This window comes from Melospiza georgiana, chromosome 1, assembly GCF_028018845.1.
Source record: "Melospiza georgiana isolate bMelGeo1 chromosome 1, bMelGeo1.pri, whole genome shotgun sequence".
NCBI classification, from domain to species: Eukaryota; Metazoa; Chordata; class Aves; order Passeriformes; family Passerellidae; genus Melospiza; species Melospiza georgiana.
In genome coordinates, this window is record NC_080430.1 from 114,648,321 (window position 1) to 114,792,499 (window position 144,179).

Genomic DNA, 144,179 nt, shown 5'->3' on the forward strand with positions numbered 1-144,179 from the left:
AATTTCAGCACCAACTTGAGTGTCTGTTTGCAGCTTGGGATCCCTTCATGGGAATTGCTAAGCTTGTAAGAAAGGGATTTTCAGCTTTTTAAGGCAAACAGCTGAGCGAGGAAGCTGCCTGAATTAGCCAATAGTGCACAGCTGAAGAATGGGGCTTATGTGTTTTAGCAACTGATGTGATGCCAGTTTAGAGGTGGCTCCCCTCATTCAGGATCCTTGGCTGGGAGCTCTGCTGGACGTGGGCACTGCAGCCAAGTCAACTGCTTAAGCAGCCCGTGCCCTAGTTGTCAGAACCTCTGCTTGTCTTGAAGGCTGTCTCTGCTCACTTATTCTGTTATTCTCATTATCCCTCAGCTGTCAGGTAGGATGGAGTTGAGCTTTTCTTCCATCTAGAGGTGTCCCTGTATTTGTTTTTCTGCCATGGTGCTGGGAGATAGCCAGCCTCAGGCATACTGAGGACACTGCTGGGTGGGTAAGCCAGTCATAGAATTATATTGTTTAGATAGAAGGATATATATGTTTAGATGTCCAGGCTAAAACCCTGGTGTCAGGGCTTGCAGAATCTTTGCTTGAGGCAGGGCTCAGAGCAGCTCATTACTGTGGTGCTGAGGTAGAAATCGGGCTGATTTGAGTGTGCTGGATGGCAGCAAGTGAGAAGTTATCATTACTGATTTGCACTGATGGATTCACCGTGATCTGGTTTTAAAATGCTCAGTGAAGCCTCTTCAGGTGCTCAGTTTGATTGTATGACGTGGCCCAGAGGAAGTTGTTTTTGGAAATGGGATTTATCATCATAACCTATTGATGCTGGGATCCCTCAAGGTGATCAGTGTCACAGTATTGCACAGCATAAGTGACTAAATATTTCGGTATATAAGTTTTTGTGTGAATCTGAATCTTACATGCTTTAAAAATCATGGATGTCTATCAGCATCCTCTAATACATAAATGTCCTTTCAAACATAACCCATAACTTCCCTGAAACTCTGGGTTTTTTTTAATTGGAAATTGTTCCAAGCATCTGAATTGCAGTTCACAGATTTGAACATTAAATTATTGTAAACATATTTTAAAAACCCTCTAAAAATAATTTCTTATGAGATAACTCTTAAGCTATTGACTATTAAGGCAGCTGCACTTTCTATTTCAAACTTCTTTATAATGGAACATGGCTTTATTATTTCACAGTTTGTTTTGAAGTCCTGCCACCTATTGGTTTATCAGAGCACTGATCAGGGCAGCTGGGTGTCTCCCTGTGAAACTACAAAGGAAAATGGATCTTACAGCGTGAAACCCCTAAGCACTGAGAAATCTAACAAGTGAGCAGAAGTAATTTAGCCCCTTTGCAATTGCCAGATAATTTGGTAGTGCTATATTTGCACCGCATATGGACGAGGCAATTGCTAAACCTTAGTTTCTCTCCTTTTGAATTTAGAAAAAAAAAAATCCTCTTCAAAGATAAAAACACTGAAGCCCTGGAATCTTATTCAAAGGATTTGCAGACTACACTAGAAAAATGTGCATATGTTCATTGATGCAAAATAGTTTTTCAATATAAAGATATGCATGCACTACATTTACTTGTTTTGAGCCAAATTGTGCGTAAATAACTTCTCTCATAGCTGCAAACAGATCAATCACTTTGCCTGTATTTGCAAATGCCTCCTTCTCTACCACTAATACACTGGGAGAATATCTTAGAATCCTCTTGTAGCTTATGTTAATGTTATCCTGCTACCACATTACTTTCAAGGTCCTTACTATAATACTAAAAACTAACATTAATAAGAGTATCTGGGTAGTGAAAGCAAAGCACAGACAGAAGATAAGAGTTACATGAACAGTGCAGGACAAAAGTCTAAGAGTAAGTATCACCTATATGGGAGCAGAAGTAAAAGCTGGGTGAAAAAATGCATTTCTAAACCTTCTGGTACTGAGATATTTGAAAGTGAGGATTTTTCAAGACATAGCTGAACCTGCTTTTAACTTTAACTTTTCCTAACGTTTTGTTCAGGAGATGTTTCACTTTTGGACAGTGACCTTTGTCACCTCCACTGCCTGATTTCTGCCTGATAGCCTTCAGGGCAAAATAAAACAAATAACCACCTGAGGAGAGGAGACTGAGGGCTAGTCAGTCAACCAGCCCTCTGCATTCCCTGCTGGTACCAAAGCAGAGTAGGCCAAGTAGCATTGTACAGAAGAAGCAATGATCAACTTGTCACAGCTGCAACCACAGACTGTATAGAATAAGGCATCATTGTCAACAAAGCTTGCCCTGACAGCTCAATCAAGTTGTGTTGTGCTTATTCATGCAAAAGGGTCTGCATGAAAAAGACAAAATATTTTAAGAAAAGGGCTTAAAAATATATATCACCCACAAGAAACTTGCAATTAGTTAACGGTTCTTTAAATATTGGGGAAACTGCTTAATTCAGAAGCCTTGCTGTCTTCTGTTCATTATTTTGTGTACCCAAAAGAATTCACTAAAGTGCACTCCACATGATGACAGTGTGACAAGGGCCAATTTGTGAATAACTTGTCAACAGCTTGAATGAAACTCTAGAAATCCATAACAGGTGCTCGATAGCTATAATCGAGTGACAGATGGATTAGATACATGAAACCACAACAAACTGACTGAATGGGAGAGGGAGAGAGAACAAGGGTGAGAGTGGGGGAGGTTCATTAACTATAGAAGAGAGCAAAAATACATGAATTATTAAAGAAGCAGCATGAGCCAATTTGTGTGGATGCTTCCTGCTCATCTTCAGCAGCCCTGGGAAGAGGAGCTGCAATGCCAGCTACTACACACAGCAGCATTGGACTAATATCTTGACTCTAGGCAGGGGTGTACCAGAGCTTGGCACTGGCCTTGATTGCAGAAATCACTGTTGTATTTCAGTACACACACAAGAGCTGATTCAGCAGTGTACTTGAGTGCAGGCCTTGCTCTGAGCATGTGAATAGCACCATTAAGGTCAGCAGAACAACTGTGTTAACTCACACCAACACATTTAAGCCTCTTGCTGAAATTTCCTTCTCTGTTGAGGGATGCAAAACACAAGGGGATGAACCCCAGCTAGTATAAATTGTTACAAGCCCCCCGGGGACTGCTGACACCAGAGTGTTGAGTGCCACTCAGGGGCACAGGCAACGATGAACCAACTCTGCAGGCTTTAAGTGAGGGGATTGCCATCGGGGCCCAACCTGGGCCGTGCAGGTCTGTTCCTGCGCCAGCAAACCCAGAGGGCCTCTCCGATAGCCAGAGACTGCCTGCACCCATCCCCACCTTTCCCTGGTAGGGGACCCACAACACCATCAGTGCTGGATCCCCTGTGTTTTAAGCAACCAGAGCCATTGATAGGCACCCACTGACCTCACACAGCTTTGTTCCAGGTGTGTCAGAATATTATATTTAATCTCAGCAGAGAAACATTCTACTCAGTCAGTGTCCAGCCTTTGTCTTCTACCTGGCCCTGACTGCAGGCAGGAGGGGGGCTCCTGTTACCCCTCATAATCTCCAATGGCTTTTCCCTTAAATTTTTTACTTTAAATTAAATCTTCCATTTCCTTATTTTCCTCCCGTGCACCCTGCTTAGTGCCACAATCTCAGATTTGCAGTTATTCTATCCAAACAATGCTTTTCCACAGCTACCTATTAAGGGAACAACCAAAACCTTGACAGCTGGTTTGCTTTTATAGAGTGACGTATCTTTTTTGTTCTGTCACAAATCTTGTTGCGTGTGCCTAATATCTTCCCTTGGAGAAAAAATTGTGACATTTTGGAACCTAGTCAGATGACAAAGAAAATACAGTTCCTGAATATTTCAGGTGCAAAAACAAGACTCGCTTTTGTAAAAAAAAAAAAAAAAAAAAAACCAAAACAAAACAGTAGAAACTTGATTTCTATTTCTCTTCTCCATAAATGTAATGTAAACACATGGACTAAACTACTGCTTAGGAAAGGAATTTGCTGTGCAGTCATTATCATACCAGAAACCCCTGTAATAATAAAATGCAGCCATTTTGCAGTAAACGTTGGACCCCTGACACCATTTAATTTTCTTGCACTTTGGCATAATACTTATGTTTATAATATATTCACTCCTGCCACCATCCAGGATGCTCTGTTTACCTGAGGTAAACAGAGAGTGTTCTCTCTTGTTGTGGGTAGTGATCCCCAAAACACCACACTAGCACACTCATACTCCTATGTGAACCTTGGATCAGTGAATTCAAACTGTCAGAATTAACCCAAGGAAGGCACTGTTTCCTACTTGAATGCCTTTCAGCTCCTAGCAAGGAAAAAGAAAGTTGAATTTGCAAATCCAGAATATAGGGATAAGACAGTCCTGCTGTATTCATGAAATTCCATTTTGTTTCATTTCAGCTCTACTTTATAGTGTTTCAGCAGCACATAGCTGCTTGCCTTGAAAGATTGCCTGAGAAGAAGATTTCACTGGTTTTTTTTTTCTCTTCTGAGCTGCAGTAATGTTCATCTAAAGATGTGACTGAGGGGCTGAAAGAGCATAAGATAGGGGGTGAAGAGATGGTGGGCTCTGATAAAGGTACTCAGCTGTCACCACTACCATGGTGGTCAGTAATGATAATATAATAGCTGACACCACTGCTTAGGACAGAGTAGGCAGGCACATGTAGCAAGCAATAAAGCATATTAAAGGAAATTTCAGCTCTATAGACAAACAGCTGTGTTTCAGGATCTGAAAGAGGTTGTGTGCTTGGGTAGTTCTTAACCAATGTTTCTACAGAAGCAAAACTAAGATTGGAGAAAGTTTCCTGTTTAGTAGGTGAATTTCCTCATTCCTATTCATTAATATCTAACTAAATGTTCCTCTCTTTTGGCTGAGAAACCTATTTTATGTATATTAGCCTTGGATCTAGCAGTGTTTCTCTGTTCCAAAGTTAAAAAACCCAATCTGATTGCATGCTCTTATGTCTCTGCCTCCTTTGTAATGCACACTGTAATTATCACCATGCAGAGAATTTTGCCTGTCTACTCCACAGCTGTTTGTGGGTGAAACAGCAACTCTGTGTGAGCAAGTACACAGATGTTCAGCTATTGAATCACTTCTTTGCAATCCAGACCTGACAATAATTAGGATGTCAGCGATCTCCAAGCACCTGACCAGTGTTGGCTTTCTTATTTTGAGAAATCAAATTAAACTTTGACCTGGTGGATTTTAGAGTACTGAAGCAAAAACTGATGGTTATGTAGACTGGGAGAAACTGGCAATTGCACCTTGGATCTACAAGGAGATGTTTATTTTGAACATCTCTACTTTGCCTAACCCTTTTGAGGAATATCTGTAACATAAAGAAGGCAGTCAGCTTCTTTCACTGGAATGAACAAGTATACTAGACAACGGTTTGGGTTTGGTTTTGGATTTTTTGCGTCTATTAAGCCAACCACAAAACTGTGTCTGAACTCCCTAAGACTATGTGAATAGTTGTACCGCTGATTTACCCTTAGGGTTTCATTGAGAGCATTCTAGAGACCACTGCAGGTCTTGCTCAAGTCTACAGCTAACAGCTAGGTGCAAGAAATGTTATTAGCCCCTAATTTCACAGATGGAAGGTGAGAAAGAAGCAGCAGAAGCTTCTTCACAGTTGTGGATTCATACACTTGTGTAACCAAATGGCAGACAAATGCCTGTGCACATCCTTCACTCCTCCGTGAATAGGAGTGAGAATTTGCACATGTGCCATTTGCATGTGGTCAGCTGTTTGAAGTGTAAATGGTGTTAAACCATGCAGATTTGCTTTTCAAACTCATTCCATTAAGACACTTTGCCAAGACATGTAGGTTATAAGTGTTAGAGCCAGGAACAGCTGCAAGGAGAGCACCTTTCCCCTTGAATTGTGAGAACAGCTGTTCAAAGAGGTGTTCTGATTGAATACTATAAACAGAAACTAGAAACAATCTAAAATGCTTCACATTATAACTTTTGCAAAATCCAGTCATCTAGATGATTCATCTACTAGTAGCCCATATGAAAATGAAGAATTTTAGAAAGCCATTACCTTAGCTAAAATAACTTTTCCTTTAGTGGATCGGACCTGAGGACATCAGTTTCTTCACAGGTTGATTTGGCTTAGCACTTCAGCTTGAGCCATTAGAGAAAAGGAATAAAAATGTCACACAAAAAAGTTTCCCACATAATTCACCATCTTCCCAGCCAACTCCTGTATGTTATTTCTGTGTCAAAATAAAGGAGGCATAAGAGTACAGTTTTTATCCAAACACTTTTCCTATTCTGTCTTCTGGACAGAAAAAAAAAAAAAAAAAACAAACAAACACCAAAGGAAACTCCCAACACAACAAAGCAATATAAAACCTCCCATCAGAACACTCATTCTTTATTATCAGCCTGTGTCAATGATCTAGGGTGAATCCCTGTGTAAGGACTAGGTCTAGGTTCTGAATTTTCAAATGCTATTTTAAAAGACCATGAAGTCAGCCATAATCAACATGACCAGACCTCCTTATATTTAAACATGAAGTTAAGAGTTGTTCTTAAGACAAAAATCCATGTGTATATTGTAACTTCTAGGTAAATTTGAGACCTGGAATAGTAATACTTGGTTGGATCCTAGATTTCAGTGTTAGAGCTATTCTGTGTTACTGAGGTACATGCCAAGGGGGTGCATGATAGTGGATGATATTAGGAGATGTGTTGAACAGACTTCATGTTGATTTTCAGCTCTTCTGCATCTTTCTGGGGTATCTTAAGTTGCAGACTGGCTTTTATAATTCATATCACTCTGAAATGGACAAGAAGTCTAAAGGATGAAAGACCTGAATCAGATTTCAAAGATGTGTACTCATACCACAGGGGAAAGAGAGAGAGTATTAAAATTTTGGAAGCTGAACGCTTGTGCCCTCAGGCCAATGCTGTACATTCAGCAGCAGGCTGTCATACCCTAATTGCCTGTACCCCTTTGTGAATCAACATCTCTGAGAAGCCAATTCTACATGAGGCTTCTTTAATATACGTCTTCTCATTTGCCCCACGTATATTTCAGTTTGCCATCTGATAATTGGAATTGTGTGGGTAGCAGCCGGTACCATCTGGCTTGTTAATAAGTAGAGGATAAAAATGTCTAATGCCTTGCTCTACATAAATACAAGAATTACCCTACAAATAAACAGCTCCCGAAAACCTCAACTGATGAGAACAAAAGAAAATAGTGTGGTCTTAGCTCATTAAAAAAACACTGAGGAGAGAATGAGGGAACAGTGGGAAAGCCTCATCACTTCCCATCTGAAGTTTTAGTGTAACTAAAACATATGGGGAAAATAATGCAAAATTAAAAGTGATAATGCACTTTTCACACCAAAACATATTGGGCCACTATACAAATGATGCAATTAAAACTGCTGCCTTCAGGAGCCAAAACCTAAGCTGAATAAGTACGGTACAATTAAAGTTTTTGATTTAAAACCAGTGAAAGATTTATCATAATGAAGCTCAGAATAGAGGTAATATGACTTGGGGGCATCAAAGCTAAGCTATAGAAAGCCACATGTCGTACAACATAGAGTTAGAATTGGAAGACTGACATCAGCAGATTTTAGGGCACAGAAAGGCTTACAAGTTCATTTGCACGTGAATGGCCAAGACCATGCAAAATCTTGCATGTAAACAGTGTAGTATTGTAATCAGTACTTTAATTAACAGGAAGGCAGTGCAAAGCTGTCTGCATTGGGGAAATAAACTCTGATCCTGTGGGCTGGATGCGAAAGCTGTGCTGCTGTATTTGGAACCTGCTGGAACTTGTACAGCGCCTTATCTGGAGGGCTTCACGCGCGTCACGACAATGTCCCCTAATCTGGCAATAAAAAGGGCGTCATGAGAGGTGGCAGCCGGGCCAGCCAGCCAGGGCTGCAGGCATGCTGCGCTCCTAAGATGGTGAAAGGAGATTTAAACCTCTTGCAGGAAAAAAAACCCAGCAAGGATTACCTCCAGCCTGGCCTGGGTATGGAGGGGGGAAAAGGGAGGAAACACAGCTGGATGGTGGCTACCTGGTTGGGGCTGGCAGTGCATGGGAAGGTGCAGCCAGGAAAGGGGAAAAGGCACTCAGCCAGTGCCTTGGTTCCTCCTGACCACCAGCCACCTGCACTAAACCTCAGCCTGCAAAAGCAGATCTGCTGGCCTTTGGAGTTTTGCACCTCTGGGGGTTTTACCCAGCAAGGCTCAGCCTGCCCTGCTGATGTTGGGTAATACCTTTATTCTTTCAGATATAAACTCATCCCAGGGTGAACCAGAGGCTGGAGGTAGCATGTGCTTCCCCAGGAAGGAGGGTTAGTAACACTACTCCTGATGATCCCATAGAAAGCTGGAGAGGGATTTAGTGTGACAAAATGGGTAGAGACCCACATTTGGAAAACAGGCTTGTTCCGTACTGGGAGGAGCTGATATAGTGCACCTCCCAAGGGGCTCACGTGGTTTTCTGCCCTGTACTCCAGCCCTGTAGTTGTCACTATAAACACAGTCCTATAGTCACTGCTTGTCTACCTTCATTCTTGCTGAAATATTTACACTCACGCATGAGGCTTGCACTATTTACATCCTTTGGTGCTGCGCCAAGCACACAAGCACAGTTCTCTGGCCAGCCTTGCGCTAACTCTTGCTGCTACTCTGAGTTGTACGTCATGCTGATCTGGAGCTAGCCCTTGCCAAACAGAAGCTCTAACAGCTGAACCTCCCTCCTCTTCCCTCTTCTCATGAATCATAATTTTGCTCTCATAGCAATCAGCTGATTTTTCACAAAATCTGTAGGAGCTCCATTATCTCAATAAAAATACTTCTGCTTTTATAGCCTTTGCTTCTGTTGTTTTGAAATTTAGCTTCTGCATTTTGAAAATTTAGTTTGAGACTGGCCAGCAGCACTAACTGGAAGATATCTTCAAGGAAAACCATAAAATAAAAACCAGGGCAATAGAATGAAGACTATAATAATGTCTTATGAAAAAAAAAAGGGGGGGGGGGGTGTTATACACCCTTACACATCTGCTCTGGCTCTTTCTCCCTCACTGTACACATGTCATACCTCATGCCCCTGTGTAAGACTGGTGTTACTCGTTCTCAATGCACTTTTGGAGTGATTTTCATTTCCCAGATGTGGAAACAGAGCTAGAATCAAGTATCTTGCTCAGGGTTACCTAGAAGCCTGAGTAAGGCCCCAGTCTGGGGTTTCTGAGGTGCTGTTTTGTTTCCTGGCAGCTGGAAAACACAAGGCTGTCCCCACACAGTCCTCAGCACTGGTGCTCCACGTGCGGTACCTCTGCCATGTGTCTGTGCAGAGCTCAGCTCTTCAGTCTGTGGAGATGACAACTGCACTTCCACTGAAGGAATTCAATTTAAACCCATTCTTCTGGTAAGTTTTCATGAGTTTTTTAAAACCTTCATTCTTTCCCCAAAACCTTTCTGACCATACATCAGAATTAAAGAAACCAACTCCCAATTCTAGGCACTTCCCTCCCAAAGGAGCTAACCTCATCCTGCATCTAAAATATCAGATCAGTTTCATCCCAATAATTTTGAAATCAGTCTAGCACCTGGGTCTTGATTCAGACTTTTTTTTATTGTTTTAGAAGTAAGCAGAGGGTGCACGTAAGAGGCTACATGTTACTGTAACTAGAGAATATTGCTAGCCAGATAGCTTCAACCCTAGCCCCAGCTTCAGAGAAATGTTTGGACAGAAAATATCATCAGTTAAAGAAAGAATGAGATTAATTCCTTTGTTTTTTATTTTTTTTCATTTTCTGTGAGAAGGAAAAAAAGTTAAAAAAAATAAAAAAGGTGCTTACAAACAATAAACAAAGAGTTTGGTAAGGTTTAGAGCCAGGCTTGGGGCAACAAAAGTGATGTTTTCTTCAATACCTGGGATGGGTACAAGTACCCACCTGGAATTTTATGATGTATTGTTTGTGCAAACAAGTATTAACAAGATATATATATTAGATATATATAGATATAGATAACAATGCTATGAAATAATATGAAAACTTAGTAGCTGGTAATTTGGATTGGCCAGAGAAGAGAATTTGGAAAAGACCCTGCTTGACAAAACCAGCTGTGCATTTAGCTTCTAAAAATTAGGTTCCTCCAAGGGATGTGAAACTGAGCACCAAAAGCTGGTTGGAAAAATCTTGTGCAGCTACAGTTTCAGGAGCAGACAGCAGCAACCTAAATAGTAATTGCTACCACATAACTGAAAAGTCCTGAGATTTACTTAGACAATGTCCCTGGGAACACTCGTTAAGAATGAAATGCAGTTGAAGCAATTTGTACCATGAAGTCAGACAGGAAATCAGACTAATCCCTGATGCAATTATGTGTAAGCTTGGCTGTCTAAGACTTACTAGAGCAAAAGAGACAGAAGAAAACCAAGCCAGAATGAGATATTGAAAGGTACTGAAAGTAGGTCACTGTCCTACATTACACAAAAGCTAAATGGAGCTCTATCATCCCACAGTATCCTGAGCAAGTTGAACAAAGGACTTTGTCTGGTGCAGATCTCCTGACAGCATCCAAGTTACACAGCTGCATAAATCATAAAAAAAGTTTAGGCATAGCAGAATTTCCAAGACAGGTAGAATGTATTGCACTGAATGAACACGGGAGGAAAGCAAGGAGAGGACTTGTGTCATAAATCTATGCCACTGCATGATAACAAATTCCCATCAAGAAATCCTGTGACCTATTAAAAGTACAGTAGGACAAAGAGGCATTGAGTAGAAAAGCCATTACACAGTTAGATATATACACTAAGTCAGCAAGAGAAAAGAGATGCTTAATTAGTAAACAGAGATAAAGTTACAGTAGAAAACAGAATCTGTTTTCTACAGAATCTATTATCTACATCACAGACTCAAAACTATTTATCATGGTTTGTTAAGAGAGAGGATAGGCTTCCTGAGCTGTCAGAACATCAGATGTTGACTGTTCTTGCTCCCCTTCCTTCTTTTTCATATTTAAATTGTCTACTCAAATTAATTAAAAAATTGGAATTTATGTATTTTTTCTGAAGTGCTTTTCCCCCTTCTATAGGCATAGTTACAGAACAATTGTTAAAAATGGAAACTTCAGAAGATGAAAATGGTTTGAAACATTGTTCAAGCACAATGGGTTTTGTTGTTTTGGGGTATCCCCCAACCCCCCAGCTTATATTAGTTTAATAATGAATATAGCTTAAATGTTTATTCCTTTTTTTTTTTTTTTAATGGAAAAAGGCCGTAATTTCAACACCAAAGAATTATCAGAGCAAGTTGTTTAAAGATGAATGTAGATAGTCTTTAGATAATAATAATTATTTCATCACAACTGTGGATATCATATTCCTATCCAAAACCACTAGGAAAAGTGGTTTTCTGCTCACAATCCTTGTCTCAGATCATTGGAAATATTTGAGATTAAGCATAGTTTTCTTAGGTCTATGTAGAGTCCAACATCCTCATAGCACTGCCTTTCCCGAATCTTATAAACAGCAGATAATCGTATTTATTATAGAACTTTGAAAATTACATGAGAAGAGTTGTCTGTCTCTCTCAATAAGGCTTTCTAAATTTGTGATTTGAATTTAGGCAGCCAGACAAAATGAAAATATTGGCCTCGGTCTTTATCTGTTTAGCCTTAAGGCACATTGCTAGGACAGACCTGTTTTCTGCTTCGTCTGTGATGTGTGAGGAGAGAGTGTCCCACTAGTGTCTCATGATATGAAGATCCACAGCAGAAGTCTAATAGTAAATTTTAAGAACCATTAAAATACTATTTAATATTAATTGTCATATGACATAAATAACAAATAACTGGCTTAATAAAAAGAACCTGTTCATGGTGCCCTTGGATAAGTGTCCTAGAACAAAGCAAACTCTGAACTCCACTGGAGCAGAGCTTCCCAGGACAGGCCTGTCTTCATTCCAGCACTTCGCTGACTCTACAGCTTCAAACCTGGCAAGATTTGTGAGCATCCCAGATTCATGTGATACAAATTTTTAAATTCCCTTCTAGCTAAATGCATTCCTGTAATTTTTTATGTGTCAGTCCATTTTGGTATATCTGAAGATGTCTATTCAAATAAATAATTATCAGCTGCTTTATGGCATTTAAATGCGACTTATTTTCCAAATGAAAATCATTCTCTATATGCGGAAAGTTGGAATCTGAGACAAGAAATGCTCCTGAAGCCATTAGCACGCATCCTAAATAAAACTGTTTCCTGCATTCTCTACAACAAGCAGTGAAAAAAGAAATAGATGGAAATATTGTCTTTCTAAAACCAGCAGATTTTTATTTCTGCTATGTCTGAGCACTGCAATTCTCAGCAGAAAATTGCACTGGAACAGTGGGCGGTTCCAAATTGCTGGAAACTTTACAATGGCTTTTATGTTTAAACATCATTTAGCAGCTGTTAAAGGTCAGCACAAATCCTGTACTTTATCAGTATAAATGAAGTCTACAACTGCCAAGAAAAGAATGCATTAAATAATGCAGTGATTATCATCTCAAATCTTTTTTTCCCTTCAGAAGTGAAAGGGACCTCTTAAGCGATTCTATTTTTCTCCTCCTTATTTCAAATTGACAAAGTAAAACACTAATTAAATTATTTATATCAGAAATTTACTTATGAGGGTGACACATTTTGTACACAAAGCAAGTGAAACATATGACACATCGTATAGTGCCAGGTGCAGTTAATAAAGTGTAATATAAGTCAGCATCTAGAGGCTAAAAAACCCAACAAACTTGCTGCAATATTTCATTATCAATTTTATTTCCTACCATACACCAAATGTACAGCACAGAACACAATTTTGTTGTTTTGATGTAAGAAATATTAATTGTATGAAGAAACAGTATACAAACTACTCCAAATTAAAAAATGCATACATCATTGCTCTTTACAAAAGGTCTAATTTACAGTATAGCTCATCAATGCATTTAAACACAAAAAAAAAGAAAAACAGAAAGAAAAAAAAAAACAGTGCACATTACAAAACACATCAAGTACGAGGGAGGCAAATAAATACAAACATACTTCACAGAACATCCTGAGCAAACAACCAAACACAGATAAATTAACCTGAAGCCATAGTAAATCATAATAATAAATACATAGGTCAGTAAGAGAATTTTTTTTACTTAAATAAAATATATAACAAATCTGTTAAAATATTTAGTAAATTAAACTTTAGTCTTTGTAATGAGTGAACTCATTTTGTATGCATTTAACATGTATAACAAATGTTTGCTTTTTGAGTTTTTAGCAAGAACAATACCTTTAATAGCAAATTTTTGTTTGGTGTTCTCCTATTTATATTAGACAGCACATATGGTAGCTTTTGAAAAATCAATTTAAAAATAAACACAGCTCCTAAGAACACACATTTTCCCCTGTCTAAACTAAGATCGGAGAGTGGAATCAACCCCCCAACAAAAAGCAAGCCCCACCTAATGCAGAACAGTGACCACAGTGCATGAGAGTTGAATCACTTCTGAATAGTACTTTTGTGCAGGAACAGTAATAATATAATTGTATATGTCAAGCCTGTGAATGCCATCATATTCAATCTAAATATAAATGCGGCTAATAAAAATAAACACTTTCATTATAGCACGGAAAAATTAAACACACGCTAGATCCATGTATACATTTACACTGAGGCACATATGCACATGAGGTGTGTGTGCATACAAAAAAGGCAGTTTAGCTGGTTGTTTATACCTTTTTCTTAAAAAAAATAAATATAAAAAAAACTTCTGAAACAATGCTTAATTACTTACAATCCCTGAAATAGACATTGCCTCTGTTATAGCAACCGCTAGTTTCTGACGGATTCAGAAGTTCCACACCCAGGCTAACCGGATACCTCTGCGCAAGTGCTCGTCTGTCCACACCTCCGCCTGTCTGTCTGCTCTGTAGCACTTGGGACCCTACCAGAAGACTGGTGACAAACTCAGTATCAGCCTAGTCTCAGTGAAGAAGGATGGGAGAAACCAGTCATGGTGTTGCTACCGGTCATTCAGAGGGACAAGCGACCACCGTGGTGCCAGAGGGGTGTTGTTGCCCTCCAGAGAGACCGCTGCCTTCTCAGCTGCCATTACCTTCAAACCAGTATTAAATGCCATTTCAGGGGAGATGTGTTCGACTCATTATGTACAAAGCCTTTAGCTTGGGATGTGTTTGCGTTTTTTCAATCCAAATCCATTGCAATACTGGTCACTTGCTTAAAACCTCAACGTCTCATACTAAAAAAGTACCAGTACCTACCTAATTACCCTTCTTGTTTAGAGATAATTGTCATTTCCCTCCATGAGCTAACTCTGAACAAAAGCTGCAGTGGTAAAATAAATCTGAAGTTCTCTTGAAACATTTTAAATAATCATTCTCATAGGCTAAATCACACAGCCAAGTCAAGTGCTTTGCTGATTGCTATATTTCATTATTGCTAACATATTCTTTAACACACTGTTTTCCAGCATACTGTGCTTTTAAGAGCCCAAATTCCCCACTAGTGGGCACTATTTATCTTCTCATTCCATGCATCTTCACATCTCATGTTACTGCAAACCCATTTCTGATACAAAGCCATTATAAAAAAGCAGGATGTGAGGAAAATAAAACTAGAACCACGGTTCAGTCATTTGTTACTTTCATAGGTTTTTTTTTTTCTTCCTGTACAAACCCAGCAAGTTATTTAATTTACAGTATAGCTTTCAGTCTATTTAAAATCCCATTGGAAAATAAATTAATAAACACATTTGTAAAAATATGGCAGGCCGCAAAAATGCTGTTAAAAGATAAAAAAACCAACTCTTTGATTAGAAATAAATAAAAAATATAAAAAATAGTCGCACACACTTTTTACATTCACTTTACAAAAACTGAGTGCAAAAGAAGAAAAAAAAAGAAATTGTACTGAAATAAATACAATATACTAACAGAGTGCATTGCTGTTAATACAAATAGTCTGTTGTGGTTTTATTCTTTTTTTATGTCAGCTGGGAAAAAATTAGTGCAATGTTGCAATTGTAAATGCAGCATGGCAACCTACACCCCTTAGCAGTACATGAACTCCTAACAGATCCATCTGGAGTTTACTGCTGTTAAGTAATTTCTGTTGCCCAGCAGCTTTCACATCCTACACATGGATGCCCTTCACTGCCTGTTTGATACTTTCCAGCAGAGCTTTGCATTCAGGGGAATAGTCCCGTTCCAGATTGCTGTACATGTCTGTGAGTGTATTTACATATGCTTCAAAATTCTGCTCACTGATTGGCCCCTAAATGGAGACAAAACAGATTATAATTGTAGGAGGTAAAATTAAGGCTGAAAAACCCAAACACCCAACCCCAAAGCACGCCAAAGGAGCGATATGATGGCAACTGGGGAGAAGTCCTGAACAGGGCAGCCATCCAAATTAATGGAAGGGTTGTGGAAATTACAGGAGTTGCACATCCTGGGGACTCCAAGCAAGAAAAGGAGTTGGAGATATTATGGTTAGTGTAACCTTTTTTTTTTTTTTTTTTTTTTTTTTTTTTTTTGTGGCCTATTTGTCATTTTGTCATCTCTGGGATTGTGACTGATATTCTCCCTAACTGTCCTTTCTTAATCTTCCAGCGGCACTCGACATTTGGAAAGGGGACTGGGAACACGAGCACCTCTGTGGATTTGGCCTTTGTTTGAAAGTCAGATGTGAAATTCTTGAGAATATGGAGCTTGGTTTTCTCCAGAAGAATTATCTCTATGAAACAGGTTTTGATCTGGGAGCTGAGTAAATGAGGGCACTCATGAGAGTGAAGTTTTCACTCTTTGTGCAGGGTGGGTATTCAGACAGGCAGGTTTGAGGGAAAAGCCTGCCTTGTACGGTGAGGTACAGGGCAGAGATACCAGGGCTGGCTCAATCCTGAAAGGAACTGCACCTACGGCCACACAGACTTCATGATCCTGCATCTCTGCAAAGCAAATCAGCCTAAAAGTGCTCTCTGCTAATGCAGCTCCAGTGCTCCTGCCAGTCCCTGAGCTTGCTCATCTGCTTTGAATGCTGGCAAGGCAGTCTCAAAAGAAGGTGTTAACCTGCTGGCTGTGGGCTTACCATCTGTGGCAGCTGAATGTCAGCAAGACTGGAGATAAGGGCTTGGCTTAAGCCAGCTAACTCCTTCAACAGGCTCTCGTTGTTCTGCTCTATGAGTTTGTTCTCCTCTTCTATTGTTTTCAAATTGCTCTCCATAGATGTGATCTAAAAGAGACAGGCAGGCACAAACACAGACAGACAAACCCTTGTCAGCATTGTTACTGCAGTTTGAACCCAAAATATCAGCTGGGTGGTTATGAGAGAGGCCATGATGAATCTGAAACTCAGCTATGCTTCGTTTAGGAGAGACATAACTTCTCCACAGAGAATTCAGAGCAAAGAAGAGGTTGTATTTGCTCTGAAATGAGGGACTTTGCTGCTGGTTCATGGAGAAACCTTGTGGCAGCAAGGCACTAGAGACTGCCCCAGAGGGGGAGGAAGGAATTGAGCTTGCAGAGGAGGGTCAGTATGGAGCAGAGATGAAGTGTGGCCTCAGGGCTGGCGGAGGAAGGAGAAAGGAGGTTGATGTTTTCATTGCTGTCCTGCTCTTACAGCATCCCTGCTGCTCAGCCACAATAGCAAGGGCACGGGTATTGGGTATTAGCTGTTGTGCTGCTTTCCTGCCCTGCTCCTGGGTGAGCTCTGGGCTGGCTGGGATTAGCAACAGGCCTGGTGCTGGGAACAATGAGAAAAAAATAGAGTGGAAAGGAAACCGAGAGACTGAGCACTGTATTGCAAAGATGGTCTCTGACTAACAGAATGGAGAGGAGGGTTTTGGAAAGAGCAGGAAAAAGCAGCCAAGGTAGGAAAAAAATGGTATATTTTCGAAGTGAGAGCTCAGGTCTGAAAGCTTAGATGTCAAAAGCAGTGCTGAAAAAACAAAACCAGCAATGGCAGGGTCTGGTTCCCTCCTGCCCTGCTCCTTGTCCCAAGAGCAGACAGCTCAGCAGGGCAGAACCAAGGGCTGCCATCCCTGTGCCCCACCACAGCTCCACAGGGCACTGACCAGTGCAGTCATACCCACAATTGTCATGCCCACTCTTCTTTATTAGTATGCGCTTCTTTGCACTAATTAATTGCTTCCTGCTTGTGGCCACTTTACTTCCTTTGCTCAGGCACAGCCACACAGCAAAACTCCCCAGTGTCAGAAACCCCTTTTTGTGTGCCTGTCGTCCACTTCAACCCCTCCTCTGGAGGGTGCTCGTAGCAGTCTAACACCTGGCTGGGGTGGAGTAAAAGGAGGTAGGAGATTTATGGCTTCTGCTGTAGTTCAGTTCAGGCTTTGCTGGTCAAGCTGCCTTCACCAGGGAGAAAGTCTAGGGAGAAGAAACCTGACTGCACAAACAGGGCTATCTCCATGTAAATGGCTCAGTGAGCACCGGAGAGAACCAAGGGTCCTGAGACAGTGAGCACAGCCCCCCTGCAGTGCAGTTTGGGCTGGATATCCCCACAGCTGCTGTGGTGTGCAGCCAGATTGTTTAGATCCAGCACAGGTGGCACAGGCTTCTACCTTGTTTAGACCATACACACAGTGGTTGTTGAAAAAACAGCAGGAGACAACGCTGCTCATTCAAATGTGGTGCAAATAGAGGGGGGGTATGGTTACACTCAGTTTGGTTTAGATCTATATTCAGTTCACAAATTTATTTTTATTTCACTCTTATTCCGAAAATTCTGAAGCTTCTGCTCATGCTTTTACCCAATCTGCCCAGGTTAACTTCCAGGTGTACATGGGAGTCTGAAGGGATGATGCTACACAGCTCACTCCATAGAACCACTATCAGCATATTAAAACCAACTTAATCTCTCCAGTACAGAAAATAATGAAAGAGAATGACTCTTTTGCATAACTTCCATCAAAATCCTCTTCTACACAAGCTAGCAAAAGGTATACATTCCTTACCAGCGGTTGCCTGGAGGCAAAATTCAAAGTATTTGAATAATTGGCAGTGGGTGAGCTAAACTAGGAAAATTTTCTTTGGTACTCACTAAGACTTGGAGTGGGTTTGTAAGAGGTTTATCATCCCTGAAAACTCAAGTCATAGGACCTCCCTGGTTTGGTAAGCAGATGTTTGGTCAACAAAGGAAAATGGATGTTTTGTTTGGTAAGTATGTTTCATGTCTGCTTGCTAAGATTAGCTACAAACTGTCCTGAATTTGTCATTCAGCAGATCTTTAGGACAATATCTGCTGCTCATTTACAAAAAACAGCAAACAAGAGCTTGAAAAAAGAAGTGCAGAGGAAACTAGCTATTTTTAAACATAACATTTACATAGCATTTAATTTATTTATCGTGCTTAAACATAGCATAGGAAAGGGTTTCACATTTATGGCATACCTGAGTTTGAAGTTTCATCATGTCAGCTTCAATTTTAAGATTGGATTCATTCAGTTCTTTTATTTCTTCATCCAAGTGTCTTATTTCTTCATCACTCTCAATACCTGTAAATAGTTGAAAATAACGACATCAGATTTAAAGTGTCCACAGGACAATGGATGTATAACTAACCAGCTGTATTACCTGGTACTTAACCCTAGGAAAATAAGATTTTCAACAAATGATTGATCCTTATATTTTCTTTGATTTTACTATCAAAGTTCTTTCCTTCCTGTTAAATATTTATATGAGCTGAAACATAGATGGGGCTATCTTAGTCCTAATTTTTTCGCACTTTCTTTTTTCATTGCATCATGCAAGTACAAGCTGAAGGGTACAGAAAGGAAAAATTGCCCAGAAAGAGGAAAGTTTATCATAAATGTGAGGAGATTTTTATGGTGCTTGGGTGTGGGGGTTTTGTTGTTTGTTTTGGTTTGGTTTTTTTTTTGTTTGTTTTGCTTTTTTTTTTTTTAAAGGAATGCAACAGAACCCTTCTTTTTCAGAAAATACAGCAGGGCAACATCTTCTTTAGTATTATAATTGTTCACTCATCTGTACCTGTTTCTGATTTTGCAAGAATCTCTGTGGGGGCAAGCTCCTGTGCAGAAAACTTCAATAAGCACAGCCTTAGTTATATCTGATAAATAGTGAAGTTTAAATAACAGGAAAGGGTGAAATTTTCAGAAAGCTAACAAGTATTACAGAGAAAAAAAAAAAAAAGCAAAACAAAACAAAACAAAACAAAACCCTAAGAAGACAGGCTTTTTCATCCCAACAAGTTAGATTGCAAAGTAAAAAAGCTTCAGTTCTTTAATGAAAGATGTATCCTGAAATATACTGAGCTGTAGCAGCTGCTGGCAAATGCATGTTCCTGTTTCTGCTTAGTATCATTCTGAGCCCAACTCTGCCTGGAGATTTGTGCCACTGTTGTTACTGCTTTAAAGCCTAGAACCGAGTCTACTGGGGAGCCAGCATGGGAAATCTGTAAGCAGTAATGCAACCGTTTTCCTCAGCAGTTGGAGGCTAAAGACTAAATTTCCTGAATCCTGGCTCAATGCCCAACTTGCTAAAGCACATAGTACAAGAAGGGAGACTCCCACACATTTTCCCCTGCAACTCTTTGGTAATTATTGCTTTGCACTTAGGTTAGCTAAATTGCACAAGCACTGCATAGATACTAAACCATGTAGAAATGAAGTTAGAGAGATGAGTCAATTTCTGCCCACGATATTTCTCCCTTCCTACCTTATTCAGATAGCTAAGTCCTCCTGATCTGTAACTAATTGTTTATTAATTAAAACAATATTGAAAGGATACCCAAATTAAAAAAAAATGCTCTGGAACAAGAGCATATCCTCAATGTTCAGTTATCAAGATGTAAATGAGAATAATTTTATAATCTCTCATGCAAATATTTTTTGTTAGTCACGATTTTTTATTGCTAGAGACAAAGTACTGAGAATTAATGCCAGAATGGCATACAGGGGCACAAGTATAAATGGGAGTCAGGGCCCTTCTATCTAAATAAATGTCATCATTTTTTACAGATCTCCTTACCACCACTTGCTTTAAGCTTGATAGTCATTAATTCTTCTGAAATTTTGCCCTTTTTTATGGTTTGTGCATTCAGAGGACAACCAGACAGGCTGAAACAGATAGCAAAAAAAAAACATTAGCACCCACTTGAAAATGGCAACAATCCTTTCAGGCAATATTATCATGCACTTGGACAGACCTCTGTACCTAAGGTCGCATCAGTATCTCCATTATAGCATGGCTTCGGGGAATGACATAACTCATAAAGAGTCATTTAGCTGTATATTCCAGCTTGAAAATTGGCACAGAAATCTCAATCTATGAGTAAACAACTCTTAAGCATATTTCAAAATAAACAAAATTGCAGTAGCAGCTACTGTTAAGCTATATGAAGATGCATTTACAGAATTCGTTAAATTCAAACACTTATAAGCTGTTTTTATCAAGGGATTGTGCTCCAAAGGAGAGGAGAGTGTGGTATTTAAAATGGCAAGTTTACTATCCTAAAAAAAATTAGTTAATGGGATGATGTCCGCAGTGCCCAATTATTGTATCACTTTGTTGATACATAATAATGATCAATACAATAATAACTCTGGATATACCCTATAGGCTGTAATAGCTTTTTTGAATGGTTCCATTATATAGTCAGTTGGCTTTTTAACCACTGTTCACATTAAATTACATTTTGCTATTTCAAAGCTTACAATTTCATCAGCTGGTAATTATCTGAGGCAATTTTTATAGCCCACTAAAAGGCTAAGAGGAATTGCACTGTCTTAATACTATCTTTATAAATAACAAAGAAGAAATATCCATATGCCGAAGAACTGGCAGCAGGATTTGGTTTTAGGTGTATCTGAGTAAGGAGAGAGGGAAAACTTTGTTCCACAGAAAAGTAGTTGACGTGTGTGTGCATGTGCATGTAAAAATTTTTACAAAAAGAGAATCCTAACAGACATGGCATTTCCACATAGGGAAAAAACACCCAAAAAAACAACAAAGCAGTAAAACCTAAGCTTTCATTAGCTTGGGTAAAAGCTATACAGAAAGATGCTAGTTCTTCAGTTCTAAATTTTTGCTTATTATCTCTGCCCAGAGCAGATAGCTAACTGGGAGATTGTTTGAAAGCCATGAGTTACTTGTTAGGCTTCTAACATCCTAGGAAAGGATATAAAACAAAGTTATATCTGCTACATCATTTTAACTAATGTGATCTTGGGAGTGACCCAGTCTCATGTAAGATAGGAATCATCTGTACTATGAATTGCTATCAGCTAAAATACAGTTTTTGCTACTTGCTTAATGACCCACAATTTGCAGTAGTGTCCTAATGAAAAGACTTTTAGATGGGATGTAGGAAATAAAATTAGGATAACACTGGACTCTGACTGAATTTATTCAAATGACCATGGGCATTTCTTGTTTCGGAGAAGTTGACTCAAAGTGTTAAGAAGAAAGCAAAGGAGAGAGAGAATGTAGACTTAATTACTATTAAAGACAGAAAACCAAGCTTGCCAATCAGAATCTTTAATTATTTTCTATTCAATAAAGTCAGATTATTATTTTTCACAGTGATAGATGGTGTTTGTTGCTAGTTTTATGTGTGACTTCTTCTCTGCAAGGATAATTTTCTTTGTAAGATTGTTATAACTTTAAACTTTTTTAATCCACATAAGAGCTGCATGCTTATTGTTTCTTCTTTGTGTAACTTAAGCTGCTTAAATACAAAGTTTATAAGTATAACTTTTCCACTGGTAGAAAGATGAAATGAATGACTCTTGGCTAAAGCTTTTCTGGTGACATTTTCTGGTGATATTTCTCTTTTCTTTGGAAGATATGCAGACATACAACTCCATATTTCCCTAGGAAAGAACTCTACTTAATTTTAAAGTGCATAGACACTGTACCAATCTGAACACCTTGGAAAGTCATGCTTCAATGGGAACATAGTACAAGACATAAAATTTAAGTCTCTCAAACTAATTCTGTTTTGTATTACTTTACCTGCAATGTTATTACTCAAAAGACTTTAGCACAATTTATTCTGACTCTAAACTCACATGTTGCCAATTCAGAGTGGAATGTTAAGGAAAAGTGAAAAGAGAAAACACAAAGTTATACCTTCTGTGGGTGACAAAAACATTATTAACATGACCCAGCCCGTTGCAGCCTGGCAAAGGACAGTGTGGCAGCTCCTGTTTGTTCAGTTTCCAGGATAGCGAAGACCCATTGACAGGACTCTCCTTCTGTCTCTTGGCAGCCAAAGGACAACCAGAAGCAGTGCGATGGGAAGTGTATTTACCTGATATGTGACCTTGGCCATCACAGCCTATCACTGGGCATCTACAGAAACACAGCAAAAGAACCCTCATTTGCACTGCAGAGAGCAGGCAAAGACATTCTCAAAAAATCCCGAGAAAATCATTCCAGCTGCCTTTGCTACTTTGCTTTAATGGAGTAAGACTTGGTCCCTGTTGGCACACTGTACCAGAGCATCCAACTATTGTCAAGCTGGGTTATGGGGGTTCAGTTCATACTAAAATAAGGAAATTTGAAATACAGCTGTAGAGACTAAGAAAATAAGATGTTTGTTTAGATAGTATTTTACTGGAAAAGAAAATTGAAATTCTATCATGGGCAATAAATCGCACTTCTTCAAGTGTATGGAAAGTCAACATTGTCTCATTTCTGTCTTGGTTTTTGGTATGAAGAAGAGGGTGGGTTCCTGTAACTGGAAATCATGCACGGAAATCCATGCAAATATTTGCAAAGAAAGGAGAGGGAAGTTTTTGTGCTGCTCTGTCAGTGTTATGCAGTTTCAGACATATCATTAGCAAGTATTAAAACAACTCTCCATACAATGAAGCCTTCACTTTTATATTCTGGCAGTTATCATTTACAAATTTTAATGGAATATGCATTCAAGCCAGGAATGTAGTGAATCTCTACAGAGTTTCCAGTTTTCACTTTAACTGAAATTTTCATTCATAGATATAGAAAAATCTTGAGACTTACAGATATTTAAGTTCTCTGGAACATATTTTTAAGGTGTCACTCTGATTTAATTAGCTGACATGTTTCACCTCAGTCAGTAATAATTTTCCTTCATTTTGCCAAATTTTTCAACCCATTGGCATAGCACTCTTTAAATTAATTGGAGCAATACAAGCAGATACAGAAATCCTTCCTCACTGTTCAGTCTCCTAGGTGATGGACTCCACCAACTCCACAAGAAGCAGAAATACTTGGTTTGGTTCCAGCTCTGGGCACTATTCTGGCAGTGTTGAGATTAACTGGGGCATCTCCCTATGGTTCCTCAAGTCCTGAACTCTCCCAGGCCATTTCCCCCCTCCACCCCTGCTTCTGTACTCACTTAAGTTCAGGGTCTTCTTTTTCTTCCTTGGTAGGAGTGACTTTGATACCTCCTTTCCTGGCACGAGGGCAGCCAGACAAGCTGAAAGAAGCACACAGAGTAAGAGCCACCTCTTTCTGCTGCTGCCAGCCGAGAGCCCTGAGCACTGCAGCCCCAGGTGATGGGATGGTTGTTACCTTCTGTGGGATGCATAGTTCCCTGTCACGTGGCCAGAGCCGTCACAGCCAGGTGTTGGGCACCTATGGAATAATACAGGAATTACAAAATATGGTCACAAAGATACAGAGCAAATAATGTGTACAATCTATATTTTGTCTAGAGTGGAAGAAAGAACAGCAGAGCTTTTGCTGAATAACTAAACCTACCTCTCACTGGTTTGGTGTTTTTCCTTAAATAAGCATACTCCCTTTTTTGGTGTTTTTTTTTTGTTGTTGTTTCTTTTTTTGTTTTGTGGGGGTTTTTTTTAAGTAGCAGAGTTTTAATACTGAATATGAAATATATTTATTGCATATGATGTGTTGATTTACTTAGTTTATATCAATGTTTGCTTCAAACATTTTTCCTTGTACATAATCAACATTACAAAGAGAAGAAAAAAGCAGCTTGATATAGATCTATCGGTAAATTTGCTCTTATGTGTTTGTTTATTATTGGTACGATGTTTTCAGGTAGAGATATAAATAAGCACTTTGCCAGTATTTACAGAAAGGGAAACGAAAGCAGAGAAGCAGTTTTACTTTTGGCCATCAATAGACAGTAGCCAGAATTTGAATTTAATAATTTGTGTATTCTAGCACTGTAAGCATACCACAGCACCATCTCTTTCTTACTTGAGATTCAGTTGGGTGCTCAGCTGAGCAATTGGATTATGCTTATTTCTCATAGTTAAGGGATTGCTCTGTGTATGTGAGACAAACAAGCCTTTTCAAGTATGAATTTTTAATACTGAAACATCCATACAATGAAAAAAGAAAAAAGCCTGCTGGTTACTGTGCTTTTGCCAGCACTCTGGCAGGGTGGGCTTCCTGCTTGCTATGCCCCAAAAGCCAGCTTGGGTCAGTAGGTCTTTCCACTGACTCCTGTGGGATTTGGAGTGGAACCTCACTGGTAACACCTTCCATCTCAGAAGTACAGAGATTTTTTTTTTCTTTAATTTTTCTTTTTTCTTTTTTCTTTTCTTTTTTTTTTTTTTTTTTTTTTTTAGGCTGTTTTTATTTGTGGAGTGGTTTGGCTTGAGGTTTTTTTCAGAGAAGATTAATGTACCTCAGCAAACAAAGCAGCACTAAAAAACATTTGCCTTAGAAGTTATGCCAGCCTTTTCTATGTTTCTGAATTATACAACACAAAGTTCTTATACTAAGCAACCCTAAGGGACTTTGAAGTGCTATTATTTTTACAGAGTATCAGAATTACATAAGGAGTTGTGCCAAATAATGTTGTACTGAACCATTAAGGGAAGTTGCAGGGTTCAATATGCTCTTAAGGGTCCCAGTTGATACTGAATCTTTCCTGAGTTAAAGAGATTCGTGATTTCATCTTGTCATTGGTAGGCTGCCAGGGAAAACACCTACAAATATAATGGTAATAGTACATCTGGGTGTGCAGGTGCATCTCTTCACAGAATATTTAAAACTAGTTTTCTGTGAACAATTAATTTGTCAAAAATCTGACTTCTTTTGGACATGAGCAAATTTATGCATTTATTCAAGCAAAATTCCGCATTATTTCAAATGAAGAAAGGGGTGAATTTTTTTAAATATAATATCAAAACATTTCATGATGACACTTAGTGAACTATATTTTTGGTGGAATGAATTGCCTCACACTGACAGCAAAAGTTAAGGTGGGGGTTTGCAGAGTGCCAGGACATGCTTGACTGTGTAGAACTAAATGTTGACCTGTTAAAGTGTGGGACGAGGACTGGGCACAACGTCATGTGGAGCAGGCAGCAAGGGCAGATGTCTGGAGAGTGTGAATGCTCACAAGTAAATCCAGAACACCTGCCAAAAACTAAGGAAATTAATTTTGGCTACTTGTTTTATCAGATGATCACAGATGGAAGGGCTCCCTGCATAGACTGGAGGTGGACTTTAATTCAAGAAAATCTTTTTGTGTGAGACATTCAGATCTGAAAGTCTGGGAGTTGTGAATGTACTTATAAAGGATACTGAACTAAATTTTATATCACCCCATCTGTAGTTACCACTTCTGACAGCAGACAGATTTCCAGCTGGATTGGACTCCAAGCTATTCTGAGGTCACTGAAGATTTCAGGGTGAGATATTGTCAGGACTAATGAAACTGTAAAAGGATATTTCAGGTAGGCTACTGACAAATAAGTAAAAAGCTTCATTAGCAAGACTCCTAATCTTGACAACTGGATTGGGTTTTCTAAATATTGGTTATATCTTTGTATGGATTGTGAAATTCCGGAACACAAAATACACCAAAAACCTATTGCCTTTCAATCAGTAATGCTGAGGAATTTCATCAGCTTTTAAGTGGTGTTTGGACTGGTGCCCCAGTTTAGGGAGTCATCCTCTATAATCAATTCCTGTGCAGAGCCAAGAAAATAAGATTTACATCAAAGGGCCAGAGGTCTCAGGACATCAAATTAAAAGATGTCAACCCTCAGGTGGGTGTAGGTTACAAGTTCTTTCACAATCCTTCCAAATTTGTTATTAAAAAATAAATCTCTGTGATTTCACATATAAATACTTGCAAATGGGCATTGAATACCTTCTGTTTTGTCCCTTTCTCCAAGAGGATTGCTTTATCTTTAAGAAGATGAACTACAATTACAAGTAAAATTTAAATGCTGAGCTGCAGGTTTAGGAGCATTTCTGGTACATTTTCTCCCTCAAAAGCTGAAATGCTTTTGATCAGAGGTGTTGGATATGAACTGTAGTCAAGGCAAACCAATGGAGGTCAGCTGAGAAAACCATTTTCTGAAATTGTTATACTACCTATGGAAGGCATTATAACTCAGTATAAATCAGTGTCAATGTTTTATGTGGGACCCATGTAGAAAACTGCTCAAATCTCTCATAAAACTTGACATTTAGCCACTGCAAAAATGAGTATAAGGGTAGGACTGACCACCTATTCCTAAAAGCTTCTGAATTGTAAGTAAATACCTCTCTAAAGTACATATTTAAAATTATTTAAGACTTGATAAGCAAGCTCTTTGATTAAATAGGATATCAGCTCCAATTTTCCCTTTTAGCTTTAAAATTTGAGTCATCATCAAACTTATGTTTTAAATTGACCACCTCAGATTGTTCTGAGCAGCAAGAATCCTCATATAGAAATTTTCTTGAATCTGAGTCACAGGCCCACTTTCTGAGCAGACCTTCCTTATTTCCAAACTGTGGATCACATGGAAGCCTTGTATCTTTGCTGGCATAGAGTTTCATAGTTAAAGCCAAAATCTTATCTTGATTCTGGCAAATTAAACATGAATAACATTTGGAAAAAAATACACAGCTTTTTCATATTCATGCCTAACTACATGAGGGTACTTTCCTGGCCTGATTCTATGAGCATTTCTGCCCTCTGCTCACATAGCAATGCTACAATTAACTATTGCTGTCGCTATACCAGAACAAGAATGATTGCAGCATTTTGGAAAAAGATTTAATTTAGAGAGAAGCAAAGTTTTGTTCAAAATATCACCTGAACCATGTTTGCAAGAACCTAAATAAGGTGGTACATTTGTGAAAAGTAATTTTATTTAGCCTTTTTTCCTTTTGCAAATTGTCTGTGAACAGATTTTGATTTTTGCTCTTTTTCTAGTTAATTGAAATTAAATGCTAACTGCGTTATGCAACATATTTCTGTCTGTGAAATGTCCATGAACTTTGACTTTGTCTTTCACAACTCACTTATTATACATGGCGTACAGTGTGCAGTTTGTCATTTAAGTCATATGCTGTTGCTCCTCTTTCCTTATGGCATGACCAAAACTCTAGAAGCTTTAGTGGAAAAATAACCATATTGGTATGCAAATTTACTTATTCACACATGAATGGGGCGGGGGGGTGATGCATGAGGAGCAACTATTCAAAATATTTGTGTGAGTGTCTTTGTATGGCAGAAAGCCAATAAAAGCAGGGACAAATATATATGACTCAGCAAATGACTTCGAATTTGTCAGCATTTCTGCAAGCCAGTTCCTTGCTAACCGTTCTGCTCTTCTAAAACAAACTAAACCTAAATTTTATACCTTTTGGGATCAGAAATGTCAAAAAATGCAGCATTGTGCCAGAGTGCCAGTTTACCTACTGGCTTTGTGAACTGCTTTGGACAGCTGCCTGTATAAATGTTCTTTCTTTGCTATTTTGCTGCATCTCCTGTACATTCAACTTCATACCATCAGTTCAGCATTTCAATTATAACTGAAGTTGTAAGGCTAGGGAATGAGACCACTAACATTGGATCTGGGGAAGCCAAACACTGCTTCAAGCCTAAACGTAGCCACTTCTGCTATTAATACTATTAGAAAAGGAAAATAGTGCCATGATCAGACTTTATTTTCTTCTATCTGGACTAGGGATGAACCTAAAGGACAGAAAGGACAGTCACGGGGTTCTCCCCTTTTTATATGCATTCATGAATTTTTCCAAGCCATCTATTATGGGATCCAATTTACAAGTTGCAGAGGGAAAGCTATGAAAGAACTCTAATTATCCTTCCCTTTTCCCCACATCCTTATTGACAAAGCCAATTCAATAACTAGATGACTGGTTGCCAGTGCCTCTCTTGACTACAGATTTTTGAAATATTCATATGTCCCTATACATCTGTCTATATAGCAAAGCCTGCACAGTCCTTTTGTAAGTGACATTTCATGGTGAGAATTATGCCAGCATAAAATATGACTTGATGCCTGCTTCAGTGGCATTAAACTCATAGTATAGGGTAGTGACAAATAAAAAAGGATTTGCAGGTATTCTGGTCTCATTTTTAGATTTATTCTAACTACATTTATTTCTTACTAAATAATTCCAATTAATTCTATCTGGATCAGTTGACAGATCCATCTTACATATTAGATAATTTCTATTCCTTTCTGATTCAGAAACACTGAGAAAACTGCATCTTTCCTAGTGTTCACAATTTTTGTCCCCCCAGGCCCTGATTAATTAATGACAATGAAGGGGTACGAGAAAAAAGTAAGACAAATGGAGAAAAGTAAACTTTATTTCACTCAAAAGCTTTCAAACCAATTCACTACACTTTTCAGGGAAAAGTTTCAGAGATACTGCTCAGAGCAATTCAAATTTACAACTTCAATAACACAGGGAACATGTTTGTGGAAGATAAAGAGCAATAACATTTGTGCTATTGTCAATACTTACTTGAGCTCCTGAGAGTTAGCAGCCATAAGGGATTTTAATGTCTTGTCAGCTAATGGGCACCCAGAAACACTGAAAAGAAAACCTGATGTGAAATATTTTACTAAACAAAAGCATTTATTTTTATCTAAAACACCAACATCCAGACAATTTATGATTTATATTGGTTAAAATTATACTCTCAAATATTTATTCTCGGCAAAAAGGACAAACATAAGGCTGCGGTTCTTAACTAAAAAAGTATGTAGTTTGGGACAAAGGTTTCTAGCTCCTGTAAAGCTTTGCTATGAGGGGACAGTGGTACACAGAATCCATCCTTTATGTTTCCTATATGAAGGACAGCTAAAGGATCTAGTCCACGTGGCTGGTAGAAAGCAGAAAACATTTCCATTCTGCTCCCAATGGAAATGTAGGAAATTGTTGTTTCAACACCTAGGTTGGCAGTAGGTTATTTTGAAAAAAGTATCTACTGTCCTCAGGTTATAATAGCAGATTATGAATTTCAAAGCCGTTCATAAAAAGGTATGCAGAAACCTCATTTATAATCAGATGCAACAGCATCTGTATAGAGACTGCTTGTACACTCAGGAAATGCAAACTTCACTAAATGACTTCTGCAGGTCTCAGCTGAGAAATGCAGCTACAGTAATAAGCATATGCTGCTTAACTGCCTCAGTGTATTAAGTCCACAACTTCACAAATATAACAAAATCAGGAAAAAAAAGCCACGTTTCTCTGTGGATTATTTTCTGCAAATTGTTTTTGAATACTTATCCATGGTTAGTGCAAAGGGGTTCAAAGATGACAAGAGCTACAAGTAGCTCTATTTCCTGTTTCAGGCTTCCTGTTGTTTCTTACCTGCGGTGTGAGGCATAGTTTCCTGTTACGTGACCGCTACCATCACATCCTGGCGTTGGACAGCTGTGCAGAGAAGAAGGAATGAGAAGTTAGGGTATATAAAATACACCACACAGCTCACCATACTCTGCAGTGAATTATGTAATGATCCTTAGGGCAGTCACGTTCATCATCACACACTGTCACGACACTGCAGTAATCTAGAAAAACCTCATTCTAGTTTTTAATTATTACTTGACACACAGAGGAAAAGAATTTTTCCTATTTCTACAATGCAAATAATTCAAACCCTTATTTTATCTGCATAGAGTTACCTTTGCATAGGTATTTTACTTATAAAGTGAGTTCTTAAAAAAACTATTTTATTATTGGCACAAAATTTTCACAGCAGTTCATAAATGGTGGAGCTGAAGTTTCTGATCTGACCTCAAGTATAACATACTGGAGGCCAGAGAACAGTAATATTTAAAATAATTTCTTTCACCTCTGACTAAAATAAGGCACCTTATTTAGAAACATATCAATATTTATTTACTGATGCAAGTGAGAAAGATGTTTGGATTGCTAGCAGAAGAGAAAGTACATCAATATTACATGTCTGAATTTCTGAAAGAGAGCAAAACTTTCTCAAGCTGTTTCTCAGATGAACTATGAAGTGATACAAAGGTTGTTTTGGTTTGGGAATGGTACTCTTTAAATTAATGTTCCCACCAAGACTCTGTAAACCATAGGCTGCTTGCTCCCCCTCCCTTCCTCCTTCCCCCGTGGCAGGTTGGAGAGTAGAATTGGAGGCACAAAGGGTGAAAGCCACATCTCAAAATAAGAACAAATCATTGGAAACAGCAATGAGATAACAAAGTGAATGGTAACAGCAAAAATATCCATAAGAAAGTGCACAAGATAGGCAAATGATTGCTCAGAACAGATTACCCAACCCCTGCCTTTGCCAAGTAAATGTGACTGGGAGGAAAACCTTCTCCCTGGGTGAGGTTATGGAATAACCCTCAGCCACCTCACCTCCTGGTTACTGCCAAGTTTAACCCTGTCCTGGCTGGAACCAGGTGCACATTTAACAGAACAAATATACTCATTTAAATAAAGAGATGGAGGCATGCTGGAGAAGATATTATAGTTTCTCTTTTTCCTCAGCCATTCTTCAGCTGTAACACTGAAGTCAAGCTGGGATACAGTCCTCTGCAAAAGAGGAAAGATACCAAGAAATGCAACTTGTGCATGGATGGGGGGCAAATTAAATACACCTTTGTACAGTACTTTGAAACACTCTAACCAACCCTGGAGAGTTGCCTTATAAAGAACTGTTTTTCTTTCACTGGAAATATGGATAGAAAGGGCAAGCAGATGCTGCACAAAAACTGTTAGCTAGTGCTCCATGCTAATGAAAAAAGGGGTGCCTGAGATGCTCACCTGGCTGTTTTCTCTGAGCTGGCAGAATGCTAGAAAGTTTTTCAAATCTGTAAAAAAGCCTTAGGAAGATATCAGCCTCATTTTCACAGCCCATTTCAACCTGAGCCACGCTGTTATGGCCAACAGAATTTACATGGAAAAATAGAAAGCACATACTAGATGGTGAGATTCATGCAGTAGTTTGCTCCAACTGTGCTAACCACATTCAAAATTTTTCTCTGCAAGTGCTTGTGTCATTTTAAAAGCTTCCTCATGATGGAGCCAACTGTACTGAATTTTTCAGTAAAATATCTGAGCTCAGTGGGATCATAGGAATGTAGTCTGATCTATATATTTCCTATGGATTCTTCTGATAAATTAAAACTATTCTTTATTTAATCTTTGGCACAATTACATTTTAGATACCTGCTTTTAGATACTTTTTGAACCTCTGTAAGTTCATCATTGCTCTAGTAAATACTTCGATGTTATTATTTAGGAGAGTAGAAAAGTATATTACAGGTATCTCAAAACAGGTCAGTATCACAAAGGAATAAATACTACAAAAGAAAAGCCATTAGCCTTCAGCAAATAAACTCAGTGATTTTTGTATGCATTTGTTTTAGAAGAAGAGGCAAGACAACCTGACCTGTAGCAATTTAGGTCATGAACTATGACTGCAGATATAATGTGGTGAGTAGACAACATGCAGACTGCATGACATGGGGGAAAGAATGGCTCTTCACAGCAGCTTGCCCCAGGGAAATGTAAATTCTAGGGACAGAGGCAGCTCTAACAGCTTCAGTGCCACGAGTCTGGAGAGCAGGACACAAGTTGGCGTGATGTGACTTGTTCATTCATGGGTGAGCCTGCAGTTGTGGGCTATCATCACAACCACACTTGTTCACAGAGACCTGCTCTGCTTTGGGATAAAAATAAAAGTGCCATAAATGATTGCTGAGTCCTGATTGACTATTACAGTGAAAACTCTATGTTAATATCAAAATGATATTGATGTGAACCCAAAGGGATTTTGTGAAGAGACTAGATGTGATTTTTAAAGAGTGACTTGAATTATGAGCTGCTTGGGACAATTTTAGTGAAAAATTCTAAACAGAAGCAGGCTATTTTACACAGACAGATTTAATAGAATTTATTTTTCATTCTAGATAGTAAAGATTTGGAACTTAACACAGAGCAAGTGCATCTCACTAACTTGGAAAAGAAAATATCAGTCTATAGTCCCAGGGTGTGAATTTCTACAGCCGCTGGATTTTCAGCAGGACTGAATAACTTATTCTGCTTGGAAGGAAGCAGATTAAGGACTTAAACCTGTTTCCGACAGGTTGGAAAGACCCATTCTGTATGGTATGTTGTCTTTTTTTGAACTCTGCATGTTTTCTCTCTGAGAAATCCTAACTGCCTCTACACAAGTTCTAAGCAATGGGTCTATAATGACGATTGTTCAATCAAAGCTTATTTAATTATATAAGCATTAGCAGAGGCAATCTGTAGCATGTTATGAAATGGTGTGGTGTGTTTTGCAGAAGAAGTTAAGTGCAAGTGCCCACTTGTAACCTATCTATCTGAGGAATAAGGAGTGGCACCCAGTATAAATTAGTCATTAATCTGTCCAGAACCCCCAGGCACACTCTGGCTTGTTGAAGCTCCAAACCTCATGTCTGCATATCCACAATGTGGAACTAACTACTGGCAGGGAATTGTGCAACTCTCCCTGCTCAGCTCCTGCAAATCTACTTCAAAACAGAAGTCAGAACTGCAGCATACCCAGTGTTTCCCAGGGCAAAGGAAAATGCAGCATTTTTTGTGACTCACGTGATGAGTTCCTTTTTGAGATCTCTTGAGTGGAGCTTGGGTTTAGGACTGGGTATGGAGACATCTCCTGGGTACTTCTTTTCCTCCATGTTTTCTGGAGAGCTCACTGGATCTTTCTGAAATATTAAATGAGAATGTAACAAAAGGTTTCTCTCTTCAAGTCCTCCCACACATTCCAGAAACAATTTAATTTGTCATGGCAAGAAGATAACTTCTTGAAAAGTAGAAAAAAAGTATTAAAAAGAAATGATGGAGAGAAATTAAGAAACTTTAGTATATCATAGTTTCAGGCTCTTACAGGCAGATATTTAAGACTGTTGTGTAAATATTTCTGAAAGCAGATGCTAGTTTAAGGAGACTATACAGGAGAAATTTTTGTTTGTTTAATTAGACAGTGATAAAGGCCAAAGAAATGTACGCAGAGAAAAGAGAAGTGGTTGTTGGTGGAGCAAAACTAGACTTTGGCAATTATATTCTTTTTATTTGCTGTGTAAGTACATTGCTGACTTTTGAACACGGTTGAAGTGGTGACCATTGCACCATAAATTACAAAATTACAATAAGAAATTTTAAAAAGTGTTATTTACATAAGCAAATGCTAATGCAAATCTTTTTAGATCTGTGGAATGGAATGTCCTGTTATCTTAGTGAAAGAGCATATTCTTGTTAAAATAAAAACCATAAAGAACAAAACAACTTTGAAGCTTTTTTAATAGCAGGCTGCTAAGGGTAGTTCTTGATTTGTACAATTTGTAAATCTAAATCATCTCTGCTACCATGCTGTTTGGTGGATAGTATGAATCATGAGCATTCGCTCCATTGGGAAGGCATTTTAGAAACTTGGAATCCTGGTAGGGAATGGATTTTCTGTTTTCTGAAAAATCTTCTTTTATAATTTCAAAATAACTTGGTTTCTACTGTTTTGAGACTTAATGCTTTCAATTATCATCTTTATGAAAGATAAGTATCCCTTTCTGGAGGGATGCTCAGTAGCTATTTTATCATTCAAGAATTCTCCAAAGTTTATAGCATCAATTATCAGACCTCTATGAATCCCTTCTTGGACTTCACGTTGGTTTTGTGATTCCATTCCAATACTCAGGTGTTTCCCAGAGATTACCATCTGTAGGAGCAGAAACTGCTGCCCATGGCTGAGAGGGGAAGGCCCCAGCCTCTGCTAAACCCACAGTGCTGGTGCCATGGATGCTCTGGGCTTGTGCAGCTGACAAATGTGCCAGGACAGAGGAGCAGGCTTGTGTGCAGAGCTGTTAACACGGAGCGCAGGGCTGAGTGGAATCTGGACTGAAAATGGAGTTTCTGCCTCCTGGGTCTTGTAAGCTCTGCAGGGGTGTTTCTTCTGATAAAGCTTCCATATGGTCCTCAATTCTGGCAGCTCATCTTTGCCTGTTTGGAGGCTGGATCCTCAATATGACATTCTTCTGCGTTCTGCTGCTGGCTACCTACTGCCTACTCTAACTCACGCTTCACATACGTATAGAAATGATGCCATATTATTGCTGTATCAATTACTACTGATTTTTTAAACAACATTTTTGGGGTTAATTTGTTTGAGAATAATCTAATCTGATACAAATATAGAAAGCAAAAATACCTATATTCAGCTCTACTAAACACTCGCAGTAATTAATGAGTAATTATTTTAAATAAATAGAAAAATCCTCATATATTTCAGGCTTGGGGAGCTATAATTCTAAAGGAGAACTTCAGATAAGGAGCAACAGAGAAAGTTAGCAACTACAGAAGGTCTTGATGTTAGTGCAGCAATAACAAATGATTGAAAGTCTTCCAGACATGGAAACTAAAATGCTAAAATGCAAAAGAGGAAAAATGGATGTCAGCTTTGTTCAAGACCCAAGAAACATCAAAGATATTTTCCAAAGTTGGGTTAAATCTTGTTCCCAGTGGCATATAGGAGTAATTTTGGCAGTGGCACATAGGGGTGATTTTGCCATGGGTATTTGAATTCCTGACTACTTCTATCCACAAGTTCTGACCTACCTTTCTTACAAACACATAAGTGCAATCAGGGATCGTCACTGGTACGAGTTACTGTAAAACTGAAAGTTCCCCAAGGAAACAACCAAAAATGCCAATACCCTGTTGCCAGCTAGAAGTAATCAGATGTCAAAATAACTTCAAAAAACACAGATAAAATGGTTTCCAGTTAATTTAATGGAGGTTAAAGAAGAGTGGTTCATCAGTTTCCTGTCTAACAAGTAACTCTGCCAGGCTACATCTGCATCACTGAACTGATGTGTGTTTCTAAAAATTTAAAGCACGCTTTGCCTGGATCCATGTTTCTAAACCAGCCATACATCAGCCACTTCCACTTCTTCTGAGAGCAGCCTGGATTAAGGGGTGCTGAAAAGGACCTGCTAGCACTCCACTGTGATCCTGATCTGGGTCATGTACCTCAGGATGCACCTGCAGCACACCAGAATTGCCCTAACTGTTTGTGTTGCAGGCTATGTTCATATTTTCATATGTGTAACCTGTGTTCTTTGTTTATAATGACAGATATTCTGATCTTTTGCTGGTGATGGACCAGAAACTTTGTGTGTGAGTGTGTGTGTGAGTTTTTCATCATGTCACTGTCTGATACCTGCTGCACAGAGCAGACTGATGGAGAATTATCTATATGCAAGTCTTGACAAAACACTACAGTATTGCAGTTCACAGCTTCATTTCACTGAGTCATTTAATAAAAACAAGACTTCATGGTGAAGCCTGACAGGAATACACCTATATCCGCCAGTATAACTGATATAGAGTGTTTAGAATTGCAGTATTTTAGTTTTCTATCTTTAAATAGTTAGAGTTTTTTCAAAATCTTAATGGCGAATTTCCTGAATTGAGATATTAAGATTTCTAATTTTTTTAAACTAAAGCTATTCACACACATACATACAGAAACAACAACAATTTTATACAGTTTTTTTCCTAGTATATTTCCCAGGAGTAAAGAAGATATATATAGACATTTAAATGAGTGACTTTTTAGTCACCTTTAGTAATTTTCTTAGTTCCTTGAGGGATACTTGGTGTTATTCAAGCAACATAAAATCTTCATATGTGTAGAAGCTGAAAATCAGGACAGTGCACTGGAAATGCAGGCAAAGGAATACCGAAACTCTGCCTTTCTAGAACATTACATCACTACATGTGGCCCAAATGGTGTTGCATCTGTCTGAAACACAGAAGGTCAGAAATAAAGAACAAATACTTTTTGATCCACTGCACTTAAGACTAAAAGCAGAGCATCATGTCTTGGCTTGTGTGCTTCTCCAGCTATTTATCTTTAGAGGGAGAGATAATCCTTTGGGAAAGCACCTTTAGCACTTCTCTCTTTCTGATATGTTGGGTGATGATCGTCACAGCTAGTCAAGCTCAACTGTATGAATAATTTTTCCTTTTCAATTTGAATGGATTTATAGTTAAATGCTATTAAAATCTAAAGAATTTCAGACTAAAAGAAAAATCAGAGCCATCCCAATTGGTCCAAGCACTACTATTTCCTGCAAAGAGCATGTGTGTATTCATGCATGCACACTACTGAAAGAAAGCAAGCAATGATACTCCATTAATGTACAGATGGAAGTTTATATTGATTTCAGCAAAGACCAGAACATAATGGTAACATGAATAACAGATAATAGCATCTGGCACTTTTAACATTTTTAAGCCCTGAAATCTTTGGAGAACTGACAGTTGAACTAACTGACAGCTCTAGTTATTTCTCAGCGCTTTCCTTTTGGAGAGATTTTGAGCTTTTTCCAAATTCGGATTTTTTTTTTTTAAGGGGGCATCTGGACAGGCTATTTTGCTGAGAGAGAGAGAGACAATATTTTCTGGAAATTACCACCAAAATTAAGCAACTGTTGTGCATATGAACCAGATAACAATGAATTAGAAATAGATATAATCAGTCATTTTCTTTGCATAAGGATAACTGCCAGTCTTTGATTTTGAAAACCGAGCCTCTGGCCCTGTTATCACTGGATGTATCAAGGCTCCCTGGGACACCAAAATCCCACAGCAGAGATCTGGGGCCAGATCTTCAATTAGGGACAAAATGCACAGTGTCAAAGCAGCAAGTGCAAGGGGCACCAGTGCCTGAGTGCATTGGACCAATATGTCCTGTTGGGCAGTTTAGTTGCCTCCAATTCCCTGTGCTGGAAAGAGACAGGGAAACATCCAGACACCCATCCTCGCCTTGTGAAAGTCAGGCATGGACTGGGGGCTGTGGAGGTGCTCCTGTCTTGGCTCTTTTGCTGAGCTGCGATGGCAGCAGGGAGGAGGAGTGACATGACAGGTCCCCTGCCAAGTCTGTGGCAGCAGGGCAGTCCTCTCAAAGCTGGATGTGCCTGCTCATCCTGCAGCATGAATGGGAAAGGGCCTGGGCCCTCAGCCTCCTGCTTCAGGTCAAACCCTCTCCAAAACCCTGGGACACGGATTGTTCTGTCATTGGTGAGATAGAGACCATCACTAGCCCCAAAGAGGAGACTGCAAAGGGCTCAAGACAAGCCAGCCTCCAAGAAATGCAAGCTTTTTCAGTGGACACATTGCAACCTTCTACCCAGTGCTGGTAGATTGTTTCCCTTATGCAAATGAATTATCTTTAAATTCCAGGTGGTTTTTGAACTGGATGCCCTGATCCCCCAACCTCAATTATAAATAGCTTTACCCCATCTATGTTTTCTTGAAGTGTCAGATTTGATTTTTGGATAAAAGATAATGTCATATTAATATAATGATCAAATTCTATTACTAGATATATAAAACCAAACAAGGAGCAAGTAGTATAAAACCTTCCAACTAGGACATCTTTTATTTTCTTTCTGAAAGCTGTAACATAGGCTTTTATCTAATCAGCCTTTTATAGAGCTGGTGATCCCTTCCTGATTTAAGAAAACTGAAAACAGTCCATATCCTGAAAGTCAGGCTTATGAAAAAAAAGATATTAAATTGAACTTGCTAGCAAAGTAGAAGAATAAAAGAGAAAGGCCATAGTAGACTATGCTGCCTTGTTTTCAAGACAGGATAAACAGATATGAAAGAGCAAAACAGAAACAAAACCAAAATTAGGACAATTATTGATTTGGAAGTAACACTCTAGAAGACTGATCACATAAGTTGCAAGTTGGAGATCTGACACTCAGTGGCAGAAATTTATTGCAGGATGTAAAATAAAAAGTTTTCCAGTAAAAGAATGTTACAGACAAGATTTTAAGTCTGAGTTTAAATGCTTAGATAGCAAGTCATCTAGAAGTCTAAAGAGTTGGTATGGAAAAATTGTCTTTTGTTTCAGCATGAAAAAACTCTCTTGGTTTGATTTAATTTGTTTGGGTTATTTTTGTTTTGTTTTTCCATTTTCCCCTGGTGATTGCTAGTCCATTTGGGTGTTTGTGTTACAAGACTGAGCCATTAGGAACAAAATTTAAAAAGCAGCCTCTAATGATGGTAACCTTTGTTTACCTTACCTTAGAGACTTACAGACATTAGCAAGTAGGCTCTGAAAGCAAGATTTTCCAAAGTGAGTAGTGGGTTTGTTTTTTTATATCCCATCCAAGAGACCATTAAAACCAGATCAGTGCTCACAAGCCTCTACCTGTGGAAATTGATTCCCTTTAAAGTGTACTACATGGTCCTAAAGACCATCATATGGTCTCTCATGCAAGGGAGAAAGTCACTCAGAAATTGAAAAAATACCTCTTTTTCTTCTTCTTTCCTGCCATGGGTCTTGCTGTAGTTGATTGGTGTATCCCAGCCTTCCTGTTCACAAAGTGCCTGGTAGAAGGCTGCATTTACCAGGATGCTACTTGCTTTGAAAGGAGAAGAGGTGGGAGTGGGAAGTGCTGTGCTGGAAGAAGTGAGAGGCATAACTTTGTCTTGGCTTCGATTCTTTTTCATGCTCAAATCCAGTGTGCCATTTTCATCCACTTCTATCTCAGCTCCCTGACATGCAACAGGAAATAGAGACATGTTTAGATGTGGACGTGGTAAGGCTGTAGAATAACCATGTGGTGCTTTTAAAGGATAAATATAAATGCACGCTCTTATTTAAATTTATCTGAATCTAAACCCAGCTTTTCGATTTATGTCAGTTAATGTCCAACTCTTAGGCAGACTTAAGGGTAGCTTCAGTAATGGTATCCCTGCATCTCAGCTTAAACATAGTAAGTAGAATTTAAATAAGATGCCACTAAACCATAACCTATACACCCTAAATCTAGTTTTATTTAAAAAAAGTTTAGCTTTAAATCTTCTTGATCTTTTCACTCTTACAGAGAACTATGACCCCAATTCACAGTTAAAAGCATTAATGCATTGTTTAGGTCATCAACAGCATTACTATTACATATCCTCCCTTCCCCCCACACCCTGGAAACGTTACAACATCTGCATCATGGTGGGGGAGAAGGAGGGGGAAAGAAATACATCTAAAAGTAGCACAGTAGGAGAAATTTTCACTGGATTTTCTACATCACTTGAAACGCTCTACTGCCTTTATCATAATTTGACTAGGCCACTAAGGCACAGGTCTGCACTGAGACCAATAGATGGGGAGGTACAGGAGGATTTTGGAGAGGTTCTCCCTAATGGAGATATTCTGCCTGAGTTAACAAACCCTTTGTTTCCTGGGGAGTACAGCAAAGAGCAGCCTCTAATTGCAGAGGTGTGTGTGCAGTCTGGGGAGAGACCCAACCGCTATTTCCAGTCTGGGAGAAGCTCTCCTGCTCACAAAAAGGGGCAAATGCTGCTTGGGTGTACAAGAACAAAGGAAGGAAATGTCATTGATCTGCCTTACACCATTTGATCACAGAAAAAAGAGGATAAACTCCTCTTCTTGCAATGGTAAAAAGCTGCTGAAAGTGCAGTTTTCTAATGTAAGCAACAAAAATTTGCTCTCATGCTTAATATGCTTGCTGCATATTGACATATCTTCTATATAGGGATGAATATAAGACTAGTCCTTGCTGTTGCCAACATTTGCTGAAGGCACCTAGGGAAAAAGATGAAATGTGGCTTCTGGAGGACTAGTTTGTAGTCTAGTTCAGTGTTTTCCTCAATAATGTGGAAAGCATTCAAAGACTATGGAGATAAATAGTCATGTCAGAGATCTACGAATAGAATACTGTAATTAACACTGCTCATTGTGATCACTACTATTTTTAATTTGAGTCACCACAAAGCTTGGATGACACTTGGGAATTTGGGGTAGATGTGTGCAATGCTGTGTAACTGTAGGAGACAGCTGTATAAACCTAGATTTCCTACCTTGAGTAATAGGAAACTCATGGTGTAAATGAATCACCCAGATGTTGTGTTGTAAATAGAAAAGAGTCAGGCACGCCCAGGGGGCAAGTTTGTCTGTCTTTCTTAGACCTCTTCCTCAGAAAGGCATTGGCAGGAGGAGCCCCTTTCTTCTTCTGACCATTAAATATTGCTGGGGCATGATGATTCGTCAACCATCCAATTGCTAAAGATAAGGCAGTCAAACCTGTCCTTGCCTGAGGATCTTTAGAGTTGTGGTGAAAGAGAGAGCTCTTCCCCTCTGCTGAAAGTGTGGCACGGCCACGCTGGGTGGAGCTTCCTTAGTGCAGCCTGGCCTTCTACCACTGCCAGTGCCAATGAATAATTCAAAGGTAAAATGTGATTGATTAAATCTTCTGAATCAGAAGGAAAATACTGGTGGTAGATGACAATTTAAGGCCTGTCAACCTCTCTTCACTCAGCCAGCATGGCTCCCTTTTGCATCCATGCAGATGCCCACCTAGGCTGAAGCACCAGCAAGCCATCTGCTTGTCCCTGGTTCAGAAACTCAGGCACCTCTTATGTTTGCTTCTCCCACACAGCCAAGTTCACATTTTCAATCACACAGCTTAAAGAGAGAGATGTTTTATTATATTTATGGGAAGTAAATACACTTCTAATATGTTCATACTAAGACGCTTTTGTTATATCTTTCTGCCCCTTTTTAGTAAATAGTTTAATCTCCTGTGATAGTTTTAAGCCCTGAATTTGACAGTGCAGCTTATCCTGGATAATAACTTAGTAACCACAACATCTTATGCCATCTGTATAATATCAAATACATTTTTATACCAGCATTAATAAACCTTAGTTACAAAAATCCAAGATATTAACTATATCAGTGCCAAGCACACACTCCAGGATCTGACAATACAGCTCTGCTATGATCGCCCCAGTGTTTTTTGGCTTTGTAGTTGATATGTAACTATAGCAATGAAACAGAGCTACAGTAATCAAGTTTAATGACCAATGTAAAGTAAAATGCTAAATATTGTAGTTGCTGACATTTTTCATAATAAAAAAACTTGGGTTAAGTCTGCACAACCAACATTCACATAAAATTCCAGACCTCTGTGACAGATGGCTTAGGAAAAGAAGCCATGTGACTGGGCTGCAGTAGTTTTATAGTGCAAAACCCATAAATAGTGCAGATTCTCTCTACTGAAAAAATATCTACTACTCAGAAGGTAACAGCAGCAGCAAGAAGGACCAAAAACAATCAAGGTTTCCTTCTTAATGCAACTTGACATAGAATAATATCAGAAAATCATTCTCTCTGAGAAACAGATACCAATAGCCTCCACAAGGAGCTCTGACTGATAAGCAGAACATTTACTATCATGGATATTTAAAGCTTTCTCAACACTTGCCTGAAATTCATGTAGAAGTTGGGTTCTCCAACACGTACCTAATTCCAATCAGGAAAGGCTGGGTAGCCAAAGTGTGTTTGTGAAGTAGTGTGCAGATGGAGTTTAAGTGAGCTCACAGATGCACGCAACAATTAAATAAAGGCATGGGAAAAACGTCCCCTTTGCCCACTGCAGAACTGATCACAGGTTCACAGCATGGCTTTTTACTCAGAATGGTATAAAAGAGCTATTGCTTTGGTGCCTTCCTAGCAAACTCCAAATGGCAGAGCAAAAAGAGGGAAGTCAGAGTTATTGCTCCAGTTTACATTCCTACTCTGATCCCACCCTCCTCTCAATATGTCTACTTTGCTTGCTTTTCCACATTTATTTTTACATCAATTTTTAAATGGAACTAAAAAGGCACAAATGGCAAATGGGAAAAAATGTTAGAGCAGTGCTCTGACATGCTGACAGAAGATGGCACTTACTATGCTTAGCTCAAGCTTGTAAAGGCTGTGTTCTCCTCACTGAAGGCAAGATCTTATTACTGTTGACTCTAGTGCATGTGTGAACAGGCCTATATTTATGCATTTATCATGACATATTTAAAATACAGCTACTAAAACAATGTAAACTGTTCTGATTATTCCTTAAAACTCTAAGCAAAACAAAGATGAAAATGTAATTTTTAGCTTCCTAACTTATGTTTGTTTTAAGCTGTGTAAATCTTTGCAGCCTGATTTTGATCTTACTCACATTTATATTTACACTGGTGTAAACCAGGAAAATATCCACTGAAACAATGAAGAAAAATCAAGGAGCATGATAGGAGACACACAGTAATTAAATTCAGGTTACTTCTTACCTACTACCTCATAAGTGACAGTCTAATCCCCCCACCTCACATTTTACAAGCAGCTGGTAAAAGGATTCAAGAAAAAATAATTAAAGAAAAATGATGGGAGCACATTTTCTTTATTCTAGTAGCTATTCAGTGAAAAAAATAAGGTACAAACAGTAATTTATTACCAAAAATGAAGACTTATATAAATATGAAAACCAAAACAAAAAAATGGTCTCTATACTCCCCAACTGCTTTCTACAATAAAGTCAATCTTTCTTTCAGCCTTATCTTATGACATAAATATTAGGGAATATTTTCTAGTACTTAATTAAGTCCTGTCCTTAGAACTGGATTACAACAGCTAGGACAATAAAGGATGCTATTTTTTTGTGTCAAATTTCTCCTCCATTTTTTCATATGCTTTTGGACCATCTGATCACTCATAACATTTAATACTCTCCAAAGTCTCCAGTAATGATTACAAGTTAAGCTTTATCTCAGCTGGATCAGAAAGAGTAAATTATTGTGTCTGCATGTATCTTATTTCAAGCCTGTGACATAAGGGACATTGTGCCATGACATATAAGAAAATTCATGTTTTCTTTGGTTGGTATCAGTCATGGAACTTAATGCTAAGCAAGTCCAAAGGAACAACATGATCAATGATTTGCATTCCTCCAGCAGTTCAGTCTGATTTGGAAAGCTCAAAAGAGCTCTTAAGTTCTGGTACTGGGAGTAAATGAGACTCCTATCTTGCCACGTGTCTGAATAATATTCTTAATACAAGTCCATCCTAAACGGTTCAATCTTTCCTATTCCCAGCCAACAAAAACACATGGACCAGGTCCTCCATTTTTCACACCTAAATTTAAGCAACTGAGTGCTTCTGCAGAAAATTAAAATATTAATTTGGGTCGAAATGAGAAAGCTTGTAACAGCCCAACAACATCTGAGACAAAAATGGAGTCACAATTTAGGCCCCAAGCAGTTCACAAATTAAAAAACAGCTAGCCAAGAAGGTACTTAGAGAGCAATATGCACAGCAGTATTACAGGATGGTACCTAGTGATGCTCTTGGATGATTTTTCATCCAGTATTTAGGCTTTAAGGTATTTGGAGTAAAGAACTGCCTGACAAACATGCTGAGTGCTAACTACAGTTTTTAAATAATTGATGCAATTTTCACTGTCATCAGTATCCAAGAATGGAGAGATAACACAATTTTGTTCAAAAACTAGAATTTAAACTTTAAACATTTTTAGCAAGTGTGATTTTATTTTTGCATTTTTTGTTGTTGTTTTATTTAAAGGCATACTGTGCATATGCCATTTTGTCTAAACAGGTGGGAAAAACACCAAAACAGTCAACAAAATGTTTGGCAAGCAGTAGTGATGAGGATACAGATAAACTATTGCCTGCAGCTACCTCACTGAGACATGTGTGGTGAGGGCTGTAAACAGGGGAGATCCCTGGAAGTTATGATGATGTGGATTCTTGCACAGAGCTAGAAACTGCAGGCTAAGCCTCCTAGGGGAACCCTTCTGCTGACTTCTGTGGGAGCTGAATGAAGCTACACCAACTGCAAATCAAGAACAACCAGGAGACTGCCTTGGGGTACTGACTGCATGGGAATTGCCTGGTTGGGATTGTATTCGGGGGAAAAGTTTACTGCAGGCTGTATGGCTCAGACAGTGCAACATTAATGTTGCATTAATTATTTTGAAAACTACATCATCAAAGTATCTGATGATCTTACTATTTTGTATGCAACTGACACATGATTCATAGGTAAAGTTTAAGATTAATTTTACTGCTCATTTCAGAATAAATGTATTATTTTAATGGCTTATTTTTTAAATTAATACTTTTTAAACTTGGGATATTTGTCAAATCACCTTGAACATAATGTCTCTTTGGAAGTTTTTCTCGCTAGTGGTACTGTTAATGTGAAATGTGACTTCTCTATTCTTGCTACTCTTTCTCTTCTGTTGTCTTGGACTCTCCCTTTTGAACTGATATGTAGAGAATATTTGAATATCCATTTGAATATTGGACATATTTGAATGTCCATCAAATTATTGAAATTTGGAACTATGTTAAAAGATACATTTACTTTTTCATTTAAATGTTATCTGCATATACAGGAAAGGAGTGAATAACCAGGGTAAACCATCTCACTTTCTAGGAGAGGGACAATGCTTTGGGGGTCAATAAATAAAATTTAAGAGAAAAAAAGAAAAAGAGATACTTGGCAACACACTTGTGCTAAAAAGCATTTTGTTGTTTTCCCCACTTGTTTAAGCAAGGCAACATATGCATGCCTTGAGAAAATACAAGAAAACGCCACTTACTTGAAATGTTTGAACTTTACCTTCTGCTTTTAAAACTTAGAAGCACAATATTTTTACATCTCTGACAATTGTGCTACTGGCAAAATATTTCCAGCAAGACTGAGAATTCCTCTGCAGTCTCACATACCCTTGTACTACAACCACACAGCCTCCCATCTGTAAGGAACCAAGGACTGGATTGCTGCGAGGCTCCTGATGCTCAAACACCTTTACAAGTCAGGAGCTTTGATCTGCTGAAGTATTGACGATGCTAATCAGGTTTTCTTAGAAAAAGGAATAAAAGGGTGTTTCAAGGGGCAGGGCTGAGACACTTGATACTGTGGGGCTCTGAACACAGCCACTCCACACAGTTATTTTCAAATGTGTTGAATGTGTGTGCTGTTGAGTAGAAAAAGGAAATATTTGACTCTGTAGTAATGTGTTGCGTTATTTGAGTTCAAATACAGATAAAGTCTCAAGAGGGTTTTTTAATAATCTAAAAATTTTTAAGATATTCTAGCAATTAAACATTTACATTTGTGGCCACCACCAGCCACAAAACAATTCAGAAACACTGATAAATAGTATTTTATTGTTTCATATTTTAAAATTAGAAAGTGCCTTCATTGAGGAGAGTCTGGCAACTTAATTCACAAATTTTTGGTTTGAATCCTGTACGATCAAGGTAATAAATATCCAAAACCAAATAAAAATCCGGTTTGTGTGCTTTTGGACACCAAATCTGTTTGGGGCTTACTTGTCTGTATTTTGGCCAGAAGCTAATTCTGATTCTTCTGTCAGATGTTTTGTAGCAGTATGCCCTCCAGAAAGTCTGGCAAAAGTGGAGGCAGGCAGATAGCAAGGTAGGCAGGTGATTTTCTTTCAGGCTGGTTTCCTGGCTGTGAAAAAGGAGTCAGCTATGTGCCCCAAGTGCCCCTCTGTGTCATTACTGTTATGTTCGCTTCCATTCAATCCTTCCCCATGATTTGGCAACTGTGAAGCAGGTACATAGGAGAAAATCTTTGGGTTATGCCTGGTCCCTTTACTGCTCTTCTCTGGCAACAAAGGTCTATTGCTGAGGTCAGCCAAAGGCTGCTGCAGCAATTTAATCCAACCATTGGCATCAGTTTCCATTTCCCTACTAGAAGAAGTCTCTATTAAAGACTGATAAAGGTTTTTTGCGGCAGATATCAAGGATGGATTTGTCATTAGGAGAGGTTCTACAGAGTCTTTGGAACAGATAATGAGTTACAGGGAATACCTGTGACCACTCTAAAAAAGTTTACCCTGTGGCAGCTCCCAATGTTGATTTTAATGTCCAAAACTTCATACACAAGTAGAAAACAAAAGCAGCAAAGTAGGAGATACCACTCTGGAAAGGCACAAGGCTCAGAATACCTGACAAGGTGTTATGCTGGTGGCAAAATGAATGGTTCCACTCAAAAAATAATAGCCAACCTCCTAGCAGTGGTGAATAAACCCTCAACCAAAATGTAGCTCAACAGCTGTGGAAGACACACCTGGCCAGAATGAGCCTTGTGAGGCTCAGATAACAGAGGAATAAGGCGGAGTGACGCTGACTTGCAGAAAAACAGATCATCTGTCTTCTGAAGAACACCTGCTATGCTGTGTTTTGACAAATGCACCTCTTTTCATTCCCCAGTGACTTCTCCTTAAGTTCTTGTAATGACTCCCTCTTATCTACAAAGAGCTTTCAAAAGTTTCATTGCAGTGGAACATGTGTGACTTCAATGTAAATAATAAACAACAGTGCTCCCACACCACTGTCATCAGAAGAAAATCTCGTCTATTTTCATCAGCATTATAATACTATGTAATGGCACAGAAAATAAGGCTCACAGCTCACACAGCACCATTTGTAAATCATAAAGATCTGTGAGGAAATGCAGAGCAGAAAACAAAACACGAAAGCCACACAAACATCTACAAAATTAGGCAGCTTTCCATTATGACAGACTTGCCCAAATTATCTATCTCCAAACGCAGTGGGCCTGATTCTCCACTCTTGCCAGCAGAAAGGGGAGTGTTACCAAAGTCAGTTGTTATTCCCCCCTCTCCGCCTTGCCAAACTGTTAGGGGCTCCAAACACAACAGACTCCATAGGTAGTTCTGTTCCATTGCTAGCAGATATCTCCTTGATTAATCATATGATCTTTATATTTTTTTTAAGTCAGTCTCCAAAATGATCACTAATGGCAGGTTTCAGAGGGGGAAAAACTCTCTCTTAAAACAGATCTTACTCATTATCTGCCACAGATTGTTGTTGGATTTCAAATAACCTTTTTCTTTTTTCCTCCCAGAAAACTCCCCCCTTGTAATTAGTGCTCAATTATGAAAAGAATTAACAACATAATTCCTGCTATTTATTTAGTTTTATCAGAACTGGTCACTGCGTTACTGATTTTTTTTTTTTTTTCTCTCTCTGCCTCTCTTCAAAAGAGCATGCAAACAGAAGCCTCCTTTTGGGGGATTTAATGCAGTCACTAACATGAAAGACAGTTTATTCGCACAGTTCAGTAGCTAGCACACCCTCCAGGTTCTTGGACTACCCTACCTTGGCAGACAGACTCTGTGGTTTGTTGGAGAGGATCTCTGCTGCTTCCCTGCAGCGGGTGGAAAGGTTCAGGATAGCAGCAGCTGCTGCTATGTGGGTGTCTTCACTACATTGACCGTAGCTATAAGAGTTGGCATGGCAAGGGCTCTGTGTGTGGGCGCTAGCACTAGGCAGCCGATTAGAAAATTTCACTGGATTTGAAAAATGCTTTGCTGTTGAAGAGAGATTTGATTAGCAATTGCATGTATGAAATTTTTCCCGTTAAATAGTTTCGCTTCGCAGACTACAATTTCATACATAAAAAAAAATATATATTCCAAGACTACATTTTAAAACAATCAATTTGCTATTGCCAGTAAGGGTTTGCAGTAAAAATGGCTTCAGAAACACAGTAATTTAATTTTTCCTCGAGAAATACACATCTGTCAACAAACCTTCTGAGATTTTTTACTCATATTTTACTTATCCTTAACTCAGGCATTAAAAACAATGATGTCAAAGGAAAGACTGAGCAAGAATTAGTGCGGTATCCACCGTGATTTGACCACCCTAATGGAAAAATGCAATTGTAAATGTACTCTTATAAAGGTTTCCTCTTGGAGCTCTAATGTGCAAAAAAAAAAAATCAAAAGTGACTTGTTCAGTCTTAGCAAAAACAATACTGCTTACTCTACTTAGATGAATAAGTCAGTTACCTAAATAGCTTTGTTGATGTGGCTAAAGAGAACAAAACCAGGCTCTTGAATGAAGCAGAAAAATCAGATAAAAACATTACTTGTAAGGAACATTCAGTGCTAAGTGTTTTGTGGAAATATTTACAAATTTAAATCTACCCTTTAATCAATAAAAATAATTTGAACATACACATGATCTTGGTTTACAGTCTTTTGTTGGCTATATTTGGAATAATACACAGATTTATTAGGCACAGGGAGGTCAGTTGAAAATTAAGTACTAACAGGTGAACAGAAAAGCACTTTCACGAACAAAAGTGGTGTGTGCGGTTCCTTGTTTTCTTATTCATCAGCAGCATTTACTCTAAAACAGTTAGAGAGAACTCTGCTCTCTCTTCTGGATTTTGGAGCTTGAAATGGCATAAACTGTTGCAGGGAGAACACAGCACCATGGTTTCCGTTCTAAAGAAGCAATAATCACTTCTTTTGTCTGCAGCCCTCACAGTGTCCTACAAAGATAAACTAAGCAAAATCCAATTTCTCAGCCTACACCCAGATACATCAAGAACATTTCTGCATATGGCCATCTGCTCATTCCCTAAAGATCTGAGCCCCAAGGCTCTGGATGCCTTTGGATGTAGAGCTTTGGCTGAGTGCTTTCTAATGCTAAGGCAGAAGAGAACTCATCTTCCCTCAAACTTGGGATGCTCTGAAAGAAATGCTGGTTTATGTGCTTTGACTGGAGCTGAATGCTATATTCCATTTCTCTAAGCACTAGAGGCATCTCAGTAGAGCAATACATGAAAGCCTCATGATTCAGTCCTCCCTTTTTCTAGTGAAAATTAAAAAGGATTTATCTACCCTGCTGTAAGCACAGCGCTGTAGCACCAACAAGACAGTCTACATTTTTAACACTTACTACAATGAAATTTACATTGTGTTTAAAGATCAGAAAGTGCATTTTTTCATTACCTATCCTAAAAAAAACCAAAAAAAGAACCAATCAACCAACCAACATAAAAACCACCCAAGGCTTTAAAGGGTGTATGTTTCGTTAAAAAAAAAAAACCAACAAACAAGTTTACAAATGCAGAATCCACGGAGGGCTAATGATGGGCTTTTGTCTGGCTGCATATTTACATAGGACTCTGAACCCATCACTGCATAATCAGCTTCTTATTGCCAACTTTTGTATACCTGAAGAGTTAAATCAGTCACCAGCTCTTTTACTTTCACCTTTCCATTAAAATAATAGCTGCATATTGCAATCTTTGCAAGAACAACAGGCTGTAAACTTCAGCTCTGATATACTTCATACATAAATTTCATATATATGTATTTGCATTTGTATAAAAACATTTCAATCATTTTTTTCCTTGAAATGAACCTGTGAAATAGACATACATCTGTGCAAAAGAGACAGCTAATAGGGAATATTCAATTTTACAAACAAAATTGGAAAATCTGCCACCCAAGAAGCTGGCAATGCATATATTTGCTTTCATTTAAGCAAGCCTATTTTCCAGGTCAGATAAATATCTACTTTTCATTTGCAATTTTAAATAGAGTATTTGTATATATACACACAAAACCCAGATACCTACAAACATATATGTGTGTTTTTGTGTACTCAGACATGTACACAAATAAATATAAAAATACACAAAATTTTATAAATATATAAAACATATATAACATTTTGTAGTATTACATGCATATTATATTTTAATTAACTTATATATAAATTTATTCGTTAACAATTTTTTTTTGCTTTTCTGTTCACCTTGCTATGAATGTTTTTCTTTGTTGGAGTAAGTGGGACAAAATTTGTTTTCTTATTTTATTTTCCTTTTGGTCATTAACAAAAGAAAAGCTAATTAAAAAGTCTTTTTTTTCCACATTGTTCTGGTTCTGTTTTCTTCTGAACCCAGTCTTGGTGGAATGAAACATTTGTTTTCCATTTCCCTCATGGGAACAGAATTATTTGTTTATTTAAACTAAAGAATATTTTATAATGGTCAATTCAACGGCAGAACCTTGCCAATGTTTCCCATGCAGATTCTGAAGAGCATCTGCAATAAACTTTCAGTGTTTGCACTGTGGTATCTCATTTTTACAGAGTAGTGCCTCAGAAAATCTGTAAATGGTGCAAGAAGAGGAATCTTGATAACAATTTGATGCATTGAATATGACTGCACTATATGTATGATTAAGTACAGAAATATGAGGTACCAAGCCAAATTTACCCCAGGCCCACAATTAATGTAGCTGGGGCTCATGCTCATTAGGAGAAATAATACCAGTGTAGATTCACCTAAATGGTACCTGCAGTATCTTTAAAACTTAACTTGGATTTCTCTGTATTACAGTTCATTACACCTTGTGCAGACACGTTCCATGGGACTTGTCTTCCATCCCATAATGATACCTCAATTTAATCAAGGAAGAAGGTAACAGGTAATATATAGAACATTCCTTTTACTCCTCTTTTCCACTGATAACTGCTTTTAAAAGAAACATTAAAAAAGTAAACATTGTAGTGATGATATTTAGTGTTTCAAAATTCTGTCTTTCACAATTTAGTGATTCTGTCTAACGTTCTAGACCCACATGATTAAAGATGGTTTCTACAGACCTTTTTAGAATTCTAGAAGTTTGAAAACAGAACAAGCAAAAAGGAAAAAGAAATCATTGACATTTTGCCCCTTCTTCAATAGAAAATTGAATTTTGAGCTTACATTCAAGAAACTGAGGTGTTTTTCGACCTTGTGTCACAGGTGCTGTTGTGCGTTTGCCAAAGACTTGTGCATCAAAACTGGCATAATCAAATGGGACTTTCCCAAACTTCTCCTGTTCTTTCCCCAGGGTGCCTCTGGAGGAAGTGACTGACTGTGAAGCTCTGTAACTGAACTGAGATAGCTCAGACTGCTTTGTTAAATTTGTCCTGCAGAGAAGAGGAAAAGAATGAAGGAGAAAGATGAGAATGTCTTTAAATAACCTTGTCTTGAAAAATAGGATATGATTGCATCTCATAATCCAAAAGTGTGTTATTATCACATGCAAAAATTCACAAACTAAAAGATGGGGACATTAAAAAATGCAGTATTCTTTAATAGCAGTTTGGGCTACTTACAAGGAAGTTACTCACCGCTAGATTGCCATTTCCTTTAGTTCTGAAAATTTGTCTGGATTTTTTTTCTAGCTTTTAGTTTTTTTGGATCAGTATTGTTCTCACTTTACCGTGAATGAGTATGGTATAAATATAATATAAGATGACCTGAAATAATTGCTTGTGCTGTTTGGGAAGAACGAATGATTTATGGTGTGTTATTCCATTTAGTTAATGTTCAGTAACTACTTGTCTTTAGTAATTTCCTTAGGACTTTTCATATGTAGAGTTAAGGCACGTGCAGTTGGCAGACACATGGACATAATATTCTATAATGGCTCTGAAGGAACCATTAGAACTGATCATGTCAATAATCCACAAATTAAAGTGTCCCCAAATAGACCTGAATATAATAGGTTGTAATGGTGATGGTGCCAATGATGTGCAAATTATGCGTGTCTGTAGGGTCCATATAACTCAGACAAAATACAATTGCACTAAAAAGTGTTTCTCCTTTTTGATGTCATTGTATAAAATATAAATTAAAGTAATTAAACCAATAAACTAAAAATAAAGAAATTCTATTAATTGTTCTGATCAGGTTACTTGTTTGGAAGTAAGATTTAATAGGATATATTTGGTTGCTTATCCAAAGATACACCTCTCGTCTTTAATGTCAGCCTCATGCACACGAACCAACAGAAAAATGGTGGTTTGTTTTGAGAATCAGATGGTTTTGCAGAGCCTCATTTTGGAAAACTGGGTAACCACTGAAGCTGAAGTGGGTGAAAGATCTGAGGACCAGTCAACAGAGTTTGTGCATAGATAAGAGTTTGTTTGTTGGGAGAAACTGGCTTGTGAGGGCTCCTACCTGTGAGTCTGATCATGGCACTGCCCAGCTTTTGGAGACTCGAGCTGGTTCTTTTCTTGCGACATTGCCAGCTTTTCAGCTGCAGCAATTGGACAACCAGAAAGGCTGTTGAAAAGCAAAGGTGAAGAACAGAGACAACAAGAAAAAAACATTGAAATTAATTATTGTGCAGAGGAGATCTGTGCTGTTTTTCTGTGGAAACCAGTGACTTTGATAGTCTGTGCACTTAAGGGAACTGCTGCTGCTATAGCCCAGATTCATCTGTTTTTCAATCCTTAATGCAAAACTGTGAAATCTGTGTATTTTAGGTGATATATCTGGAAACTGAATCATGTAGGAGTTTTCCACAGTTCAGCTTTGATGTTTTGTGTCTGGCAAGTCACTAGTAAATTTTTTGACAAATGACATTTACTTTATCAGCTAAACCATGCATATAAGCCTCCTGCTGATTAAAAGGAAAGTGAATTTGGGAAAAAAACCCAGGGATATATGAGAGACTGTTACCAAAGAACACATTTTATCATTTTGAGTTGTGCTAGCTTATATTTTCCTGTTTGTTTTATTAGATTAGAACATGTTTTCTTATCCTATTCATGGGTTGCTCATGATACAGCTGATGTGCTTCAAAGATGACTAGGGATTTAAAACAGGAAAAGCAAAGGAAAAATATCTGCTTGTTTCTTATATATTTTTATAGAAAAGCTATTCATATGTCTGATAAAGACTTACTAATTTTTGTATTAAAAGGGTATGATAAATTTTAATTTTGGTGCAGTAACAAATGAATCAATAAACAAAAAACCCCAAAATATCACAGAAATTCAGATAAACAAAGAGAGTTAGTTTTGAAATTCTTATGTCACAAGTTTGATTTTAAGACTAACATTATATTTTCCCAATTTCAGCAGTATGATGGAATATACTGCTTCCAGAAGAAAGCAGTACTGACAAGAGCTGTGCTGACAGCAGTGGCTTGCTGGAGACAGAGAGTGGATCTCTGCCTCACCTGCAGTCCAGCTGTGATTCCCCAGCTGCCTGTCTGGAAGTCTCTTCTCAATTTTACTTTCTCTCCTGCAGGCAGCATGTTAAACAGACAGGAGTGTTCCAGGCAGGAAGATTGTATTCCTGAGGGTAATAATAAGTGGAGCTTTTAAACAGATTTCAAAATAGTTCACTTAAAATTTTCTGGTTTGCTAAACGGGAATGTGCCCTGATTGGAAGTTCCTGTCAATGGCTAGCATGTAGTGGTGCGAAATAAATGGGTTTTGGTTTCCATTGGGGTTTGCAGCTGTAGCAATAATAATGTATTTTTTCATTCCTTCTCCTTGTACATGATGATTTTTCAATGTGAGGACCGTGATGAAATTGTAGCTTTAAATCTCATCTATGAAAATACTAGTGGAATTTGCCATCCTCTGTGCTGCAGCCATTTTTTATGTAAAGGAATTAAACACAATTATTTGGTTATAAATAATACAGGCTGCCCTTGCAGTTCATAGACACTTTTCAGTGTAGTACATAGCATCTATTTCCAAGATGTGCCTATCAATTTACTCCCGAGTACGTGTTACGTTTTAAGCGGACAGGAATTTTTCTGCTCTACCTTCGGTGTGTGTTGCGATTGCTGTTGACATGTCCTCTTCCAGTGCATCCTGGGGTGGGACACTTTAAAACATTTTCATGCATGGCAAGAACTAAACAGAAATAAAAAAAAAAAAAAAAAAAGTTGATAATAAAAGGCATCAATTAAAAATACATATCTTTAAAAAAATGAACATATCCTCTTTGAACTCAGATTCTCAATTCTTTCACATTTTTATCACAAAAGAATAGGGGAAGCAAAGGACCTACAATGCAGTGAATATGGTGCCTCCAGCATAAACCAGTTTATATTGCTGTGGTGAGGCTTCCCACATGCACAAAATTCTTTATACCGACTTCAAAAGAACACAAGTGGAAGTTAGCAAAGGTGTTAAATCATGAATCCCTTTATACACCACTAACACTGGAAAAGGCAGGTGACAGAGGAGCCCTGGGCCACACAGTCCATATTCCATGGAGCTGCAGTCCCTTTCTGTCCCAGGAAAGGAAATCTCTCAAGTACAGGAAGGCTGTTTATTCATTTTATCAGATATTTAGAGTATCTCCCTTTGAACATTACACCTTCCGCTCATCTGAGCTGTGCTGGAACTGCCTTGGACCAATCAGTAATAGTTCCAAGCATCGGCTTACACTCTTAGCAGCGATTACAAACTCTTGCCTGTATATTTCTAATGTCCTTGGATGTGGATGAGCTTTTCTAAAACCGACAGATATGTCTATGTTAAACATAAAACATCTTACAGTATTTCACAAAAGCTGACTGTTCATTCCACAGGTTTGTTCTGCCAGGAACCAAATTCTAACTTCTTCTCTTTTTTTTCCCCCATTAGGACAGAGCACATCTAATTGGAAGTATGATAATTAACAAGGACTTGTTAATTTTAAGTTTTTAGGAAGTTAATGTTGCTAAGGACTTCCAAATGCAGCCTGCTTAATTCAGCAGATGTTTCCATGAATACAGTTCAGTACCAGATTTAAAAAAGGGGAGAGCTACAGTTAGGAAGAGGATTTTGGTAAAGTGCAAATATCCTTTTAATTTGTTGTTATGCATATCACCACAAAGAACAATCTGACTAACTAGGTTGTTTAAGTGGATAGTTTCACATTAAGTTTTTGGCTTATTATGCAGCATTTCATTGCATCATGTTGCAGGATTACACACACACACACACACACACACACACACCAATGTTATCAGAGCAGCACAGTCAGAAATAAGCAGGGAAATTCAGGCTAGACTGGGCATGAAAGGGTTAGTGTGATACTGTCACAAGACAGGGACCTGCTGTGGACCAGCACTGGGATGTACTGATGGAAATAACCTTTTGGAGCTCAGCAGCAAGGGGGATGCTAAAAACATCTCTGCATAAGCATGCCCAGGCCTCTCATCTGTTGGCAGTGAGAGCCAGCAGCCTCTGTGTGCGGCTGCGGCAAACGAGGCCTCGGCTCCGGAACAAGCAGGAGATGTCTGTGCCTTAGCAAAGGTGTGAGAGAGCAACTTGAAGATTCATGGGACTGCAGCATGCAGGTCTGCTGGCAGCTTGGGAACAGGCTGTCTGATTTTGTTCTTCCCAGGCTACCTAAGGAGCCTGCTGCTGTTTGTAAGGATAATGCCGTAAGGGGCACTTGAGCTGCACAAGTGTGGGAAGCAGGGCTGTGCTGTGAGATAGAGGGCAAAGAAGGGGTGATGGCTTCTTTCCCAGCCTCGTCCTGCTATCTCATGCTGAAAAAAGGGGATTCTTCTCCAGCATAAGCACATACTACCCACAATACTGAGACAGATCCAGCTGTTGTTCGGGGCTGCAGGGTGGTGATACTCACTTTCTAGTGGCACTCTAACTTTATGTGGACAGCCTGAGAGACTGCGGTGGTGAGGGTACAGCCCAGTCACGTGCCCTGTGCCATCGCATCCTGGGATGGGGCATTTGGTTTCTCTCTTTTCAGGCCTGGGTGAATCTGCAGAGAAATCAGATAAAAATTTTGTTTGGGTTTAGGCCCTGTCTGTGCTCAGCTGAGTGATCCTAGCTGAATGATATTCTCTATTTTATACTTCAGATTTAATTCCTGTCCAAAGTTTTAACAGGGATGTATGCAACTGAAACATCACTTCAGGTTTTCATAATGTCCCTTAAACAATTATTTCCCTCTCCCATTATGCCATTTATGTGCTAAATTATATAGCTTTAGGATTGCAGTATCATTTATTCCATTCAGAGCCTCAACCAGGACAGAAGCCACAATCCAATAAGCCAGAAAACTGGCAGCATGAGCCAACAGTAAGATCTATAAAGGAATAAATAAAAAAAGGAGAAACAATCTTTTGCTCTGTTAATGTCAGACTCCAGGAAGCTGGGACAACCAAATAAAAGCTGAGGTGTGAAACAAATAAACAAACAAACAAAAAGCATTTCAACCAGAAGCCATTCCTTAAATATCACAGATCTCTAGGCTGTAGGTTCTTTGTTAGGAAACTGAATACATGCCACTTTACATTTGAGAGGCAAGGCAAGCAGCTCCCTCTGGTACACATGGCAATGCTGCTTTGTGGAGCAGCCCACAAAGACGCTGAAAACATGGAGCAGCCGATACCCTTTCAAAGGCGAGGTCTCAGCCCAGCCCCACTGCTACCACTCTGTAACAGCCTCCCAAATTCTGTTTCAAGCACCTAGAATAGTGCAAGAAGCACTGGTCAGAAAACCTTTATTTGATTTCCAATGCAGGATCAAAAGTCTGGGCAAGAAAGGAATGATTTCTGGTCCAGGAATTCTCTTGTGAGAAATCTGGAGGAAGTGGCCGCATAAATTGCTGAGGATGGTTTTAGCTCCATCTGTGATTGGCTGCCAACAGCATTTGGTGCTGGGGGAGAAAACAGCTGCAGCCAGCACAGGGAGCTGCCTCTTTCAAACTAATTTTTTTCTGGACTATGAGGTAGGATATGCTTAGGGACAGAATCACCAGGGACAGCTGAGGGTTAAACTTCCTGACAAGTTTTTAGATTAAAAAAAATTAAAATAAATAAATGGGGAGGAAAGCAAATAGACTCAGCATCGTCAGGAGACCACATGCTTTTTAGAATCACTGCAAATGGAAAGTGCTGCTATAGTGAACAGAAAATAAAGAGGGACGCAGAAATATGATTTAGTGTTTTCTCCGGTAATTGGAAAGGTTTATGATGAATAGATTTTTTTCTGATCTAGCATCCAAGAGTGAAAATTAAGAGCTGATGGATTTGATGGTAGATTTTTTAGAAATAAAACCCAGTTAATTATATAAAGTAGCAAAATTATGTGCCCGATACAACATTACCTACAATCATGGTGTTTATACAACTCGAACAAAGCCTGGTATGTTTCTCCATGGGTATTACCTCTGGACTCACCTGGAAACCACAGCTAATTATAATATGAGGTAAATCAGCAAGGGATAGATTCTGCCATTCCTACATCGCTTCTGTTTCCTGTGTGTGCTGTGAGAAAGTCACATTGACACCAATGTGAACCTGGCCAATACAGTTGCTCTCAGGGCAGGAAAAGATATTTATAAAGTTCCTGCATAAGCCAAAGTCATCTGAGCAAATAAAGGTTCATGTAGTACATGCATGCACAGCTGAAGACATGCTAATGAAAACAGTGCTTGAGACACAAAAATGAGATGTCTGCATTTTCTTCCTTAATACTGCAGGAAATATTTTATAGTTGCAGCTCCTAAAAATGCCTGTCAGTTCTCTTTCACACTAAATGCTTCAGATAAGTAAATTACTATAATATTTATTTATTATGTCCACAGGGACTACTCTAAAGTTACATTAGAAATACCAAAGTAAATCGTTCATCAAAAGCAGAAATAACATCAGTGCTAGGGTGACCTCGGGATGTTTGCAAGGCCAAAAGGAAAAGTCAAAGGACAGATGAATGTATTGTTACTTACTACAGAAGGGAGTGTGCTTATAAAATGACATCTCTCGATGTTCTGTAATTATCTTCAATTGAGGAGTTTCATACAAGACAGCCCAGTTTATAAATCAAACCCAAATCTTTTAAGTCTCCACTTCTGAAAGCCTGATTAAGAGATATTGAATTATGTTCCTACGGGTTTGTAGGATATCACAAACCCTCAGAAACAATAAAGATTTTGGAATTTACTGGTGTTTCTGCTGATGGCAAATGAGACAGAAGAGCGTGGCTTGTGTTTTCCTGGCTCAAAATTGCTAGATATAGAAAAATGTAATGTTGATTGATGTAATATTGATTGATACAAATATACTAATACTATACTTAGAATAGTATTAGTAATACTATAGTATAGTATATAATACTATACTATAGTATCATAGTACTAGTATAGTATTATAATACTATACTTATATTTGACTATACTATACTATACTTGATGTTAATGAAGTAGACTGAACTCAGAAAACACATGGCTTAGGAATCAGTTGATATCTTTGGGAGAGGCCAATTTTTCACCCTAAACTTGCCCTTGGGTACTGTTTTAATGCTTTGCCTTTCGGCTGCTGAAACTTTGGAGGTTTGTATTAGCATCCTACAGAGGAGGAAGCAGAGGAGGAGGAAAAGGAGGAGGAGGAATGTCAGCGCCAGCTACACAGGCCTTTTAGTGCCCATTACTGGTGATTTCACATAGCAGTTTGGCAGGAAGCCAAGTACCTAGCGTTTAACCTGGTTAGACGCGAGGCACTAGTGTGAAGGTACATAATTAACAAAATTACCAGCTAAATTCCAGATTCTTTACTGTTGCTATAAAACCCAGCTCAGAATCCTCTATCAGTCACGGGACAAATGCTTAAGCCAGCAAGAAGAGCCAAAAATACTTCCTTACGTTTGCTGCTAAATATCTGTCTCCCACCAATGTCAATAACTTTGGTTTGTCTCCTTTCCCCTGCTAGATGCTCCAGAAGAAACCTATCCAGTTCCTTGTAGGTGCTGTGGAACACATGCCCTTGCTCTGCCTGCAGAGCGATTGCTTGCTCTAGCAAACTCAAGTTCCCTTTCGTTTTGTCCAGCTCAACTGACACATCTGTGGTTTCGGACAGGCACTCGTTGTCGTCTTCTTCACTTTCAGGAAAGAGATTCTGGATTCTCTTCTCGAAAGGATCAGAGTGAGGCTCCTGGGGTGCTCTTAGCTCTGTTTCTGAGTCGCAGAGTGTTTCACAAGGACCATATTCGACCTCTTCCTTCTTAATTTCTGGGACTTCCAGGATGCTGGGTTGATTACACTCTACGATATATTTCTGAGTTACATGGGCCTTTACACTAGTTTCTTCAGAGAAATTTGAAGAGCTATCCCACTCATTGTCCATAATTTCAGAGTTACTTTCATTTTCCTCAGATGAACAGTATTTTGGGTCAGAGATAGCAGTCTTTTCCTTTCCTTCAGCTGAGCTAATCATGTAACATTCATCAGCATCATCACTTTCTGTTTTCAATGATTGAATGCCACTATCATTTAGATTTTCTGCCACTGCTTGACTAGGTGCATCTTTTGCTACTTTTCCCATGTTCATCAAAGATTTGGCCACGGCATCTTGATAGCTGGAGTAGTTGTCTTTTCTTTGACTGGAATTTTCTTGCCCACCCAAATGAGGGGTTTCCTCAGATGATTTTGTAGTACTCTCCTCTGTATGAGAAAAATAGGTAAGAGAAATATGTAAGAATAAATATTTTTTGTATCTTGTAGAAGTGACGTGGAGACATTGACTTACCAATTGCTGTTTCATTACTCAGAAAGGTACTCTGAAATGATCGAATTTAGACCAAGGATCTGTTTGAAATGACTAATTGTAGCAGGATGAAAAACCCTTCTAAAATAATATATACTTTATATTCCAGCACTATAGGAGAAGAAATTATATGCCCATTTCTCACTGATGGTGAAAACACATATTTTCTTAGAACACATACACACACACACAGAGACATATACATATATGTAAATATAATGCTCAATATGTTGATATTGCATATGTACATATCTATATAATCTGTATGTATATATTGTATATATATATATATATATATATTTATATATATATATATGTACACAAGCACACAAACACATTTTAAAATTCCTCTGATCTATTTTCACTTTTATTTCATCTAATATTCCCAAATATTTTCTCAAAATAAACCCTAATTACTTTCCCTGTCACCCCGGATCCCATGAAAGACCTTGATGGAAAAATCCTCAATACTTCACAAAGGGCAAGCTCCTGGTCACCACTGAAATTGCCACACTAAGTGATAGATCAGGTCATGCACAGGCAAACAGAAGTGGTTGTTATGTACAGACTCATAAAGGACTTGTTAAAGACACCACTGAAATGCATCCTGTCTTTATAAACATCTTTCTTCAGAAGAAAAGCAGCAGCCAGCAGGTAATAAAGGCAGCATGTAGGAGACGTTGTCAGTGTGGAAGACAATATGCCTTTTGTATCTCATTTAATTTTTTATAAACATTTCCTCTGACAAGGACACTCAAAAATACATCTCCATCATCTTCCTTTCTGGTAATTATCTCTCTAAAATCAACACTGGTTTTGCCAGGATCAAGTAAATATTGCCATAGTAACTAAAAGCATTTTTGGATGAAGGGAAGAATTTAGTCACAACACTAGCCCCTTCAATAATGCTGATTATAGGGTACATTCTTTTGTTGGGATCTATTCAACATAAACTGAAAAATTTAACATTTTACTTCCTAGAAAGGAGGATGAATAAACAAGCATACACTATTTCATAAGATGTGTCTGTCCTTTCCTGAATCAGAACTCCAGGTTTAAATAATAAATTAAGCATAGCCTAAAATGCAAATTAAGTTTCTCTCAATAACACAGTGAGCTATTAAGAGAAAGTGTAAAGGGTTATGATAATTTTAAAGTATTATGAACTACAGAAAACAAATAAAAAGCATTTTCAGTGAATATGTCCAATTCATTGAACTATTCTCTCAATCCACTTAACTACCCACATGTGTACAATAATGATTTATAGACATTATACCTAATTATGCATATTTGGGCTGTGTTAGAGTGCCTAACAAAAGCTCTAGAAAGCAACAATTACCTCTGTTGCTTAGCTACATAGTTTAAAATATTCCTATTAAGTGCAGATTATTGTGGAGGGGAAAAGGGGGACAAAAATGCACATGTGCACCACAATGCATTTCACTTTACTGCTGCCAAACTGTTAGCATTTTGGGTCATTTCCAGTTTACATAATTGTTTGGTTCAACTGTTTGTTATATGTTAAAAGAAAATATTGATTAATTCTTATTCTTCTTCAGAAAATTGGACTCATGCAGGGAGGGGTGGCCTTTTGCACTGTGTGCATAAAGTTGTATTTAAAGAAGTGTCTGCAAACCTTCATGTAACTTTTTAGCAGCTGGTCTAGTACCACACACATTGCAGTATTCTGAACAAAGTGTGCCATCTTTTCACATCTCAGCAAGTAAGAATGGTGATTTGGCTCTATGAATAACTTTAGTCAAATGGGTTTCCATTATTTGCTCTTCTGCCATTTGGAAAATAACAGAATCCCATCAGTGGGTAATTTCAAAAAGAAACAAGATCTATCTTAAAAGAAATCTCCTGCCCATCAAAAGAAAACAAATCAGACAAAATGTTCAATGGTAAAAGGTTTTTTTAGTTATTTTTATGTGAGAAAGATGAAAAATAATATAAGTTCATGATAAAAAAAAATTTTTGTTCCTTAAATAATCAGCGATTTTTAAAGCAATCTTTAAAAATTTGTTGTTGAATCAGTCCTAATGGTTCAGCTGTCCCAGCTCTGCTTTTTACATCCACAGGCTGTAAATTTACTTTTCAAATAATCAAAACTCAGCTTAGTTTACAGTTGCATCAATCCATGAACTGAATCATTAACTGATCAACTGAAAAGAATCCTGAGTTCATAATAAAGGGAGCAATACTACACTAAGAAATCCCAAGTACCTACATACCCAGACCAAATGTATGCTTTCACTGAAATTTGTTTGGTAGCTGGTAAAAATTATGCAAAAGATGTAGGTTGTATTATCACTGAACAAGCAGGTTGGAATATATTATTTTGGTATCAAAGAAATATCTTCGAAATCAAGTGGGATTTTTTTGTTTTGACTGAAGGGCGTGGTTTCCCTACTTTTTTATCAATGGATTTGGTCCAACAATTGCCCTTTTTTAAAAAAAGTTAGATAACTTAACCTAAAAAAGTTAAATAACTTAGGTTTGTGCCACAGAGTCTACCTTTACACCCATCATAGCAATTCCCCTTCATCAAATTCTTCAAGATGTACAGAGAACAGAAAAAGGGGAAGAAAAAAGATTCTACTGAGTGCAACTCTGGATGGTCAGGAACCAGGCTGAATCAACACAAAAAATTTAGCTAAAATCCAAATATCTAAAAAAAAAAAAGTCAAAACAAAAATAACAAAACCCCAAGACATGAACAGGAACTCTTACTCCAACAGATTCGCTTCTGATGGTAGGAGCTAGAAACACTCCCTTCAGCCTGAACAGGCACTGAGAGGTATGGGACTTTTTTCCTTGATTATTTTTTCTTAAAAATGTCACTCAAAAGACAGAGACATTGTGTATCACCTTGCTAATTAATGTTCTGTTTGAAGATGGAGCTACCTTCTAGGCTTTCACAGCAATGGGATGCAGCCCTTTGGAAAAATCTCCTCCTAGGAGATTTACAAGTGACAGATGACTGAAAACTTTGCTGTTATAGAAGTGCTGCAAAGACATTCACTGATTTTAGTAGAATCCGGAATTGACTCTTTAATGTGAAAGACATTCTTCTTCCTCTTCTGTGTGTTTTATAGCAATCATATCTATAAAATTCGTGGGGCTTGTTTTGTTTTAAGGGATTTCAATTTAGAGTGGATAAATACACAAATAACTGATCTCAGTTCATGATAAAATAATAGCACAGCCCAGTCTGGAAGGGACCTTAAAAGACCATCTACGTCCAATCTTTTGCTGTAAAGGGATCCTAGATTATATAATCTACCACTCTGCCCTTCAAAAACATTTCATAAGAAGAAACTCAGTGGAAAATAAATTATCTTTTAATTTTGATAGCAACCAGAAACTGAGTGACATTTGAGTTCATTCAGTTTACATATTATCTATGATTACCAATTTCCCAGTGCCAGATCACATTCCTTTTATTTTAACATTTGCTGTGTGGAGGTGACTGCCAGTATATTCCTGATATCTACTTGCTTGTCTCATTAACTTGTCTGATTAACTATTTTGGCAGCAATTCTTAGACAATGATGTGAAAAAAACTATTTGGTTTCAGACTTTTTGTTCAACGTGAATATATATATATAAAATATTAGAAAGGAATAGTAATCAAAACATACTATGGCTATATCTTTCTGCCCCCTCATCCTTGTCCATATTTTCCAGCATACACATTGTAGAAGTTGCTATAAAATGTTGGATGTGTTTGGCTTACCAGTGTTGGAATAACAGGTATAAAAGTGCTGAGTCTAATAATCGTGTTAAACAGAACACACACAGCAGTCACACGCATGAAATTGCTTTGCTAAATGTTAAAGTCAACAATGTTTTGCTAAGCATCATTTTTCCCTCCTCAGAGCTCTATATATTCCAGTGAAAATCTGCTCTTCAGAAGTGTGTGGGATGGTGGTGGGCTTAAGCTTGTTCTTTCACAGAGGTGCTGGAGAAGCAGATGCTGCTCACTATCCAACCTGCTGCAGCAGTTGTCTCTGGATGACCTGCATGGCATTTACTAGACCCCAGGAGAACTTATTGTACAAATAAATGGAAGTATGATGATTAAACCTGGACAGAAAGGCACCATCCCAACTCTCTTAGAAGTCAAACATGTCTTGCATCCTGTTTCAAAATACTGGGTTTTAATCTCCCTTCCTGTGGAATTCAAGTTCAAGTGGAATTCAAGCAACTACCTGGTGTTGAGCTGCTTTCGAGGACACTGATATCTTCCTGTAACTCTGTCCTGTCTTCATTTTCTTCTTTGCATTCCAAGCTGGGGCTGTAGTGGCGGGGTTTCATTAACAGGGACTTCCTTTTGTTGACGGGAACGCCTGATATCTGATCTTCAGCTTTTCTCTTCTTAGCCATGGAGCATTTGTAGGCACTGCAATGATCAATTGCCAGGGACAGAGAAAAAATGGGAGAAGTGAGGAGCAATCTGTTTTAAAAAATAGCACCATCCTATAGTTTAATTCAAAGTATAAAAGTGAAGATTGACAAAATGGGAAATCACTTGCAGTTTCAGCAAATTATGTCTAGCAGATATTTAATTTTAGCTCAGGTACTGAAAGTCCAGGCCACAGGCAAGTGTTGTTTCTTTTCACTGGTGCCAAAATCTTTTTGGGAGAAGGGGAATGAAGAGTATGACAAAACCAAAAAAAAAAATCCATAACCCAGCAGCCTTAAGGAAAGGATAAACAAAATTGTAGCCTGTGTTGATAATCCAGGAAAACAGCTATAGGGAAAATTGTACCTCCAGTTACCCTGAGCCTTTGGTCCTTAACCTTTACATCAGTATGAACATCCAATTACACACGTGGAGTTCAACAGCATAAAACCTGTGAGAAACACACTGTACATTGATAATGTTGTGCAACACAGTTCTGTCTTTCCATATTAGCCCTGAGCACTGGTTTCATTTAATTTACTCCAGACATAAAGACCTGGTTTCAGCTCTACTCAGTTCTCTGAAAAGACAATGAAAAAAGGCTCCTGCAAAGGGTTATTCATTTCACTTGAAGCTATTTCTATGTGAGAAAAGGGGGAGCTGGGAAAAGGTCTCACCCAGTTCAGATGCCTAACTTTCAGATGACTGACAGGAGGAAGAATGGCAGGAATTTAGAGAGGAAGATCTTTAGCAGGTTTAATATACTTTTTTCAACTCCTAATAGCCCCATATATTGATCTGAATATTCACTTGGTTGTGAAGTTATTTTGCCAAACCTTTGTCACCATACAAAACTCGATGGCATGTAGATGATACAACATAAGACACTTCCCTGAAGAGGCTGGAATCTTCAGCACTCTTTTCTTAATAATTTTTCATGTAAGTGATTTGACATGATTTTATTTTTCTCTCTCACACAGTATACTAAGGAATTTTTTGTAGTACGAATAATACTACTCATATTATATCTGTCAGAGATGAAAAAGCAGCATATATGGATCTGTGTAATCCACTCAATGGTTTCTCCACCTCAGGTACCCCCAGGGTGCATTACAAATCTGCACGATGCCCTCAGGTGATGGATTTTGCATTTGGCTCACTGACTTAGCTGCAAGATTTGCAAGAAAAAGCCATGTATGAAGAGAACTCCTATTGGTTACACATTTTACAAGCTCAACAGCATAAATTCATCCTTCCAAGGTATCTTATGTGCACTAAATTGGCCCAGGTTCTGATTGTTTTGGATGAAAGCATACGACTAACTTGAGCTTTTTGTTACAAAAAAAAACCAAAACAAAAAAGCCCTGATTTTGGCTAAACACCATTTTGGCAATCCTTCATTGCAAACATAAAGGACATGTAAATACAAAGATCTGCATTTTAGGGGGAATGTTAAATTTCATCATATACATCTCAAACACTGGATATTCTTGATCTTCTGGAGACTAAAATGCTATGGGCATCTGGAAACCAGGAATATGGGATGGTAAGCATATGCTGTACTTGAATAAAACATGGTTTCTGTGTTGTTTCTCTATTTATGAAGAGAGGATAACTTGAATGTCATAATAGAGGTCAGAATCACAGTAGTATCAGTGTACCTCTGGAAATAATGCCAATATAACAGATATCAGAGGTGGATGCAGTGTCATAAAATATGCATAACTTGTTTCTAAGGAAATACAGTTACTTAGTTCATATTTGTGAATGGCATTTCATACCACTTGTGTTGCTCCAGGAAAATTGAATAAATGACAAAAGTTTGAAATGTCTTAATACACAATTATTTTTATCAACCTCAACCTTCACTAGGTTTGCTTTTGACGTCTCTCACTTATTTGTCAAGTTAACCTCCAGTAGCTACTGTGAAAGTATTTAGGATATGATGAATTTCCAGTGTTTAATTCCCCTTTGACAAAACTACAGCAGGTGCTTACACCAGAATAATTAATAGATTCTTTTTGGAACAGGAGATTCAATTGGATCATGTAATATGCCCTCCTGTGAACACAGGACACAGAACTTCATCTATTTCTTCAGCCTTAATCCTGTAATTTGTCTGGATATTTTCAAGATTTGACTAACCTAAAGTTAAGGGAAAACATGGCAATATGGTAAATTCATTGCTGCACTCTTGCTCACCGAGTACAGTCTTTTTCTAGTAATATAATATTGCATATCCCACACTGGGGATTGGCATAACACTTACTCAACGTGTTGGTTTTTCACCACAGCTGGAAAAGAGAATCAAACCCAGATGTCAGCAGACCGTGGCAAAGAGCAGTGTGGGGGCACTGCTGCCCCTGCCACCTGCAGATCTGCTCTGGAAGGGACAGCACAGGAATCCCACCTGACAGAACCACCACAGTTCACAGCAGTAAATCAAAAGCTGCTGCATCAAAGCTGGGACAGGAGGCCCACAGATCTTCTGGGAGCACCTTGGTCATGTTGGAAAATTTCTCCTCTATGAAAGAATATGATGCGTTAACTTGTCCTTATTATATGTTTTTCTGTACATGAGCTGTCACTCATCCAGATTTTCTCCATAGGTCCCATAATTTTTTTTCAAAATACAGAAGATTCAACTTTTAGTAAAATCATTCCTGACACCATTCTGATTTCAGGAAGTTCATAGACATAGTTGTCCCTTATTTCCTAGGAAATTCAAATTGCTCTCCATTGTCCAGGAAGAGAATTTTCAGCTCTTGCTTTTGCTGATGTTCCCTTAAACTGCTGGTTTTTGAGTTTTAATTGGAATATATTAGTTTGCAGGAACCAGTTTAAAGTTCTATCACATATCAGAAATTCCTCCCCTTTTCTATCTTACAGTGCTGAAAATGAAAAATTTAAATAAAACTAGAAAAAAATCAAAAGTGGCAGCTTTTTCAAGTTCACATGATTTACTAGGGATTTGATAATGGAAAACAGGAGTTCGTGTACTATGAAAAGAACATATTTATGCCTTTGTAAAATTCATGTCATGCTGATTTCACCTTTGTCTTTAAAAGTTTCTATTTCTCCATTTTCCTTGTATACATTCATACATAAACTCACATGTAGGTTATCACTGATTTGTCAAGCTGTACTTTGTCAAGTGGTAAACCTATAATTTAGCTTCTCTATTACTCATCTCTTAAATTCAACATCTAATAGTTTTGTTGCTATTTATCAATGGCCTGCTTGTTGTCATGGAACACTGATTCAGCTGTCAAGGTTATTTGGTAATCCAAGGCTCATAAAACAGGAGAAGCTCTTTTTGTTATGAGCCCAAAGCCAATATATAATTGAGGTTTTTTTCCCAGTTTAACTGTGCTTAAATTTTATGGGTAAAAAATCATGACTGTATTATCTAGAATGAGCAAAGTTTTTAATACATTTTTTAAATCAATGATTCAGTTACCAAACCTGTCTTGTGTCAATTATCATAGTGTGAGCCAAGAGTTTAAAATCTATTACATTTAGGACCTGGCTGGATATATTGAAAAAAGTCCCAAGATAAATCCTCATAGATACTTCATAGCTAAATATATTTTGGGGGAATTTAATGAGCCATTCTCTTTATTTCTTTTCAGATCACATATTGCAGACACAGTCAGTACAGCCCATTGGATCCCCACCACAAAAAAATGTCTCAGAAGAAGGAGAGATGTTTTAAGCAGTCCTAAACACATAAAAGTTTTCTTAAGAACTTTGGTTTAGTTTTTTGCTGTTTGTTTTTTCGTTTTTTCGGGGTTTTTTTGTTTTTGTTTTTGGTTTTTTTTTTTTTTTTTTTTTTTAGTTTGCTTGTTTTCTGGTTTTTTGGGGGGTTTTTTGTTTGTTTTTGTTTTTTTTCTTTTTTTGTTTTTTTGTAATTGGTTCATCTAAGTGATGTGTTTGTCAAGCCTTCAACCTGACCTTTAACCACTTTATAGCCAGGAAGGATTTGTTGTAGTTAATCTTCCAGACCTCTGAGGACATTTTTTCTTATTCACAGTAGCCTGCAGATTGGCAAAGCATGAAAACAGAGCAAAGAATTGCCATAGTTGGTAAAACTAGAGATACATTCAGCCTGAAAACTGGTGTTTAATAATGCCTGTAATGCATGCCGTTTAAAATAATGAGACCAGAATACACCACATCTCATGTACACTTCTTAGATTCAAGAGAGAAAATAAATGCTTTTGAATATCAAGGCACTTATATTTATTTTCTACTACTATGTAAGGATCCCATACCTTATGTGAGTTTGTGCAAGAAAACTTAGTGGAACTTTTTAGTTGTGGAGAAAATAATTTTAAATTCATGACATGAATTGGGTTTTGACTGTTTGCCTAATTACTGAATTAGAATGGAGACAGCATCTTCTGATATTCAGAAGCATTTAATTTCACACTAGTTTTGTCACAGAGAAGGTAAGTCTAACTACTCCTTAATCATATTGTGGTTAAAGATATTGCCAGATGCTTTAGACCATAATTAGGTTTTTTTTATGAAACTTTCAGATGCCCTAAGACAATGTAGTCAAATACTACATTTTCCTTACAGAAAAGAAGAGTTGGTATTTGAAAATTCAGGGACACTTGCCCCTCAAAATGTAGCAGTAGCATTCAAGTGTCTGTTGTAGTTGGGCTTTCTTCTAAGAAGTTTAAGAATCAGAAGTACCTAAGGAAGATAAATTTTGAACATCTCCCCATCTTAGTCTCTCTTTTGTATCAGTTTTTTCTCTAAACCACAGATTAACTGGACTCTATCTAATTTTTTAGCATAAGGCTACAGCAGTGAAAATATCTGATCACCTAAAGTCACAGAATAACTTTGATGAACTGATGATGATTAGGAGAATTTACTAGCACTGGATACAAAAAGGAGATTATTTGCTCCTAGGGTGGATCGCACGTCAGTTCAAATTACGTTGCTGATATAATTTACATCAACCATCAATGACAGAGGTTCATGAAAGGAGCTGCAAAGTCAGAGTTCAGAAAAGAGTGCTGTAGTCTCATCACTGCAATGGGAAACCCAAACAGGTGTTGCTAATTACAGTAACTTCAGATGGACAACAGACGTCGGGAAGGAAGGGGGAGTGTTACTATGACTCAGTGGTTTGTCTTCAGGTTAAAACAGATTTATATTCCACTTTCTTAATTAACTCTCATTGTTTGTGAAGAGTGTATGTAAATCTTGAAGCTCACTGAGAGTGAAAGTGTTGTCAGATCGGTTTCTCTAAACAGGATAACAGATAGAAAGATGGAATTAGCAGTTTCAAGAAGTCAGAGTCTCCATGCAGTCTGAAAATCCACTGCACCAGTCGGGTCTGCAAAAATTTTTCCAAAGCCAAGGCCCAGGGTGGTGTTTTCAATGCCATGAAATCTCTTACTGAATATAAAAGAATTCGCACAATCTAACTGTATACAAAATCAAACCCTAGCTTCAGAAAACTAGATACGAAAGACTTTAAAATACATAGATTTGGTCACGGATTATACACACACACAGACACACATATATATACACATATAAATAGATATGTTTAAAATTATATATATTTGAATGTTTTGTAAAAGAAAGAAAAAAAAATGCATCACTTTGGATCATGAACACTAAATTTACAAGGTTTATAGACACCTGGAAAGAATTATACCTAAACCTATTCTGCTTACTCTATCCCACTATAAAATATATTTGGTGGATTTAAAATGAAGAAAATTCTCTCAAAGCATATAAAGAAAACTACTTGTGTAATCAAGAAGGATTTCTTCACCCATTCCTTTTATATTTTTAAGAAAGGTTCTTGATGTGATGCTTTTCATTAATGAGAATGCCAGTTAAGAAAAGGCTGTAATGACTTCAATCCATTTGTCTACCCCTCAGCTCTCAATCTCAGAAGGATTTGTCTTTCAGTACCTCCTCTTTTGTCTGCTGCATGGATTAATAAAAATGTTAATTCATTATGTTAGGATTTCTACTGCACTGTGTTCTGATGTTCCATCCTGCAATGAATTTTGCACTTCCAAACATCTTTCTACTCAACACGATATGAAACTATGTTTACAGAGGTTTTGTAAGTCCATGAATTCATCCCTGATTAAGTGGAATATGATGGAGCAAGGGATAAAAGAAATCACCAACCTACCTACTTAAAATAAGTAAAAGTAAAATTTGTCAACTGTCTGGTGATGGAACGCCTGAAAAAACTGTTTGATTTGCAAACTATTGGTGACCACACATTGACTGCCTCAAGAACCTCAAGAAGTAAGACTTTGGCAGCTGAGAAAATTGCCATCAAAGTCTGAGCTAAAATTCATCAGCAGTCCAAGATCAAGTTAAATCGGAAAACAACAGTTTTCTTTCTAGCTATTTTCAATAATTTTTACAATTGCTAGAATTATCCAAACATGCAAATAAAAAGTTATGGACTTAGGTGAAAATATTGAAGAAGTACATTTGTTAACTCTAATATGAGATTTACAGATAAATTTTGAAGGCCAGTCCTGGAAAGTACCACTGAGTTCTCATCACTGACAAGAATTTAAACACATATTTGCCTCAAACATTCACCTGGAGACAGAGTTATTGGCATTATTGGCTTCTTCTATTTTATACAATTAACCACAGGATTATTTCAATAATTTTTAACATTTGGAGTCCATGACTGAGTGTATTGTATTTTACTGATTCAGACTAGGAGATGAGAAAAATCTGGAAAAGTATTCTGGCTGGAAACTCCTCAAAAATACATTTGTGAAAGAATTCATAAGGTAAAAAACCATTTTCTTCCATCAACATTTTAAAGCATTAAAATGGTAAGAACATAAACCAAAAAAATTTATTGGAAAAAATTGCTCTTCATTTGGACAAAGAGAATGGGCTGCAATGAAACTTAGAACTTGGAGGACTTACTCCAATGGTAACTAAAAAGAATCTGACTGATTATAATTTTTAAACAGCATACAAAACACACAAAAAAATTCATGTCATCCCTTTGTAGCTCACACACTTGTCTTACAAGTTTATCTGTGAAAAGGACAGAGGCTGTTCTGTGCCCTGTAATAACCATTCCAGGGTTAAAGAACCTTCTGCAACTATGGAAGTTTTATGCAATGCTCTTTTTTCTAAAATGCCAGAGTTGTGAAAAGTTCAGTCCAGGGCTGGACCAAGATGAAAGGAATGGACGTGAGATATAGATGGGGAAAAGATAAAAGGGAAATTTTTATTTATGAGCACTAATATAGAGAAAAAAAAGATCAGTAACTTAGGGGTATTAAATGTCTTCTATATACACAAATGGAAGGTTTAGCTAGAAAAAAAGGAGCAGAACTGGACAGATAATAATGTGGAGAAAATATGGTATCATAACTGAAAGCTGGCCAGAGCAAGATATTAAAAGATGTATTTTATTTTAAAAAGACATATAAGGAAAGCAAAGGAACTGCCATAGCCTTGTTGGTAAAAGAGGATTTATTAGACCCCATAAGAAGAGGCCGGGGAGAAATGGGTAATGGTGTTGAGTCATTATGTACTGAGCTTGGAGATGTTTCAGGCAGTAAACTGAATGTTACAGGCCACCCGACCAAAAAGAACAACTGGACTGTGAAATGATTGAGCAAATGCAAAGACACATGTAAAAACAGTGGAACAATGGTAAGTCAGCAGTAACAGAGGAAAACGACGTGCAGTTATGGTGAAATTCACCCATGCCTCAAGCTCCTGCCTCTGTGGACAAAAATTCCAGGCTGCAAGTGTTAATTAAATGGCTTTTTATTTATTTTTTCAAATAAATATATTTTTATTTGGCTTATTTTATTATTTTGTCAGGATTCTCCAGAAAGGAAAAGGCAACTCAGAGAAAGACAGCAAGGATTTAACTTCTATTATTTTCTTGTTTTTATTTAATAAGCTTGTAGGATCTTAAGAATATTGAGGTCTTATGAAAAATATTGTATATAAAACCTCAATTTGAAATACCATGTCAAGGAAATGGATAACTTCTTCATTCCATAAATCAAGAACTCAGCATGGTTCAAGTTGTATGGCTGGACCCTTTTCTCGCAGGTAAGTTCTTTTTAGTAAGAGCCAGTTTAGAGAAAATTTAGTTATTATTTTGTGGAGCTCAAGAAGTTCTTAAACTCAGTAATATGAATGAATGCCCAAGATCTGGGCCAAATCCAGCCTCCCTAGCCTCTTTTTCATTTACTCACTCAATCTGTCCAGGTTCAGTAGGTCAATAAATTCCAGTGGGACCCGGGCCAAGAATTTGGCTTAGAATGGATTAAGTTTCTAGGCAAATCTACAGATCATCCACACAACCTTTGCATCCAGAAAGCCTTGCACACGAGTGGTCAGCCTGCTAGCACCAGTAAATGCTTAAATAAAAAGCATATTGGTAACTCCAGGCTGGTTTAAAAAAAAGTAAAAATCAGCTTTGTGGTTTTGTTTTTTTTTTTTTTTTGCCAACAGAGAATGTAGCAACTGTAAGCAACTCGTTGTCATCAGCCAGGACCTCCCTTTAATGTAGCAGGAGGTCCCATGGCTGCATTCTTTCCCCTTCCTTGCTATCTCCAGGCTGTACACAGTCTGTTTCTGCTCACTTTTGCTTGGCTGAATCAACCCTTGACATCAGTCATAGGCAGCAATTCAGCTAGCCATAATATTTAACTCATGATTGATATATATGAGGCAGAAGTTATGGGTTGGCATTTCCATCTCTGTGCGGCTTGTGGTCATCTACAGGGAAAAGATCTGCCATAAGAGGAAACGAACATTTGGGGCTGTAATGTTCTGATGCATTCTGTCAGGCAGCAGAAGGCATGAAGGCATATGCAACCCTAAATTTCTGTGTAGGTTTGGGAGGATAACATTTACTATGTGCTGATAAGCACAGAAGTTGTGATGGGGAAGACAAGGACTCGTGTAATATATTAAATAGCATAAAAATTTTACTCCAAGGCAGGGAGTATTCTAAGATACAACTAGCTCTCAGGTAGAAAAACCTGAAAATAACTATCTCAATCTAGCAGCCACAATAAAATGATGTGGATTTGACATATATTACAAAAAACCTCTTACAGAAAAACATAAATTGAAACTAAATTATAATTACCCTTTTAAATGTTAAATGGAGGCTTTAAGTAAAAAAATGTAAAACCACAATCAAATATAATAGCGAAGAGAAAGGAGACACTGAAATTGTGAATTTTGGCTAGAAATAACATAGTAGATATCCAAAGAGGCCTATAATATGCTAGAAATACATCTAATGCAGTTGTTGTTAAACAAAGCTATAAAAGTTACCTGTAAAGCAAATGCACATAAAGTATCAACTGAAGCAAGCTAAAATAGAAGCCTGAACATGATATGCTGTCTCTAAAAGTTCTAAATAAATCCAGGAAGAAAAGGTAGAGATCACAGTACACACATTAAAAAGTCTGAACATGCATAGGAATTAAGTAAATTATTAAGCATAATTAACAGCTCCAACCACAGTTTTCTCAAAAGAATTATGAGACAGAGTTCTTATTTCAACCATCTTAGTGGTTATTCAGAACAGTTCACTCATTATGTAAGTCAAAGAACTGTAAACCCCAAGGTTACCTGCAAAATCTTAAAAGTCAGTACTTGTGGTCACCCAGAACCATGTTATCATTTACTGAAACAGAACAGTGGTTCTTATTACCTTATTACTTTACATTCAAAGTGACATTTTAATATGAGTGAAAAAAAAATCTCATCTTCTCTATACACAAGTTGCAAACATTTTATGTAGGGCTTAAACCAGTCACATGACTATTGAAAGAAGAAAACTCAGAGATGTTTGAATTTTGACTTTCTTTCTGTGTTTTTCTTGCTGTTAATTGTTGTCTTGGTTACTGGTTTAACAGTACTGAAAGAATAACTTGGTTCTGAACTATGAAAGCATCTGGTGCTGTAAAAAAGCCAAAAGCCTGGGGTCCATCAACTCATTCAAACTCTAGGAAAAGGAAAGGAGGAAAAGAAACAAGGTGGAGAGGCAGAGTGAAGGGAGACGAGGGATGACAGCTCTGTAAATTTCACAGTTTGATGGCTAATTAGAGGGCGGCTGGGAGGTGAAGGAGGAAACAAGGGAAGAACTTAGACATGATGGACTATAAACTTGATTGCCATTACAATTTTCATTAATGCTTGATTTTTTTTTTAGTTATGATTACTATATTGACATACAGGATATAATAAGGATAGGTGAGTTCTAACACTATTTTTGTCACTACTATGACTGTGAAAATATGCTGTGACCATATACTTACCTTTGCCTTGCAGTAAATGGCACCACATAGTGATTGTTCAATGTTTATGTTTGACTGTTCAATGTTTTCTATCAAACATCAACTACAAAACCATTTTTGTTTAGTGTAAAACATAGATTTCAACAGATTCTTTGAGGAGAGTAAGGTCTAGCACATCAGATAAAGTTCCTAAGGAACCTAACAATGTTGTCAGAAAAGAATAGTAAGTGAACAAGATTTAATGGGAATTTAAGAAAGCATGATTCCTTGCTTGTACCAGAAATCATGCGGTAAGAGACCGAGGTTAATATTTTCAGCACCCCATAACCATTTCAATTTCTGCAATGGCTAGGGCAGGAAGGAAGCTCCTTTTCCAAGCTAAAGAGCAAGCAGGAGATACCCTAACTCATTCTGTTAACAGATCTTGGGAATAGCTACTCTTAAGGTTAATGCCCATTGTTTAACTGAAGATCAGTTATCAATAGACACAGCATGATACAGAATTTTGACGCAAATGGAATGCTTAATCCAAAATATCATGGAGAAATACCTTAAGGCCAAGGTGGCACAGCTCTGCCCAGCCAGTTACAGTCATGGGGAGCACTTGGGAGGAGGGCTGAAAGTGTATGCTGTCAAGATCCAATATTCAATTGCAAATAAAAGACTTTCTGTGAAGCTCAGACATGTCTGGCAGTAGCTATAACCACTGACCATCTTCATTTAACATTTATTACCAAGTCTGTTTGAATTCAGACTTACAATTTGTTTCAACAAAGCACATTAAGGACTGCAAGGGTCCCACACTTTCTGCCAGTGGAGACAGATGAGACACCAGGAAATGCAAAAGTCCACCTCAGTTTCTGTTCCAAATGTGCTTATTCAGGATTATGTCAAACGTGCTTTTCCACAACAGTTTCCAGAAAATCAGTCTCTGACCAACTCCTGTGGAAACAGAAGCCAAGCCCAAAGGACAAACCTGACAGGTTTTCCAGATGCCAGCTAGGAACAAACAGATTTCTCAGTCTCTGTCTCATTTCTAAGCAATGCTGTGGGATAACACCACTGTGAAGGTGATAGCTACACAAATCAACCATAATCTCAGTTATTACTAAGGAACACCTTGGAGCCTTTTTATGTGATTTTTCTTCATGTGTTCAGTTCTTCCATCATCTGAGTACCTCTTTCACCTCTTTCTCCAGTCATCTGCCATACTACTGCTTTTTTTTTCACAAATACTTCTTTAAAAAATTGCTTACTTTATAAAGTTCAGAAAAAGAGTTGCCAATCAGTCCTTTCTAAATGCAGCTAGGCATGAACAGGCCTTTTCTTTCATGCCATGAGCATTTCCTGACCGGCAAACTCTCTTCTATCCACCAAAATCTCTACCTTCATTTTATTACTGGTTGAAACAGAGCTCAGTTATAATTGAATATGTTCAATTTAATCATTCTTAAAGGAATTCAGGAAAGCATTTGGCAATTTAGAATAAGGAAAAACTAACAGTTAGTTAAGTGGTTTTTAGCATGTTTTCATATACAACAGTATATTAATGTACATCTTCATTACAGGAATATATTTTAGTAACACAGACTTTCCGAGATACTTCAGTTCCATTGCTTGCAGGGTTGTTTTGCTGGTTTCTCCCCCTCCTAATCAACAGGCAGCCACAAACGGGTCAATTGTCCAGTTACTACTTCTAACAAGGAGACATCCAGATAGCTCTGCTCTGTTAGTCCTCTCTCTGCTAAAGTATTCAAGATACTCATAACTCCGTACATTCACAATGAACAGTTCAACTTCTCTGAATATCTGAAGTGTCTCACAACCCCTGGAACAAGAGCTCCAGATAAAAAATGTAATTTTCCTTACTTTTGAAGAAGACATGCAACAGTGCAGAAAGTAAGGGGAAGTGTAACTATTCCCACCAAACACCAATGCTGTTCTCCATGATTTGAAGCACCTTGTGGACTCTACATTAATCATCAGGGACAGAAGCCCAAACCACTTGGTTTCCCCTGTATCTAACTCAGAAAAGGTACCCCTTCTATTCAGATATGGATTTAGCCAAACCCATCTATTCTTTTGCAATTCTGTGCTTGGATCAATCCAATTTGCTCTTCCTTGGCCTGACCCAGATGCCACTCCATAACCTACAGATGGTTCATTGTACTGTATCCCATCTGTTAAATAAAACACAGTAATGAGAATACATCACTCCAATATTCCTTTACTTTGGTTTCCATTCCAATCCTGAACACAGCTGAAGGTCCTGGTCCTTTCAGTGGTCCATGACAAAACTTTCTAAGAGAAGACCTCTTCATTCTGCTTCTCACAGAAGATGGATACAACAGAGCTTCTATGCCCAAAATGTGTCAGATTCAAACTTGAATGTATGGAACAGAGATCTCCTAGCTTCAACACTCACTTCTACCACACATTGTTGTTTGCTATGTTTAGCTTGTGTTAAAAAGATTAATCTTTTTTTAAGGTAGCTTAGCTACCAGTGGAAACACCACAGCAGTACATTCCTAAATAAAAAATTAAATCGTGTCGTTAACATAAAAATGATCAGGACTTCAAGGAGTGACAGATCTGTTTTGAAAGACTTACTAAGTTTAGTGTACTATGCTTCAACACTACAGCACATACAGAAGATACTGTTAAAATAACCCTAATAAATTTGAACTAGTAACACAGAAATATTATAGTGTTCATGTGTAAAGAAAATTCTTTCTATTTTACTGAAAGTTTTACTAAGGGATTCCTTAGGGCATATAGTTATATGAAATAAATGTAAGTTTGATACATAGATCATTGTGTATACCTGGAAGAAAAGTCTGTTCTCTGAAAATTCAGGGCAGTGCAGGAGAAATTTTAGTTATTTTACTAAGGAAAAAAAATTCTAAAACCCAGCTTGTCTCTTATGATAATATCTTTCTAAAAATATATAAGTTTATGCAGAAAGGTGGTCTTATCTTTCAGGAAAAGATGAATGATAACAGCAACACTAGCCAGTTTTCTTAGTGAAATCTTCGCTTTCTTTAAATCAAGAGACGTTTTGGCATTGAATTCTATTAAGTAAGATTTCAATGTCTGAAATTTAGAAGAGAGAAATTTTCATGCTTTATTGAATCTAATTGGTGGTTGAAACTCTTTGTTTTGCTTTTCATTTATTTTATTCTCTACTTTTGTGAAACACAAGTTACAGAATAAGAAAAGGCTAACAAATGCTCTAGAACCAATCAATGTTATGAAATTAATAATAATACAAAATGAGCATGTAAGCTTATGTAGTGTCTTTCATGCAGAAGTATCCCAAGGCACTTCGTAACAGAAACTCAATAAGGAGTGCAAAAGTGCTTTGTCAGATAGGATAAGCCAGGGGAAAAGGGGAAATTAATTAAGCGTGGATTTAAATTTCTCAGCCAACACAGCATTTAGAACCTTGGTCAGAAAAGTTCCAATATCTGTATCCAGGGAACACAACAGACTATTTCAGTCTTTAATTCTTGAGGAATGTTCAATGGTTTTCTCACAATAACATGAGTTTGACTAACAGGGATGCAGTCCAATGGCTGCATTTCCAAAGAGCAGTCCCTGCCTCTCTCCCTCTACCTTTTCATGGACAAGTAGATCCATAAAAGTTGATCACCTGACTTGTGTGCCAGTCACTTGACTGTGGAGATACCCAACATGGAATTTGGTACAGGAGAAATTATAAATACCAAGTTAAGGGCTGGATAATGCTTTTCTGTGCTGTTTAGCTCACTGTTTTAAACCAATGCCTGTTTCCTTATGGAGGAGGTCCACATCTCTGACAGAGTGATCTGCTGCACAGTAGTTCCTAAGACAGTAAGTGTTTCACAGAGTGAAATAAAGTTGCTTGGGAAAAATGATAGCAATCGATAATACATAAATCACAGCTTCCCTGATGTTGCAGAAACTTGCACATCCTCTATTTTTCAAACATTTTTCTCTTAGGAACACATGGACCATCCCTTTTTTTGGATGGCTGCCTCTTCGGATTAATGCATCCTTCTGGTGCATAAATTAGCGATGCACAGAGGAAAAAAGGAGAAGCACTAAATCTCAGGAAACTGAAGCCATACAAAAAAATGAGATTCACAGCAGAGCTGAATGAGTGACTCACCATGAATAATTTATCCAAAAAGTTAGCCTACACTTCTGTTCATGGAGTAACTATAAGAAGCTTATAATTTCCTCAGTTTTATTATAAAACAAAACCTTAAAATATTGTATGTCTTCACTGCAAATAACTTCCTGAAAATATTTCATGTCCTATTTTAAGAGATTGGGCACTTTTGGTTGGTTAAATAAATCACACAATGATGTTTCTGTTCCCAAGATGGATGAACCCACAAGCACATATTTTGGATGCCTGCTGTGATTAAGCAAGCATCTCAGTAATGTGATGAAAAGTGAGTGTAGGGAATATAAGTTAATTTACAAAAAACTCCAAAGATTTTTTTTTCAGTATTTACACTGAAGCTGTAGTGAATTCTAATTCTGATTAATACCTCTAGCAATTTGTAGGTACCTCTAAATGTTTTCTTTCTTGCAGAACTGGTACAGAATAATCTGCCAGTCTTTCCAGAGTTTAATCTAAGCTTTTGGATCAGTTATTAGGATTGGGTGCATGCATAGGTAAATTAAAGTAGTTATGTTGAAATTTACTAGACATTTGCAATCTGAAATATCCTGCTGTAGTTTGTGTTTTTGAGTGGGTTGACATTCTTTGTGCAAGCTTTAGAAATACTCCCTGCTGGTTCCATAAATTATGAAATCTCAACAAATACTTAAGGAAGAATGAGCCATTACTGCGTTTAGAATTTACAGGGGTATCCAGACCAGTTTTATAAAAGCCATCTAGTAAAATATATTAATATCTCTTGGAATGTTCAGATATTGAAACGCTGTAACATATATGACAGGAAAAAGAAGACTGAAGAGCTGAAGATTCACCAGAAATTATTCTGTTTTGTGCCCTGACACAGGCTGAAAATAAAGACAACATATCAGAATCCTGGCCACTTCACATTACGTTTGATTATGCTTGCATAATTATTGCTAAGATTTTGCTTTAGTTTTTTGTATATCTAAAAAGTGAATCTGCATAAATTATTGTTTTTCAGATCTATGCTACAGCTTTACAAAATGCATTTGCTTGATTCTTTATTTTACGGCAGTAGCAGTGGTATAAAATTGTCAATATCATAAGAAAATAAAACTGTAAAAATAAACTATGTAAGTTCTTACCTGAGCTCTTGAGCTATGGAGTCCACTTGAACTGTTAATAAAAGCAGGAAAGAATTAATTAGTTTACACTTCCAGATTTGTTCTTTCTGCAGCCTTGCACCTGCCTATCTTTAAAGACAGAGGAGTGGCTATCAAAACACAGGTGGTTATTTCATGCTAACCACAGGATTGTAGCTACTAGTGACAAATGCTGAATGAAGGTGTAATTGTCTCAGTTATTTTAGGATGCATGAAACCTGGAGTATGATGTTCAGTGGAACAATAAGGAAAATAATGGAAATGAAAGTAAAGCAAAGACCCTTGTTTTTCCTGAAAATAGAATGCAAATTCTCTAATTTCCAGAATTTAAAATCAGTTTGGGGATTGCAAAGGCTGGTGTTTACAAATTCCTGCCCACACAGGAGTATACAGCATATTGACAAGGCCAACAGGTGTCTCTACGGATTACTCATAGGGCAGAGGCAATTTTTGTTGTTTCCACTTCTGGGGAAAATGTTCTTGATATATTAATTGCTGTAAGAGTGTATGCACATGTATAAAAACATGGAGAAAAAAAATCCCATAAGTTTTAAAATTGTGTTATTAGCCTTTTGAGTGAAAGGGTATTGAAACCCCTGTTAACTACAACTGAAGTTTGCTCTGCCAGCCAAACTCTATTAACTCACACTCCTGACCAACAGAGAATGCATGCCCTAATGCTGGGGTGTGAATAACTTCCCTAATCAGAGACTTTCCAAGGTCTCTGTTTGGTACTTTTCAAATATATGTGAATTTTATATTAATTTCATATATCACCAGTGAGGGTTGCATCAAAGTTTTGATATGACAATGATAATAGTTTTTAGAAAGGTTTGTCTGTATTTATTCCCTTATATGCAGTCTGCAGTACTTCAATGTTTTTCCTCTGTCTTTTCCTGAGTGAAGTTTAGCACTTTTTGCCCCTTTGATCATTTGAAAATAGAGAATTAATGCCAAACCACTCTAATCTTTCATTCTGACCATAACTTGAACCTAAAGACACAATATTAACAATTCAAATTAGTGAGTTGGGACAACGAATAGAAGTAGTCCGTTTTGACAATATGTAGAGTCAACAATTCTCATTAAAATTAGAGTGAAGGATGGGTGCTTTGTGCCTCTCAAAATAGTCATAAGCAGAAATGTTCACAGGGTAGGCAAAACTTTGACATTTATTTTTAAGTATATCCATTTTTCACTTGTTATCAAGAGTCACAAAAACTGTTATGAATTAAAATAAAAAGTTATTTTCCTGGAAGGGCTGTACTGCTAGTCAGTCATGTTTTCCAGATGTTGAGATCATTAAGGGCCTGTTTATCTCTCTGTACTGCATTTCCATCTGTTCCTTACAAAAAGAGAGTAATATCTGGGAAATACAACTATGTCATAACTTTGCAAATGAAACATGAGCACCAATGCTTCAAAAAACCCCACAAGATTCTCTTCTCCCACATACACCTGCAGCTTTTGATTGAAGAAAATTTACCTCTGGACCATTTACACAACTATTTTATAGATAATTAATGGCAATAGACAGAAAAAACATTCAGGTGGCAGAGACAAAGTTTTGATACACAATTTTTTAAAGCATCCATTCAATGTTGTCAACTCAACTCACTGTGGAAAATAATTTTGGGGATTTTTGATTTTGTGGGTTTTGTTTGGGTTTTTGGGGTTTTTTTGGTTGTTGTCGTTGGTGGTGGTTTTTTTTGCTTGTTTTGGATAATAAATGTGTAGCCTTTATCATCTTTGAAAAATAACTCAAAGAAAATAACATCAGTAGATTTTTTTGGCTTTTCTTTATACCATAGCTAATAACATTGTGCCTCTTAATGCCAGCAGTCTGTGTCCTGCCCTGATTTAAAAAAAGCAGCCGTAAGGAAGCTCCAGAGTCTCTCAGTGCACATTAAGGGCTGTGCACAGGAACTATGATATTTCATGGTGTTCTGGGCACAGGGTCGTGGCGTGTGCTTGCTAACTCACCCTTGGTTCCTTTGGAGCGTGTGCGCAGCTTTTTATTTTCCCCATCTGCATCCATCTGCAATATTAACACAAGGTCTTTAATTCATACCTTTTGCCATAGAGGAAAAAAAGGGGAAAAAAAAAAACAACACTCCAATACATTTTTTTTCACATTTCCAAAGGCCAGACAGTAATAGGAAAAAAAAGAATAATCATGCCTTATTAATCTTGTCAAAGAGATAAAAAGCCATCTGTGAATATCTAGTAAATACCTAGGAGATACCTATAATGATGCAGATTTGTTTAATAAAGTGATAGTTATGAGTGACTCTGTAAGGTTTAATGATGAGGTCTACAGGTGTTAGCTGAAGGCATAAGGTTAGAAAGAGTAATGCTGTATGAGTGCTGCTTTCAGCATCCACCTCCTGAAACAAAAGGTCCCAGAAAGCTGCCATGACTGCAGGAACTCTGCATTTTCATTGTAACTGAGGCATAGCTCCATAGCTATGTTGGAACCTGCATTTCTGACTACTTCGTCCTTAAGACATGAAACCTTCTTGCTTGCCAATGCATAACGACACATAAACAGCTTTGAAATTCTTCAATACTTAATCAACTACTTCTTTAAGAAGTTTTGCTTGAAGAGACAGTGAATTACATATTTATAGATTTTTTTTGGGAGAATCTAGTGTCCATATTTGTATTTTATATTAAATAAAACCAAACGCAAACAATCAAAAACCCCAGTATCCCCCAGAAGTCAGCTGATATCATAAGTTTTCTAACTGAAATAAGAGAATCCTTTCAAGATCAGCTGTTCTCACTACACTTTTGGCTACATCTAAACCCAAACTGGAAATATGCACCTTCTGGTCTTGGATGTAGCCCAGACACATAATTATAGGGGTAGGCTTTCAATCCAGGGATTTTATTGCAAACCCCTGAAATTCAAAGGGATTAAGATTTCATGTTGTGGTGTGGAGAACTGCAGTGACATATAGCAGATTGTACAACAGTGCAATTTTGACCATGTCCAGGGAGGCAAACTCCTTTCTAAATGTAACTCTTTATACATAAGGAAGACTCTATCACCAGGAATTTTTTCTAAGCAAAATTTTGGGAACTATGGAATTTTTCTGCAGTCTCTGAAGGAAGCTTGCTATCTGTATTTACTTGAATCTCAGTTTCCCTGTTTGTAAAATGGTGATGATAATTATATTTTAAACAGAGCAACTCTCATGGGCTTCTGCAGATCAGTTTGCAGACATCAGTCTCTGACTTATGAAACTGTGTTGGGTGATAGGTAGATATGGAGACCAGAAGTTGCCAGGCATCTCTCCCTGAAAAATGTCACAAGATAAATACTGATGCCAACAGAAGATCCTATCAATTATTTCACTTTTTCTTTCTGAGGATCTGCTGAACTGCACTGAACTGAGGAATGATGCAAGGAGTCCTGTTTGTGCCTCTTTCCATTTATAGAGTCTGAAGATCTGAGTATGCTTTATTTTTAGCTCAATATGACTCAGATTACTGAGATGTTTCAAAGGTCTTATCTGAAAGAACATTGCAGAATATTACAAAATTGACCTGAGAAATAAAGAGTAAAATCAGCCTTTCTAGGGGATAAAAAGAATTTCTCTAATTTCCTGGGGTTTATTTGTTTTTATATATGCTTGAACATTATAAGCAGATATTGGAATCAAAATAGCAATTTGAAAGAGAGAACACAAACATTTGAAAAGGGTATTCATGGACTTGAAGAAGTTTAATTCTAGAACACAGGTTAATGATGTCTGAAATGAAAATATAAACTGATGGAAATGCACATCAAAGCCAGACAATTATACCTTTTCTCTGTTTAAATTTACATCTGATATTGATTATTAGCAGGGAAAAACATAAAGAGCTTCTGTTTATGTAGTGGGGCTGATGGCAGCCTTTACTTTTTACTATCCTTAAAAGCTGGAGAACGAGTTTTTGCAATGTGACTGCAATGGTAATGGGAAACATGGCTCTGTTCTCTGATGCTGAGTTGTGATTGAAGGCACTGACCTGCCATAGACTTATAATAGGGGAGCAGGTGTGGCAATGATGGACTTTAATTTCCTTTAATAAACCTTTTATGTGCCACACTTTTACTGCCATTCTATGCTCTCCAAGGTCCTGCACATAATAGGTTCATTACTTTTGATTACTATAGTCTATTGAGACAAACAACTCCAGAACACACTATATATTATGTTCAGTTAAACCAATATAGACTATTTATCCACTGTGCATTATTTCACCTGCAACTCTACAGACAAAATTAACAACAGCTCCTGTAAGCTAAAACTATTAAAACCACTGGTAGTCCTTTGTCATCATTTCATAATAAATACCACACCAATCACAGTGCTGCTCTTTTAATTATGAAACAAAAAGTGCCCACTGCTTCTACTGAACAGCAGTTACTTTGGTCTAAACAGCAGCTTGCATTGTGATGAATATTTTAAAACTGCACAAAGAGTGAAAACCAATGACAAAATCAATGCAGGTGATTTTTCAATAGATTTTCTTTCCTTGAAAAAGTTTCACACTATGAGATATCTTTTTATCAACTCAAACCTATAATTTATAAGACAGTTTAGCCTGGTGCATATACATATCAAAATAATCATCATGTCTGTATCGCACAAAAGATACCTTAACTTACAAAATAGCCCTATGCATTAACTTGAAATAAAAAAGTAACTGAATAAAACTGAAATCTATAAAATGTGTCAGCAAATAAAAACCCTTGTCTTGCTCAAAATTTAAAGGTCTTATCTTTGGATTTTGGTAGTCCTTTTAGAGACTGCCTGATACTGATACAAAGTGAATGAAATGTCTCACTTCTGTTTTTCATCTACATAGTGATAATTTTACATGAAATTACATCAAAGGATGGTCAGAAAGAAGCATTCAAACTTTCAAATCAACCATGGAACAACAAAAGGATGAAATTCTGAGAAATTCTAGCCAACATTTTTAGAGGTATTTGTTATGAAGGTGTTAATTTGAGACATGTATCATTACTGTTGTGACTGTAAAGGTTGGATGGATTCTGGAAGGTGCTTCATGCTGTCAAGGCTGGGGGATGGTCACCCTCCCTCACAATACATGTGTTGCATTGAGTCAAGAATCCATAAGGGGTAAACAGAATGGTCATGTCTGCACAAAATCCTCACACAACATCTCACTGCTAATTTTTTTTTAGCCATCAGGACCATGGGGAGAATGGAATGTGTGCCAGGAAAATTTTATTGGAGGTTATAGTCCCATAATTTTTAAGGGCAAGCTTTATAAAAATAATGGCGAATGAATAGTGGAACTAAGTCCACTTAATCTTTGTGCTTTATATCTAGATTCTCTCATTTGATGGATTTTAAACTCATCTAAACATTTTCTTTTCAAAATTAGTTGAAGCTAGCTAATGGACTCTGAAGGAATTAGTGGGAAATACACAGTCAGAAACACAAGGACAGAGGTGCAGCAGCTCTGCAGTCCCAAATCATTAAGCAAGAAGGCTAAGAAATAAATACTTTCTGTTTCAGTTACATCCCATTTCTGTGATCTCAAAATTTAATGAAGATATCGATGTTGAATTATTTTCTGAAAACATGTTCCAACAAATCCCCAGAGGTTAATGAATGCCCTCTGCTTGACTTTGTGAATTTCATTCTGATCTTTCTTCCACTTTTCCTTCAATGTTGATTGAGATGTAAGTGTAAGTCAACAACTAGATCACAGAGAACTGACTGGAGTCACTGACAGTATCCCAAATTCTGCTTGGCTGAAACTGTAAAAATTTACTTTTTAACTGCTACAGGATATTCATGTTTCTCCGGATTAATTTACTGGTGCAATAGCAGCAATCATACTTTCTGAGCAAACTATTTCAGAGTTCCTGGCTGCAGGAACCAAATGGCACTTCTTTTGTTTGTGTCATCCCACTGCAGTTAACAGACTCAAGAGCAGCACCTGGAAATACTTCCCTGAGTGAGAGAATCAGGATTTGGCTCTGAGTTTGGCTTTTTGTGTGCCTGGAGTCTGTCTGTGCACATGTGCATGTACTGATGTTATAATAGTATCCAAGAATATGACTAACAGCTGAAAATAGGGCATGTGCAATAAATTATAATAATGACAATAATAATAGTAGCAACTATTTCAGTTTATTTGCACATTTTTTATTTTGAATTTCAGAAACTGAATTGACACTACTATCTGAGTAGGATAGTTTTACAGCACATTACTGTGAAATAAACTATGGCTTAGGGAAGCCAGTGCTGCTGACATAGGTAAAAGTGAAATGCATCTCCTGGAAAGAGCTCGTGTAAGAGCTGTGCAGTTTGTAATTTCCATTGTAGTCTTCACACAAGCATGGCTTTCCTGGAGTGGGTTTCACACTGCTGGAGTGTCAGTCTGTTTCCTTTTGCATAACTAGTTAGAGAAATAGAAATCCCCAGTTCATCTAGAGATAAGGAGTATAAGCTTTATGGTTGCACTGTGACTTTCTAACTTGAAGTTATACCTGATTTTCAAAATTAAATTCAGGGAATCATTTCACTAGGACAAACTTTACCTGATTTTGAGTGGTCTGGAAAAAGAATCACTTTTCTCTACTCTTTTTAATTTTTGAATTGCCGAAGATAGTATTGAGACAAGAGCTATATCTGTCACAAGCTTAGTGAACTCACTCAGAAGAAAAAACCTCACTGATTTTTAAAGCACACAAATCCATTTTCAATCCATTCTCCAACACAAGCCACAAACTTCAAAGATGAAGTCAGATTCTGCTAAGGACGATGAACAGGACTGTGCTATACTGTGTCCCAAGGTGACAGGACACTCTGTGTACTTGTCCCTAGAGTAAATAATTCTCCCAACAGTAAAACCCTCAGAGCAAGATTTTTCAGTGGTTTTGATACTCATATTTTGATATTTCTTTTCACTAACTCATGTAAGATTTTGCCACATAAAAAGAGAATAAAGTCATAGAGAAAAACAAAAATAAATAAATCTGACAGCAAGATTTCCTATAGCCTGCCCAGAAGAGCAGATCATTATTTGTCTGTATGTCTATATGTGTGCTGACTAAATCTTTCTCTTAGTCTATGGTAACATTTTAAATATGAACTACTAATCTCACACTGACAGTGAGAAGTATAGTGAGAAAAAGAAATGTAGAGAACAAAAATAACAGCTTCTAGAAAAAGTTATGTATTTTCATTTCTGGCTGTAAAAATAATCCAGAATCCAAATGCAATTCTTTTTTAAGAACATTGTTTGCAATATGGTTAAAGTTTCTTGCTCTTCTTTTTTTTTCTTTCTTTTTTTTTTTTTTTATTATGTTGATGATCAGAAACAAAAAATATTTAGAAATATATTCCTAAAGGCTATCACTAAAATTATGCCTTTTTTTAGTGATTTTGACTATTCTTAACCAAGGAGTCATCGCATCTTTATTTTTGAAAATTTTTTTTTAGCTTGCTCAAAGCTGTGCCTGATTTCTCTAGGAAAAAGTTGAATGACATGGAAATAATTGGTTCAGCTCGATGAATTTCTTGGGAATTAAAATAAGTACATTTACTAAATGCAAACTTTAGAGCATGTTTATAACACATATAAATCATCAACAATTTGGCATTTTATACTGTGATTGAATGGTGTATCCGCTTGTGAGAAGTAGATTTTTTTTATATTGAATTCACTACTTGAAAATATGCAGAGACAAAATAAGCCTTAGATCAGAGGCAAGCTTGAATGGCTTTGTAATGAGGATGATTTATTTTGATTCTCACTTCTGATTTCTGAGTTGTCACTGCTGTTGTATACTTCATCCATGCAACTTTGCACAACTGGCAGTGCTGAATATAAACCAAAGCCATATGTTTATGTCCTTTTGCCAAACAACTACAGCAAATAGTTCTATTATTCCCTTAGGTAACCAACATGTGCCAAGTATTTCTATTAGTCTTCTTTACCAAGGCTTTAGGGGGCAGAGTCACAGCTTCATAAAATTGAGGGGCAACTGCCAGTTTTTAAATTCAGAGAAAAATTATATAGTATACTAAGCTGAAATGCAGCTCAGCCCAGGCTACTTTTTTGGAGGCTTTTCTTCCCAGACTAATATTTTTTCTGTGGTTCAAGGTGTTGTCACTATTTCCTGTGCTAGCATACATTAAACATAACTTTTTAGAAGAAAGAGTCAGTAAAAAAATAAAAGCTTTGATGCTTTGAGGTCTTTTTAAATACACTAAAGTTTTAGCCCATCCAACTGCTATATAGTTAAAAAAGTCCCAAACCAATAAACCTTATATATATAAAAATCACCAATAAGTTATGAACCAATAATTTTAAATTTAAGCAGTGCACTGTGAAATATATTCTCATTTCTGGAGTCATATAGATTCAAAGATACTTGTGTTACTGACAGTATGTACGGCTAAAAAAGTGTAGTTCACAAATTTAACAACTAGAATTTCTATGCATTTACAAAATTTCTCAAGTCTTCTACTGTTTAGTACTGCTATACCTGACTGTTGAAGACTTTCTTAAAACAGCAAATATTATGCAAGAAAAGTAATCCTAGTGCATGAGGTACAACACATGAAACCACATAGTATTCTACTGCTAATATAGAGCCATATTCTACTCAAATTAATTTTTTAAAATAAATCATCCCACCTTTGTGTGTTTCCAGGTGAAAATACGTGCAGATTCCAAAGGACCAAATTTGTCACACAGCCCAAGATGCCTTGCCTGATTTAACAGATAATCCTCAAATTCATTCTCTGGAAAAAACAGACAAAGAAACAAAAACAACAAAACAAAACAAAAAAAAAACAGCTATGCTAAATAAAACATAGATGAAACAAGACACTCTTTAAATCAAATGGGTAAATAATCCAGGTGCAATATTTTCTTCAGCGGTTTTACAAAGATAGGGTTTAGAGGCATCAATGGTGCTTCTAAAAGGCATAATGAATATGGGTTTTTTTCTTTTCTTAAAGTAGTTTCTTTACATCATTAATGCTCTCTTGATCACTTATGAAATAAACCTGCTCTAAGAAAAAGTTTTTCATCTAGTGTGGACAAAAATCTACCGTTTCTATATGTAGAAATCCTTAGCCAAGTATTTTAATTGCATCAGAACCCCTTTGACTGAGTGGGATGGCTCAGTTCATGATGCAAAATAAGTGAGAAGCATTCTGAAACATTTTAAAAGCAGAAGAAAACCCCTCCGTTCTATTTTTTCTGACTTCAAATATTAAAATTTAAAGTTTGGCAGGCTGAGAATGTTCTCAGTTTAAGCCAAATTAAGGAAATCCTTGACATTTCTCCATGCTCAGTTTTTATTCCTTTCTGTGTGGGACTTTATGCTAAATCAACAGTGACAGCGAGGGAAGTAGAGCTGCAGAAGTTCACATCTGAGTGTACAACACTGAGACCCTTGTTTTCAGAAATATCCTCCTAACACTTAAAGTTCTAGATACCTGCAACCTGGAAGAATCTGACAATGAGCAGTTACTCAGGGCAAGTTTTATTTAGAGGTTGTTCCTAGCAGTAGTGACCAAAACATTAAAATTTTGTTATCAGTTGCAACTTCGGAGGTCTGTTTCACATATCATCCAGTGTATTTTTTAAAATAGATCTATTCATTGAAGATATTCCAATTAGGACAAAGTTTGCAAATAAAATTTCAGAACTTTAACTGTTCTCTTAATGATATCTGGTGATGTCATTTTCAACAAAATTTTGAATGTTACTTTTCTGAACTTGCAAAGGCTCATTCTAAACAGGGAAGCTGGAGTTTCTTGAGTGACTAATTTCTGCTTGTATTCCAATAGATAGGATGCTTGTTTTATCCCATCAAGTACTTTTAATTATAATCAGTACACTTTCATCAAATAATGAAACAGGCAACAGATGTAAGATGATTAAGATGGGAGAAAACCCAGAGCAAACCATCCCAATACCAACAGGATTTTTAAAGCTTTTTTTTAAACTGCATTTTACTAGAAAGAGATGATGTTTCTCCTCAAAGCCCTATTTTCCTGCTATTCTGTTTCAACATTCATAATAAAAAACCAAAACCACAAAAGAAGTCTCAAAGACTTCTACCTTCCTCTTCCTCTTTGTTTAAAACACACTAACCTGAAACAAAAGACCTCTGAGAATAACTACAATGGTGAGAAAAGCTTTCTAAAGACTTAAACTTAACAGATTTTTGTCTAAAAATTCTAGCAACTTAAGTATTTATTAACAATATATTTTTTCCTTTATTTTCTCAAAGATTGCCACTAAAGAACTAAATCACATAAGGGAGTAGCTGCAAACCCTTTGAGTTCCCTGATGTCAAACTCATTAGCATCCGAATAACCACACAGCAGCACATCATCTGCACAATTGCAATTTTTTACTACTTTTAATAGCGTTTCTCAAAGGGCTCATTTTCAACTTTCTTCAGTGGTTAGTTGGTTCTCTGGGGACAAGGAGCTTCCTGACGCTCACAGCTTCCACTCAACAACCAGGCCGTTTGCTGTCAGCAGCATCAGCCCTCTGCCCTAACCCCATCTGCTGTCTCTCTCATCCTAAGGGACTGAGAGTTAAGAAAGCACAGCTGAGATCCACTTGGAAAAGTGCACAAAGGACAAGGAAAAACACACTAAACTTTCCACATTTAGCTTTACATAATAAGCTAGTGTATTGAAAGTCCTCCTTGTAAGAAAAGGAGTTTGGACTGAGATGAGTCTGGGGGGCAGGTTTTAAAATTGTACTGAAGAAATACAGGCAATTCTGGCAAAACACAAAAACCTGCACCCTCTGCTGTGTTTAAACACAGCAGAAGCTGCTAGTGGTTAGTAAGTTTAAATGTGCTGGGTTTGATTTTTTTCACATTACAGGGTGCTGGCTGCCATTCAGCTGATTCGTGGGTGAGTACCCACATTTGAAGATTGGGTGTCTCATAAAAACTCTAGTACAATGCCATGCATCTGTCATGCTACAAACAGGGTCTGCAGGATTATGCTGTGTCACGGGATGTGACATGCCCTTAATGTAACATAAACTGTGTGTCACCCCTGTCCTCACTCCAAGAAGTAAGTTATATTTCAGATATAAGCATTGGGACCTGATAGTTGAGGCAGCAAAAAAAGGCTTGGTGCTGATTTTGCAGGAATATCAAGGCCTTATACTGAATCTGTTTAGGAAGTTTTATGAGTTATGAAATTGATCATGGGCCAAATTGTGAGGTACTGCAAGTACAAAAATCTACAATACCAACTGGAGAAAATAAGATCTCAGACACAAGAGCCTACGAAGTACATCTAACCAGGTTGTTGGTGGCTTTGATGATAAGACCATTGTTGATAGAAATGAGGCAGAGCTAACTTATTTACTTGTCAATCAAGGCTCCTTGGGAGGGTTAGTCCCCTAGGGTCCACATGTATCTTCATTTGGCCCAATCTATTCCTAGTTACATTAACTTATTTCTCTTTTTTAATCAAGAATTCAAAACAATTTACAGGCAGTAAATTATGCTTACACTTCAACTGTATTTTTTATTCTAGAAGGTGAAGGTTGCTTGGATATAAAGAAAGCTTCCATCCTATTCAACCACCATCTCAATTCAACTAGAATAATAAACTTTATAAACCCACAAAGATGGAATATATGAGTTGCTTGATTTGTCAGTGTAATTTTTTAGTGAAGTCACCTGGAGCCTTTGCAATTCATTCCTTGGTTTATAGCCATTTCCAATGCTACATGATTTTGTACTGACTCTGAAGTGTCATCCTACTGAGATCCATGAGTCATACCAGGATACTGATGTCAATGACAGTTTAGGTCCTGATCCTCTACATCAGATGTTGGTGACAAATCCCTTCAAACAGCTATTTTGATTGACCCATCGTCTGTGGGTAAAAGTCCACTCATTCAGGTCAGATTACCAGAGCTCCTGGGGATTTTAAAATGAGAAAAGACATATTGTACAACCAAAAAATTATCTCATCAGAAGTCCCAAGTTGTTTTCTCTATCAGAATTTCAATACTCAAAGCTGCACTATATTTGTGAAAGATCCCAAAAGCTTTTTAAAGCATAATACATTCCATTTCCAACAGGTTAATTTGATTTTCTCTCCTTTACCACATCTCTGGTTGATATACTGCAAATGTGGGAATGAATCATGGCTTCAGTTTGTGATTTGTTAACTCAGAATAAAAGTAATATCTAAGAAACAAAATCCAATGTGCTCACCATTATGATCCCTGAACACTTCTTGTGGTTCTACAGTGACAGTGAATTCTCTTTCCCAAAACAAAATAATGCAGTATATTTAGTATTTGAGAAAATAACACGTGAAAGAAAGATACCATTGCAAATAAATAAAGATAACTGTGGACTTCACTAAGATCTTTATCCTGCACAGTCTCAAGTCTGTGACTTTACGCATTAAGTTCTGCACAAGCCTCAGGGAGATCCTGAAGTACATGTAAAATGTTCAGCTCATGAGTAACTGAATTTCAACACCTACACACTCCCTGCAAGAAATATCCTTCTACTTGGAAGGATTTTCTTTTTCTGTGTATGATTTGAGCTTCAGAAAGGAGTTTCCTTGGGGCAGAGTACTTGTCTTTGCCCTTGTTTCATTTAGTACAAAGTACACAGGAAGCAGGATTATTGCTGTTTCAACAATTGCATTTTCTTTCTCAACTTTAATGCTAAACTTTTTCTTGTTTTGTTCTACCCTGAGATGAACAGAAGGTCACGTTAGCAGTGTGAGACAGGCTGGTAACCCAGGCAGTTGCCCTTCTAGTACCTCTAAAAAACTTCAGTTCCACTTATCCTCTCTTTTAAACAGGGCAGCAACTCCAAAGCCAAGATCATATTTCACCAAGCAGAGGAGTTCAAGTTTCACCTGATTTAAGCAACAAACTATCCCTCAAAGATGCCGGAGGCTTTGCTGTAATTAACATAACTGCATTTAGATGCTATTCATGACCGATAATTCCAACACCTTGTGAAAAAAAAAAAAAGGTTGCAAGCTGTAAACATTATAAACATATTCAAATAAGCTTAACGCAATCTGCCATGCTTATTTCTGCCTAGATCATGGACCAGCGAAATGGTTAATGCAAATGGATTTATAATTTGCTTTGGGGGGCCAGTTTCTTCTCCTTATTTATTAGCCCAGCTGATGGGGCAGATTTGATGAGGCACTTCTGGAATAATTGAGTCATCACACAAAGAAGGCTGCTAGCATTCAGAGTGGTTTTATCAGCAGCAAGCAGGCCTGATTACTGACAATTACACTCTGATCCGGTGATGGAAGAGAAAGAGCCAACGAGTGGGAAATGTCCGTGTTTCTATCCAGGAATAATTTCTACATTCATTTTACATGCTAAGTGTTTCCTATCTCTGCATAATAAACTGTAAACAGGAATAGATGGCACAATGTCCCTTAATATTTCCTGGTAATGAAGACACAAATGTACAGTGAGTGCTGATAAATATAGATGAAACATAAGCTATTCTCTGAGTCGGTATTGTTACCTTTAGAATAAATGCATTTTGGTGGTAAAAGCATAATCATAGCTAATGCAAAAAAATGACAGAAGATTGAAGCTGTCCTTGTAACTACACAGAAACTTTGTAAAAGTCCTGTTAATCACGACTGCTCTAGAGGCTCATAAGCTGAAGGTGATATACTGGAAAGAACATCATTTTGTTTCTCAATAGTCAACTATGTAGGAACTCTTTTGCTTCGACACAGTAAAGGAGAGCAACAGCAGTGACCTCCATTAACACTTCAGGGATACAGCACATCTCAGTACTAAACAGAAAAACAATGGAGCTGGTCCTAGAAGACATCTTCACCATGATAAATTCTCATTTCCCTCTCATCAGCTTTAAGACAGTGTTCATAATGAATAATAGAGCTAGACCATAGATTTCATGTGTTGTGTTAAGCAATACATTATTGCCTTTAGAACATTATTTTTATAGCAATTTAGATGCTGTAAAATGATCGTTATTAACAAAATTCTGCAAGCAGAACTTTGAAAAACTGTTTCTTCAGGAGAAAATAAAAATGGAGGAAAACATGAAAACAGACATAGTGGAGAGTTGAAAAGTAATTTTGTGTTTGTTGATGGGCAATTATAGATTTCAACTAGAAAAAGTTAATATCCTAGTCTAGGGAGAGTTTTCCTTTCTAAGAGTTGATCAGGCATGAAACACTGAATAATAAACTTTTGCATGCTTGTTTATTCCTTTTCCTCTTCTTAAACTAATTTATAGCTTCAAAAGAACTAAAAGTTATTCTCTGCTCGCCGACAGTAACTATGGCAACTATGTTTCATTAAAGTAGCCACTTAACTTCAAGGCTTGTGTTACAATGATATGCATTATTTTGAGTAAAACCACTCCATAACAACCTTATGATTTCAGAGTAATTTTAAAAGAAAGTTCAAAGAGTATGCGTCGTTGACTCTGGAACACAGGGTTTGTTTTCTTCTAAAACATGTTTACTCTTTTCCAGCCAGGATGACTTTCCCTGTGGAGTCATCTCTGTAGTGAGGCGCTGCGTGGGGGGACGCTGCCGCCTCCAGCAAGAGATGGCCACGCTCTGCTCATGGAAGAGCTGCCCAGTAGGTGCAGGATTGAGGCCAGCAGGAGATGCCTGAGCACACAGATCAGCAGGACCAAGATCAGCGAAACTGTGTGGGTTTAATTACTCTGTTACTGCCCTCGTCCGTGGCAGGAAGATCCTGGTCCGGTTCTGATGTTTGCTGCACTGTTTGCCTGCTGTTTAGCTGCCACTGCTACAGTCTTTCTACTGAACCTGATTCTTCCAGCTAGTTAGGAATTGATGGGTTTCAAGGGCAGTCTTTCTATTGTACCTGATTTTTCCAGTTAGCTAGGAATCGATGGGTTAGGAATTGATAGGTTTTATGGGGTGCTGTTATGGTTGCACAGGATCTCTGTAGAAGTTCTGAAGGTGGTTAGGTTCAGAAAAGGTGGTCACTTCTCAAACACAGGCATCATCTAAGTTCCTCTATTCATTCCCTGTGATTTTTGACTGTTCCAGCCATATATTTTTAGAAATATTGTAATAGTCGGAATTAGAACATCATAATTGTGGACAAAACCGTTGCTAAATAGCTGACTTGACATTTTCTGACAAGGAATCAAAAGGAACAATAAACCTAAAAATGCAATCTACTTTTACTAAAAAATATAAAACTCCCACTCTGCTATCCTGTGCACTCATCTTGCCCTTTCTGAGCAAGTTCTCCTCATTAAGCATGACAAGCATGTCCCAGGAAAGGGAAAGTCACACAAAGGGAAGAAGTGTGCCTTCCCTCAACATGCAAATCACATATGTTCATTAACTTCAAGAGTGCCATGTGAAGTACAGTCTGCCACCATTTAAAAGACTTGTAATGACCCTAACTGCTAAAGATAATGGGGGCTTTCTTACACTATTGCATTGCCCTGACGATCTTAGGAACACGTTGAAGAGCACAGGGAAAAAACGTCCAAGAATAAAAATACCACCTTGCAAATCAAAGTAAAAATTGACTAATACTTGTCAGATACAAAAATGTGCGCGTCAAATGTTCCTTGGGACAGACTTCTTATGCAAAAAGTTTTGCTCATCATATGCTTGCATCAGGTAAATCAAGCAAGGAAAAGCATTTTGAGTTTATTCAAACATGATAAGAGGTCTGCGTCACCAGGAGTGGTGGTTCAAATTCTCTTTTCAGAGCCTTTTATGATTCTAAAGCGAGACAAAGGTTATTTCCTAAAATGACACCTGTCTTCTGTCGTAGGCATAAATAGAAAGCACCATGATTGAGCAAATAACTGAGAAAAGGATTCTAGAATTCTCTTCCTGCCTCTGCCACTGATCTGTTCTGTGCCCCTCAGCAAGTCTTTTCACCTGTCAGCTAAATGAGGATAACAACATAGAGTGCTGTAAAGTGCTTTTGTGCATTTCTAAACACACTTTAATGTAGCAAATATTATTTTCATCATCATGGATTCATCAGTTCAGCAGTAGCTCATTTAACTTCCTCTGAAACTCAACTTGAAATGTTTCCTCTTTCACTACAGGCTTTTTTACAAAAAACAAAACAAACAAAAAAACAAACAAACAAAAAACCGAACCGAACCAAACCAAAAAAAAACAAAACCAAAAAAACCCCCCCAAAAAACCCCAAAAAAACCAAAAACCCTCCAATAAAACAAAAATACCAAAAAACCCCAAAACAAACAAACAAGCAAAAAGAAATATAAAAGGACAACAGTGAGAAGGATGGCTACTAAAAAAACATATGGTGAACAGCAAAATAATTTAAAACACATTTCCTTTCTCTTCTCTCCAAATATCTTAGGCAATCTGGCTATAACTGTAATCTTTACACATCAGACCCTTATCATAAAAATCTGTTTGTTTTCCTATATAGAGAAACATTCTCAGAGAAAATATCTTTAATATTTTCCTTTGAATATTTTTGCTGTCATTGCTGAAAATGTCAATAAGGTGTGTGTGTATATGCATATTTATTTATGAGTGAAAATGAATATATATGTGTGTGTGAGTATAAATATATATATTTCTGGGTATTTAAATTTATTTACATGTTTTTGGCAACATTAAATTCAAATATTGCACACAACAAGAGCTGTGTTTAATTTAAAAGAATTTGAAAGAGGAAAGTTTGTTTCAATGTGAACCTCAGATGTGTGGTAAAAAAGTTACTTGTGGTACCACTAAACAGTATTAATGACTCTAGAAGAATATATCAGTACTATTTGTAGTACCAATATGTATCAGTACTAATTGTAGTACTATTTTATATTGGAAAAATAATAGTAATAATTCTATTGTAACAAACTGGACTACGGCAAGATGAAAAAATCATCCTGTGGAGAGATGTCTTACAAACTTTGTCACTTAAAGCTCAGATTCCCTAGTGTAAGCCTGGCTGCACTGAAAAGAACCAGGACACTCTGGTGGACCTCAATAGTAGAAGCTGCCTGCATGTGAAAGCACTCACACACACTCAGTGTTAATCACACAGGTTTGCAAACACACTCCTGGTCAGGTCTGACAAAGTGAGGTGATCAAAACTATTTTGCATGTGACAGCTGTAAATAATAAACAGCAGTTTGGAAATTACAAGAGCACACTAAATGAAATTTTGTTATTTTAGGTGATAATTATTTCATTCTTGATAAGTAGGCCTTAATCAGGTGTCTGTGCGTAATAGTCTGGTTTGTCGTTTTGGGTCTGGTTAAATCATGGGCTCTGTGTCTTGAGTTGGTACCTCAAACAGCAAATTATGTGCAGGAGAAGGGATGGGCTGAGGAGTGTTTTTTGTGCTCAGGGCATAATCCTTTTCTTCTCTTTTTATTTTCATATACTGTGCTTACCTATTCAGGAGACAGATTTTTGCTTTCTTTTGAAGCGGTCTGATCATTTTGCATCAGAACTGTGTCCTGACACAAGAAGTTGTATCTGTGACTTTTAAATAACTAGCCTCACTAAAGACTCCATTATGGCAACCAACAGCCTTAAATCATTTTGACAGTGCATTCTCTGCACTGCCCATGTACTTGGAGGCTGTCCTCAAAACATTGAAAACTGGGACAGTATTCATGGTTAAGAAAAGTCCAGAGGCAGCCAAACAGGTGGGCACTTCTTTCAGAAAAGGCCTTTTTAGATAGAAGACCTTTTGTACGCTGGTTCTATCCTAGGCCCCTTTCAGGGGCTACACCTGAGAGAGAAAGTGAATTATCAATGACATTTTTTTAAAGAATCAGTGGTTTAACACTAATTTCTAATCAGATCCTACAGAAAGGAACAGCTCGCATGGCAGCTGTACTTTTCCCAGGGTTAATTACCTTTCACTGCTCTCTACTAATGAGTCAGCTGTTCCTGTCATCACACAACTACACTGTGTTCATCTGTAGCTCTAGCTGTGGACAAACACAGTAGCTAGAGCCCTGTTTACATATTGGCGAGGTTTGTTGTGCAAAGAATTTGCAAAGCAATTTAAAAAAAAGAAATACTTAAAACTCCTTCCAATCCCATTTTTTTTTCATGGAAACAACATTGCTTTTTGGGCAAACACCACGTTCTCCACATTACTAAATGCATCAGCAGGAGTAGGAATCAAAGGATATAAAAGCTAATGAAAGGGGGGTTTTTTGCAATATTGCATAACAGTTTGTATCAGGAAGATTAGATCCTTGTAGCCATCTAGCTTATCTTACCTGATTGTTGAGTGAGGAAGTTTATTTATAGCTTGCTGATCTAGGAACTAGAAAACTTCTTTGTAAAATATTGGTTTGAGTAGCATAACTGATAATAGCACAAGAATTAATGCAGTTAGAGAAAGAGTTTGTATTATTTTATGTGGCAAATTTAAATGAGACAATGATTTAAGACTTTCAGTAAATTGTTCATGTTTTGTATGTAATTCCAACAGGTAATTCAGTGGCAAGTAAATAGAACACATAATTTCCAGCTAAGTTGAAGAGGATGTATTTTTTATCATCGTATAAGATCAAGAGTAGATCTCACTGCTGGTTATTTCAGCTTTCTTGTGGGAGGCTACAAAGACTATGGCCAAAGACAGGCATAGTGACAGCTCTTCCAAAATTCACGTCCTGTTTGTGTCAACCTTCAGAAAATGTTTTTCGTATAACTGAGGGCAGGACTCTAAACTGGTGCTGTCTTTATAAAATGACTTTATGCTGAAAATATCTGTGTGGAGGTTACCCTGATCTGGGGAGATTTCCTCAGTGTAAGATCAGCAGATGTGAGCAGAGAAAGCAAATTTTCACCAGACACCAAAGGGACAACATACACACACATGTCATGTGAGTACATGCCATGTGAGAGTGAGCTCAGCTACCTGCAGTTTCATCTGCAACAGGCCTGTTCATGAAGTTATTATTTGAGGCTGACTTCCTTGCTAGCTGTCACATGAGATAATGGAAATCAACAAATTTGTGGCAGGAACATAGAAATCTTAATATGAAGATGGAAGAAGAAATTTATGCTTACAGCTCCAGATAAACCTTGCAGGACTGACAGCTCAAAATATGATAAATTTCCTTTTGAGAACACAAAAGCAAAGCACCATGGCATTCCAAGGGATCACTTCAGTGGTCATCTAGGAAATGGGTAGTGCACTTAGAGCATTATTGTAGGAAACCACTTCTTTCTGTCAGGCATCCTAGGTTGTGCAAGTTGTATTGACAGCTCAAACAACTCTGAGCAGGGAGAAAATGTGAGCTGTGTGGTTATGCTTTTTTAAAAGGCAGATATTTATTTATTGCACCATTAGAAGCAATTCTCCTGCTTGATTTTGGATTAAGTGAAAGTGAATTTCCTGAAGGTACATTAATTGGGTTTAATGATTCACAGAAACCCCTGATCACTCAGGTCAGACCAGGGAAAACTGTTATGTAATGCTTTTTTTTGTCTCAGATTCTTCCTCTGACCATATTCTTTGTTCCACCGTATCTCACTCACTGTTCATGAAACAAAAAAATAAATTCCTAGGGATAGCATGACTATTCTCCATACTATTGTCCATACAGTCAAAGTCTTCTCATGTTACTGGCTTTTCTTAAGTTTCCTGAGTTCTCAAGAACTTTATATCTCCTTCATCCATGGGCAGGAGATAGGGAAAAAAATCCTTTCCACTTGGTGAATAAAAAAGCTTCACCTTTGGAATGAGTTTCACCTTTCCTGAGATCTGGTCTGCTTAGCTTGGATTCTGTCAGTACCCAGGCTCAATATCTTCCTGCTAGAAGCTGGCTTGATGCTGTACACTGAAGGAACTGGGATGCTAGAAGGCAGCTTCCCTAAAGAGTCTGTTGAGCTGATGATATTCCTATTGTGGGGATCTCTGCAGGAAATTCAGGAAGAAGGGAAAAAAATTATACCAAAAGCCATGGTATCTTCCCTACAGTTTCTTCTCACAAACTTTACTTTTTTACTCCTAAAGTATCATGTAAATGTAAAAGACAGGGATCATCATGCACCTAACAAATGGACACCAAGCCCCAAATAAACAGGGAAGTAAGCCTTGTGACCTGGAGGGTGTCTGCAATGCTGACCTTGCTGTTTGTAGGCTGGCAATCATTGATTGAAAGCAGCTTGCACTTCCTCAATATCCCAGTACTATTTCCCATGATCACAATAGAGTAGCATGTAAGTCACATTAATAACAATAAAAATAACTGGTCTTGCTAATGTTGTTGCTATAAATAACCCTGGGCCCAAAGCATTCAGGGCTAAAGCTGTTTATTCTCTCATGCTCTTCAGAATGACTTAGGGATATGTAAGAAGACAATTTCTGATGATAGACACTAAATTTTTGATTTTTGGGAAGAAAAGTCTGAGAATGTTATGTTTAAGTTTTCAGAAGAAATGTTATAACATAAAGGTTTATGTTTATTGAACTGTTTATACCACCATAAATGCCAAAAATCTTGTGCATGATTTTCATTGACTTTGAGTCTGAAGACGTGCTACTGGAGGTGCAGAGTCACTCACCCTTTGTAAAATTCATCATTTCAAAATATGATCAAGCTGAGCATTATCTTCCAGCAGAATTTACTCCTGTGCCTATCCTACCCTTGGGGAAAGAGTCTGAAAAGTCAAAACAGCATCAGAGATTTAGATACTGCTCCCTGCTTCCAAGACCCATCTGTCCCTTGTGGGGCATGGATTAGGGAAGTGCATGGCCAAATACATGCACTTCCCATAGGGACCATCCACTACATAAAGGTTAGCACTGATCTGGGGAGTTGCATGTGACTTTGAAGCCTGAAGGAATCTTGAACTGCTCACTTGGAGAATTTTAAAACTTTGCCTTGATCTGAAGGAACTTTGAGAAGCTGTCCTTCAGAATTTAAAAGATGATTTTTTTAAAAATCACACGCCTACGTGTTAAAATCATGGGATGATAAATAATTCTGTAAAAATTCTAAACTTGTGTCATCAAATCTCTTGAAAAATGAGAGAAAATAGTTGAAATCTATGCAAAGTATGCACAGCATCTGAAATTTTAATCTGAAGGCTTGTTTATAGTTTTTATGAAAGCATGGGGAATACTGAATCCTTATAATCACCCACTGAAACAGTGCAAAACCATAATCAAATCAATCTTTCTATTACTTTGAAGCTCGGGAAATAGAGTCTTGAAAGCCTGAGGAGACAGAGAAACCACCCCTAAAAGTATCTCTGGATGCTAAGTGGTGACTAACAGGAAAAAGAAAATGTCTGAAAATGCTCCTATCAGCAGTGTTTTAAAAATACAACAGATTCAAAGTATTTTTGAATTAATGGATATTGATAAATCTTCACAGTTTGATTCTCTTTATTTTTTAAGTAGTTTTGAGAAAATAAACTTTTTTAAAAAGGAACTATAATGGCTTCATAGAAGAAAACAAGGAACTGAAACCTTCCCTTTTGTAAAAATTACATTTCAGAAGCAAAATTTAGTCCTCTGAGCTGCACAGCAGTACTCACTTCTGTAATTCTGCTCTCCTGCAATAGCTAAGTAGACAAAGATTTTCATCAATGTCATGTGAGGAGAGGAGCAAGAGGAGACTTTTGATCTACCGTGTATCATATTATCCATATCACTGTCTTGTATGAATATTTGAGAAATATTTCTGTGTAGAGACAATTCAAGAAGAAATCCAGTCCAATTTGTAGGCTGGACGGGAAAGACAGGATTCATCTTCATAACTTTACGTGCCTGAAAGGCAAACGTATTTCTGAGGCAGTAACTGCTGGATGCCCATGGTCTCTGGGTAGCCTGTAGGCAACCTGCAGGCATCTCTGAGCCTGTGTAGACGTGTGATGCATCTTACTCATTTCATACCCTTCAGGGTGAGATGAATTGCACACAAGAAATGTCTCTTTCCTCTGACTCTAAAGGGAATCTGGATGACTGGCTCAGGTCTAGCCACTTCCACTGTGCACGCTGACATTTCACCAAATGGTGATTCCTAACCAAGGAACCTATGGCCATCACTGAACAGCATCTTAAAGCTGAAATAGCACGTATGCCATGTGAGCTGTTCTGTGAAGTAGGGCTGGGAAGGCAAGAGAAATAGATGGGAAAGCATCCTCCAGGAAGGAAGGCATTGCCAGTCCTTGTAGGAAAGAACTGGCAAACAGCATGAAGCTGATGAGCAGATAAAAGGGAGCACTGGTAGATGGTGAAACTTAGGGAAAAGGAGAGTTAGCCATAGCTTTGGTGTGAGCAGTGTGGTGTCAGAGACACAGGAGAACCCAGTGCCAAGAGGCAAAGAAGAAGGTCAGCATGATATGGTAAATATTTCTTACGTAGATATAGCAGAAAGAAGACAATCAAGCTCTAAGCAGAACAGAGAGAAACAGAACTAAGAGTTTGTATGGACTGAAACACCATCCTTTTAGTGTTTGCATTGGACAATATTTTAGGAAGGAATTAAAGTAAATTCATCACATGAAATAATGTTTGATAAATGGAAAGGGTCTCATATGAATGAAAGTTGCTAAGAGAACTTATCTATGTTTCTTTTACTATGAACTGCTGTACACCAGAGAAACCTGATCTTACCAGTGACAGTGGATTTGCATTTAATTCTTTTGTATTTCTTTGTTTTAGCCATACATGATTCCACCTGCCCTGGTTTATTTGGTGTCTTCACTTCTGAGTCAAATTTTCAACCATGTAAGCAAATAAATTGAAACCCAAATTCTTTCTCATGATTTTTGCTGGCCTTTGGGAGTTAATAAGAACCTAAGAACCAGATTCTCAAAAATTAAAATGTCATTATCATTGCTTACCACAAACATGCCCTTTTTTTTAGCATGTAAGGTGAGTGTTTAGGTAAAGAATTATTAACACAATTCTTTGCTTAATTTGTGAGCGTCAAACAGATCTAAGTCATATGCACTCAGTGAAATGCAGTGTAAAAAACAAAATTAAGAAAAATTTTACATTATTATTATTATTATTATTATTATTATTATTATTATTATTATTATTATTATTATTATTATTATTATTATTTCATGTATTTACACCAAAGGAAAAACCCTTATTGGTGAAATTCATCATATCTAAACAAAAGTCTGGCAGCTTAAGTATATGAACGGGGGAAGGGAGACTTATTTCCTGAGTTTCAACAGATGTCATACTTAATTGGTTGTGAAATAAACCAGAGCTACTCTCGGCCTGTTTCCCTAGTTTCAGCTGTGAAGACACTTTTAAACATGTGCATTTCCCTCCTGCTTCTCATAATGAGGGTGTGGGGTGAGAATCAAACCTCCAAAAGGAGTAAAGCAGCGTGCATGTTGCATACAGGCCTTCAGATACACTAATTAAACAGAAGTGAGAGTTGCATCTTTTGTCCCTGCAAGATACACATCAATACAGAATGAGCCAAGAGAACTCTGTGAAGGGTTACTGCCTTTGCCTTCTGCTAATATCAGGAAGTCACTGGACTATCCCATTCTGCAGATAGCTTTTCCATCTTCCTGTATTTTCCCTCAAAAACACTCTCCTAAATCACAGCATCGTCAATATACTGCAGCTAGTTTAAATGGGATATTTTTTTTTTATTTTTGACAGAGAGAGCACCTTAGAGGTTGGGGTTTTTTTCCCCTTGTGGTTGTTTTCTGCTAGAAGCAGCAGAGTAACACCACATTTACCACAATGGCATCTATAAAGATTTTTTTAAAAAGAAAGAACAGTCAAGCACAAAATAGTTTGGCTACTCATGGTGGTGGACCCAAAAAAAACTTCTCACAGACCAAAAGCCCAACCATTTGGAACTGAGGCTAACCACCAGTCAGTGGCATGCTAATATAAATAAAGTCATTTGTTTCTAAAGGGCTATAGCAAAGAATGTTAGCCATTCATGTTATGCCTTATTGGATGTAGCCCTCTAAATCAAAATGCTCTTTTGAGCTTCACAGGAAAAAGCTAAATACATGATAGGTGCCTCTCTGTGAAACTCAGTAAACAAATTTAAAAAAAAAATAATTGGAATAATGTTTGTTAAAACATTTCAAATGGAAATGCAATGAGAATTGTATAAAAAAGAAAAATTAAGGCCAAGGTTAAATACATTTAATTCACCTGTGGCAACCAAACTGAACAATATTTGTTCTTTTAGTTTAAACTTGGAACCCAGATCCCAGAGGTGCTAGGAGAGAGCTTTAATCCCTAGAAAAAAATTCAAATTCCCAAAGTGTGTGATGAAAACCAGTATAATCCTTCCTGAAGTGAGAAGCAAAATAGAAAATACTTTTTTTTTCCCCTATTAAAACAAGAGCAGTCAACATGATCTTTATTCTTTTAATGTTTTACAGGTCTGACTTTCGGCAGATGACCTCTCTTGTTTGTCCCTACATGTTTTCCAAAATATAAAAGTGAAATAGAGTCCCAAGGGCACTGTACTTGAAAGGTTATGAGAGTTAGAGAATTTTAACCATGCCTGCCAAATCAGCAGATGGCTTGTGATTATAATTATATGCATCAATAAAACGAATAATCTTTACAAAATTTGAATTTCTACTAAAGTAAGGGATTTAGTAAGCAGATGCAACAGAATGCATTTTCTTTAACCCTTTTTGTAGACAGCACTGTTTATCACAAAAATAATGGCAAAGTTCTCCATAGATTAGCTTGGACATACACTTGAGCAATAAATATATGTTTCTTTTGACCAAGTGTCAATGCTATTTAGTGTGATTTATGTGCTCAGTTGCACTCTGTTCACTAAATGTTGAATGCTTATATATAGGATGATTCCCATCAGACACATACTTCAAAATGGTCTTTAATTTTATAAAATGTTAGAGATGCAATGAAAATGTCATATGCACTCATTCTCTCCATTTTTGTTGCAGTGCTCGTTCTTTCTGTTTAGGATTTGGTGACTTTCCATGCCTCTTACGGAATCTGAGTTAACCACATTATCAGTAAGGAAAATACTTTTTCCCTAAATGTGGGATATTTAAGAAAGATGTTTTGTGTGTGTGTGTGGTTTGGTTGGGTTTTCTTTTTCAATTAAATATTTTTTTCAATCAGAGAGAAGAAAACATTTTAATAATTAAAAAAATCACTACTGTGGTTTTCTATGGCCGCCAACTTTACTTTCAAACTTAATTTTGTAACAAGATCATGTATGCTAGACTGTGTCAAACCTCTGCCTTAAGGAGGAGAAAATCACACAGTAGAAAAATTTAAACAAAACCCTCAGCCAAATTTATTTCTGGACTGCCCCATAAAAATTCTATTTGAAGACATGATATGCACATCCTTTAATTCTTCTAATATAGTAAGGAAGAAAAAATTTGAGAGCAATAAATACATTTTCAAAAAAGTCCCTAGTCCCTATTTGGCACACTGTAGCTGTCTACCTACAGTATTTTAACATTTATTTGATTAAAATATTAAAATGAGAGCTTTAATTTCAGGACGTTATATATGTTTGTCTTTTTAACTCCTGATGTATCTCTGATGCGAAGAGCGCTAAACAATATTTTCACGCTCATTAAAAAGTGGTTTTTACTTCAGAAATGACAGTGCCATTACTCTGTACCATGTAAATCCTTCTTAACATAAGGATTATTGACCTGATAGTCCATAACAGTGCCTTTGGAGCCATTACTACTTTTCTGTGCCAATCCAGATGCTGTACATGTGCTTCAACTTGGGGGCAGGAGGGGCAGCGAAAGTGCCAAAATTTCTCTTGAGATTTAGGGAACTGACCTAGTGACTCTACTGCTGGAAAAAGAAGACCACTATTTAGAAGAAATTGGGAACTCTGGTCCTCATTTGAACCAATGTTTTGGAAGAGTTCTAATGCATATTTTTAAATTTAAAACCCTACCGAGCAGAGTTCAGATACATGCCTTTAAATAAAAATCTAGCTCTTTATCACCAATGTTCCTTAGTGAAGGGAAAAGCTCAAGTATGAAACCAAACCTGAAATATGTGGTAGCAAAAGTTATTTGAATCTCTTAAGCAAATCAATAAAACCCTCATCTTCAAAATGCAGCTTTCACACCTGCTTTACTGTATTAAAGTGAGCCATGGACCTCACCTCAGTGGAATCATTCACGTGTATGAATGTTTTTGTCAGTGTTCACCTACCCAAGAAGGCAAATCCTTTTCATTCAAAAGTAACTTTTGCTGTTGGGTTATCACCTTTTCTTGAATCGAAAATCTGTTCTTTAGAAAGGCAAGAGTGGCTAGTATCATCAAAAGTCTTCCATAAACATAAAAGAGAACAGCTCTCCTCTACTCCAAAGAAATTTGATGTAAGTACTAAAAAAATTTAAGAGGAAAATTTTTTTTATTATTAATTAAACAGCATCTGTAATCTTAAGTACTTCAAGATAAGTAAAATCCAGAAACACTGACTTTGCTTATGTAGTTTTTAATAATCCACAACTATGCGCATAATAATAACAATAAAGTGACCCGAACCCAGGTATTTATGTACGCTTCCAAAATCAATCCGTTCAGAAAAAGACTTTGGTCTAGATTCTCTCTATATATTTGTGGATACAGTAGAATATAAAGTTTATTCTGCATGTTATCTTCTGTATTTTATTTTGGAGCGACAGCATCAGGCCTTTATGAGGATTGTCATTGTGAGTGACTTTGGAGATGCTTGTCAGTAATATCAGATATTTTGAGATTACTGTCTTGAAAAACTATAAACATGCAAAAAAACTGAATTAGAATTGTTCAAATCAACTGCATAGTACCATAAAGTTTTTCAGATCCACATGCACAGCTCACACTCTGGAACTGCATGCTAAGATAAAGGTAGAGGCCTTTGTAATGTCCAAAAAGTCGAGTGAAAAGTGGTTTCTAAAAATCTGGAGTGTTTTATAGTTTTATCAGGCAGATCAGATGAATGACATTAATAATCACAAATCAAGTTTTCTTTGTCTTTTTTCTTAGGTGTAGTTAAGAAATGACAAAGATGAGGGAAAAAAATGAAGCTGTGAAAAACTACTGAAACTTACTGAGGCTCAACCTGTCGGATTACAGAGTGCAACTGTCTGATTACAGCAGTATGATTTCTGTAACGCTGCTGCAAGTGCATTACCCCTATGAAGCCATTCTTTACTTTTAACAGTATAAATACCTGAACTTATTAATAAGGTGAATGCTGAAATATGAAATACTCTTTACTCTTGTTGGTGTAGATATGTAAAAAGGATACATGACTGTGTCACAGGGATATGCTAATTTTTAAAAACTGTGGGGATGCACTTGAACATCAAATATCTTGGAATATTTTCTGTTAAACTGAAACAATATCAGTTAGCATATTTTAAAGCAAAACTGTTGCAAGACTGAAGCTTGCTAAATCTCTGTTGATCTAGGTTTGAATTATAGGACTTAGAAAGCTTGCTTTCTGATACCTGAATTCTCATATTTGCTAAGGTAACACAGGGAAAGCATTGCTGAGATGTACACAACTTTTAAAAATATGGAAAGTAAAATGGGATACACAAATTTACTTCAGTTTGGTTACTTTCTCATTATATTTTCTAAGCTGGAATTACTGGGAAACACAAAAGCAGATATAACTGCAGATATACCTAATATATAGGTGAATATAATTTTTTGCATATGTGAACTTTTTTAATAAGTATGCACGCATGTAATTGTATATATTCATATGCTCATTCCCCTTTACAAGGTATCATCAAATGTTTCTGTTATAATCTCACACCTTATCTTAGTGTCTGTAAGCTATGGTGATAATTCTATTGCCCATGCAGTAAAAAGGATGTTCCTGGGTAAGCGACATATCATAACGAACTGACTTCTGTGACCTGTGAAGAGTTTTAATTAAGTGAGCAGGTTATCCTGATATGTCTAAATACACGTATATTGACAAGCTTTTTTCCTAAATTATATAAGTCCCCCAAAGCAAAGCAAAGAAAAGCAAAACAATTAAAAAAAAAACCAAAAACAATAAAACCAAAACAAGCAAAACAAAGAACTAAACCCCTAAAACCCAACAAAAGATCAATTGTAATGCAGACTGGTATCTAAACGCCACTTCTTTAACTGTCTGTATTTGATAAATACTTCTTAAAACACATGGTTTGCAGTGGTTTTGTAGGGAAGAGAGAAGAAGCATTACTTAATACACACAGGCATCTTGCAATAAGATCATGTTGTTTTGAAGCTAACATCCCCTGAGCCTCCAAAGTGCAAAGCAGACAGAAACATTTTAGTAATGCAAACAAGACTTTCCGGCAACTTCCTGTTGCCATTTTTCAGCAAAATAAAGGGTCCTGAGGTACTACACTGAAACACTACCAGAAAAGATTTTATCATTGGTTACACAGGCAGGCACCTGCTATTATAAGATATCAGCTGAATATTTTGCTGTTGTGCAAGGAAAATAAGTAATGACTGTGCAACTGTTAAACAGGAATCTTCAGCTCTAATTTCAGCTCATGTAAAAAACAACATAGAGAAAGACATCATGTAAAAATCTTTTCTAAAATTCCAAAATTATAGTAGCAACTTCATTTACATCTGCATACTTGTAAAAACTGTACCAGGGATTTAGGAGTGTAAGTAGCTGTCTAGTGGATTGAAATTTGCATTCATATATATATATATGTAACACATCTTCAGCAGATTTTTACAGAGAAGTAAAAAGAAACTTTCTATCTGTAAAGTTCATCAGATGCAATGTACATCCCAGGCAATGATTACTGTGTGGCAGTTCCTCCAAGTAATATTTAATTCATTAGATTATAATTGAAATATCCAGTTCACAAAACATACTATTTCACATTACTTTCGGAATCCCAGAAACTTTTGTAAACTGACAAATCAGACAGAAAGAAAAGGAAACAAACAAACAAGAAACAAACCCAACCATGATTCCAGAGACATTTTTTCTCCCCTTCATGAAGTGACAGGGGGGGAAAAAAAATCCCTTCATTATGACCTACTTGTCTAGAAACGGACTTTCAACCCCATGGTTAGGCTAAGATTTGCTCTACTTTCTCCCTAGGGCATAATTGTCAGACTGACTTACCGTGTGCCTTTTAGCCTTTGTTCTGCCTCTCACGCTGACATCAGGGAAGCAGTGATGTAGAATAAAGCAGGGGTGGGCTAGGTTAGTCCACTGTTTGTGTCGTTGTGTGGTGTGCAGGGACACTCTGTGATACTCTAGTGAGCTGCTAAGCTTTTTTTGTAGGCTTTGTGTCATTTACTTAACGACCAATCTCATTAGCTGCCAGGGTACAATGGGCTGATGCATTTTCTATGTACATACTCTACACAGTGACCCTCAAGGTTGCCGAAGGTCTATTTAATCAGTCAAAATGCTGAATATATTTGCAGTAAATCACAAAAAAAAAAAAAAAAAAATACGGGACCACAGAGGTATCTCATGAGTGTTTACTCTTTCCTGGGAGTTATTTGCAGGTAATAAACTGATAGGAGTTGTAGGCAAAAGCAAGGGCAAAGAAGGGAAAAGGGCACTCACTAGGTTTGCATTGGTCACCTTTAATTTAGGGAACCTTGGGGGCCCTCCATATCGCTGTGTCTCTGCTTGTTAATTTCTCCATGCAGTTCATGCTTCAGTGTAATCATGTTATCACAATTAAACCCCTTTAAATAAGAAGAGCAGCACTAACAAAAACCCACAGCCTTTCGCACATTGGGGAGGGGATGTGTTTGTGTGTGTGTGTGATATTTATTTATTAACTTCCTTACTACAGGCAACCTCAGGGCTGGCATCTTTGCATTTCTAACCTCTCTTCAGTTACAAGGTAAAACCCTTTTAACTCTTATGAAAAATGAAATGCTGAAAAGCCCCATGAATCACGACAGCTGTCCATAAGTAACAGGGAGAGTTCTATTGTCCAACTTGTCCCTGGATAAAATGAATACTTTACAGCAGAGGCTGTTCAGCTTGGCTAAAGAGTATGGGGAGAAGGGGAGGAGGTCACTGGAGATTTCGCACACTAATTTAATCTGGGAAAAGGACAGGCACTGCATCTCACTTGAACAGACTGGCGGCAATCTGGGCTCCCACAGAACTATCTCCTTTTGCCTGTGCTCTATTTATTCCTTATCTCTGTTTACCAACCGCTAGGTCCCTTTCATTCACACCACGAGGCCGTTCTCCTACTATCAGTCAGCAGCTGACACTGTGGAAGAGCCTCAAAGGCAAAAAAAAAGGGATCAAAACTAAACCAAAGCTGTATAAACAAAGCAACAGTAGAAGTAAATGCATAAATCCTAATTCTTAACCCAACCCACAGGGTGCGAACAGAACCTTTATAGTAAATCCAACAAACCCACCACAGTGAGCTATGGGCTACAGAGGAAATGGGAAAAGCCAAATATCATTCATGAAATCACCATCTCAAGCCGAAACATTGAAAATAGGCATTGGAAGATATTTAGCTGGTTTCAGGATAACAGGTTCATCAGTTCTCTGTATTCCTCAGCATGTAATGAGGCACAGGTTCACCTGTGTGCCTGGTATAAGAGATTTTTCCACTTGACCATCTTACTGTTTGAAAGCCTTAGCTAACTTGGCACTCATTGCTTGAGATTTAGATTAAATTAGAGGCAACCACTTTAAAAAATCTTTATCTGGAGATTGTGGTAATTTGGAAAACTTTATAACAAGAACTTGAATGTCAATTTATTATTTAAACATTTGTCCAATTAATTTTACCTTTAAAATGCTGAATTTTTAAACATCACCCTTTCTCAGTTGTTAACTTAAATTTTTCACTCATACTCTATGTTTGTAGCACTTAATATGAAACTCAGATGGGTGAAGACAAGAAAAAAAAGATTAGGCTTGTGACTTTAATAGAAAACTTGTGACTCTAATAAAAAAGTAAAGTAATAAACTCTGCATTTGATGTTCTGGGTTTGGACTATTACAGTGATTTAACTACGTATAAGTCTATTTTCCAATTTCAGTGGTACCTTATTTTGGATTCTTAAATTGACTTAATAAGAGACAATCTGCAAATATTCATAGAAAGACACCAATATTATTTCACTGAAACAACCTAACTTTTAAAACATACAAAATCTGTAACTGTCCAAGTAGGGATATTCCTTCTGGAAGATGAGAGAGTTGAGAACTATTCTCAACATTTTAAGACATAAAAATACCCATTAACTGTTAACAGTCAATATACTGTCAACTGACTGATCAAGATAATTATAACAATTACAAAGAAAATCTTTCTCACTATCAAAGATGATCAACTGGACCTAATTTCAGTTTTGATTTTCACCTACGTGCATTATGAGCAATGAACTCTTTACTATTTGGATCCTTTTTTCCAAATGAATTAATGAATTAAATTTATCCTTTCACCAGCTGCTAGGCAGCAGATGGAACCATTTCTGAAGCCTTGTTGAATTCAATCCATAAAACTCATTTCCTAGGATTAGCAGTCCAAAGTTTCTTTTAATGTTTATATACCGCTTGGGATTTTGAATTTCATGATGTTAAACTTTCAATTTAACTATTTTTTTTCATTTCATATCAAACAAATATGATCGTTTGGATTTCTATAGCTTTATAACCACACATTTCAGGTCACATAAGGACAAGAATTCATTTCAAAAGCAATCAAGTAATGCAAGATTGGGATCTGCATTTTTTTTTTCCTTTGTTTTGTTTACATTACAGCACTACCATAGAAACCATTTGTGTTGTACTCATAGATTAATTTAGACTGGTAAAGTTTATTGTCTGTAACTTTGACAAAAAACTTTGCATAAAAATTTAATCTTACTAAGCAATTTTCGAAAGTTACTGTGATGTGAGGGTGTATTTGCTATTCACAGAAAGATGACGTGCTCCTGAGTTAAGTTTTTCATGTGCATCATTTTTATAGTTGACTTCACTGTAAGGTGGGTGTTTTTTTTCTATTTCTGAGTGGGAAAATAAAAAGTAACAAATGGTGGCAATTTTGTAAACACTTCAGTAAAGATGTTTTTCGATGCAGTAGCAGGAAATACTAGTCAGCTGCAGTACCCTGGACAGCTCCTCTTCTTTCGTTTTCAGTTTTCTCACTTCTGCTAAACGCCTCTGTCACGAGAATCAGAGATCAGGGGGCTTGAACTGCAATTTCGTTCACAAAGATCCCTATTCATAGATCTCTGAAAAAATTTAAGTTATAATTTAGCCAAAATTTCTATTAGAAACCTACAAGAGAAAAAGCAAAACAAAAAGGCACCCTCTCCCGCTCAGCTTTCAAAGATATATTATACTAAAAGTCTTAAGAATGAAACATCATGATATCAAAGTCTTCCTGTTATTCAACAAAGTAAATAAAACTTAAAAAAAAAGTGATCCGTTGTTGTATATAACAGTGATTTCCGCTAATTTGGCACAAGAAATCTATATTAATCTAATAATGCAGTAAGCCAAGAAGGCCACATAATAATAATTACCATTGAGTAATTGAATATTTAGAATGAGGAGGGAAAAAAGGAAGACTGGTAATCTCAGCCTGCAGGCATGAAAGTACTATAACACAAAGATGATATTTACAAGTAACAATAAAATTTTCCAAACTGGGAAGTTAAGAGGCAAAGCCTATTTTTAGAAATTCCTGATTCCAAAACTGTATTATTAGTTAGTCACCTTAGAGCAGAAATATATTATTGTCTCAGAAAAACTTTCATCACAAATGCTGTAATTTTCTTTAAAAATTACAAAACCACTGCGCAGCCAAACCAAAGAGGACACATCTACGCAATTAACTTAACTAATTTAATTGACAAAAGAGGTAGTAAATGGTCGTTTTGAATCCCACAAAGATCCTTAACTAACAAAGTTCACCCCATACAGTTTTACAGTTTAGGGATAAAATCTGGGATTTGTGCTTTTATAATCTCTTAAATGAAAAATTCACAGCACCTTGCACAAAATTGCCTTGCTATTTACATATGAAGGAAGACAAACATCTGAACTAAGTGCTTTGTTAAAGACAAAAGAAAGTCAGAGAGAGAGAGAGCTATTGCTGATCAGAGTATTAAACAGACTTTCTCTAGCATCAAATGCTATTTCATAAAAATTATCCTCCTGCAAAACGTTGTCCCAGAAGGTCTATTTCATTCTTCAACCTTACATGATATTACTGTCATTTAACTTTCTAAAGATTTTCCTGACACATACATTCATTCTGAAGTACAGTATTCGCTTTTTTAATCAGAAGCTCTCAATTCACTCTCTGAATCCCAAATAATTTAAAGGAGAGAAGTGCCATGCTTTGAAAGATTCTTTTCCCCTTTGAGTAAAGTTAATAAGCATATTGATCAACAATTTTCATTTCAAAAGCATTACACATGATTTTAAAGGGCTCTAAAACATCCTGAGAAAGCTTTCTGGTCTGTAATACAGAACTACAAATGAACCTGCATCTATCGAACAGTTCCTACAAACACACTGGTCCCACTCTCCCTCTCCCACCTCATTTTTTATCTCTCTTTTTTAAAAAGCCAGTATTTAAGTTCAGTAACTTTTCAAAATGAGAGAAAAAGAGTCCTTGTGATCATTTCCTCAAATCAAATAGCTAGAGCTGCAAATTTGCACAATTGTAAAATGTATATGAACAAAGGCTTTACTGAGGCAGTATAAATGCAATTACACCATGACATTTTATTCAGAAAGCTGTCTCAAAGCAGTTACAAGTAGCTATTTTTTAATTGAGGCCCAAAATAGCATTTAAGATAATGACCAAGCATACATTGTGGAAGAAACAGCATTAGTGTCATTAAAAAAGAAAAAAAAAAGAAAGAAAAGTTTGCAGAAAGCGTTTTAAACATGGATTAAAACCCCTCAAACTTCTTAACACAAATCTCTCAAGATTTTAATATCAATAAATGGACAGGATTTTTTGCTTTTCACAAGCTTAGAGCACAAACAACAAAAAAAAAAAGACAGAAAGTTACTAACAGTACAAGTTGCTTAAACATCAATGGGATCATAGTGTGAAAAAGTTGTTAAACTTACTTTATTTTTGTTTCCAAAACTTATATGTTTCTCCTCCCTTGTGTGCTGAACTGTGCACTAAAGCTGTGTCTTTGAAAGGTAGTTCCCATGATATGACATCCAGCGCCTTTGACTGCCTAGAGATAAGCACCTGCGTTTGTGTCCCCTCTTTACGTCACACCTCCCTATTCAAACCTTCTCAATATGATTCACATTTGCACATCAACAGCCTCATGCGCATACACAGATTTTTTTCGGCTCTGGGCCCAAAACTTTCACTTTAATTTTCATCACATGATTGCTGTGGCATATGTCCTTCCAAACCTCCCATATATCAGTCATCATGCAAATGAGATGGAATATCACTCCTCTGCAGCAGATGGCCAGGGATGATAACAATGGCTCAACAGAGGAGATTCAATGTCCCTGACTTTATCGCCACGGCAACAACAACCTAAAATATATGTAATGGAAGTGGTGCTTATTAATTTTGCAGGCTCGAGTGTTCTGATTTTGTGAGTGAATGGGCTGAGTTAAAAAGGGGGCTGTGTCCTCCTGCCTCTAGAAGACTATCTATAAAAGCCAGGGACCTGGAAATTATTTTCAGTGACTAAGAAGGCAACAGCCTAGCAATTATTTGAGTAATTAGGTGTAATTCCTCCCTGTAGGCCTTGTACCCTCCTGTGCTTGTTTCACAGAAGCTCGTGAATTAGACAGGCACAGATACTGAAAAGAAAAGTGCCTCAAGATATAGCAGGAGAGCTTGCAGGAACTAAGCTTCAGTGATATGACACTTGGCCTCCACCAGGCTTGGTAAACACAAGCCCCAAGCCATAAGTAAATAGAGGCCCCACTCCACAAACACAGACCAATTAAAATTACAAAGGCAGCCACACTTCTGGGTGGGGCTGGGGGAAGCTTTATTCTGCCATGGTCTCACTGTGAGTTGCACACATAATGGTCTCTTAGTTCGGAGCACTGAGTACCGTATTCCATTGCTATCTGTCACTATCAAACCCCAGCACAAGGTTCTCTCCGGGCTGTGAATTTCTCCCTAGGGATTGATCATGCACTTTTAAGAAAATGTTTCAAAGTGAATTTTCTGTGTGTTCTCTTCTGAATGCAGACCAGGAAAGAGAAGTAAATGCAGCAGTTTGCTATTTATCATCAACAGATTAACAGGCAGGAGTACCAAGCTCCATTTTACCCCTAAGAAAGCGAAATCTCCACAGTGTCTCTTCACCCTGTTCATGCCACAACTTTTACATACTTTAATACTTTGGGTGTGGGTGTAACCATTTGATTCCTAAGAAATACAGTTCAGCTATAAACTGTATGTTTAACTAAGAAAATATACTTAAAGAAACTATTTGTCTTTTGTTCTGTTCCCCAGGGAAGACCTTATAAAAATGGAGAATCCTTTGTCTCCCTCTGCAGTAGGGGGCAGGATGTTTAAGTAAAACTGATAAAACATTCTGGGAAAGGAGTAGCTCCATCACCTGTCAGAGATTTAATGCAGAACTGAGTCAAGGAAACTTGCTACCCCTTACATGAGACAATTCCTCAAAATTGGTAAGATTGTTGAAAGCAATTTTCAATGTTCTCCTAGGAGCCCACATATCCTGAGCCCTAAATCTAACGCCAGAGAGGAGATACCGAGTGGCATCTGAAGGAAAAATGAGATACCAGATGCTTTCAGAAGTGAGTGATAGAAAGCTACAGAGGCAGTGCTGGGACTGTGGAATCTTCTCCAGCTGTGTCAGGGCTCAGCACCATCTCAACACTACTCATGTTCTCTGTTAGCATTTCCATTTTTTATGAAACCTGTCTTCCAACTAAAAAAAACCACCAAGACAGGTATACTTCTATTGTGCACCACTGTCATAAACTTTCAGAACATTTATTTATTTATTTACCTTACAATTGTACATCACCCAGCACTCTCACCTTCAGACCTAGTAATAGGTACTACTGGAGTACAAATTTCATTAGCTCCCAAGACAATGATTTGAAAAACAAATAAATATAATGTAAAGCTTTTTGTTCATCTTTACCTCCCACTTTCGTATGGAGTTTGCCATTACATTTTCCAAACATAATGTTGCATTTGGGTTTTGTATTCCTGTCTCAGGAAAGCTCAGCTGAAATGAAAACCCAGACTTTTTTTTGTTTTTAATGTGTACATGGGCATTTGTCTGTGTGTGTCCATGTATGTGCACATGTGCAATTGGATTCTAGAATTGTATATGTCCCTGTTCTTTATTTCTGTACAATTCATTCTCCACCTTGCTAATTTGAAATAACTCATGAATGAGGCACTGAGGTGAGATGAAGAGATAGGTTTGTTCCAAGCCTATGCAAAGCTCCAGAGCTCCTTGTAGTGGAGCAGTAGTTGGACAGAAAGCCAATTCAGAGAGTACTTCAGGAATGATTCTTTCCTGACAGCTTGTGTTATTTATGGGACTGGCCACTGTCTTCTGAACCAGATGGAGCCTTTTTTTCTAGTCTTTTTTTTTTCTTTTTTTCTTTTTTTTTTTTTGTGATCTGCTGTGCATGGCCTTAATTGATCATAGGGATTGGCAATTAGGTCACTGTCTTTATTTTCTCCAGGGTCAAGTATAAGCACCTCATTTACCTTAAAGATACAGCTCACTTAGCAAAGATATTCTTGATCCTCTTGAACATGGGAGGAACATGCAACTGGGAGGATGAGTAACATTTGTACACACAAGTTACTTTTCCCTCTATGATATCTATATAGTTGAAGTGGTAGTGCAATTGGTATTGAAAACTACATCCTAAAAAAGGATTTGAAAAGTATTTGTTACATTCCACTGAGACACCTAAGTAAGAAAGAAAGACTTTTTGTCATTAAATCAATACTAATTAAAGTTCAGATTTAACACAACTTTGCATTTTGTATGGTTTGCAGTCCCATAAGTAATGGGAAACTGACAGATTGGATTGTATTTAGCATCCATTTAATAGGATGTTAGTGCTTAAAACTTAGCAAAACTTTAGGTTGCAACAGTCATACTGTTTTTATCCTCTAAGTGATAGAAGGTTTTAAACTTGCAAGTTTAAAACTAATTAAGACTAATGCGGAAAAGGGAAAAAAAGCTAAATTATCCCTCAAACTGCTACTTAGGTAAAAATGAAATATAATAGAGTGATGGCTTTTTGCAGAAACACAAATAAAACAAATGTGCATTGCAATATACAGCAGTTACTATTCAGACTTGCTGTGATAAGAAATTTTGCATTCATGGTCAGGTATAAGACTTCATAACCTTCAACTGATAAATAAAGTACTCCTCAAACACGATAGATAAAATTATAAATTAATGGTGGTAATACATCAGATAAACCAGACTGACAAAAAAAATTTCCTTGTAGACTGTACAGCAGTTCAGACTGCTATTCAAATTCAGTGAAAATTTCCAAAACTGCACAGAACTTTAAATAAGTACCATGAATACTGTATCAAATAGTACTAAAAAATTCAGTGTTTTCACCTGAATTTAGTTTATCTTCCAATTATGAAGGAGAGATTAGAACAGTGAAAAAAGGTAGAAATAGATGTAGAAATAGATGTAGAAATAGATGCACTCTGCAGAAATAGATGTACTCTCTGTATCCCCACATCTTACCAAATAGTATTCCAGATCTACTTAAAAGAGAAAAACTTGTTTATACCTCCTCCCAAACTAAACAGAGATGCTCAAGAGACATCATGAGACAAAAAAATAGAAAGTGACAATAATTATAAAGAAACTTCAACATAACAAATGTATTTCTACTTCTGTGAGCAGCTATTAGCTCAGCAGAATCATAACTAAACACTCTTGAAAGGGAGACGTATCAAAGAAATCAGAGAGATTACATGAGACATATTGAAAAACAAGCTATATGGGAGATGAAGCTTGCTGCTTCACAAAGAGATAAGGGAATGAAATATTCTCTCCTAGTGCCAGTAAATTCATTGCACGGGTTGACATCATCAAGCACCAAGCAGAGTCATTATAGACAATAACGTTGCCAAAGTTGCCAAACCCGTGAAGCACCTGGTTGAATAAAAATAATAAATCAGCCTGGAGTGAGTTATTTTAGCCAGCTTATGCTGAGGAAAGCTGGCAGATATATACATAGCATAAAAACTACAAATCATTAAGCATTCAACTTTGAAATGACATTTAGAAAATGCACTAACTATGTTTGTACAACATATTACTTCAAAGTTTCCATTCAGAGGAACAGAAAGGAGGAAGGAAAAAAGATACCTGAACTAATATTAACAGGGAAAAAGTTATCCAGTTAAAATTATATATTGGTTCATAGGAATGTAGAGGTTTTCAGCACGTTTTCTGCAAAATATTCTATTCACTGAAATAACTGAGAAATTTCATCTTCTCTCTAGCCAATTTCTTTCTTAAATATTTGCTCAACATTGCCCTAGAGAAAGCCAGCAAATTTTGAAGTACTCCTTTCCTGCCAATAAATTATACCACAGAATGCTGAAAACAGACATTTCAGGTGAGTTTTCTTGAAGTCTCCTAGTGCAGGCATGCACCCAATTCTCTTAGGCTTTCTATTAAAATGCTTAAAGGACTATGGAAAACTCTCTAAGCAAAGGATATAAAAAAGTATTCTTCATGGGGCTTATTGTTGGGATTGTACCTTGCTGAAAGCGAGATTAGAATATTGCTGGTTACAGTTGCAGTTTCATGAAATTCAGGCAGATCTAAAACTGGGGGGGGAAATTGTCTTTTTGCAGTCTTATTTACTTTAATATATAGCCTTAATAAATAACTGAAAGCAGTTATTTAATATTCACTGAAAATTAGGTGTAGGTGATGTCAAATATGGATTAAGCCTTTCAAAAACTCTCATAATAAGGCTAAATAGTAACAAATTTTCTCAGCTCTTGCTGCTAATTAAAAAAAGCTCTCAAACATATATTTCTCCTAATCACTGTATTATTAAATGCATAAATTATAAAACAATAATCATATTGCTATTGCAGTAACTTTCTGTGCTAGATACTATCAGATTTTCATTTGCATTTTACATATCTGATCAATTGGAAAAATTATTTGGAGTCGCAATGTTGTATCTTGTAATAAATTAGTAAATTTTAAGTCTTGACTCAAAAGGCAAAATTATTATATTTATGTAAACCTTATTTTAGAGAACTTTTGACTTCTAAATTATTGATCTGTTTGCTGCCTATTTTAAGGATTTGTGACTGTATGTGTCATTCGTACCTTTCACATACTGTCATAAATTTTGTAAGAAAGTAGGAGTGTGATACCTTTAACTTGTACTGTTAACCTTGAAAAACTTCATCATGAGTATCAGCAGCATCTGACTCTGGGAATATAATTATTTATGCCAGAGCAAATGAGCCCTGAAAATGTTAACGTGAAGCTCACCTAATCTAAATAGTCCTGAGAAGTACAAAGCTCAACACAGTTGTGTAAATATCCTGATCTCTGACAACTGCGCCTTTCCCTCAAATTACTTCATATTTTTCATTATGCATATTTTATTAAAGCCTACCTATGGCAACTGGGAGCATTCCAATTTCTCTTTGGGAAGCATTTTTTTTCTGATTTGGACTTGTCTGCAGGCACGCATGTCTGCTTGCTGTGTTTTTGTTGCTCACATTCCACAGTTTTCCAGATTAGGGAATTCAACAGGTAAACACCCATCTGTCTTGCAGTCTAAGTTCCTGTCCTCATATTTCCCTTGGCTTGCAGCTGTGGTTCTTCAGAATTTTGTAGTTGATAGCCATGCCTTGGGAGAGTGCCAAGGCAAACTTTTCTGCTGCTGTCTCAGCTGCATACCCAAAACTTCAACACTTATTGCCAGCAATGTCTTACCTGATCCTTGACAGCTGCTTCCTCCAGGGAAATCCTGCACATCATTTTCCTTTCTCCTTTCCGCTTGTGCAAAGAACATCCTTATTCTCCAAAGAAAACCCTAATGACACTGTAGAAACAGTGATCTTAGTGTTCCTAGGGTGTAAAAATTCTACACGGTGAACCAAAATTCAAAGGGGTCTCAACATTAATTATCATGATGAAAGGAGCCAGTTGAAAGAAGTATTTTTAAACATATCTTTTGTGGATATAAAGACAGAAAATATTGGCATCCTCTTCCTTCTTTAATTCGCCAGGATTTTGGCACAGGATTTTCCTTCTGCTTCTACATTTTTAGGATCTATTTTATAGATATATCCTACTAAAACCAATCTGACTTCTTCAGTAGAACCATCTTCCTAGTACACAGAATTCTATTGTATTTTTAAAACCTTGTCAGATTTCACTGTTAAAATTTCTAAATTTATATTATTGGGGTTTTTTCTAATAACATTAATGTTGCTGTACTTTGAATAACTTTACTGAAATGTATTCAGAAAGTCACACCACAAGACACAAGTAATCTAACAATGAAATCTTAAACATTGCATGAAAAGGATCTAAAATCTGTGTATGCAATATTTTGAGTATATGACCAAAACTGGATTTAAATTTGCATTTTATGCACCTCATTAGGATTTTAAAATACCATTTTAATGCAATAAACAATTACAACACTTAATGTTATAACACAGTGTGTGCAAACTTTGGCTGTCCAAACCACTATAAATAGGCATATGTAAATTAATCTCTGCTTTCCAGTATCTATATACAAATATGTACTTCATATAAACTTATAAATATATATATGTAAATTTTAGGCATAATTTAATTAAACCTTCAGGGCAAAAAAAAAAAATTTAACACTGAAGAGCTAATTTTAATAGAAGGGAAATAGTACTATAAACTTTTTCTAAACAGTTTGCATAAAAGTAAACGGGAGCCATCAGAGGGTTTTTTGTCTTTTTTTTTCCTCTGTGAATCAATGAGATCTACAAGAATGCCTGGTCTTTAATCATGAAGTATTTAAAAAGCTTAAATCCAGAAAGGGATAACAACCATCTGAAAAAAGGGGGAACTATGTTTCCATGGACTAGACTTGCTTTCTTTTCTTACACACTTTGTTGAGCAGCCTACATGGCCAGAGGCTATTCTGGACCTAATCCTAGGAAATGAGCCAAGCGTGATAAATAAGGCTGAATGCTGGGAGTGGCTAGTGTAAACCACTGTGTCATTAGTCACTAGCCCTCAGTAACTAAGTATATGTTTTCTTCTGGCATTTGTAAAAGCAGTCTTTTCATTTAAAGCTCAGTCATTCCCTCTGTGTTGGAAATGTCAACCAAGAATGTGCAGAGAGCCCCAGACACTAATCACTTGCTCAAAAACTCCAGGTAGATCAACACATGAATTATGCTCCTCTGTGAGAGATACACCACGCTCCCAAACATGACTTGATTTTTAAAATACTGATCAGATTGCCTACTCCTATGTCCATACAAGTCACCAGCAAAATATTATTACTGTCAGCAGCAGCAGAAAAATTAGGCCCATCCCTCCTACTAGAGAAAAGCCAATCTTTTTTCTACTAAATGATTTGAAAATAATTTCAACTAATAAGGACAGATATGGCAACAAGTGTACAAAAACTCCAAAAAACCTAAAAATTTAAATGTGTTCTTTTTTCCTTACTCGCATAAACTTTTTTACAGTTAAACAATTTGTCCTCAATTAAAAAAAAAAAAAAGCTTAAAATAAAACCTAATCATCACACTCGTCTACCCCACTAAATAAACAAAAAATTCCTCAGCTATTCTTCTTTGCTTTTGGAGAAAATATGGCAATTTGTATTCCAATTTTTTTCAAGCCAAAGTTACAGGGGGCTAAAATAGGGCTTTATAATGGAAGTTGATTGCAACCCTAACTACAGAGGGGCTACTGCCTTTCCATAATAAAGAGCTGCACATTTCCAAGGAGGGGAGGAGAATACTGCTCTGCATGACTTCTTGTAATTTTGCTTCTTTAAATTAAGGTTGTGTCTCAGGAACTTTCTTAGTTTTTTCTGAGCACAAAGTTTGATATTGCACTTCATGTGGTTTTAATTCTGATCCTAGCACACTGGCATTTTGCAGTTGATATGTATTAGAAATAGGGAAAATTATGAAGCTTTGCACTTTTTCAGAGCTGTGATCCCAAATTATTTTGGGGTTAGTGGTTTTTGGGGTTTTTGTGTTCTTTTTTGGGGTGTTTTTGGGGGTGGCTTTGTTTTGCTTTTATTTGTATGAATCATACAAAAAGGTCATGCAGGCTAAAGCAGCAATTTAAACAAATTTGGATTTAGTTTCCCTGCTTCATATTGTCTTCTTGCTTAACGGTAGAATGATTTTTGGCTGTTTAAATTTCAGTCTGGAATGCATGCTGGCTGTTTTTCTTTTTTCTGGCATAAAATGGGTGAGACCACAGAGACAGTTTCAGGAATGTAAACTGTGACCATAATAATCAGTGCCCAGGTATGATATTATTAGCCTCAGCTTCTATTGCACAAAGGTTTGACCAGCAGTAAATGTTTTTCAGTCATCTGAATGTTTTATCACCACTAAAGGCTGCTGACAAACAACAAAGAGCAAGTAAAAGAATGAGATTATGCAAATTTAAATTGGGATTGTTTTCAAATAATCAGAAGTCATATTGGTGTGGGTTTTTTTCAGTGTCTTCAAGGGAACACAGAGGGGATGAGACATGGTGAAATGGACATCCTCAGAGGAAAGATTTATTTGCATATAAATTCCGATATATGGTCTGGTCTCCAAAACTTTGGTGTAGATTTAAGTCCATTCATATCTATTGCTCCATTGCTTCTATCTCTGCAAAAAGCCATGGAGCTAGATTTTGTGTTATGTCTAACACTTTTAAATGTTTTCATAACAATGACAGGTGAGAACATCCTTCCAATTTAAAAAGCTTTGCATGCAGATTAAGGGCCTAACCACACTTAAAAGCACAATTTCTGGGTAGAAATGCTCTTGGCTTTTTGGAGACAGCAGGCAAAAAAACTTCACTTGTAAAAAATAGTTGGGAAACTCTGGAGCAGAACTATAATGTACCAGTGAGGGTTGCTAAAAGATTCATGGATTTAAATTCTTTTCTGCAGTATTAAAATCCTAAGTGACTATGGAGGAAATTAGTTTAAAAATTTAATTCTCACACACATTTATTAATTGAAATGATGGAATAAAGGACTGTATTTAAAGACAAAATTTACATTTGACATTTACAAAATGTCTCCTAAAATTATTGCCCAAGTATATAATACATATTTTTTGTGTATTCTTTCCCTAGAATACTCTAAAGAGTAGGCTTTAATGTTAAAATTGTCTTTTGCAAATATTAATGAAAACAGCAGTATTGTTTTTCAAAAGTCTTATTCAGAACACAAAACTGTGGCATTTCACACTTGAAAAGGGTTTTATTACATTACAAGCAGAGAAAACTGGAACCATGCCTTTTTGAGTATCCAAGAATACTCAATACCTATAATGTACCAGTGAGGGTTGCTAAAAGATTCATGGATTTAAATTCTTTTCTGCAGTATTAAAATCCTAAGTGACTATGGAGGAAATTAGTTTAAAAATTTAATTCTCACACACATTTATTAATTGAAATGATGGAATAAAGGACTGTATTTAAAGACAAAATTTACATTTGACATTTACAAAATGTCTCCTAAAATTACTGCCCAAGTATATAATACATATTTTTTTTGTGTATTCTTTCCCTAGAATACTCTAAAGAGTAGGCTTTAATGTTAAAATTGTCCTTTGCAAATATTAATGAAAACAGCAGTATTGTTTTTCAAAAGTCTTATTCAGAACACAAAAGTGTGGCATTTCACCCTTGAAAAGGGTTTTATTACATTACAAGCAGAGAAAACCGGAACCATGCCTTTTTGAGTATCCAAGAATACCCAATACCCTTTCCTTTCTGGTTTAGGTACTCTTAAGTGAACAAAAAAAAAAAAATAATTATCAGGTCTTGAAGAATCTGTAAGAATTTTTTCTTCTTCAAGTCCATATATGAATAGACAGGTGAATAAACATGGGAAATTCTAGTCATAAAGCATCCAACCATACATGGAAAACATTATAATTTTGTTTTAAAGTCAGTTCTAAGTGTAGAATGCTTCAGTACTTTTTATAATGTATCTAAACCATAAATTTATGCATATATTATAATATCAAGTTTTGACTGTGTTTGTACCACGCTGAATTCCCATTTCCCCATAGAAACAGTCAACCACATGATAAGGATAGAACATTAAGTCCCTTAAATGATAAAATTAAGACAAATAAAAAAGTTTAAAATATTTTAAAATTTCAAACAAAATGCAAAAAATAGGCAATTGAAGAAATGTACATTCAGATGATTTTATTCAAATGTGAAGCTAGTGTATCTTCCACGTTGTCAAAAAGAAGTAACAAATGTAGTACAAGTTTCTTGCCCACTGAAAATCCACATCTTCATAGTTCAACATTGCATTAAGAAAATAAATGTAATTCTTGCAATAAGAATACAAATGCAATGTCATTTGTATTTTTTGAGTCAAATTTTTTTCCCTTTTTTTCAAATGATAGTAAGAAGTAGATATTTAAATTGCTGTGACTTTCATCTGTCTTTACTCATCTAGGTTCAGCCCACATATCTATTTTGATCTGTTTTAATCTATTTTGATTAAAATACTGGAGTATAAATTCTGTGGACCTCTAACTCCATAGAATGCATTGATATTAAATTAAAACTTTGTAAAGCCAGAATAACTACCAGAGTGTGAATGGATCAACCAATATTTTTAATTCAACTTAGTAGATGCCACTGACTAAAAACCAAAATGCAATCACAAATTTGCCAGGAATGGAAAAAAAGGAAGCATTTGATTGTTTTCCTAATTAATTTACTAAAGTATGGCTAATTTTACAATATTTTAAAGCATCCATATGCCTTAATTTGTGTCCTTCTGTATGTCAGTTAAGGAGAGAAATTTTTCTAGGGTAAGCACTGTCAAACACAGAACAAAAATCAAGGAGTCTGTAAGTATAATGCCTTCTTCACAAAAGGTTATCTTAAATCCATGATCAGAGTTAAATATATTACACCCATAAAATACAAATTTAGACCTTTAATGTTTTACTCACTTGCTCAATTACTTATTTCTGTTGTAGTTATTTTGTTCTGTTTCTTGAAGGGTGAAATTTACCATAAATAAACAGTACATCCAGGAGTTTAAACATACCAGACTCATTCATACAGAACACTAAACGTTCTGTCACCAGGAAAAAATCCTGTCACAGGGGCTTTACACATTTCAGGATGTCTGACAACATTCCTAGGAAAAAATTGCAGTTCATTGTGAAATGTGGATTAGGAACGGCACACAACTGCTTTGTAATGGCTAGTTTGAGTGTTGTAACAAGTCTGAAATTGTGTTGCAAAAAAAAAGCCAAACAAAAAATAGTCATTTCTATTAAAAGCAAAAAATAATTATGATTTAAGGGACAGTACCAAATCTTAACACTGTGTTTCAAAAATCAGCTGGGAGACACTCCTTGTTAAATAGAGCAGGTTCAATGTGCTGTGAGACTTATGATTTAGTGATTACTCACCTTTAGGTTCCTACATGGAGCCTTGCAAAGGGCTACCTGACCTTATACAGTATTCAAGTAGGAATGCTGAGATCCAGTGCAGAAGTGTTACATAACAAGCTCAGAAATTGTCTTCTTTCATTAACTTTAAACCTTAAACATAGTACAATATTTTTTTGTGGCTTAAAAGTATATAAGCATCTGTTAGCAGCAGCCCTTTATTTCACATAACAAGAGAATTCTGTTTATAATGTGTCACCAGCTGCTCAGTCAAAATGGGTTCTATTAGAACTAATTTAATTTTACATAAGTTGATCTATTTGCATTCTGAGTCTCCAGTTAAATGACTAGGTACTATTTTGTAGACTGATCCCGCTTCAAGCCTCAGTGTATGGACAATGCTTAATCAGTGTGTACATCAGGAAATAAACATAATCAGCAAGTGCACTAATTAAGCCAGGAAAATTTTGCAACATGCATACACTGTATGGATTAACAAGGCAATTCATTAGAAATCTTAATTATGGAATATTATATTTTCCGTACATTTTATTTTATGATGCTTCAGATGAGTTTTCTCTAAATACAGAAGCCATCTACACTTCTCAAAGTACACAGTGAGATCCTTTTAACTCAGGCACATCTGTGTAGCCTCTAGTCTGGAAATCTCTATGGAAAACATGCTTTGTTATCTCCAGCCAGATAACCTGATATGCTCTCTTAAACAAGCGGCTGCTAATCAGATGTTAATATGGAGATGATTTAAAAATAAATATAAAATAAAACATATAGATAAAAAATTCATTTGGTGATGTGTAGCCTATTCTAATCCTTAAGAAGGGTTTTAAACATGTTTATTTCTGAAAAGTCAACAAATTGGCACCTAGAGCTTGAGACACAGCACTCAGGTTTTAATGCAAAAAGCTTCCATTGAACTCAGCATGCTTCAAGCTTTTAGTGTAAACTGGTGGCAAGACTCCAGTCTGAAGCAGAGATGTCAATAATGCCAAACTTGCATGGTGATAAATATGTGGGCTCCTCTTCTCTGGGTAATAACACTGCTTCCTTGACTCCCTAACAAAAGTTGCATCCTACTGTACAGCTCCACGTAAACTTCTTGATGAAGGAGTTTTTCACGTGGAATAAAGGAGATTGGTCTCCTTGGAAGTACAGGGACTCAACCAAGCAGTTTGTATCAGCAGAAGTGGGCTCTATGAAAAGCACTTCATCTGTCAGACAGAAATATTACATATATAGCTGACTTCTGAAGCTGTTCTACACCAACGGAGAAGGACTCAGAATGTGAGCATGGCTTTCTCCTGTGTAGCCAAGAAACAGGCTGTTTCAGAGCTGCACGTGGGTAAGGTCATTGTATCACTTCTAAGCCTTGCATGTACAGCTTGCATTTTGCAGGGAAAAATGATTTTACCATGATTTTAAACTACATTTTAAACTAGTGAAGTGGCTCCTGCAGCACCTTCTGAAGATGAAAAGGGGCCCTGTTTCCACAGCAAAAGGGCACGTAAATATGGTCAGTAAATAAGAAATGTTTTACTGGATAGAAAGTTATGTATAGAAAAAGATAGAAAGTTCATCTGTCAGGTTCTCCACAGCCAGACAGCCCCAAGAACATCTCCTGGAGCACTGGTACATTTGGCTCATAACTCCAGTGCGCAAGCGGGAGAAATAGAAGGGTTGAAAGTCCCCTGGGACATTATTTTTAAACCTTAGGTTAGAATAGCATGCAAGGAAGTTTCTACATAGGCCCAAAACATAGATCATAGCTCTCTAACACAATGTAAGGTATCCTTCTTGTCCTTTTATTAACTCATTCTTTGCTCTATTTTCATCTTCATCTCAAAATCACTCATGGGAAGTGCACATATATTTTCAGCTCTGTAGATGCAATCTGCATAAACTACCAGGAGATTCATTGTTGGGAAATATTCTGGTCATCACAAGAATGGCTGAAATGAGGTTATAAATCTTTGCCATTACCACAGCCAAGCTTATTTCTTAGAAAATAGGTGAAGCTAAATTCCAGTGTTAATTTAGTTTAGGTCTGTCTGAAGAGTATCAAATGGGCACTCTTCCATGTTGTCATTTTACCACAGTACAGAACCAATTTTGTTCTTGTTTGTACTGTGCTTTCAATGCAAAATATTGGTTTAAAGTGCTAGGGTTTCCTGTCCTTGATGTCTCTCATATTAAGCAGAATAAGTCAGCTGTAACTTTAACACTAATTTACATTAAGATGAGTAAGGTCTGGGGGCTTTGACTGTAAACTTAAAAACTACTGTCAAATAAGAGTTACACTCTGGTCTGTTGCTAGCAGAAATGCCAAGAAGTGCCCATATTAGGATGGTCCCTTGGCATCTGCATGAGTCATAAACGTGTCTTTTGGCCACTGCTTCATTCATTGCTCATTATGTTTGTTGTGGACTGGTAAAGCAGATATAAATAGAAAAATGCTTACGTAGTATGACGGATAGATTATGTTTAAACATTTTCAATAGTCTATCCAGAACCTGACAAAGTAGCTATTATTGGCATCTGAAAATTCCCATCACATAAAGGATTATTCCTGTACATTTAGGGCATGCTTACCACCTTATTTGTGGCAACAGGCATGAAAAAAACAAAAAAACCTCAACAAAAAACCCAGGGTCTAATATATTCAGTGAAAGCACTTAGTAGAGATATGAAATATTCATGTGAGGGACACTGGGCTTAACAGCATAATAAAAATGTGTTCCCAAAACAGAGGCCAGATCACTTAAATGAGATGGAAAAGGATATGTGACAGCACCAAACCCTTGTCCAGAGTTCTGGCCTAAAGGCAATGAAATAAGTGAATTGACAATCTGGGTAAAGCTTTTGTTGTTCAGAGTAATAATTCACATATTCTTTGCATGAACATGACAAGTGAAAATTACTTTTGCATCTAGTTCTCCATTCTGTCCTAAATCAGCCTATGATACAGCTAAAGTTTCTTAAAAGGACATTGGCCATCATCATAGCTGAACAATATGGAAAATAAAAGATTAAAGTTCTGAAACTTTCCTAATCCTGTAGTAATACTTCTTTTCCATAACAGATTGTATCACAATAAGTACTTATTGCTTTCTTGAGACTGCTAAATTATGATAGTGCTTGGGTTTTAATTTGAGCTTGAAAATAAAATTGGATGCCTTTTTAAAAAACTTTACTTGAAGTATAAATTAATTTGCATTAGTTTATCAGTTACAAAGTATATTTGCCTTTGAGCAATGACTTTGTCACATCATCAAGTCATGGAAAATTCAATCTGTCATAGGCTGAAGGGCCAAACTATAATAACTTCATTAGAGCATCACAAAGGGAGACACAGGAAATTATATTGACGGTAAATTATTCCTCTCAAATCTCAACAGTTAGAGGACTTTTCTAATAATATCAATTTAGACGAATACAATCCTATGTCATTGCTGATTTCACAAAATGTAGAGGTCATACTGAGCAAGTGTGGACAAAACTATTTCTCCATTTGACTGTATGCTAAAAGTAGAGATTATCCCTGACTTTTTTCAGGGACCACATTTTTACTTCTGTTGTCTGAGGTCTGAGATCTCTGAAATGGTGATAAACAGAAGTTGCTTACATGTAAACAATGCAGGTTCTCAAATAATGCAAAACTCTTTTGAAATAATTGTTAACATAGGCCCCAATAAGGCCCAAAGTCTTTGTTCAGAACTGTGGCATTGCTTTCTGGGTTTATATAGACCCATATTTAAGAGATTTAATAATTAAATTCATAGATATCATCCTGAGCTACATGGCAAGGGGATTGCACTGTCATACAGGCAGGTGAAAATTACATTAATGCCATTGTGAATGGAAATTTTGTGGAACTGGCTTCATTGAGTCCACCTGGCTTAAGCCTATGGCTCAATTTAACTCAATTTTAGGTAAATCTAAATTAGTGAATTTTTCAAACACTTCAGGTTCACTGTCTCACTGAAAAAAGCATTCTGAAACCACTAATATTTCCATGTATAAATAAATATTTTAGACATATAAGATAGAGGATTTCCAGATGCCAAGAGCCGATATTTGAAAATACGGTCCTAAATGTCACATACTAGCCTTGATTGATGCACACAGATCACAACAACAACTTCACAGAGAGTTCTACACACAGATTGATGCTAAGATATGACTATAATAAAATGAACATTAATCCATGAACAGTGTTTTTCTCCACCATAGGGCAATGATACAATCATTGTAAACTTTTTCCTTCTGTCAAGTGCGCTGCAGTGTTCTTGTGCCTACACTAACATTCCTTCATGTTTATACCAGTGGTTTTTGAACACCATATTAGACTGAATTTGAAATATACCAAATAAAAATAGGTGGTGTAAAAATCCAAAACTTGCTTGGAAAGAACGAAAGAAGCCTGTAACTTGCAAACAAATCTGCTTCCAGGCTGAACAATGAATTTCAACTAACAATATTAAAATCACTAAAATATAAATATTGCATTTATTTAAATAGTAGTCTATGGTTCCTCATATGGTAGAAAAAAAATCACATACTAAATTACTGACAGAAGCACAGTTGAAAGGAAGTGGTCAACCACCCTACCAACAGTGGAGAAGTGAGATCTCCAGTTCTTCTCTTCCAGTCCATCAGATTTACTCCTCAGTCTGAGGTTAAATTAGTGGTACATGTGAGTTTACAAAAGATTTTACTTTTACAGGAAACATCTCAAACCAGGTTCATGGCATAGTCAAGTGCATTGAAGGAAGTAATGAAAAACAATACTCTAATACACTTCATTTGCTGATAATAATTGAGTTTAACTTAATAATATTATTTGATCATTTAAAAAGCTGGTTGAATAATGAAAATAATTACTTGTGAGTATTTTAGTATCAATTGATGGAAAAATGATAATAGGTCACAAAATTAAACATTATTTGACTATCTATACAACTAATTGAATAATGGAAACATTTATTCCTCAGTAACATATTCATCTAGTACAGAAGAAAGGAAACAAACAATTCGCAAATCAGATCTACATTAAAAGGATCTGATTAATATCTGTAATATTGTCCAAAATTTTTGCTATTGTTACAAAGAATATGAAAGCTTACTGAAATAATATTGTCATTTACAATGACAGAATCTCAAAAGGGAAATAATTTGGCTAGAACACACTGGTATCATTAATCCACTGTATATTTAACTTGATGAATGGAATGACATTTCAAAGCACAGAAGGAAGAATAATCTCATTTTAGGTACAGGACCAAGAACTAGATGACCTGTTTTCCTCTCCTAGTCCTATCATCAATTATTTTCACAGGATTTTTACCTCCTTAGCTGGAAATTACTTGTTTCTGAGCTAATTACTTCTACTTAAGGTGGAGCTATGAGCTTTATTCATAGTTGAGTGAATAACTAAGTACAATTAGCTACCTTTGAGTTAGGGCAATGTAGTAACGTGTATAATTAACTGAGGCTCAGAAGAATGGAATACTTGAAAGAAACAATATTCTTAGAAGGCATCTCACTTCAGCTTCCTCGAGAGTTCCTATGAGGTGGTCTTTCACCAGTGAGTGAAATCAATGATTAAGTGTGAATAACTTTAGCAGTTGTTGATGTTGCATTTCACCTTAAAAAAATGATCTGCCTAGAATGCATGAAACCAAAGTGGTTGGAAGTAAACTGTAAAACTGTGGAAGCCATCTGCAACTGGTGATTAATGCAGTCTTCAAGTTCACTTAAGCATTGCAGAGTGATGAATAAATCCCTTTCGTCAGGAATCTCAGTGTACTAGAAATGTCAAATTCCCAACGTCTTTACTTATGAGAAAACACCAGTCCTTGGAAGGTGCAATGTGCTTTCAGTAGAGCCTTGGTAGGGGCTTGGAAAGCTGTCAGTAATTGCACCCTAGATGAGCAGAACTCAGATCTTCTATCTGAGCTTTGTTTCTAATTATTATTAGCCAGACTGTGAACAAGAAAGACTTTCCAGGGCACAGTTCTGGGTGAATTTTATAAAGGGTCTTTACCTGGTTCTCTTAAACCACTTCAATTTATTGTCTCTGTTCTCAGCTCCTGAGCAGAAAGCAAACTCTAAAGGTACAAGATATCTGCTCTTAGCAGAAGCAGGATACTGCTACCGCAGCAGGAAACCAGAATTAAGAAAAGGGCAATGTTGTTGTAAAATATTAAAAATAACAGAAATTGTTTCTCAGGACTTGAGAAAGAGTGCAGTTTCATCCTTGAAGGGTCAGATGTATGTTTATTTTAATCTGAAAAGGACTGCAAAATATGTAAACAAACTTAAGACTCTAAGCATAGCTCTTTTCCAAAGCAAAGGCTAATACAACAAAAACCTAAATATATTTTTTTGATTATTCAGTAGCAACTGTGTTATTTTGTATTAAGGCACAATACCAAATGTCAACAAGAAAAATCAGCTTGAAGTTAATGTTTTAACCTTTTTTGTTGTGATGGAATTGGATTTCCCCCCACACCTTCCCTTTTCAAACAGAATTCATGCAAAACTGGCCACTTCAGTGACACATTTTGACTTTGACAGAACTGCACATGCTCTGAGCAGCAACACCGGTGAGCCCTTAGCTATAAAGCTGCACATAAATTAATGACTTGAACAAGCTTGCAAAGCCAAAAACTGAATTTTAATAGGGACCTGTACTTTTTTCTGTATCTTCCTCTTCAGAGTACAGTATAATACAGGTGATGAATATTTATTCAACCCTGATTATACTTGAGCTGCATTAGTGTACTTTAGATTAAAGCTCTGTTGTTTCTACTGCCAATTCTCATGCATGGTAATATTTTACATTTTAGATCTTTTGATTTACACATAAAAATATACTTATTATAATGTCTGCCTTATTAACCCTCTTTTCTGTTCTACCTTCTATTCATGGTAGTATTGTATTCATGTAGTGAGTTATTAAATTTACAGACTTCCTTGTTTACTGCAAATGTAGAAATTGCTATAATTAACTATGCATTCAGTACAAAATTTAACTATTCAGACATAAAGTAGGATCTTATTCTCCTTAAAATATTTCATTACAAAGAACATGGACATGTTTATTTTTAATTTTGAATTAGTACAAATTTGAAGCTACTGTGCAGTAAAAAGAGGTGGTGTTTCCACAAACAAAACAGGTTCCTACAAGATAGGAGCAACAGGAAGCCTGACCATGCAGCACCTCTAGATGCCAGGAATGTGGCTTACTGAAACCATAAATTTAGTAAAACACCTGTGAAAGCCACCCAGATGTCATCTGTACCCTCCAAGACCGTATTTCTTTTACCAGTCTTCTCACAGTACATTTGACTTATGGACTTGTTTTATAAGATACTGGAGAGAGAGGAATTTCTGAGTTACTTCTGTAGGTGGTTGGTATGACTGGGTAGAGGGCATGAAATACACAGCTAGGTAGCTACTATACCACCTAATGCCCCATGAGCTGGTGCTGCAGGGAAGGTTTGCTATGTTTTTTTGTGTATTTTTTCACTGTTTTGGTTTTTGGCTTTTGTTTTGTTTTGTTTTGTTGGTTGGTTTTTTTGTTTTTGTTTTTTTTTTTTTTTTAATAAAGCAATACAGAGAGGATCAAGCATCTCTGCCAGTCATTGTCACCCAATATTCTGAATAACTTCATCATTTACACAGCTAAACCTTACAGAGTGGAGACTCATCTACAAGTCCATCAGGGAGGGAAACACTTCTTCCCAGCCCCAAAAAACAACTAGTGCAATTGCAAAGAGTAAGCATAAATCTCACTGTAAACTAAGATTAGAGCAGAGCAAAAGCATTGTCATCACTCAAGTACACTGTAAATCAAGTATTTTCCATCCATTTCAAACAAATTGGCAGGAAAGTGGTAACATTTACCACCATAACCAAAATCTTAGAAAATGAAACAAATAAACAAACAAACAAAAAAAAAAAAAAAAAAAGCAAAAAAATATCTACACTGAAAAGAACAATTATCACAGTGCACCACAGCACAAATGGAAGAAAGTAACGGTGTTAAAAGTCACAATATCTGAAAATGCAACTATGTGAGAAATTAAATACTGTACGACATAATGAAAAAAGAGGATTGAAGAGAGAAATCAGGTAGGTCATTATTCATTATTTAGACTTCTATATTGATAACATCTATTTGTCTCTTCCTGAGAACATTTATAATGTCAGTGAATCTCTCTATAATATAGAGAAAAATAACTAATTTCCTGACCTGAGTAAATAAGAGGGAGTCAAGCAAGAGAAAGAACAAAACTGTGCCAAAGAAAATGATGAAGCAAAACAAAGGCAGACAGCAGCAATAATATAGCCACCTAAATAAAACTTAGGCGGAACTCTTGCAAGCTACTCTGACCCTAGGCATTTGTAGAAGGCAATCACATTCTCAGTTATGTTTCCTACTGAGATGGTCTAGAGACAAAGAGAGGAAGTGCCTCCCTACCAAAAGGTGTATTTCAGAAGAGTGTGTTTCAGCATTCCCTCAAGAGAGCTGTCACCTCACTGCAGCTGAGCAACTTAAGAGTGCAGGTCCTTTTGGACACTCAGCTTGTCTTAGAAGGCCAAAGCTTACAGATAAAAATGGCACTTGTGAAGAAGACCTTTAATATCATCAGAGACCAACCCAAGCAGTCGATTATCATCCCCCCAGGAGACTATTTCCTTTATGAGAAAAAATGCAGAGTAACCAGCTTCATGGTGGTGCAACTTAGCTACAAAGAACTTCTGAAACTCATCACAAATGAAATATTAATGAGACAGTGCATATTAAAGAACTCAAGCAGTATGCACTACCAGAAATTAAATTGTTAAATATTTTGGCTAACTGCCATTTCAGTGATCATTAGACTGAAATATTTGGCTAGTAAATTCAGTATCTTTAATTTTAATCAGATTTGAGTGTTTGCAAATGATGCAGCTGTTGCTATAAAGATAATTAAATAACCAAATAGCCAACAACTTTAATTTTAGGTTTGATTTTTTTTTGAGAAAGAGATTTGAAGATTAGAGTTATTTGCAAACTCCTCAGACCTCACTGCTCTCAGCACTAAGAAAGAAATAATCTCAATGCATGAACTACGTGAAATATAATTATTGTCTTAGGCCAGTAGAAACAAAGTATGACAGACTTCACAAATCTAACCATCATAACAAGGCATCTTTGTTCCCAGTCTCAGCAAAAAGCCAAAGGAAACCACAGAGATGTAATTATACACATCTCCTCTTACAATTGGTGCCACTAAAAAAGCAAGCTGATAGCATGGATCAGTAGGAAGGAATTCACAGTTCTGACTATTCGCACTGACTGGTTTTGTTTATTCGTTAGTGCTCCCTTTACACCAAGTTGGGGAATTACAAATGGGGTTACATCTCTTATTCTGAATATGATGACTTTACTGTGTAACATCACTGCAAATCAATATATATTCAAGGAAAATCAACTGGCTCCAACAGAGTCACCAAAGAATTGTCTTGGCACAGAAGTTATGATAACTGGTTGTACAGGTTGCTGCTGATATTTGGCTTGGGAGAAAAATTGAGGCTTGGTCTATAATATAAGAAGAAGCAAAATATTTATCAGAAAATAATGCAAAGTTCAGCACTCTCCTCAAGTTTGTGGAATCTTGCTTTGATTATACTTGCATATAATATCTTGAAAAAAGAGTACCCTAATGACTGTAGCTCAAAGGGACTATCCTGAGGGATTTCCCATCAAGGAGAACTCCAGCAAGCATTAAATCCTAGGGAAAGCAAGAGTTGCTTATGCAACTCTGGATGGCATTTCTATTCTCCAAGTACAGTTCCTTGCGCGACTTCAATAGGTATTCACATTCAGAAACACAGTATAGTAGCTCAGAAAAGGTCAAATCCCTTAAATAAAAAATAAAAATTCTTTGGCATTCTTCATCTCCATAAAGCAGAACAAGACACAGCATGAAATATTCCAGGAAGTGTAGACATAACTTGACTCAGTAGTGATGATATTTAGATTCAAGAAAAACAAGAGGTTTTAATTAAAGACTTACCTTCAGAATTATACAGAATCTCTCACTAACACTGACATGAAAGTCAAAACCCCATCCTAGGTGTCATCAGAGTAGCCACATTTTTTTTTTTTTGTTACATTTGTATGCTAATCACATGAAAAGCAAAAATAGGCTTAGATTGGAAATCAAAGATTGGTTGTATACAGGTAATAGAGTGCTCGAATGCTTTATTTTAAGATAGAAGGCTCTTGAACCAGGCTTTATTATTGAACTAAGACTATCTATCCTTTTTGACACTTTTTAAATTAAGTTCTTCCTCTAATTTATGTTTTTGTCAGCTTTCCTCCCTTACCTGGCTTTAAACTGATTTTTTTCTCTCAAAGTAATAAACTACTTCGGAGAGGAGAGAAAAAAATTTTAATGACCCTAGGAATTCAGATTAACAAAATGGATCATTTGTATACAGCTGCAGAGTTACGAAACCTTTTGAAGTAGAAAGAGTCTTCAGCAGTACACTGCTTCTACACATTGCCACAGCATTCCTGTTTGTACTCCCCACATTCTCAATTCTTGACATGTTTTAGCAGTACCTCATCCTTTTGGTGCAAAATTACGAGGTCAACGTTAAATCAAAGGGATAATGTTAAGGTCAAGACCATCAATGTACTCTTTTATTTTTAATGCTGTGATGGATAAACCCCACTAGCCCTTGGACCAAAGCACCAAACAAAAGTCTGGGTGAGCCTGGATTTGCACCACCAGTCATGTCTGACTCTTTACTGGCTTCACAGTCTGCCTCCTTATTATTGCTAATCCAACCTGCTTTCAAGCATGGTCTGCATCCCATCTGACTTCAGCAGAGATGCAGGGAGCTGGTTCAGGCAAGCAGAGCAGGGTAACAGCTGCAGCCTGATGAGTGGTGGCAGCCAGATAATCTACTGTGATGTCTTGTTGGAGAAAATTTGGGACAATATAATTTCCCCAGTTTGACATGGAAGCCTTGTCAGAGTAACATGAGGCTCTACGCAGCACAACCAGCCTTCAAATGCTGAAAGAAATATTCATTTCTCTAACACAAAAATCAAGATTGCACATGCATTCTCCTAAGGTGGCTTCACATTTTCAGTAGTTTACACGTCACAGATATGAGCACAGATTGCAAAAAGAAATACCTGTTCAAGAGGAAAATGATAGCAGCTCACATTTCTTCCCTGCTTCCTTTCTCTCTCCTTTCCTCTCTCCAGTGTGATCTTAATTTTTCCTATCAGTAGATCAGTAGATCAAAGCTACAGGCTTTTTTGAGGCTCTTTTTAAAGAAAATAAAGGCAGAATAATTTTTTTGAAAAGGAGTTACTAATTTGAAAAATGATCTTGTTTTCCTCCATTATATAGAATTATGTTCACAAAATCATGCAAACATCAACTTCTCATAATCCTGTTTCATTGGTATCTTACTTGGGCACATCTTGCAAGGTTCCTGGTTTAGCATGAGGAAGAATTACAGGTTTTAAAATCTCTGAATTCTTATAGAATAAGGCTTTATTAAGGCAGTTTCACTCAGACAAAAATCCATAACAACTTTAATAGAAATACTATTTCCAAGGAGGTCTCTCTGTGGATATTCACTTTCCACAGTAGAATATACATTCAGTACAGAAAGTAAATATACTCAATTAAAATTAAAATAGCAATTAGACACGATCTTAACTTGCCTTCAGAACCTCAGTGGGTCGTTTTAGCTTTGTTTAAAGTCTCTATGACTGTATAAAACTCACATTCCCTTCCTGGATTTTTCAGCAGATCTTGATTCAAGAACATTTTTCAGATTTATTTTGTACTGATAGATGTATGCTGGTTTTATACACCTTTTCATCAACTTTGGCCATCAGAATTTAGATAAATGTAAAACAAAACATCAGGTAAAGATTATGAATGCCCTGTGTGATTCAATATCACAAATTGCGTTTACATTCCAGATTATTTCTTAAAGTATTTGTGTGAGTACACATCCTAAAATGCAAATCCAGTACTGGTATTTTTTTACTTCCTAGTGTGGGAATGATGCTATCTGTCTCTGGTATGGCCTCCTACAGAAACTGAACCATGAGGACAAATGGTAGAGCTGAAGCCCACAGTGATTACGCAAGTGCAAACAGATCTGATTATATGAAAGTAGTCTAAATTCACCATTCTGATTTCTCTGCCCAAACCCCCACAAGAATAGAGGCCTAAGTATCCAGAGAATGATCCTTAAACGTCAGACACCCAAAGATTCAGTAACCTGTGTGAAAAGTTTAATTTGAAAAAAGAAAAATATTCTGAAAGGATCTCATGTCCATTACAACTAACGAAAACTCAATGAATGAAAATCAAATGTAATTTAGGTATTTTGATCTAAAATTTAAGTAATATTCATTTGTGAAATTTGTGCAAGCTAAAAAAGAATACAATCAAGTTGTCTATTTATCTATAGAGAAAAATATTATTTATGTCTGTAAAGAAAATATTGTTTGCAGACACTGTCTAAGCTTTTCCAGCCTATATGTTTCAGATGTCTTTTACAAACATATTACTCAGATCTTCCCCATTTTTGATTTGTTGATTGAGACTTCTCAGTACATAGGTGCCATCATTTTGGGAGAAACGAGGACATAGAGGTAAACTAATATTGAGTGTGACTGTACTTGTGAACAAAAAGTAGAAAGCATTGTACATTTCCAGTGGTCATTACAGTGAATAGAGAGAGTAGAGAGAAGAATGAACATATGCAACTTACTTTGTTGCTATATAGCTACTAGTAACATAGATCTGGTGTCTAAACTGGACTAATTAACTTTTAACTAAATTTGTCACTAGATTCTCCCTAAAATACCCAAGTATGGAGTCAAGCCAAGGGTAGCTCTGACTTAAAATTGAATTTCTGCTACAGAAAAGGTTATCATTGAGAAGAAAAGACTGGAACACACTGTGGCTTCATCAGGACTAACAGCAATTTGTATAACTAAGTACTTAAAATGAAAGGAGCATGAAATATATTTATGCATGATAGATGCTACTCAGATTCCACATGAGTGCTGATTTCTGAATGAAATCAGGATCTGATGCTACGGAAGCAATTGAATTAATACTTCTGGGGCTGAACAGATCTGTCAGGAAGAGAGACAATGCCATAGAGTGTCATTGTCTTTTCCACTTCATTATTGATTCTCTGTCAGCACACAATGCCCCTGCCTCGCTGCATGGTGCGTACTGGTGTCATGTGCCATGTTTAACACCTGGGCTCACCATAACTGAGGAAATGTAGCTCGACAGTCCTGGCCACTGCTTTAGCTGGACCAGAAATATCATTTATTATCTCCTTAAAAAAGATCGGGAGGAATAAAATAGTTTTTCTAAGATGGCTGATAGTAAATTCTGCTATGAAGAGCATGCTATGCTATATGCTGTATTATGTTGTTTTGAACCTATATTATCTCCTGTGCAGAAAACTCCCAATTGGAGTCTTGAGGCAGATTGTGTGTCATGCTCACAGACACAAACACAAAGTGCAAAGGTGTTATTACTGAACAGCAAATATGATCTTTTACCATGGCAGGAAAAGTTACATCAAGTGTCATGCATACAGAGTGGCCAGTGAGGTCAAGAAAAATTACACGTTTGGTTGTAAACAACAAAGTGCGTGCCCTGGCATTATAACATCTACTCAGCCTTGCTGTGTGACTTGGGATGTTTGCTACAAGGCATGCAAGTGCTTTGCAATAGGTAATAGCATATTTTCAGAGTAATATGACATGCAGTTAATACATGTACTAGGGTAGATGTTTTAAAAATGTTAAATTTTTTCCGAGCTGGATGGGCAGTACCACTAAATACCTCATACCTGAAAATTATCACAGTCAGCTTAATTCATGTCTGTGTTACTGGGCAAAGCACATTTGGAAATAAAAGTGCATTTTGTTCAGCTTGTGCAAGTCATCACAGAGGACATCCTCCTCGGCACATGAAGGAGCTGTGTTTATGTCATTGAGCTCTTGATTTGTATTCTGTTCAATATGTTTTCTCAGTTCCACAGTTATGCTTCATGTTCATGGTATTGTGGTGCTTGGAATGTAGAAAAGCTGGGGTCTCATTTTTCTTTCATATATAGTATAATGGGAGTGGTGATGGCAAAGTAATTATGCTTCTGGGTTGCCATCTAGGTATCATTAGTATTAGTAACAGAGATGAAATGTGTAAAGCTGCTGAAGTATTTAATGCCATCTCTTGTTAGTGATAGCAAGACAGCAGTACAGTTGCATTCAGTTTGTTCACACACACAATTATTCCAACATAATGTCTGTCACAGTGCATTAAAGTAGTTCAAGATTTTCATTAAAGTATTTCTTTTCAGTATGTTGCAAGTTGATCTTAACAATTTTCTTTGTTCTCAAAGCAGATATCTCAATTCAAATGTGAATTTCATTTGTGTGAGAGTATTTCCCAGAATAATAATAAAATAAAAATGGTAAAGGCCACTTGCTCTCCTGCATTAATAGGTGTCTTTAAGAACATTTATTCAATGAATCTTCCAATGTGAGATCACCTAAGGTAAGTTTGGATGTGAGGAACTGTACCAGAAACAAGGTTTGACCCAAAGGAGTCACAATATCCTGTCCAGCTATGCATGAATACAGAGGAAAAAGGCTTGCAATTTGTAAAGGCCCATTGCTGTACAATTTTGGTCAACTCTGCCATGTGGAGGATGCAATCACAGACCTTTACTTAGAGGTGAACACCTCTAGGTGGAACAAGGTGTAGGCCAGTGGGAAAACATGGTGCAGAGTGCACTATTTGCTCTTCCTCCTGTTCTCAGGACACGATCTGACATCTGCAATATGAATCAGAAAGTTAGAAAAGCTTTGGACTTTACAATCCTACAGTTTCACTACATAGCTGGTCAAAATCTAGCATAATGAGTCTGGAAGGCTTTGAAGGAAACTCCGTGCAAAATCCATATCCACAATTGTAATCGACACTTAGAAACACAGTTTGTGGGGGTTTTTACATTTTGATTTGTGTTTTTCCTAGATTTTTCATTTGTGAGTAAGTAAATGTAATAAAAGTGGTCACTTGGATTAAGAGCTACCTTGATTTCCTTAAAAGTAAGAATTTCAGTTGTTCCTCATCAAAAGGAAAAATACACATTTATTAAAGACAGGCTTATTTGAAAAACAAACCAAACCAAACCCAACCCAAAAGATTAGTGAAATCACTTAAGTGAAATCACTTAAGCTACAAAGCTTTTTGAATTATTTTGAACAAATACTACCTTTAATCTTGTCTTTTTTTTTTAAGGGGGCCATTCTGCTGGTTCAGAACAAGGAAACATGATTACACACACATAACTTGTTCATCCTACCTGTAGGTAGCTTCTTCTTTAGAGAGGCTCAAACTAATTTCACAGTGAACCATGTTTTATACAACAAAAATGTAAGATAACCTGTTGCATACTGTTAGATGAATTTTTAAATGTATGTTGTAAAATGTGGTACATTGATTTTTAATAAGTCAGTAACTACTTTAGATGTGATTCTGAAAGATTTTTTTTGAGTTGGCATTAATTTAAAAAGCCATAAAAATTCAAACCATTAAAATCCATTTGCATTAAACTCCAAAATTGTACCAGAAATGAAGCCATAATAAAATATATGTTAGAAATCTCTGGATAATTTGCATTCTAAGGGATTTTACAATAAACTATTTGGCAAGGTTCATGCAATTGTTTGCAGTATCATTTGTTCTTAAAAGTTGAAAATAGCATGAGATATATGTAACTGACTACATAAGAGTAATTGATCCACTGATACAGGATGTCTTTCTATATCTATGACTACACCTAAAAGGACTCAAAGTTTTCTATATTTTTTTTCTGGAAACTAAAATATATCAGCAGGGAAAATCTTTTAGAGCCCTAAAACAGTACCTAACGAGGCCCTGAAGGACAAGAAACTGTTAAGTCCAAGTCACTATATTAACTTTAGCAGCAAAGAATGTCATTAAATCTCTATGAATTCTTATACTCAGTACTCTCTTAGAATGCTTCCACAAAACGTAATGCCATGTCAGAGTTTCATAACTGGCCTTACAGGAATCTTAGTCTTGTTCCCAGTAAAACCATAGAATCATAAAATCATAGAGTCATTAAGGTTGGAAAAGATCTCCAGGATCCTCAGGTCTAACCTTTGACTGAACACCACGCCAACTAAACCATGCCACTAAGTGCCATGCCCAGACATTTCTTGATCACTTCCAGAGATGGTGACTCCACCACCATCCTGGGCAGTCCATTCCAATGCTTAACCACCCTCATAGTGAAAAAATTCTTCCTGATGTCCAGCCAGAACATCCCCTGCCACAGCTTGAGGCCATTTCCTCTTGCTCTGTTGCTAGTTTACAGAAACATCGAATATCCTGAGGCACACCACGAATCACTCATGTGCCTGAAAGCACTGTACAAATGTTTCTTGAACTCTATCAGGCTTTGTTCCATGACCACTTCCCTGGGGAGCCTGTTCCAGTGCCCAAATACCCCCTGGTTAAAAATTCCAACACATCTTCAGCCCATTCCCTCATGTCACTGATCACCACAGAGAAGAGATCAGTGCCTGCCACTCCTCTTTTCCTCACAAGGACGTTTTAATTGCAGTGAGGTCTCCCCTCAGTCTTCCCTTCTCCAGTCTGAGCAGACCAAGTGACCTCAGCTGCTCACTGTATGGTTTCCCCTCTAGACAGTTCACCATCTTCATAGCTCTTTTTTGGACAAAAAAGTTTTAAAAAAAGATTTAAAAGCTCTAATTTTTTTATATTGTGCTGCCCAGAACTGCACAGAGTGGGGTAATCACCTCCCTTGAGGAAGGCTGGTGACGCTGTGCCTGATTCACCCCAGGACAATATTGGTCTTCCTGTTTGCCTGGGGAAGAGACTGACCCCCACCTTGCTACAAGCTCCTCTCAGGTGGTTGTAGAGAGTGCAAAGGCCTCCCCTTGAACATCCTTTTCTCCAGGCTAAACAACTCCATCTCCCTCAGCCACTCCTCACAAAACATCTGCTCCAGACCCTTCACCAGCTTCACTGCCCTTCTCTGGACTCTTTCCAGCATCTCATTGTCTTTCTTGCAGTGAGGGGGGGCCCAGAACTGGACACAGGATTCCAGGTGTGTCCCCACCAGTGACAAGTACAAGGGCACAATCACTGAATCACTGCCCTGCTCCTGCTGGCCCCATTATTTCTGGTGCAGGCCAGGATGCCATTGACCTTCTTGGCCACCTGGGCACACGCTGGCTCAGGTTCAGCCGGCTGCTGACCAGCACCCCCAGGTCCTTTTCCGCTTGGCAGCCTTCCAGCCAATCTGCCCAGCCTGTAGCATTGCACAGAGTTGTTGTAATCCAAGGTAAATTCAATTTCTTCAAAAAAACAAAGATAGGTAAGTACAAGATAGTCATCATTTAAACCAATATTTCACTGCAAAAAGTAGCCTTAAAATTAAGTGCAAAAATGAGCTGCATGCAAAGGGGAGCACTCAGGCATTTGTAGCCAGAAGATTGTTGAAGGTAAAAAGTAAAATGAGAAATCAAGGTTTAGGTGAAATAGATGTTATCATTATCATCACCTTTAATTAAAATCTGTTAAGAACTATTTAGCAATAACACAAACCTAAAAACCTGGAGTATGCATTTAGATTTTCTTGGTATTCACATGAAAATTAAAGGGAAAAAAATGGTGTGAAAGATATTACTCAAAACCCCTATTGAATCACCAAAACCTAACATAAAAAGACATTTCAGGATGTGTTTGCACAGAAGTCCAACAGACAAAAGCCATATTTTGCCCTGCATGAATAAGGGGGGAAAATGGTTGACTAGACATAGAATATATGCATTATCTTTGTTTAACAGGTTAGAATATTCTCCTGGCTGGAAGCTCCCTGGCATATGTGAGGGTGAATCAGGACATGTAATTCTCAGCAGTTTCACAACTTGATGGCATGCTGCCAGAAGAGCCAGCAGGTCATTGATTGTTATTGGGGAATCCCCTGACAGTTCCAACCCCCAGGAAAAGAGAGGCAAGGCTGGGCAGCCAGCCAGGACTTCACTCCTGCAAAAATCCCAAATGCCGCTCCCTGACTAGTTATGCAAGAACCATATAAACCTTTGGTACTGCTGGCACCCATGAAATTCGTGATAAAACATTGAGACAACATAGAGTTTTCTTAAATTTATTTAAATTACTTAAATTGACAACAATGCTACTCAATGGGGCATAACAATACCTTTTAGTAAACACCTTCCATAGCATGAGTACCTTCTATAGCATAAGCATTTACTGTTATATGTTATCTGAACCCCAAAACCAAATTATTCAATTATCTGAGCACGTTCCTGTGACAGTAGTACAAGTAATATAGCCAGTGGTTGTCACTCTGATCACTTCAGTGCTGTGTGATGCACCCAATGGGCATGTGAAATGCATTCTGGTAATGCAGGTGGATGTATAGGTTACTGTACATTTTGATATTCCATCAAATGAATGAACTATTTATTCAAAGCTGGAGCCACCGATAGATTGGGCTTCTATCTTCACAGCACTGAAGATGCTGACTGATTTTTTAGGAAAACAACTTATACACCATGGAAATACAGAGCCACACAGTACAGAAAATAGAGTCTCCACCTAAACGTCAGCAAGGACAAAAGTCAATAATTATTTCAAAACATGACTGAGTGAAAAGAGCATTTCCTGGTTTGCATAACACTTAGTTTGCTCAATGACTGCAAAGGCACAAAGAATTAACCTGTCAAGGTGGGTTCTTCAGTCTAATTTCTTCTTTGTCTTGTCATTTTAACACTTACTTTTTTGAACACATTCTGGTTTCCAGAGGTACTGAGTTCTTCATGCAGGACTCAGAATATAATGCTTCCATATAGCAAGTTTTCAAGATGCTTCTTTGGGCATTATGTGTGTGAGTTCCCACATGTGGGAATGATGAGAAAATAAATCAGCTCTGTATTTATGATATCAATATTTGGGATTTTTAATTTTGGTTTTTGTAGACTATAGCCTGTGAACATGGCGTGAGATGCTGTCCGAAAGATCCTTCATTTTTGCCTCACGATTGCCACGAAGAGAGACCACCGAAAAATTAAAAACTGATGAACCAGTGGGGGGAAAATCATGTGCCTCCTAGCTCACTGTTTCCACAGGTGTTGTTT

The 144,179-nt window shown here is 37.0% G+C and overlaps 1 protein-coding gene across 1 annotated transcript; it reads right to left on the reverse strand.

Moving 5' to 3' along the window:
- Positions 1 to 12,811: 12,811 nt before the first annotated feature.
- On the reverse strand, positions 12,812 to 113,429 carry ST18 (ST18 C2H2C-type zinc finger transcription factor). Its single transcript, XM_058023327.1, has 22 exons — positions 113,353 to 113,429; positions 87,954 to 88,060; positions 81,261 to 81,315; positions 79,260 to 79,290; positions 63,491 to 63,681; positions 58,373 to 59,170; positions 55,355 to 55,489; positions 53,535 to 53,625; positions 51,932 to 52,036; positions 50,690 to 50,895; positions 47,278 to 47,489; positions 38,575 to 38,820; positions 32,845 to 32,960; positions 29,605 to 29,667; positions 28,750 to 28,818; positions 23,566 to 23,628; positions 23,390 to 23,470; positions 22,138 to 22,359; positions 20,035 to 20,123; positions 18,439 to 18,542; positions 16,121 to 16,264; positions 12,812 to 15,307 (listed from the first exon to the last, which is right to left on the reverse strand). Exons 3-22 carry the CDS (start codon positions 81,313 to 81,315, stop codon positions 15,167 to 15,169), a joined length of 3,162 nt encoding a protein of 1,053 aa, XP_057879310.1. The 5' UTR covers positions 87,954 to 88,060; positions 113,353 to 113,429; the 3' UTR covers positions 12,812 to 15,166.
- Positions 113,430 to 144,179: the final 30,750 nt, after the last annotated feature.

Bases quoted from the DNA above. Each gene is read 5' to 3' on its own strand.
- ST18 (XM_058023327.1), bottom strand. From the start codon at position 81,315: ATGGATGCAGATGGGGAAAATAAAAAGCTGCGCACACGCTCCAAAGGA. The intron at 47,490-50,689 runs GTAAGCTCAAAA...TCTCTTCAACAG, and splicing joins AACACCTCAGTTTCTTGAAT to CAAAGCATTTTTCAAATCCA. The intron at 18,543-20,034 runs GTAAGGAGATCT...AACTATTTACAG, and splicing joins CAAGCTTAAAGCAAGTGGTG to GTATTGAGAGTGATGAAGAA.